The sequence below is a fragment of the Dama dama genome, chromosome 20 (genome assembly GCF_033118175.1).
Source record: "Dama dama isolate Ldn47 chromosome 20, ASM3311817v1, whole genome shotgun sequence".
Taxonomy (NCBI): domain Eukaryota; kingdom Metazoa; phylum Chordata; class Mammalia; order Artiodactyla; family Cervidae; genus Dama; species Dama dama.
The window spans coordinates 35,670,813-35,814,991 of NC_083700.1; the positions used below are offsets into that span (position 1 = coordinate 35,670,813).

Below are 144,179 nucleotides of genomic sequence, written 5' to 3' on the forward strand. Positions count from 1 at the left end.
TTTTTAAAATTAAATCCATTATTTCTGAAAGCAATTCTTATTTCAACTTAGGAGTTGATTGAGTCAGTTGAAATTCCAAATCTCTCTTCTTGGTTTTATGAAAAAAAGAATCATATTCTATGCTGGAATTAAATAAAAGTGTGATGAGACAGTGGTAATGGGCTGGTGGCCACAACAGACTCAGCTGAAGAACTTCCAGGCTAAACAGATACAGTCCAGGCCTGGAGACTTAGCCTTGCTGATGTGAAAATTTGACTTTATTCATTTCCTCAAGGTAATCAGTTTCTTGGTGATAAATTAACCAAAATTACTCACAAGTCTAAGGTTTATACCATAATGCAAAGTTATTAATCTACAATGGCACTTAATACTTTCCATTAGCCAGAATACTTTCATCCCTTCTCCAGGGCACATCTTTTTCTGGTAGAGGAGGCCAAGGTAGCTTTCTAAGCTTCATTGCTCATGGGACAACTTAAAATTGCTGCCTTTGTGTAGTCATATCTCCTCTTGCTGGGTTCTTAAACCCAGCCTAGTTAAGGACCAGTGGGCTTGCACACATTCTTTAAAGGATTCCATCACCAGGAAACAAAGTAATCACCTTCCAAGATGCTGCAATCTTAGAAGGTTTAGTGTGTGGGAACTTGGTGAAATCTGCACCTTCAGGGCCTCAGTCCACCAGCACTTTCTGAGCATTCTATTTTTGCCTCTCCCCTTCATGTGTCATATCCAGTTTCAGTCTTGCTCAACATAGTTTCCTCTACACATAGGGCCCTCTCTGAGAGTACAACATTTTGTGGAGATTTCTGAGATCTACTGATGAGTCCTCTGTTCCTCCCTAGGACATGTGTTACAAACTCCTATGCCAACTTCTTAGGGGCCGTAGGGCAGCACTCATGCCCAATTTTGAAATTTTCAGATTTTCACTCTCTCCCATTTTCACTGAAATGTATTTAAGGGATTTTATTTCCTTTTACTTTTCCTCCAGTTTCTAAGAGAAGTAGAACAATTAAAAACTTAGCATCTACTTCATTTCATTGGAACCAGGAACTCCAAGTAAGACAAATATATTCAGTTGAATCTTTAGACAATTTTTCCTTGTATTTGACATTTAAAATAAAGGATAAATAAGCATGATTGTATACATACACAGAATTACACATGTGACAACAACAGATGCAGAGAAGTTGCTTTGGCAGCTCAAATACCACAAGCAGTGTTACCATCAGTGTCATTATTTTCCCAAATGGTAAATGTTTACTTGGTAACATTCTGAACAAAAAAAATGTGATTTTCCCTTGATTTACATGATACTTTCTTGAAATGTTTAATGAAAATTAAAACTGTGTAAAAATAGATAATAAACAGGTTTTACTTGCACACATGGCCAGTGGGATGTTTAAGTCATGTATGCAATATTTTGTGCAGAATTGTGCATCACATTTCAGGACATTTAGTATTCCTGGGTCCTCCCTTATAAATGTCAGAGCCACCCCTACAAACATTATGACCATCAAAAAGTGCTTCCACAAGTCTGTTAAGACTAAAGGCAAAGAGAACTGCACACGAGCATTATGCTATAGTTGATAAAAATTGCTTCCCACAGAGGTACAGTTTAACAATTCTGAAACCACTATGCATGTATGAGCTTCCCTGGTGACTCAGACGGTAAAGAATCTGCCTGCAATGTGGGAGACTCAGGTTTGATCCCTGGGTCGGGAAGATCCCTTGGAGAATGGAATGGCAACCCACTCCAGTACTCTTGCCTGGAGAATTCCATGAACAGAGGAGCCTGGCGGGCTACAGTCCATGGGGTTGCAAAGAGTAGGACATGACTGAGCAACTAACATGTGCATACATGGATACTGAAATTTGATAGTTAAGTACATGATGGCAGATGATGGGAGCCACCTTTCTCACTGTTGGAGTGGAAGTTAGAGATAAACAAGAGCAGGAGGCCCTATTCTATGTGTTAAGGACTACTGTTGGAGACATCAGTAAGAACTCATATTTATCTTAATATAGATACAGATAGTTACATCTAGGGAACATTTGTAGTTAGCTGTATTTACAGCATACACACCTATGTTTCTTTGCATCATCAGCTGAAATTGCCCCAGAGAAACAACACCCCTGTAGCAGTGAGCACATCTTATGCCCAAATCTTGGTTTCTAATACCATTCTCCAATAAGGAAGAAGGACTCCAGGGAATAACTGGTTCTGGGAATCGGGAAGTAAGGACCTGTGATGACCCTGAAGCATCTTGTAGTACCAGAAAGTAAAGAAGTGCTCACAAAACCAAATAAAACAAAAAGCCAAACCCACACATGTGCACACACTGAAGGAGATATGTCGACGGGGCATAGGAGCCCACAGAAAGAGCTCCAAATCACCAAAGCTGGAGAAATTTTAGCAACAGAATGAAGTGGTATGGCATTATAATCCAACATAAAATATTCATGAGTACACATTAATGTAAATTAATGATTGAATAAATAAACGGGAGAGAAGAGACAACTCTTCTTTGCAGAAGAATTCCAAATAATTTATGTAGAATTAACTCCTCAATTCCCCACTCATTAGGTGTGGGCTATGCATAGTGACTTTCAAAGAGTGTAATATGGAAGGCGGAAAAGTTACTTAGATTAATTGGAGAAATCTGACAAACATTGCCTCAGCCAGCTAGTCAAAGTCAGTATCAGCTAAGTTATACTGATATATGAAGTGAAGTCGCTCAGTTGTGTCCGACTCTTGCGGCCCCACAGACTCTAGCCTACCAGGTTCCTCCATCCATGGGATTTTCCAGGCAAGAATACTGGAGTGGGTTGCCATTTCCTTCTCCAGGAGATCTTCCTGACCTAGGGATTGAACCCAGGTCTCCCGCATTGTAGGCAGACGCTTTACTGTCTGAGCCACCAGGGAAGCTCAATACTGATCATATGTATTACCAGTACCGTGTGGTGAGAATGGCAATTTACCTCTGTTTCTTCCTCCCAAAACCCCATAATTATAAGAAAGACATCAGAGGAATCTAAACTGAGTGAGAGTTTACAAAATTCTTTGATTAGTACTCCACAAAACTGTCATCAAAGTTTTTCAAGATCATCAAAAACAAAGAAAATCTGAGAACCCTCATAGCCAAGCCAATAGGAAATTAAGGAGCCATCATGACTGGACAGGATGTGGTATCTTCGGTGGGATCCTGGACAATAAAAGGGGTGGCAGGTTAAAAACAAAGAAATGTGAATAAACTATGGGTTTCAGTTAATAACTTAGCAATATTGCTTCTTTGTGATACATGTACCTTACTAATTACAAATGTTAATAACAGGAGGAAACTGGGCATGAAATACCTCAGTATTCTTTGTATGATCATCACAAATTTCCTGTAAATCTCAAACTACTCCAAAATTAATTTTTTATTAAGAATAATTTTAAAATTCTTTCATAAATTTTCAAGTTGCTTTCTAGGAGGTGGTATTGTGCTCACTGAACACCTACTGAATTAATCCCAAACTTTAAGCTCTTATGGCTTCCCTCTGCTTGCTCACCTAGAAAAATTGAAGGTAAAGGGGAACGCACACACGCATTAGCTATTTAAAGGAATAGCTAATGACACTGTTTCACTTGCCATAGGGTTTGTGTGAAATATTTTTACTAGATAATTTGATGTTCAGCCCAGTACATAATTGTTACGATGATGATGTTAATTACATTAATATTGATGACGGGATATTAATGATAAACTACAGAGGGAGTTTTCAAGCCAGGCTTCAACAGTACATGAACTGTGAACATCCAGATGTTCAAGCTGGATTTAGAAAAGGCAGAGGAACCAGAGATCAAGTTGCCAACATCCGTTGGATCATCGAAAAAGCAAGAGAGTTCCAGAAAAACATCTATTTCTGCTTTATTGACTATGCCAAAGCCTTTGACTGTATGGACTACAACAAACTGTGGAAAGTTCTTAAAGAAATGGGAATACCAGACCACCTGACCTGCCTCTTGAGAAATCTGTATGCAGGTCAGGAAGCAATGGTTAGAACTGGACATGGAACAATAGACTGGTTCCAAATATGGAAAGGAGTATGTCAGGGCTGTATATTGTCACCCTGCTTATTTAACTTATATACAAAGTACATCATGAGAAATGCTGGGCTGGATGAAGCACAAGCTGGAATCAAGATTGCTGGGAGAAATATCAATAACCTCAGATATGTAGATGACACCACCCTTATGGCAGAAAGTGAAGAAGAACTAAAGAGCCTCTTGATGGAAGTGAAAGAGGAGAGTGAAAAAGTTGGCTGAAAGCTCAACATTCAGGAAGCTAAGATCATGGCATCCAGTTGCATCACTTCATGGCAAATAGGTGGGGAAACAATGGAAACAGTAACAGACTCTATTTTGGGGGGCTCCAAAATCACTGTAGATGGTGACTGCAGCTATGAAATTAAAAGACGCTTACTCCCTGGAAGAAAAGTTATGACCAACCTAGACGGCATATTAAAAAGCAGAGACATTACTTTGCCAACAAAGGTCCGTCTAGTCAAAACTATGGTTTTTCCTGTAGTCATGTATGAATGTGAGAGTTGGACTATAAAGAAAGCTGAGTGCAGAAGAATTGATGCTTTTGAACTGTGGTGTTGAAGACTTTTGAGAGTCCCTTAGACTGCAAGGAGATCCAACCAATCCATCCTAAAGGAAATCAGTCCTGAATTCATTGGAAGGACTGATGCTGAAGCTGAAACTCCAATACTTTGGCCACCTGATGTGAAGAACTGACTCATTGGAAAAGACCCTGATGCTGGGAGTGGTTGGGGGCAGGAGGAGAAGGGGACGACAGAGGATGAGATGGTTGGATGGCATCACCGACACGATGGACATGAGTTTGAGTAAACTCCGGGAGTTGATGGTGGACAGGGAGGCCTGACGTGCTGTGATTCATGGGGTCGCAAAGAGTTGGGCATGACTGAGCGACTGAACTGAACTGAACAGAGGGAGTTAGAAACTCCTGAATACACTTGAATTCTCAGACCTATTACTGGAAGGACAAGTGAAAACTGTCATTGATGTGATTTTCCTGTAATCAATTAATGTAGTTGACTTTCCTTGCTGTGTAGAGTAGTAACTGAACTTTAAGAAATGTAATATTGTTCTGTTAGAGTTCATACTTACACCAGCCTCAGCAGAGATTTTTCTTAGCCAAGGTAGTGGATCTATAATCAGAGAAGAAAAGCCTTAAGAGGAAGGAATGAATTTCTGACCTGACATCTGCTATATCTCCTTTAAAATAACTATAATCACTGAAAATATCAGGAAGGAAATGATTTTTAAAAGTCCCTTCTATAAAAGCTATGGGTTCTGTGAATGACTAAAAAGAAGTCTGGTTAAGGAAGACACAGGGCTATGTGAAAACATAAAATTTTATCTTATTACTGGAAAAGTCAGACCAGTAGAACACTGCCATAGGAAAATAGAAGATTATGTCGAGGGAAGGACCATATGAGTATAATGACCTCAATAACCACATCAGGGGAGGATAGATTAAGAATACCAAGAAATAGTGGTACATTAGACATACTATGAAGCACTAGGTAATATATAGACTTTAGTGGAATAGCTCCTACAGGTGATCCTGGAAAGAAAAGCCTACTCTAAATTTTGTGGGTCTATAAAAAAATTTTAAGGCATCGTGACACTGTAGCCTGCTTTAATTTTTCTTTTGTGAAAGTATATATATTGCTTAATTTTTAAAAATAAAGCTTAAGATTTTTGCTTGTAAATTAAGGAGTTAATTCCAGAATATTGAACTATCCAGAGAAACATATTTCCTCAGGTTTCTTCATAGTACTAAGTTAGAGATGTCTGGGTGTCCAAAAAATATGCAATCTCCCCTTCTTCCTTGAAATATACCTAAAGATTTCTCAGCATCCCCGGTAGTGAGGGTAGACATATGGTGAAGTTCTTTCCAATGGAATGTGAGTGGAAATGACAAGTACAGTTTCTAAGCCTGAAATTAGATTTCCTGAAGCTGCATGGAGGAAAGGTAACTATGACCTGGAACACCTGTGTAGTACTATTATGTGAGTGAGAAATAATTACTTTTAGCTGGTTACATTTTTGGGTCTATTTGTTAAAGCAATATAGCCTATCAGTACAAGTTGAGTATTTGGTGAATTAATGAAAGAAAAACCCTTTATAGAGCTAATACCCTATTAAGATGTGGCCATTTTATGTAGAAAATATTAATGTAATGCAAAATAAAGCAGTAGAGGAAGAGAGGGGAAAAAAGGTTAAGATTTATCTTTTAGAGAGTTTTATATTTTTCATTGTTTATAATAGCAGAGAATTGTAATAATGAATATGTTTAACAAAATATTTAAACATAACACAATACAGTATTAAACAGTTATTTGATATAATGATATAGGAGTGTTAATGACATGGACAAATGGCTATACTATATGAACTAGGAAAGGCAGTATTCAAAATAGTAATATGTAATCTGAGATTATTTTAATCAACAAAAGGAATATGCAGTAAAGCAGTTATACAAAAGACAGGGGAGGGAGGAAGTGAAAGTCTTCACATTTAAGTTAAACCTTTGGACAGTGGGATCATGCTTACTTTTTTTCTTTTGTGATTTTATGTATTTTCCACACAATAAACATGTATCATTTCGTAATCAGAAATGAAATTATATAGGTCAGTTAAAAATAGCAAAAGAAATTGGTATAAAGGGGAGAATTTTTAAATGGTTGAAAAAAATTTTAGTATAACACAGGTGGCTAATGAAGCCTCGCATTTAAGATTAAATGCCTTAGCATTTAAACAGAATAAAAAGGTAACTAAAATGGGCATATTTTAATTCATTTTTTAAAACTTAGTAATTTTATAGTAGTCAATTTTCTTAGCCATCCTCTCTTTCTCATAAATAACCTTTGTTTTCCTAGGGAGAGGATGGTAATAATGCCTCACTGCAAGTTGAAATGTTGTTTACAATGTTATTTAGTTACTCACCCTGACATATCACGAAAGACTACCAGGAAGTCTATGCAGGATGTTATGTAGGCAACAGGAAGTTATTCTGAGGCTAAACAAATTTGCCCAAACAAAATTCAAATAGGTGCACATAGTGGCCAGCCTTCCTCCACGTCATTCATGTACAGTCTGGATTACTGCAGCCAAGATAATTATTAGATTGGTAATGATTTGCATAATCCAAATAAGTTTTTTGTTTCAGTGAACAAGTGAAAAAGGAATGGTTTCCATTCTCTACTTTTGTTTTTTATGTTCATAGGCCAGTAAACTTATATTTAAAGCAGGCATTTCCGTTTTTAAATGTTTTTCAGAGAAGATACAATGGCTTTTAGTATAGTATACCCCAAGCAATTTATGATTATATATATGATCCCCTCATATGATTACCTCCAATATAAATCTGTCTGCAGAGGAAGGAGCAATAAAGTATTGTTCCTTTCCTCTTTATAATGTATAATGTATTATCTCATGATTCTTCCAGTATCCTTAGAAGGAAGGAGAACAGGCATTTTTAATCCAATCTTGTCCACAAAGAAACTAGAGCTCAGAGATTTTTGATAAATTATCTGGAATTTAAAGATGTCAGAAACAGGAACTAATGTGACCTTTAGAAAGGACATGTTTGTTGGGACCAGATAAACATGAATATGAATCATGACTCTGTTTTTTGAGAAAGTCACTCAGTCTTCTTGATAGGCATCACATATGTGAAAAAAAAAGAGGGGTTATTAATTCCTACTTTGAAGGATTGTTATAGGACTTATATGAGAATTACATATGTAAAGTGTCTAGAATTTAGGATGTTTCTCTAACAGCTGCCTCAATTCATTTTGAAAGCAAGCAAGACCGTGCAGGGCCCTCTGAGGTATGAAAGCCCCTCTATGTTGCCTGCCTCTTTGTAAAAAAATCTGTAGTCATCCAGGACTCCTCATAGTCACACACACACACACACACACACACACACACACACACACAAAACAGGTGCTCAGGCAGTTAATGATTAGGACAATAGCATCACAGAATCTTTATTTCCTCCCTGAAGGACATAGATAACAGTGTCTGATGCACATTCCTGAGTTGTCTTGCAGTTACTTATAACCAGAGTGAAAAAGCTAACTGTATGATCACCAGACTGTAGCCATGAGATAAGCTGCTCCATCTTGCATATTTCCAAGAACTGGCCTCAAGAAAGTGGGAACAAATCAGCCCTAGAAATGAAGATTAACTAATGCTTAAAACAATCAAGATGATGCTGATCAGACCACCACATGACCAAGATGACTGTTGGAGTTCACCGTGCATATATCTTTTTGGATTCGTGTTTTTATTTTCTTTGGATAAATATCCAAAAGTGGGATAACTGGGTCATGCTCAGTTGCTCAGTCATGTCTGGCTCTTTGTGACCCCATGGACTGTAGCCTGGTCAGGTTCCTCTGTCCATGGAATTGTCCAGGCAAGAATACTGGAGCAGGTTGCCCCTTCTTACTCTAGGGGATATTCCCGACCCAGAGATTGAACCTGTGTCTTTTGCACCTTCTGCATTAGCAGGTGGATTCTTTACCACTGCACCACCTAGGAAGCCCCAACTAGGTCATGTGGTAGTTTTCTTGTTAGTTTTTTGACTAATCTCCATACTGTTTTCCTTATTGGCTGCACTGGTTTACATTCCCACTAATAGTACATGAGGGTTCCCTTTTCTTCACATCCTCACCAACACTTGTTATTCTTGTCTTTTTGTTAACAGCCATTCTAACAGGTGTGAGATTGTATTGTAGCTGAGTATTTTAAGTATGGGAACAAGTATAACTTGTGTGATGTAAAGGCCTTTGTGACTTTTCCCAGAGTCTCTTTGAACTCATTTTTTGAGGCTGGTTCTTTGTTTGCTCTAGATGAACTTCAGGGCAAATCTCACCACCTTTCTTATCACTTTCAATTAATAAAATGTTTGGCCTAGCACAGTCATCAAAACTTCAATCTTGATTTAAACTAAAATTTCTTTCTCTACCTCTGCTCAGACCTGCCACAGACAAAAGGCCTATGATGAGAGAGAGAGGCATTTTTGGCTTCTTGTTTTTTCCCATCTAGGATTCAGTTTCTTTAGCTTGCCAACCCCCTCAGAGTCCCAGTAGAACAGAGAGGTGAGGAAAGGGCCAGCAGGCCAGTGTTTACCTAAGACCATGGTGAGCAGCACTTGAGTTTTCTGCCCTGACGTCTCGTGAAGCTCTTTCTTTCCCTTATCAGCTCTTTTGTGGGTTCTTTGTAGACCCACCTAGTTACTAGGAAATCTCTTCTGTAGTTTCTTGTTGGACATCATGCTGGTCACTTATGTCTCCTTCTGAACAATCTCTAGATATCTGATGGTACTTCCACCATTTTTTTTTTCCTGAGGAAGTTAATCTCTTCAAACAGCTCTTTAGTCCTTTCAGACAGGATTTAAGACAACTCCACCTTGGTTCTCTTTTCACAGCTTACTTCTGGTACAAGAGAAATATTCACACATTCTTTGTTTCAACAAACTCTGAGGGTGTAACTTGTCTACGGCACAGCTTCTCTTTCACTTTATTGTGAGGATGGTTAGCACATGTTTCCTAAGCATGAATCAGATACCAGTCCACTGTGTCTTAAAAACCATAAGATTTTTATATCAAACTTTTCAGGTAGTCTTACTGAACTTCCTTGCCCTGGGCTGTGGTGAGAGACAGGTACCCTTTTCCCTAGGTAGGAGGTGGGGGTGAGTGGAAGGGGACATTCAGTACAGTAGCAGCCTCTCTAAATAGCTTCCAATCCCAACCCAACCCTTTTTATTCTCAATATGGGTGAGGGGTTCAAGGGCCACAAAACTGACTTTCTACTAAATGTCCTTTGAAAATTCTGCTTTTATGGCCTTGCATCTCATTTTGTCTTAGGATATATGTTGTCTTGGTATCTTAGTTAAATTTCTATTTAACAGCCTGTTAATTCTACTTTACTTTATATAAAATTTATGTCTCTACAAGGTTGCTTAGTAATTTGGTTTTGTTAATTGAATCTCATTTTGCCATTTATTTAAGTCAATTTGAGAGATGCTTAATTTTTTCTGATTTGTTTTCAAATGGAACTAATTTTTGAACATTTGACAAATTACATATAATCTGGTATACTGAAACCCAAGTCAATTATATTTAAAAAGAAAACTCTGTTTGTACATCTGTATACTCTTCCACAAAATGCACTTCTCCCCTTTCTTATTTGGATTCACTGGGAACTGCAATGCACTGCTATAATCCTGGCCCATGGACATTGTTATTTGCTCCTGGTGAGCACCTAACCTAAGTTGCGGAGTCCCTGAAGAGGATTTGGAAACTTAGTGCCAGAAAAAGTGTTTAAAAGGCTGTCTCTGGTGCCTGAGGTAGTGAGACATGAAACTGGGAGATGTTACAACCATGTTTCCTACTATGTGAAGAAAAGGGATTTGCACTGTGGGAGAAGGCAGAGGCAGGAGCACAGATGGGAGCAGAGACACACGATGCAGAATCTTGAGGCTGTTCCAGTTCATGATTCTTGGTTTAATTTGCTTTTATTTTTTGGCCATGTCTCTGAGCATGTGGGATCTTAGTTCCCCAATAAGGGATCAAACCTGTGCAGTGGGAGTGCAGAATCTTAACCACTGGACTACAGGGAAGTCCCCATGGTTCTTATTTTACCTGAGTTCCAGCTGCAGTCCTTCACTTCTTGCATAAACTAATAAGTCTGGGTTTCTGGCAGTTTGACTCTCCAAACAGTATCTCTTTATAGCCTACTAAGTTTCTTCAAGTATTTTTCTTTGAAAATAGAAAATACAGAATTAGGGTATGACTATAAATTGCCTGTATTTACACACATGTAATATAATGCCTTATACAGAGTCAACATCCAGAAGACTTTTAAAGACATGAAAGTGAAAGTTGCTCAGTCGTGTCCGACTCTTTGCAACCCCATGTCCTATACAGTCCATGAAATTCTCCAGGCCAGAATACTGGAGCAGGTAGCTGTTCTCTTCTTCAGGGGATCTTTCCGACCCAGGGATAGAACTGAGGTCTCCGGCGTTGCAGGGGGATTCTTTACAGCTGAGCCACTAGGGAAGCCCAAAGATATGAAAAAGAAAGGTTAATTAAAATCAACAACAATAATGAAGAAGAATCAGCACTATAACAACTTTAAAAAGAGGTACGTTTTATACCTCAACATAATAAAGCTATATATGACAAACCCACAGCAAGTATCACCCTCAATGGTGAAAAATTGAAAGCATTTCCCCTGAAATCAGGAACAAGACAAGGGTGCCCACTCTCACCACTACTATTCAACATAGTGTTGGAAGTTTTGGCCACAGCAATCAGAGCAGAAAAAGAAGTAAAGGGAATCCAGATAGGAGAAGAAGAAGTGAAACTCTCGCTGTTTGCAGATGACATGATCCTCTACATAGAAAACCCTAAAGACTCTTCCAGAAAATTACTAGAGCTAATCAATGAATATAGTAAAGTTGCAGGATATAAAATTAACACACAAAATCCCTTGCATTCCTATATACTAACAATGAAAAAACAGAAAGAGAAATTAAGGAAACAATACCATTCACCATTGCAACAAAAAGAATAAGATACTTAGGAGTATATCTACCTAAAGAAACAAAAGACCTATACATAGAAAACTATAAAACACTGATGAAAGAAATCAAAGAGGACACAAAAAGATGGAGAAACATACCATGCTCATGGATTGGAAGAATCAATATTGTCAAAATGGCTATACTACCCAAAGCAATCTATAGATTCAATGCAATCCCTATCAAGCTACCAACAGTATTTTTCACAGAACTAGAACAAATAATTTCACAATTTGTATGGAAATACAAAATACCTCGAATAGCCAAAGTAATCTTGAGAAAGAAGAATGGAACTGGAGGAATCAACCTGCCTGACTTCAGACTCTACTACAAAGTCACAGTCATCAAGACAGTATGGTACTGGCACAAAGACAGAAATATAGATCAATGGAACAGAATAGAAAGCCCAGAGATAAATCCACGAACCTATGGACACCTTATCTTCGACAAAGGAGACAAGGATATACAATGGAAAAAAGACAACCTCTTTAACAAGTGGTGCTGGGAAAGCTGGTCAACCACTTGTAAAAGAATGAAACTAGAACACATTCTAACACCATACACAAAAATAAACTCAAAATGGATTAAAGATCTAAATGTAAGACCAGAAACTATAAAACTCCTAGAGGAGAACATAGGCAAAACACTGTCCGACATAAACCACAGCAAGATCCTCTATGACCCACTTCCCAGAATATTGGAAATAAAAGCAAAACTAAACAAATGGGACCTAATGAAACTTAAAAGGTTTTGCACAACAAAGGAAACTATAAGCAAGGTGAAAAGACAGCCCTCAGATTGGGAGAAAATAATAGCAAATGAAGAAACAAAGGATTAATCTCAAAAACATACAAGCAACTCTTGAAGCTCAATTCCAGAAAACTAAATGACACAATCAAAAAATGGGCCAAAGAACTAAACAGACATTTCTCCAAAGAAGACATACAGATGGCTAACAAACACATGAAAAGATGCTCAACATCACTGATTATCAGAGAAATGCAAATCAAAACCACAACGAGGTACCATTACACACCAGTCAGGATGGCTGCTATCCAAAAGTCTACAAGCAATAAATGCTGGAGAGGGTGTGGAGAAAAGGGAACCCTCTTACACTGTTGGTGGGAATGCAAACTAGTACAGCTGCTATGGAAAACAGTGTGGAGATTTCTTAAAAAACTGGAAATAGACCTGCCATATGACCCAGCAATCCCACTTCTGCATACACGCCGAGGAAACCAGATCTGAAAGAGACACGTGCACCCCCATGTTCATCGCAGCACTGTTTATAATAGCCAGGACATGGAAGCAACCTAGATGTCCATCAGCAGATGAATGGATAAGGAAGCTCTGGTACATATACACCATGGAATATTACTCAGCCGTTAAAAAGAATTCATTTGAATCAGTTTTAATGAGATGGATGAAACTGGAGCCCATTATATAGAGTGAAGTAAGCCAGAAAGATAAAGAACATTACAGCATACTAACACATATATAAGGAATTTAGAAAGATGGTAACGACAACCTTATATGCAAAACAGAAAAAGAGACACAGAAGTACAGAACAGACTATTGAACTCTGTGGGAGAAGGTGAGGGTGGGATGTTTCGAGAGAACAGCATGTATATTATCTATGGCAAAACAGATCACCAGCCCAAGTGGGATGCATGAGACAAGTGCTCGGGCCTGGTGCATGGGAGGTCCCGGGGGAGTCGGGTGGGGAGGGAGGTGGGAGGGGGGATCGGGATGGGGAATACGTGTGACTCTATGGCTGATTCATGACAATGTATGACAAAACCCACTGAAAGAAAAGAAAAAAAAAAAAAGAAGTACATTTTGACAACAGAAGGTTTCAAGGGTTGCTAAATGAACTTTAACCATTGTTCCCCCCTTCCCCCCCTCCCCCCCCAGCACAAAGTTACATTATATCCTTCAGGGCTTAAATAGATGACTGAGTCACTGAGAAGTCATTCACAGGGGTCATAAAGTTCCTGACTCCAAAGGAAACTTATTTTGTTATTGATGGAAGGATGTTGATGTAATAGATTGTTTTTGCAATATATAAAATATATGAATGAAGATGGACAGAGAATATTTTTTTAAAAAGAAAAAAATGTTATACCCAGGTTTTAAATAATATTTTCGTTCTGTATGTTTTTGTTGGTATATTTTAGGAATCCATAACCATATTGATGATTTAAAAATAAAGACCTACTAATCTTCCTTTTCTTTGTTCTGCAGCCTGCCTGCATTCCCCTCTGTTTTTACTGTTAATATGTATCCTAAAGCTGTTCTTCATCTTTAAGTTGGAGCGCCCTCTGCTGAGTTGGTAGCAACATTACATTGTGGCCATTTTTTCAGTAGTGGATCCTTTTCCTTCAAAAGGAACAGAACACTTTGAAAATGTACTAAAAAGATGGACTTTCTGCAAATTAAATTGCTCTCAAACTATATCAAACTTGTTACAAAGATACGGGTTCATTTTAATAAACTTTTGTGGGTTTTTTTTGGGAAAAAAAGATACAGGTTCAGTCACATTACTACAAAGAAACAAGTGATCATGAGTTTGAAGATTTTTTTTTAATTAATTTATTTTTTTTTATTAGTTGGAGGCTAATTACTTCACAACATTTCAGTGGGTTTTGTCATACATTGATATGAATCAGCCATAGATTTACATGTATTCACCATCCCGATCCCCCCTCCCACCTCCCTCTCCACCCGATTCTTCTGGGTCTTCCCAGTGCACCAGGCCCGAGCACTTGTCTCACACATCCCACCTGGGCTGGTGATCTGTTTCACCATAGATAATATACATGCTGTTCTTTTGAAACATCCCACCCTCACCTTCTCCCACAGAGTTCAATAGTCTGTTCTGTACTTCTGTGTCTCTTTTTCTGTTTTGCATATAAGGTTGTCGTTACCATCTTTCTAAATTCCTTATATATGTGTTAGTATGCTGTAATGTTCTTTATCTTTCTGGCTTACTTCACTCTGTATAATGGGCTCCAGTTTCATCCATCTCATTAGAACTGGTTCAAATGAATTCTTTTTAATGGCTGAGTAATATTCCATGGTGTATATGTACCAGAGCTTCCTTATCCATTCATCTGCTGATGGGCATCTAGGTTGCTTCCATGTCCTGGCTATTATAAACAGTGCTGCGATGAACATGGGGGTGCACGTGTCTCTTTCAGATCTGGTTTCCTCGGCGTGTATGCCCAGAAGTGGGATTGCTGGGTCATATGGCAGGTCTATTTCCAGTTTTTTAAGAAATCTCCACACTGTTTTCCATAGCAGCTGTACTAGTTTGCATTCCCACCAACAGTGTAAGAGGGTTCCCTTTTCTCCACACCCTCTCCAGCATTTATTGCTTGTAGACTTTTGGATAGCAGCCATCCTGACTGGTGTGTAATGGTACCTCGTTGTGGTTTTGATTTGCATTTCTCTGATAATCAGTGATGTTGAGCATCTTTTCATGTGTTTGTTAGCCATCTGTATGTCTTCTTTGGAGAAATGTCTGTTTAGTTCTTTGGCCCATTTTTTGATTGTGTCATTTAGTTTTCTGGAATTGAGCTTCAAGAGTTGCTTGTATGTTTTTGAGATTAATCCTTTGTTTCTTCATTTGCTATTATTTTCTCCCAATCTGAGGGCTGTCTTTTCACCTTGCTTATAGTTTCCTTTGTTGTGCAAAACCTTTTAAGTTTCATTAGGTCCCATTTGTTTAGTTTTGCTTTTATTTCCAATATTCTGGGAAGTGGGTCATAGAGGATCCTGCTGTGATTTATGTTGGAGAGTGTTTTGCCTATGTTCTCCTCTAGGAGTTTTATAGTTTCTGGTCTTACATTTAGATCTTTAATCCATTTTGAGTTTATTTTTGTGTATGGTGTTAGAATGTGTTCTAGTTTCATTCTTTTACAAGTGGTTGACCAGCTTTCCCAGCACCACTTGTTAAAGAGGTTGTCTTTTTTCCATTGTATATCCTTGTCTCCTTTGTCGAAGATAAGGTGTCCATAGGTTCGTGGATTTATCTCTGGGCTTTCTATTCTGTTCCATTGATCTATATTTCTGTCTTTGTGCCAGTACCATACTGTCTTGATGACTGTGACTTTGTAGTAGAGTCTGAAGTCAGGCAGGTTGATTCCTCCAGTTCCATTCTTCTTTCTCAAGATTACTTTGGCTATTCGAGGTTTTTTGTATTTCCATACAAATTGTGAAATTATTTGTTCTAGTTCTGTGAAAAATACTGTTGGTAGCTTAATAGGGGTTGCTTTGAATCTACAGATTGCTTTGGGTAGTATAGCCATTTTGACAATATTGATTCTTCCAATCCATGAGCATGGTATGTTTCTCCATCTTTTTGTGTCCTCTTTGATTTCTTTCATCAGTGTTTTATAGTTTTCTATGTATAGGTCTTTTGTTTCTTTAGGTAGATATACTCCTAAGTACTTTATTCTTTTTGTTGCAATGGTGAATGGTATTGTTTCCTTAATTTCTCTTTCTGTTTTTTCATTGTTAGTATATAGGAATGCAAGGGATTTTTGTGTGTTAATTTTATATCCTGCAACTTTACTATATTCATTGATTAGCTCTTGTAATTTTCTGGAAGAGTCTTTAGGGTTTTCTATGTAGAGGATCATGTCATCTGCAAACAGCAAGAGTTTCACTTCTTCTTCTCCTATCTGCATTCCTTTTACTTCTTTTTCTGCTCTGATTGCTGTGGCCAAAACTTCCAACACTATGTTGAATAGTAGTGGTGAGAGTGGGCACCCTTGTCTTGTTCCTGATTTCAGGGGAAATGCTTTCAATTTTTCACCATTGAGCATAGTGCTTGCTGTGGGTTTGTCATATATAGCTTTTATTGTGTTGAGGTATGTTCCTTCTATTCCTGCTTTCTGTAGAGTTTTAATCATAAATGGGTGTTGAATTTTGTCAAAGGCTTTCTCTGCATCTATTGAGATAATCATATGGTTTTTATCTTTCAATTTGTTAATGTGGTGTATTACATTGATTGATTTGCGGATATTAAAGAATCCTTGCATTCCTGGGATAAAGCCCACTTGGTCATGATGTATGATTTTTTTAATATGTTGTTGGATTCTGTTTGCTAGAATTTTGTTAAGGATTTTTGCATCTATGTTCATCAGTGATATTGGCCTGTAGTTTTCCTTTTTGTGGCATCTTTATCCGGTTTTGGAATTAGGGTGATGGTGGCCTCATAGAATGAGTTTGGAAGTTTACCTTCTTCTGCAGTTTTCTGGAAGAGTTTGAGTAAGATAGGTGTTAGCTCTTCTCTAAGTTTTTGGTAGAATTCAGCTGTGAAGCCATCTGGTCCTGGGCTTTTGTTTGCTGGAAGATTTCTGATTACAGTTTTAATTTCCATGCTTGTGATGGGTCTGTTAAGATCTTCTGTTTCTTCCTGGTTCAGTTTTGGAAAGTTATACTTTTCTAAGAATTTTTCCATTTCTTCCAAGTTGTCCATTTTATTGGCATAGAGCTGCTGGTAGTAGTCTCTTATGATCCTTTGTATTTCAGTGTTGTCTGTTGTGATCTCTCCATTTTCATTTCTAATTTTGTTAATTTGGTTTGTCTCTCTTTGTTTCCTGATGAGTCTGGCTAATGTTTTGTCAATTTTGTTTATTTTTTCAAAAAACCAGCTTTTAGCTTTGTTGATTTTTGCTATTGTCTCTTTAGTTTCTTTTGCATTTATTTCTGCCCTAATTTTTAAGATTTATTTCCTTCTACTAACCCTGGGGTTCTTCATTTCTTCCTTCTCTAGTTGCTTTAGGTGTAGAGTTAGGTTATTTATTTGACTTTTTTCTTGTTTCTTGAGGTAAGCCTGTAATGCTATGAACCTTCCCCTTAACACTGCTTTTACAGTGTCCCATAGGTTTTGGGTTGTTGTGTTTTCATTTTCATTCATTTCTATGCATATTTTGATTTCTTTTTTGATTTCTTCTATGATTTGTTGGTTATTCAGAAGCGTGTTATTTAGCCTCCATATGTTTGAATTTTTAACAATGTTTTTCCTGTAATTGAGATCAGGTGGTGGTGGTCAGAAAAGATGACTGGAATGATTTCAATTTTTTTGAATTTACCAAGACTAGATTTATGGCCCAGGATGTGATCTATTCTGGAGAAGGTTCCGTGTGCACTTGAGAAAAAGGTGAAATTGTTTGTTTTGGGGTGAAATGTCCTATAGATATCAATTAGGTCTAGCTGGTCCATTGTGTCATTTAAAGTTTGTGTTTGCTTGTTAATTTTCTGTTTAGTTGATCTATCCATAGTTGTGAGTGGGGTATTAAAGTCTCCCACTATTATTGTGTTACTATTAATTTCCTCTTTGATACTCGTTAGCGTTTGCCTTACATATTGCAGTGCTCCTATGTTGGGTGCATATATATTTATAATTGTTATATCTTCTTCTTGGATTGATCCTTTGATCATTATGTAGTGTCCTTCTTTGTCTCTTTTCACAGCGTGTATTTGAAAGTCTATTTTATCTGATATGAGTATTGTGATTCCTGCTTTCTTTTGTTCTCCGTTTGTGTGAAATATTTTTTCCAGCCCTTCACTTTTAGTCTGTATGTGTCTCTTGTTTTAAGGTGGGTCTCTTGTAGACAGCATATATAGGGGTCTTGTTTTTGTATCCATTCAGCCAGTCTTTGTCTTTTGGTTGGGGCATTCAACCCATTTACATTTAAGGTAATTATTGATATGTATGTTCCCGTTGCCATTTCCTTTGTTGTTTTGGGTTCACGTTTATACAACCTTTCTGTGTTTCCTGTCTAGAGAAGATCCTTTAGCATTTGTTGAAGAGCTGGTTTGGTGGTGCTGAATTCTCTCAGCTTTTGCTTGTCTGTAAAGCTTATGAATTCTCCTTCATATCTGAATGAGATCTTTGCTGGATACAGTCATCTAGGTTGTAGATTATTCTCTTTCATTACTTTAAGTATGTCCTGCCATTCCCTTCTGGCCTGAATGGTTTCTATTGATAGATCAGCTATTATCCTTATGGGAATCCCTTTGTGTGTTATTTGTAGTTTCTCCCTTGCTGCTTTTAATATTTGTTCTTTGTGTTTGATCTTTGTTAATTTGATTAATATGTGTCTTGGCGTGTTTCGCCTTGGGTTTATCCTGTTTGCGATTCCCTGGGTTTCGTGGACCTGTGTTACTATTTCCTTCCCCATTTTAGGGAAGTTTTCAGCTATTATCTCCTCGAGTATTTTCTCATGGGCTTTCTTTTTGTCTTCTTCTTCTGGGACTCCTATGATTCGAATGTTGGGGCGTTTCACATTGTCCCAGAGGTCCCTGAGGTTGTCCTCATTTCTTTTTATTCTTTTTTCTTTTTTCCTCTCTGCTTCATTTATTTCCACCATTTTATCTTCTACCTCACTTATCCTATCTTCTATCTCTGTTATTCTACTGTTGCTTCCCTCCAGAGTGTTTTTGATCTCATTTATTGCATTATTCATTTTTAATTGACTCTTTTTTATTTCTTCTAGGTCTTTATTAAACATTTCTTGCATCTTCTTAATCTTTGTCTCCAGGCTATTTATCTGTAACTCCATTTTGTTTTCATGATTTTGGATATTTTTATTATCATTATTCTAAATTCTTTTTCAGGTAGATTCCCTATCTCCTCCTCTTTTGTTTGACTTGGTGGGCATTTTTCATGTTCCTTTAGCTGTTGGGTATTTCTCTGCCTTTTCATCTTGTTTAGATTGCTGTGTCTGGAGTGGGTTTTCTGTATTCTAGAGGTCTGTGGTTCCTTTTTATTGTGGAGGTTTCACCCAGTGGGTGGGGTTAGACGATTGGCTTATCAAGGTTTCCTGGTTAGGGAAGCTTGCGTCGGTGTTCTGGTGCATGGAACTGGATTTCTTCTCTCTGGAGTGCAATGGAGTGCCCAGTAATGAGTTTTGAGATGGGTCTATGTGTTAGGTGTGACTTTGGGCAGCCTGTATGTTGATGCTAAGGGCTATGTTCCTGCGTTGCTGGAGAATTTGTGTGGTATGTCTTGCTCTGGAACTTACTGGCTCTTGGGTGGTGGTTGGTTTCAGTGTAGGTATGGAGGCTTTTGGATGGTCTCTTATTACTTAATGTTCTGTGTAGTCAGGAGTTTTCTGGTGTTCTCAGGTTTCTGGCTTAAGTCTCCTACCTCTGGATTTCAGCCTTATTCTTCCAGTAGCCTCAAGACTTCTCCAACTCTACAGCACTGATAATAAAACTTACAGGTTAATGGTGAAAAGATTCTCCACCATGAGGGACACCCAGAGAGGTTCACAGAGTTACATGGAAAAGAGGAGAGGGAGGAGGGAGATATAGATGAGCAGGAGGAGAAAAAGGGGGACTCAAGAGGAGAGAGACAGATCTACGCAGTTGTCTGTTCCCAAAGAGTTCTCCGTAGCCCAGACACCTGCAAAGATTCACAGAATTGGATTGGGAAGAGAAGGGGAAAGGAGGAAATAGAGGTGTTCTGAGGTAGAAAACAGAGAGTCAAGATTGGGAGAGAATAATCAACACACTCCTGAATAAAAATGGGAACTGAATATTGGCTTCTTAAATGTCCAAAATTTATATCACATACTGAAAAACAAAGATGAAAAATCTAGAGTAGAGGTTAGAGTCTTAAAAATACAATATTAAAAAACAAAAACAAAAAATTTTAGAAATATATATGAAGCTTGGTTTAAAAATAGGGCTTCTCTTTTTTTTTTTTTGCAAGGTTATAGTGAAATGAAAATGAAAATTAAGGAGTAGTAGAGGAGTAATAGAGGACTTTAAAGGAAAATAAGAGAAAAAGAAAAAAAAAAAGAAAAAAAATTTTTTCCTAATTAAAAAAATCATAAAAATATATGAAAATGAAAGTTAAGGAGTAATGGGGGTGTAATAGGGAATTTTAAAAGAAGATAAATGAGAAAAAATGAAAAAGAAAAGAAAAAAAATTTTAATTAAAAAAAAAAGAAGGTAAAAATATATCTAGGAATTTCTCTGGAGATGTTGTGGTCAGTGTGGGTTCGGTTCAGTTTCAGATAACTCCTCGTTCCAGCTTTCACTTCTTGATATCTATAGGCCCCTTCTGGTGTAGTTGGTGTTACCTACAGGGATTTTAATCTGTTGCACTGATCCCTTCTGAAGCGGTTCCCTTTGTTTATTTAGCTTCTGTTTGCCAGTCTCTTCAGTGCCTAATTTCCGCCCTGACACAGGCGGGCGGAGGTGGTCTCTTGTTTAGGTTCACTAATTCAGTCGTGCTGCGGGGAGGGAGGGACGCTGCTTTCCCCATCTATGCTGCTCAGGCTCCCCGCTGCTCTATATGGAGCGGGCCCTGCGTTGCGTGCGGTTCCAGTTTTCGGGTACTCCACAAAAGTGCAGACTCGGTTGCGCCTGCGTTTTGTGCCTTCCATGGCCCGAGCAGCTCAGGCAGCCAGGAGCTTAATGGGCACACTCTCCCCAGGTGCGGCACGCCTTCTCCCCTCCGCGGCCCCAGCCTCAGTTTCCGCCAGTGCCGGTCAGGTGCATGCGCCTTGAGTTTAGCCGTGACCCTCCCGGCGGATGTCGGCCATCCAGAATCTCAGGAAGTCTTTGGTTAGAAACTGGAGGCCTGTTTGCAGTGTGGTAGGGAATGCCGTCTTTGGGGCCGAGTTTGCCCCTTTCCCCTCCCCCCTGCCTCCTGCCTCTGGCGGGGACGGGTCGGTCCGCAGCTGGCTAGCTCTTCTCTGGACTTGCTCAGACCCTTTGTTGTGCGAACGGCCGGCAGTGTGTTCGGGCTGGTTAATTTTCTCTCTCTCTCCTGCTATCCAACAGTTTAAGTTGGAATCTCACAAAAGCTCCCTCCGATTGCCCTCAGGGCACTCAGGCCCGGTTCTTACCCTAAGCAATGCCTCCCGCTCCACTCCGTTCCGCCCCCACTTGTTGGTGGTGGATGCGGTCGTCTGGGGTACTTTTTCGCTGGGAGTTGCTTTTAGGCACGTAATCTGTGGGTTTTATTTATTTTTCCTCCCAGTTAGGTTGCCCTCCGAGATTTGAAAACTTCCCCCAGACCCGCCAGTGCGAGGGTTTCCTGGTGTTTGGAAACTTCCTCTATTACGACTCCCTTCCTGGAACGGGTCTCCCTCCCTAGCTCTTTTGTCTCTCTTTTTATCTTTTATATTTTGTCCTACCTCCTTTCGAAGACAATGGGCTGCTTTTTTGGGCGCCTGATGTCCTCAGCTAGCGATCAGAAGTTGTTTTGTGAAGTTTGCTCTGTGGTCAATTGTTCTTTCGGTGAATTTGTAGGGGAGAAAGTGGTCTCCCCATCCTATTCATCTGCCATTTGGGCTCCTCCCCCAGAACAACTTTATACTAGCAGAGATTTTCAAACTTTAACATGTGAAAGATGACCTGGGGCTCTGATGTAACTGCAACTCTTATTTAGTAGACCGGGGCAACTTCCAGATGTTCAAGCTGGTTTTAGAAAAGGCAGAGGAACCAGAGATCAAATTGCCAACATCCGTTGGATCATCAAAAATGCAAGAGAGTTCCAGAAAAACATCTACTTCTGCTTTATTGACTATGCCAAAGCCTTTGACTATGTGGATCACAACAAATGGTGGAAAATTTTTAAAGAGATGGGAATATCAGAACACCTGACCTGCCTCTTGAGATATCTGTATGTGGTCAAGAAGCAACAGTTAGAACTGGACATGGAACAACAGACTGGTTCCAAATCGGGAAAGGAGTACATCAAGGCTGTATATTGTCACCCTGCTCATTTAAATTATATGGAGAGTACATCATGAGAAATTCTGGACTGGATGAAGCACAGGCTGGAGTCAAGATTGCTGGGAGAGATATCAGTAATCTCAGATATGCAGATGACTCCACAGTAATGGCAGAAAGTGAAGAAGAACTAAAGAGCCTCTTGATGGAAGTGAAAGAGGAGAGTGAAAAAGTTGGCTTAAAGCTCAACATTCAGAAAACTAATATCATGGTATCTGGTCCCATCACTTCATGGCAAATAGATGGGGAAACAATGGAAATAGTGACTGAGTTTATTTTTTGGGGCTCCAAAATCACTGTAGATGGTGACTGCAGCCATGAAATTAAAAGATGCTTACTCCTTTGAAGAAAAATTATAACCAACATAGATAGCATATTAAAAAGCAGAGACATTACTTTGCCAACCAACGTCCATCTAGTCAAGGCTATGGTTTTTCCAGTAGTCATGTATGAATGTGAGAGTTGGACTATAAAGAAAGCTAAGTGCCGAAGAATTGATGCTTTTGAACTGTGGTATTGGAGAAGACTCTTGAGAGCCCCCTTGGACTGCAAGGAGATCCAACCCATGAATCCTAAAGGAAATCAGTCCTGAATATTCATTGGAAGGACTGATGTTGAAGCCTTAGCTCCAATACTTTGTCCATCTGATGTGAAGACTGTCGAAAAGACCCTGATGCTGGGAAAGATTGAAAGCAGGGGGAGAAGGGGACAACAGAGGATGAGATGGTTGGATGGCATCACCAATTCAATGGACATGAGTTTGAGTAACTCCGGGAGTTGGTGATGGACAGGGAGGCCTGGTGTGCTCTAGTCCATGAGGTCACAAAGAGTTGGACAGGACTAGCGACTTAACTGAACTGGGGTGGTGTCGGAAATGGACATGCTGAGATTCTGCATACCTAATCAGCTTTCAAGTGATACTGATGCCATTGGTCTGCAGCACACTTTTGTGTAACAAGTCTTGAAGTTCATGTACTTCCTGAGCTATTTTGATCTTTCACACTGATCTTTTGAGCTAAAAATTATTAATCCATTTTACTTATTTTAAAAAATCAGATTTATTGTAGTATGTTTCCACAGAGTAAAATTAAACCATTTAGTACATAGTGCTGTGCATTTTAACAAGCTCATACAGTTGTGTAAACACCACTGTAATCAAAACATAGAACAGTTCCATCACTCCCCCCAGCTCCTCAACACCTGACAACTACTGATCTGCTTTCTGTCACTATAGTTTTCCCTTTTCTAGGATGTCATGTAATGTATGGCTGCATGCATCAGTTCCTTTTTATTGCTGACTAGTATTCCATTGTATGAATGCAACATAGGTTGCTTATCTAACATTCACCCACTTAACATTTTGCTTATTTATGTATTTTGGTAATTATGAAGAAAACAGCTATGAACATTCTTGTACAAGTTTTGTGCAAACATAAGTTTGTCAGTTAAATATTTTAAATTATTTATTTTAATTGGAGGACAATTACTCCAGTACATTGTGATGACCTCTGGTATACCTGAACATGAGTCACCCATAGGCATCCACGTGTTCCCTCCCTCCTGAACCCCACTCCCTTGCCCCTCCCCATCCCATCCCTCCAGGTTGCCACAGAGCACTGACTTTGTGTTCCCTGCATCACACATCAAACACCCGCTGGCTATCTGTTTTACACATAGCAATGTATATGTTTCAATGCTGTTCTCTCAAATTATCCCGCCCTCTCCTTCTCCCACTGTGTCCAAAAGTCTGTTCTTTATGTCTGTGTCTCCTTTGCTGTCCTGCATGTAGGATGATTGGTTCTATCTTTTGAGATTCCATATATATGCATTAATGTATGGTATTTGTTTTTCTCTGTCAGTCAAAATGTTGACAAGTAATTCCTCTATTTACTACAAAAAGAAAAAAAGAAAGAAAAGAAAAAAAAAATTAGAGTCTGAGATGACCATTTCAAGGAGCTTCTCTTTAAGTACACAGTGTTCATAGTAGGGATTAAAAGAGATTTTACAAGGATGGATAGAAAATTTGATGATGTTTGAGGACTTTTCCAAAGGGAGAGGATAATTCTTAACAAAACTGGAACTTGGGAGGAGAAAAAAAAAAATAAATGGGTTTCAAGATGATTGTAACTAAACAGGCAGCCCTCAGTTTACAAACTCTAGATTTGCATATGTCTTAAATATAGTATTTAAGTATATGCAAAATAGTATGACGGGAAGTAAATTCAAGGCCTGCGTGTCTGGGTTTTGTTTAGTAATTAGTCTGGACTAATTAGCTGGAACTAGTCTTTGTTTAATAATTCAAAAGATGTGGGCAGATCCTTATTTACAAGTACAGATCTGTATCTCCTCAGATAATAGGAACCCAGTGATAGTTTTTATAAGCAGCTGTGGATGAACAGAGCATTACTGCAATTAATATTTCACCTGATTGGTACTTGAGAGTATTAGGATCTTTCAGACAGTATACAACCCTGTTAAGAGGCAGATACTCATACTCTCGTTTTACTGATGAGAGGCTACCCAGGGAGGTTATGCCACATCTCCGAGTTTACACAGCTGAAAGATTAGGACCCTGCCTGGTATTTTCTCTGTAAGTCCACTGTCCCTTCGCTTATCCCATGTTATGCAGTAAGAGTTCTGAATTTCCTGGGCAGTAATCCCAAGCCTTGTAGCAACATCCATCTTGAGGAGGAGCGGCCTGAAGTTTTTCTGATATGTGCTAAGATTCTAAAACTCCTCGGGCAGATCACACTAAGCTGTAGATTGAAGTAGCCCCATCCACCTGGATGGACGCTGACTTTTTCTGCGAAACGGTCTCCTCCACCCCTACACGCCCACTTTTATTGAGCTACAATTATACAACACTGTATTCATTTTAGGTGTTCCTTTTCAGTTTTTCAATTGCTTTCAGATTTAACTCCTCTGCGTTTTAAAGCTTAATTCCCATCCCAGGTGTGCAGTCAGCCAACTCTCTCATTTCTGTGAATGGAAAACAGATTCAGAGACTGGATCTGTGGAGTTGCAGGAAAAAAAAAAAAAGATGTGTGCGAAACAAAGCCGCAGAAGGTCCAATTTCCCTGCGGAGAGAACTATTTCTGAGCAGTTCACCAGGGCTACAAGCCGAAAGGGAGGGCAGGCTTGAAGTGAAGGAACCTGAGCGACAGCCTGCCGCCCCACCCCGCACCCCGACACACACACACCCCCGCCCCTCGTTAACACGCTGACGCAGAATCCCACAGTCTCTGGGGCTCCCCTCTCGCCCCGCGCCTCCGACTGCTCCACTCAGATGGAGCAGCGCTCACGCCCAGGTCCCAGTGCCCCTCCGGGCCCCACCCCGCAGCCTTTGCACTTCCTGCCCGTCCCGGGCTGCGCCTGGCCCGTCCCCCGCGCTTCTCGGGGAGGCCGGCGCCGGCGAGCTCCTCCCAGAGCAGCAGCGAGAGCGGCCACTCCCTGTGCGCCGCGGCGGCTCGTAGGGGCTCGGCTCGGCGGACTGCAAGTGGCAGTCCCTCAGCCGCCAGGCCTCGGCCCCCCTGAGCTCCCTCGGCTGAACGGGCCAGCGCCTCCGGTATCATGCTGCGCTGGCTGCGGCGCTTCGTGCTGCCCACCGCGGCCTGCCAGGACGCGGAGCCGCCGACGCGCTACGAGACCCTCTTTCAGAAACTGGACCGTAACGGGGACGGCGTGGTGGACATCAGCGAGCTGCAGGAGGGACTCAAAAGCTTGGGCATCCCCCTGGGCCAGGACGCCGAGGAGGTGGGTCGCTGCGGGGCGCGGCCCGAGGGCCGGGAGGGCTGCGGGGACTCTGGGCGCCCCAGGACTAGGGCGGCGGCCCGCGGCTCTGCAGGAAGAGGCCGGACTAGAGGCGGCCAGGTACTCCAGAACGGATGCTCGTCGAGATCTGAAAGGCTACTGGTGTTTTTCCAGAAAAAATGAGTGCGGCGGATGCTCTAGCTCGCTCTTAACAGTTCAAAATCGTGTACTTTTGGTACCCCCACCCCCTTTTTGTAGCTCTCAGCCTCTGTAAACATTTAATGAATTTTTTTTTTTTTTTTAAGCTCTCAAACTTCAGTGGCCCCAAATTGTGTAAAAAGGCTCACATTTTGTATCTTTCTTCGAAGCTGCTTTCTTAAATCAGATAGTTTGCTGTTTTAGAACTGTTTGAAAACCCATCGTATTTACACCCCCCCCCCCCCAACTTCCCGTTGAGGAGAGGCAACATTCCATTGTTTAAGACATTCTTAATACCCAAAGTCCACAAGTTGACCTAAAGGGTTGGCCCGTCGTCTGAGCAATTTCGGCTTCTCTGAGTCATAATTGTGTCCCCAGAGCAGCTCCTATCAGCAGGGCGGAGATACTTGGAACCTCTCCAGCCCCTCTGAAACATAAGAGGACACCGGCATTCTCTATTACGAGAGGGGAAAGTGAATACGTTCTGAGAGCGAACAACTGTTTTATAGTAGTTGTATTTTAAGCTACTCATTCCATGACTGTAGTAGTTACAGGCCTCTTCAAGTGGCTATTTCTTCTTGAGTCAGATTTAGTAAGCTACAACTTTTAGGAAACTGCCCATTTTGTCAAGGTTCATAGTACTTATATTTACTTACGGTTTTAAAAAAGTTCTGACTGTATCTGTAGTTGTTTTTTTCTTCCCCCACCTTCAGTCTCACCAAATCTTTTTTTCTTGCCAGTCCTTCTCCCTGTCCCCGCCGCCCTCCCCCCCCAACCCCCGTCTGTACTATTCATACACTGAAAGAACCAACTTTGGTATTTTTTGCTGATTGTCTCTGTTTTTAAATTTTTCTTCCACTAGCTTTTGTTTATTTCTTTCTGCTTTCTTTAGGTTTACTCATTTGCCCCTTTTCTGATTTCTTGAGTTGAATGTTTGATTCATTAACTGACTCTTTGCCACCCCATGGACTGTAGTCCCCTAGGCTCCTCTGTCCATGGAATTCTCCAAGCAAGAATACAAGAGTGGGTTGCTATTCCCTTCTCCAGGGAATCTTCCTGACCCAGGGATTGAACCTGGGTCTCCTGCATTGCAGGCAGACTCTTTACCATCTGAGCCACCAGCAAAGCCCATTTTGAGCTACAATATCCCTTTGATCACTTCTTTCGTCTCATCCCATAAGTTTGTATTTTTGTTGTAACTTAGCTCCCAGTGTTTTCTAATGTCCAATATGATTTCATTCCTGACCCATGGATTATTTAAATGTGTGCTTTAAATTTCAAAATATATGCTTTCTTTGTTGGTTCTTTGAAAGTATGAATAAAATACATAAACCTCTGGCAAGACTGCTTAAGAAAAAGAACTCAGGAATAAAAAATGTCTTCAGTTTTCTAAAATTTATATAAGAATATATTATAAAATAAGTTGTATAAAACTCTGTGTATGCAAACATATAGAACAGGATGACATGTATTTGTCACATACCTAAAATATGTATCTTATACATAAATGGCAACCCACTCCGGTATTCTTGCCTGGAAAATCCCATGGACAGAGGAGCCTGTGTGGGCTATACTCCACAGGGTAGCAAAGAGTCGGACACAACTGAGCGACTTCACTTCAAAATATATTTTACACATATACACATATACATACTATCACTGTCTGTGTTCATGCCAGATATTAACTATTCTTCGTACTCTTTTTTCATTCCTCAATAAAAGTTTAATAATGATTGCTTTTGGATGGTAGGAGTTAAATTACCTTTTTACTTTCTTCTTCATAATTTTTGTATTATTTCAGCTTTTAAAAATGATCATACATTATTATTTTTATGATTAGGAAGAAATAGAGGATTTAAAAAAAAAATTAAATATCTTCTCTCTGGGATGAGCTTTTCCAGACCACAAGTTCATCACTGGTCTCTCCAAAAGGTATTTTTATTTATTGACTGTGTCCTCCACTAATACCAAACATCCTGAAGATGAGGATCATGTCTCATGATCTAAGCATAGTGATACAAAAAGATTTAAGGCTTGTGATTTGAAATACCCTAAACAAGGCAGTGGCTCACTTGAAATAATTAAAAGTTGGTTATTAAAAATTAACCAATTAAAAAAAATTAACCAATTAAAAATTCAATCGCAAAGCAGTTGTTAATGGTTTTATTTCCAGCATATGTAGGACAGAAAACCAAAAGTTCTCCTGTTGTAAGATGCCCAGAAATGCTGTATAGGATAAGATAAATATATAAAAGTATTTTTTAGAGCAGTTTTTCGCTTTAAACAAAATTGAGAGGAAGGTACAGAGATTTCCCATACACCCTCTGTCCCTGGACATCACATACATAAGCCTCCCCCACTGTCAACATCTTTTAACAGAATGGTACTCTTTTTTTTTTTTTTTTACCAAGGATGAACCTACATTGACACATCATTATCACTTTAAGTTCATAGCTTACTTTAGGGTTCACTCTTAGTATTGTATATTCTATGGGTTTGGACAAATGTATAATGACATGTATTCATTATTATAATATCATATAGAGTGCTATTACTGCCCTAAAAGTCCTCTGTGCTCTGCCTATTCATTCCAACCCCCAACCACTGATCTTTTGTTTCCATAGTTTTGCCAGATAAACATCTTTTTACACACATAGATGAACTTGTAAGAAAAGTCTAGCCAAACTATCTGGGTTTAAATCACGATTGTGCTACTTACTTGATAACTTTGGGGCAAATTTTAAAATCTCTCTAGCCTCAGTTTCCACATCTTTGACAGAGGTGATATCAGTACTTATTTCATAGAGTTATTGTGAAGTATAAGTGAATTAAAATATGTTAAATATTTAGAATAATACCTGGTACCTAATAAACAATCAACTAATTATAGGCTTTAAATTATCTAGTACTGTTATTATAGTCACTATTAAAAAGAAGTGTCAGAATCTCTATAATTGTAGATTTGCCAACTTTATAATTTTGTCAGTTTTCCCCTTTTATATTTTAAAACTAGACTATATAGTGGACTGTACTACTGGTGAATTCAGATTTAGCATTGTTATATCTTCTTGGTGAATTGCTTCTTTTATCTTTATGGTTTCTTGCCTATCCTTGTAGCCTGGTTCCCCCTATATTTGGCAAATGCTTGAATCATTGCACTGACCAGGCTGTTTCCCACAAAGAGGTTGTTTCCCAGGTCACCGCAGGAAAATCTTCAGTATTTGGGCTCCCACCTTGTACAGGGCATCATCCTTGCCCCACATTCCACTCAGGGCTCTTTGCCTTCTGGGTGGTGAATGAGCCAGTTCCCAAACCCCATGTTCCCACCTCTTGTCTTGGGCTAACCGTGATGCCAACTGCAACTGCATCACTTCTGGTCTTCCCTGGAGCGGAAACCAAGATGGGATTGGGTGTGCAGAAGAAGGGTAAGGGAGAGGAGACAGGGGTGAGCTGAGGGGAGTCTGCAGACCATGATGCAAATTTAATCCCTGTTAGAAGAGTGCAAGAAAGGAGGAGGTTTAGGAGGAACTTCAGACCCAAGAATGGTTCTTAGAAAGTCTCAACTAGGCTAAGGAGAATGGCTGAGGAAAGGTAATCTGTTAGGAGAGCCGTGTGCTGGCTGCCCCTTCTGTGCTAGTCATCGGGTGGAACAGCCCAGGGGGCTTTGGCGTGACTCAGTGGGTCCAGAGGTGCACAGGTGTGGCAGGTAGGCTGGCAGTCACCTCTGCTTCTATAGCAGGTTCCCTCATAGGCATTCTAACATGGTGTCCACAGGCCACTCCTTGGCCCCCATGGAGCTGCTTCTTAGCCTAGGTTTGGGGAGCTCACCTCACTGTTCTTGGCCTCTCTTCCTTGGGGAGGATAGTGGGACAAGCTACAGTCCCCATTGCTTCACTTGGTCACAGCTGCCACTCCTGATTTCTCTTCCTGACTGTCCATTTTATTTTATTTTTTTTTGGCTCCCCGTCGGGGAATCGAACCCTGGTCTCTTGCATGACACTGACTATTTTAAACACCAGTCTCACTCAGCTGGAAACTGCAGGTCTTTGTAATTTTCCTGGTGGTGTGACCCAAACTTTCCTTCCTGTGGGGTCTGAGCTTCTCAGGCCACTGTGGTTGCCTGTGCCCATTCACAGTCCTAAGTGGGCCAGGGAGTATTCGGTGGCATTCCTGGTGTCCACGTGGGTCATCTGAATTCCATAAACATTCCTCTCTGTCTCTGTGGTGTAGAAGCAGCCCTGCCTCCTGCTGATCAAGGCCAAGTTACACTTATTCAGAGGCTGACTTCTTTTCATGCCTGTTTTCCCTGAACACAAGATCCAAAGGTCCAGATGGAAGTTATAGCTTGTAATTCAATGGGATCCTTATTGTGTTCCCTGACAAGAGTATAACTATCCTGTTTGGGGACCAGAAGCTAACCCAGCAAAGCCCAGAGCTGTGGGGACAGGAAGCAAAAAGTCCCCAGCGAGTCACTGGGAGTGAAAGAAAGTGGAACTGCTGCTTCCCCCTCTTAGTTCCTGGACTCAGGTATTCTTCCTTTAGGGGGCACAGAGCCACGTGGTAGGTCTCCGATTCAGTGTACATACTGCATCTCATACGGTGGCAGCCCAGTTTTGCCAAATAATTGTCTCCTAGGGGTTGACTTGACTCTGCTTTCAGTAGGCCATTCCAGCATTCTGTGAAGTTGGCTGCTTCCAGATGGTGTGGATCCCATGTTCTTGGGCCCACTTCTACACCTCTTGCACTGTGAAGGGATCCCCTGGTCAGTTGCTGTGTTAGGTAGCGATTTCATGCTTGTGGATTAGGCATTTCACCAACACCCAGACAGTGGTGCCATCTGAACCGCTGTGGGCAGGAAGGGGAAACCCCTACCTTCCTTCTTCCAGGAAGACACATTGTCCCTTCCATGACAGGTGGCACCCAATATAACTGACTTTCCACTGAGTGACCCATCGGTCTTCTTGAGGAATAGTGTCGTATCTGGGCCAGGCAAGCATCAGATCATGAAATGAGGCATTGAGGACCTGCTGGATGGTTTGGATTTTTATCATATGAGTGATGGGAACACTTGGGAGGTTTTAAGCAAGAGGAGACACAAGCAGATTTATGATTTAGGAAGAGCATGCTGGTGGCAGTGTGGAAAGCAGATGGAGGAAGAGAGGGTGTGGAGGCAAACAAGCCTGGGTCACAGCAGCCAATCAAATACTTAGGATTACATGGTCAGTCTTTATGGAGGAGAATTTCAGAGGCATACATCAAGGGTCTGTATAATGTTACAGCCTGGGGAGATAATTCATTTGAGGATCTAGAAATGAGAACTATGGGGTGATTCTTCAAGGGAAACGTTTCAAGATAATTTGCATCTATCGCAAATACTCAACTGAAGTGAAATCTCTATAAATTCCATCTGACTTGATCTCTTCTCCATATTGCCAAGCTTTTGTGATGTAGAAGCATGTAGAAGAGAGCAGATTTCTCTTTAAGTTCCTTCAAGCCTAGATGGAAAGACTGTGAAATATAAGAGTGTAGAATGTAGAAAATAGGTATAAGGAATATGATAATTTAGGAATATTTTAAGAAATACAATAATTAATCATTACTATGTGTTCCAAAAGTATCCAGGGAAAGGAAAAGACATCAAGACAAGTCCTGGGACAAAGAATTAACCAGAGGTGAAGTTGGGCTTCCCAAGTGGCACAGTGGTAAAGAACCCATCTGCAATACAGAACACATGAGAGACTCAGGTTTGATCCCTGGTTTTAGGAAGATCTCCTGGAGGAGGAAATGGCAACCCACTCCAGTACTCTTGCCTGGGAAATCCTGTGGATAGAGGAGCTTGGTGGGCTACAGTCCATGGGATCACACCATGGGGTCCCAGAGTCAGACATGACTGAGCAACTGAGCATGCTGCAGGCACAGTGCCTGACACATAGGACAGAGGTGAATGCACTACAGTTTCTTCTTCTGAATGACCCTGCTTTTACATGTTTCCAAATTGCCTCATTATGAAATTAGTGTTTTAGAAGAGAGAAAATTCACATTAGGTTCTTCTAGGACTCAGGAATTGTTTGTAGAAGGTAGTATGAGAAACAAAGAAATACAGTAGTTATTATTAATATTCCCATAAGAATCTAGTAATCCTGTCTGCTTTTTCTTTTTTCTTAGAATATCCCTCCTCCCTTTCCCCCTTCCCCTCTCCTCCTCCCTCTCCTCTTCCTCCTCCTGCCCTTCCTCCTCCTCGTTTTTCATCGAAGGCCACATTAGAACATTCTAAAAGGATATTAATATTTGGATATCATCTGAGATACTCTGAGGAAAAAAATTTCAGACCATCAAACAGGAAAAGAAATACTCTGAATTTTAATTTACTGAAATGGAAATCAGAAAAATAAACTGATGAAGAGTCAGCAATTTTAGCTGGAAGTTCTTATTTTGATTCAATTTAGGCTTGGAAGACTTTGTAATAGTATAGGACCAAAAACAAACAAACAAAAAAATCTAGATATAGAATGAATAATGCAATAAAATGAAAAAAGGAAGATCATGACTTTTTTAATACAGATTTTTACAGATTTTTTAATTTCTCCTCAAATCGTGGCACCATTTAGTAGTAATTCTTTTATTCATAGGTGGAGGGAAAATGGGGCAGACTGTGTAGCATATGAAGGTATTCTTGTACCCATGTTCACAGCTAACTGATCTAACAGTTGTGTTCAACTGGCCTCTGAAGTTATGGACAATTTTAAAACTTAAGTTGTCTGCCATGTATTCACAGGCACAAACTCTTACTGTAACTTTCTTGGGAGAGACTTAGAATCATAAGAGGCCTAGGACTCTTACAGCTGAGAGGATTACCAAGAGCTAGAAGGGAAGCAGCTCAAAGAATTTCATGTTTGTTCTGGAGCCACTGCGGAAACCCAGTGAAGATAATGACCTGGCCTAGGGGTGCGGGGGTGATCACAGAAGGAAAGGCCCACACTGGCAGATTTTCATTCAGGCTCCAAGCATCATTACAATGATTCCCAAGTTCATTAACCTTAGAAGAAGTCTTAGAAAGGTGTAACTGAACAACTTAAAAAAAAGAAAAGTTGGACCAACACCGCTAGTCATTACAACTCCACAGTCCATGTCTCAAAATTCCCCTACCCACTTTTCTCTAAAAAGTTCTACCTTTAGAGACAGACCTGTGCAGAAGTCTTTCAGGAAGCTTCTGGAGAAAAGACTCTTCCTGGAGTGAGGTGGAAACAGGCTTTCTGATTGGATGATCAGGGAGTGAGGCGGGAACTCGGCTACCTGGCCCCCAAGGCTGCGCGCACCGTGTGCCTCTGCTCTGGAGCCGTTGCCTGCACGGTCGCCTTCCTGTTCTGTACCTGGCAGAAGGGCCTTGGCTTTGGTAGCAGAGAGAGAGCTGCTACTTCAGGTCTCTTCCAACTCTCCCTGCGGTGGGCAGAGATCGCCATCTTGCTTTCATATCCACCTCGAGACGCACGGGGTCACAGCGTGGATCACTCGAGTCGCTTCTCCCGCCAGAGACATCCCAGATGGATGCCTCCTATGAAAAACTGTTTTCTTACCTAGTGAAGACGGGACTCGGGACATCTTTGAGCTTCAGGAAGGCCTCCAGGGTGTAGGGGTCATTCAGGATGGACGGAAGGTGGGCTTCAGAGGGGCTGTGATCAGAGAGATGTTGGGGCTGAGAGTTCTGGAGGAACCTTGGGCAGAGAAGTCTACAGTCAAATTTACAGGTTCCTAAACTTGATCTGCAAGGAGATCCAACCAGTCCATCCTGAAGGAGTTAAGTCCTGGGTGTTCATTGGAAGGACTGATGCTGAAGCTGAAACTCCAGTACTTTGGCCATCCCATGCGAAGAGTTGACTCATTGGAAAAGACCTTGATGCTGGGAGGGATTGGGGGCAGGAGGAGAAGAGGACGACAGAGGATGAGATGGCTGGATGGCATCACCGACTCGATGGGCATGAGTTTGAGTAAACTCCAGGAGTTTGTGATGGACAGGGAGGCCTGGCGTGCTGCGATTCATGGGGTTGCAATGAGTCAGACACGACTGAGCGACTGAACTGAACTGAACTGAGACTTGATCTGGGTTGCCACTGTAGTTTTCAGGTCAATTACCAACCTTACTGTAGGAAGACTAACAATGTTACTAATAGTCTTCTCTAGCATTTTTCTCAGTTTTCCCCTTGACTCTAATATGATAATTTAGGAATATAGTGAGGAATACAATAACCAACCATTACTAAGTGTTCCAAAAGTATCCAGGGAAGGAAAAAGACATCAAGGCAAGTCCTGAGACAAAATAGCTAACTAGAGATGAACTCGGGCTTCTGAATTCAAATTGTTCTCAAGATATTGGATGCAAACTGGTTTTTGGAGTCACCTTGTTCAAGGTACTCACCTGTTATTAGTAGCCTATGAGCATCAATCCCAAGAATGCTCCCTCCCTTCTTTAGGGAACTGGCATAATCACTGTGTGTGTGTTTTGAGAGTTGTGTGGTAGTTGAAACTTCTCTAATATTGGATTTTGAAGGAGGGCAATCAGTCTGAATGGCTTGTAGTCTTGGGGTCTCACCCAAGCTAATATGTCCTTATAATTTGCTTTAATCATCAGACTTTTAAAAATGAGCTTGGGCATTGTTTGCTTTGCAGATCTTTCCCCCAGCAACCTAGGTTAGAGGATCCTTCTCAGTATGTGATGGCTCATGCATTTCTACCAGTGTATTTCCAAGTAATTTCTGTTTGGAAGTTATTATTGAGTATAATTATTGTTTTCCAATTATATTTTCTCTTTGGATGTTTAACTCAGAAGACTGGGAGATCCACAAGAGGTAAAGATTGGCAAATTCATTTGAAAAATAGGCACTTCATGCTCAAAAAATTGTCAGTTGAGTTCTGTTATGTTAAGATTTGGTAAAACTCTTCTTCTAATAAGCTGTGTGAACTTTGGAAGTCTATATTTTAGTCACCCATTCAGTCATTGGTCAGTTGTATTTTGAGCATGTTTTATATGCCAGGCACTGTGTCTTGATTTCTTCATTTGTAACATCAGAGGCCTGGACTGGATGTTGTCTAGAGACCAAGCCCAGTGCAAAATATTCTCTCTGTAAATTTCACTTGGATTTTTAAGTTGTGTTTTTCTTTTTAAACCTATTGCCCTTCATGCTTTTTTAAAGTTTCTCTTGTACTTAGATTTTCAAGTGTGACTTTTATTTATTTATTAGGAATAAACTAACTTTTCATAAGAAATTCTAGATTATGCCATAAACGAGTTCAGTCTTTGAAACACATTACTTCTTTATCAAAACAAAATTTTTTCCATACTGTTGTTCTTGATAATAGATGGTGTGAGCCATATAAAAAGGCTTTTTGTGACTGATGAGGGCTTACTTATCAAAACTCCAGCAGACTCTGCAGTATCACATCAGTTCAGTTCAGTTACTGAGTCGTGTCTCACGCTTAGCGACCCTATGGACTACAGCACACCAGGCCTCCCTGTCCTTCACTAACTCCGGGAGTTTACTCAAACTCATGTCCCTTGAGTCGGTGATGCCATCCAACCATCTCATCCTCTGTTGTCCCCTTCTCCTCTTGCCTTCAATCTTTCCCAGCATCAGGGTCTTTTCAAATGAGTCAGCTCTTCGCATCAGGTGGCCAAAGTACTGGAGTTTCAGCATCAACATCAGTCCTTCCAATGAACATTTAGGACTGATTTCCTTTAGGATTCACGGGTTGGATCTCCTTGCAGTCCAAGGGACTCTCCAGAGTCTTCTCCAACACCACAGTTCAAAAGCATCAATTCTTCGGCTCTCAGCTTTCTTTATAGTCCAACTCTCACATCCCTACATGACTACTGGAAAAACCATAGCCTTGACTAGATGGACCTTTGTTGGCAAAGTAATGTCTCTGCTTTTTAATGTGCTGTCTAGGTTGGTCATAACTTTTCTTCCAAGGAGTAAGTGTCTTTTAATTTCATGGCTGCAGTCACCATCTGCAGTGATTTTGGAGCCCCCCAAAATAAAGTTTGTCACTGTTTTCACTGTTTCTCCATCTATTTCCCATGAAGTGATGGGACCAGATGCCATGATCTTTGTTTTCTAAATGTTGAGCTTTAAGCCAACTTTTTCACTCTCCTCTTTCACTTCCATCAAGAGGCTCTTTAGTTCTTCTTTGCTTTCTGCCATAAGGGTGGTGTCATCTGCATACCTGAGGTTATGGATATTTCTCCCAGCAATCTTGATTCCAGCTTGTGCTTCCTCCAGCCCAGTGTTTCTCATAATGTACTCTGCATATAAGTTAAGTAAGCACGGTGACAATATACAGCCTTGACATACTCCTTTTCCTATTTGGAACCAGTCCTATTTGTTCCATGTCCAGTTCTAACTGTTGCTTCTTTACCTGCATACAGATTTCGCAAGAGGCAGGTCAGGTGGTCTGGTATTCCCATCTCTTTAAGAATTTTCCACAGCCTACTGTGATCCACACAGTGAAAGGCTTTCAGAATTTTCCACAGCTTACCGTGATCCACACAGTGAAAGGCTTTGGCTTAGTCAATAAAGCAGAAATAGATGTTTTTCTGGAACTCTCTTGCTTTTTTGCTGATCTAGCGGATGTTGGCAATTTGATCTCTGGTTTCTCTGTCTTTTCTAAAACCAGCTTTCTGAACATCTGGAAGTTCAGGTTCACATATTGTTGAAGCCTGGCTTGGAGAATTTTGAGCATTATTTTACTAGCGTGTGAGATGAGTGCAAATGTGTGGTAGTTTGAGCATTCTTTGGCATTGCCTTTCTTTGGGATTGGAATGAAAACTGACCTTTTCCAGTCCTGTGGCCACTACTGAGTTTTCCAAATTTGCTGGCATATTGAGTGCAGCACTTTCACAGCATCATCTTTTAGGATTTGAAATAGCTCACATGGAATTCCATCACCTCCATTAGCTTTGTTTGTAGTGATGCTTCCTAAGGCCCACTTGACTTCACATTTCAGGATGTCTGGCTCTATGTGAGTGATCACACCATCATGATTCTGGGTCATGAAGATCTTTTTTGTACAGTTCTTCCATATATTCTTGCCACCTCTTCTTAATGTCTTTTGCTTCTGTTAGGTCCGTACCATTTCTGTCCTTTATTGTCCCTATCTTTGCATGGAATGTTCCCTTGGTATCTCTAATTTTCTTGAAGAGATCTCTAGTTTTTCCCATTCTGTTGTTTTCCTCTATTTCTTTGCACTGATCACTGAGGAAGGCTTTCTTATCTCTCCTTGTTATTCTTTGAAACTCTGCATTCAGATGGGTATATCTTTCCTTTTCTCCTTTGTTTTTGCCTTTCTTTTTTCACAGCTATGTAAGGCCTCCTCAGACAGCCATTTTGCTTTTTTGCATTTCTTTTTCTTGGGGATGGTCTTGCTCTGTCTCCTGTACAATGCCACGAACCTCCATCCATAGTTCATCAGGCACACTGTCAGATCTAGTCCCTTAAATCTATTTCTCACTTCCACTGTGTAACTGTTAGGGATTTGATTTATGTCATACCTGAATGGTCTAATGGTTTTCCCTACTTTCTTCAATTTACGCCTGAATTTGGCAATAAGGTGTTCATGATTTGAGCCACAGCCACAGTCAGCTCCTGGTGTTTTTGCCGACTGTATAGAGCTTCTCCATCTTTGGCTGCAATGAATCTATCTATCTGATAGATTTGAAATCTATCTGATTTTGTGTTGACCATCTGGTGATGTGCATGTGTAGAGTCTTCTCTTGTGTTGTTGGCAGAGGGTGTTTGTTTTGACCAGTGTGTTCTCTTGGCAGAACTCTATTAGTTTTTGCCCTCCTTCATTCTATACTCCATGGCCAAATTTGCCTGTTACTCCAGGTGTTTCTTGACTCCTACTTTTGCATTCCAGTCCCCTATAATGAAAAGGACATCTTTTTTGGATCTTAATTCTAGAAGGTCTTCTAGGTCTTCATAGAACTGTTCAATGTCAGCTTCTTCAGCATTACTGGTCAGGGCATAGACTTGGATTACTGTGATATTGAATGATTTGCCTTGGAAACGAATAGAGATCATTCTGGCATTTTTGAGATTGCATCCAAGTACTGCCTTCAGACTCTTTTGTTGACTATGATGGTTACTCCATTTCTTCTAAAGGATTCTTGCCCATAGTAGTAGATATAATGGTTATCTGAGTTAAGTTCACCCATTCCAGTCCATTTTAGTTTGCTGATTCCTAAAATGTCAACATTCACTCTTGCCATCTCCTGTTTGACCACTTCCAGTTTGCCTTGATTCATGGACCTAACATTCCAGGTTCCTATGCAATATTGCTCTTTACAGCAATATCGTAACCACATAGAACCTTATATTTCAGGGAAAATGATGTGGCTTTTCCTCAGTTAAGGTGACATCTCTAGGAAGTTTTGATGTGAGTTTTCTCTCACAAGTCTCCAGCCTCCCTAGTTGAAAGTTTATTTATACAGATTGAGAATTCATTTAATTTTTTACATATAGAAGTGGTACTTATGTGGTGCTAAGGAAGAAAAGATACAACTTTTTATTCTGGTAACTAACAGATTTTTTGAATGATATTTTGTTTTTGTTTTTGTTTTTTTTGCTATGAAAAATGAGAGACTGAACATGCAAATAGTGGTTGGACCATATTTAAAATTGAACTTTGTATTTCATAATATATGCAAATGTAAAGTCACTATGTTGTAAACTGAAACTAACATAATCCTGTATGTCAACTATATTTCAATTTGAAAAAATCTGAACTTTGACCCATGACCTGCTGAGAAGATGACCCTTTGTTTATGATAAACAGTCCATGAAGCCAACCTACTATATGTCAGATTTTACTGGAAGACAGGATGCTATCTCTGGTGACAGTCCAAGAAGCTAAACAATAACTTTTGTGACAACCACAAATGGCCAGGAATTGATTGATTACTGACAGTTTCCCCAATTTTTGTCCCTGCTTCCAACTTAGGACCAAACAGAGATAACTGAATATGTCCCCCAACTAATCACACAGGTTGACCCACTTAAGTCCGGATGTTTTCCTAGGCCAGCTGTCTCCAGTCAGGCCACACTGGAAAACTTCTTTTTTCCTACTATAAAGTTTCTCACTCTTCTTCCTGCCTTTAAGTCAAGACACAAGTGACATTTGCTGACTTCCTTGCTATAGTAAGCCCAGAATAAACACCCTTTCCTTTTCTCCTTTGATTGGTCTTTATTTTCACAGAAGAATAGACAAGAAAACTAAGAATTAAGTGTCAGTAGACAGTTGTAACTCTGGGAACCTTTATTTACTGTTCATAAATAATCTGTATTTACTGTGCATGCATCCTTAGTCACTCAGTTTTGTCTGAGTCTTTGCTACCCTTTGGATTGTAGCCTGGCTGTACTGTCCATGGAATTATCCAGGCAAGAATACTGGAGTGGGTTGCCATTTCCCTGCCATTTCCAGGGAATCTTCCTGACCCAGGGATCGAACCTTTGTCTCCTATGTCTCCTGCATTGCAGGTGGATTCTTTACAGAAAGGTTAATGAAATAGTCAAAGCTACGGTTTTTTCCAGTAGTCATCCACAGTTGTGAGAGTTGGACTATAAAGAAGGCTGAGTGCCAAATAACTGGACATGGAACAACAGACTGGTTCTAAATTGGGAAAGGAGTAGATCAAGGCTGTATACTGTCACCCTGCTTATTTAACTTATATTCAAAATATGTCATGAGAAATGCCAGGCTGGATAAAGCTCAAGCTGGAATCAAGATTGCTGGGAGAAATATCAATAACCCCAGCATGCAGATGACACCACACTTCTGGCAGAAGGCGAAGAAGAACTGAAGAGCCTCTTGATGAAAGTGAAAGAGGAGAGTTAAATAGTTGGCTTAAAACTCAACATTCAGAAAACTAAGATCATGGCATCTGGTCCCATCACTTCATGGCAAATAGACAAGGAAACAATAGAAACAGTGAGAGACTTTATTTTGGAGGTTCCAAAATCACTGCAGATAGTGACTACAGCCATGAAATTAAAAGACGCTCCTTGGAATAAAAGCAATGATCAACCTAGACAGTGTATTAAAAAGCAGAGACATTACATTGCCAACAAAGGCCTGTCTAGTCAAAGACAGGCCAGTAGTCATGTATGGATATTAGAGTTGGACTGTAAAGAAAGCTGAGCTCTGAAGAATTGATGCTTTTGAACTGTGGTGTTGGAGAAGGCTCTTGAGAATCCCTTGGACTGCAAGGAGATCCAACCAGTGAATCCTAAAGGAAATCAGTCCTGAATATTCATTGGAAGGACTGATGCTGAATCTGAAATTCCAATACTTTGTCCACCTAATGCAAATAACTGGCTCATTTGAAAAGACCCTGATGACGAGAAAGATTGAAGGCAGGAGGAGAAGGGGACAACAGAGGATGAGATGATTGGATGGCATCACCAACTTGATGGACATGAGTTTGAGTAAGCTCTGGGAGTTGTTGATAGACAGGGAGGCTTGGTGTGCTGCAGTCCATGGGGTTGCAAAGAGTCAGACATGACTGAGTGACTGAACTGAACTGAATTTTGAAGAACTGATGCTTTCAAATTGTGATGCTGGAGAAGACTGTTGAGAGTCCCTTGGACTACAAGGAGATTAAAACAGTTAACTAAAGGAAATCAACTCTGAATATTCATTGGAAGGACTGATACTGAAGCTCCAATACTTTGGCCACCTGATACGAAGAGCCAACTCTTGGGAAAGACTTTGATGCTGGGAAAGATTGAAGACAGAAGAGAGCAGCAGAGGATGAGATGGTTAGGTAGCATCACTGACTCAATGGACATGAATTTGAGCAAACTCCAGGAGATAATGAAGGACAAGGAAGCCTGGCATGCTGCAGTCTATGGGGTTGCAGAGTCGGACATGACTTAGCAACTGAACAACAACAACAAATGAAATACGGGTAAAAAGAAAAATCAAGCTGTTTAAAGATTGGGTTAGAGATGTCCTTTAATTTGTAATTTCTAAAATGACAGCTCTTCACTCTTACTTTCAATGATCAAAATATAAACTTCATAGTTGAAACTTCAGAACTGAAATGGGGCCCCAGAATGCTGTGACATTTTCTCATAGATTATGCAAATCTCAGTGTCTGCGTTGAGTAATCAGAAAATAATTTCTAGATGAAAATAATCTTCAATCTAATTTTGAAAGTGATTAAAGAGCAGTAATTATTTTTCAGTGACAATAAAATGCATTTGCTTTTAAAATGTTATGATTGGTGGCATTTGAATCAAGATGATTTAAGTTGCAGATAAGAGAATTCTACTGATACTAGTTTAAACCAAAAAGGCCAGGATTCTTTGTAGAGACCCTTTATTAGTTTGAGGAAGCACCACTCAGAGTTTTTGGTTTGCTCAGAATTTTTAGTCATAAAGATGTAGAATCCATAAAAAATTTTTCCACATTTACTAGGGTGATCATGTGACTTTTTTATTCCGTTACTGTGGTAAATTATAAGATTAAAAAAACCATGTTAACCTGACCTGACATTACAGGTATACATTTATCTTTTGTATATATGTGTGTCCATATATAGTGTTATGTATATACATATTAGGTATGATATATGTAGTATTATATGTGAATATGTAGTATCCATTTTATGTTGTAATCATATAATTATATACATAGTATACATATATTATTTTATCCATGTATATTATATATATATAATGTGTGTGCATGTATATTATTGTTTGTGAAATAATATTTCTCAAAACAAATGATTTTTCTTGATAGAGATAGACAATTTGATATGACAGCTTTTTATAAGGATCATCTTTAGGAAGAGGTCATATAATTTTGGAAATTCAAAGGAAAAAAGACTATTTTAAATATTTAAATTTAGGTCAAGATTTTATCTTCTATCTTGGAATTTATAAATTCTTTTCTTTTTTACAGAAAATTTTCACTACTGGTGATGTCAACAAAGATGGGAAGCTGGATTTTGAAGAATTTATGAAGTACCTTAAAGACCATGAGAAAAAAATGAAATTGGCATTTAAGAGTTTGGACAAAAATAATGATGGTTTGTCTTTCTTTTCTGTTTATCAACAGCTATGAAGAAGCACTTCTTATGCTTCCAAAAGTCTAAAAGAATGTATATTTTAGTCTGTCTTTTTCTGATGATAATTATTACTTGTGCTAATATTTGTTTTTCTTAGTATATGATTTTTATATAGAACGTTTTTGTGAGGAAAAGTTTTATGTAGCTTTGTGCAATGAATCATAAACTGTGAGTAGGGCCTTTTGTAAAATATTAATTATGGAACCTTATACTGATTTGGCTTGAAGTTATAAAATAATATATTATTTATATATAATAATAAAATATAAATATATTTATATTAATATAAAATAATTTATAAAATAATAATTATGTTTTCTTGCTCTTTGAGCAAGAGAGATTTATTTTTATTCATACTAAGCACAAGTGTTTTATATTCTAAACTTTAAACAACTTTCAGATTATCTTATATTTGATAAGTCTTTTGAAAGAATTACCTGTGATCAGAGAAGATACTCTCTGATTATGAAAGTTAGAAAATAAAATAGCAGATAGATAGGTTTAAATATATACCTTCTGATTGGGATTATGGTTTTTCTGTTTATTAATAGCTTGGAGTTGGAGTCCCAGTTATGTACAGCAAAAAGCAAGGGCCACAGTAGGAGAAAGGAAGCAGCTATCAAACCCTTATCACCAGAGGCAACCTTTGATAAGAAGAGGGAGTTTATTTTAAAAATGTATAATGTAGCCTCAGACCCCTCCCCATGCATAAGTGGTCGAGGCCATTCCATTCACAGATTTATTATTAAAGAAACAAGTTAAACAAATAAACAGAAAATATGGTTCATACCAGGGTAGGCAAACTTTTTTTTTTAATAAAAGGCCAGGTAGGAAATATTTAGCTTAATGAGCCATGTGATCTCAGTTGCAGGTATTTATCTCTGCTGTCATCCTGCAGAAACAGCCTTAGATAATATGTAAATGAGTGGGCATGGCTGTGTACCAATAAAACTTTATTTGTAAAAGCAGGCAACTGGCCTTATTTGGCCAGAGGGTTATAGTTTGCTGAAAAGTGAAAGTGAAAGTCGCTCATTGATATCCTACGCTTTGCGACCCCATGGACTGTAGCCCACCAGGCTCCTTTGTCCTTGGGATTCTCCAGGCAAGAATAGTGGAGTGCATAGCTGTTCCCTTCTCCAGAGGATCTTCCCAACCCAGGGATCAAACCCAGGTCTCCCACATTGCAGGCAGATTCTTTGCCAGCTGAGCCAAAAGAGAAGCCCAAGAATACTGGAGTGGGTAGCCTATTTGTTCTCCAGCAGATCTTCCTCACCCAGGAATCGAACCAGGGTCTTCTGCATTGCAGGTGGATTCTTTACCAACTGAGGTATCAGCGAAGCCCTGGTTTATACTGAACCTTAACTTTAGTTGGATTCAAGGCAAGTTCTTTAAGCAAACAACTAAATCCTTTGAATGGTTTTGATGATTGTTCAAATCTGTGACTCTCGGCTAGGAAGAGCTAAGTTTGTGGTGGAAAGTAGTACTGTTAGAACATTTATTAGCACCCATGAACTTTACATTGTATGCCCCAAGTCTGCCTTAGTCTAATCTTATAGCAAAATTCAATTCTTACAGTCAGCTTAGTTTCTTCCCACAAACTTTCATCCCACCCTGAACTCTCTGCATAGAAGGGACTGTCTATATAGTGTTAGGTCAGGCAGTTGCTGGGAGATGGAGCTAACTAAGGATCATCTCCAGGTAAGCAGAGGCTGATCATCCAGTATGTATGGTGTGCACATATCAATGGTTAATTTCAGAAAGTTCTAAATGAACCAGAAGAAATAAAGGTGAAGTCTTTCTATTTTATTTTTAATTGAAGTATAGTTGACTTACAATGTGGTTATAAAGGTGAAACTTTGATACATTTGTAGTAGATCAAACAGTTTCCCCTCAACTTATCGTTTGTATATTTAAAAACACTTTCTCATTATAGGTTCATATTTTTGTTTATTAGACTTTCATAAAGGAAACTGGGACTTCCCTGGTGGCTCAGTGATAAAGAATCTGCCTGCCAATACAGGAGACACGAGTTTGATCCCTGGGTTGGGAAAATTCCCTGGAGAAGGAAATGGCAACCCACTCCAGTATTCTTGCCTGGGAAATCCCATGGACAGAGGAATCTGGCAGGCTATAGTCCATTGGCTTGCAAAAGAGTTAGACACAACTTAGCGATTAACCAACAACAAAGGAAAGCATGTATAATCTATCCTAATTATTCATGAATTCTGTATTTGAGAATTTGTCTACTTGATAAAATTTAACTCCAGAAGTAACCCCCAAATTGCACTCACAGTACTTTCGCAGTCATTCATGGATTTGCATAGAGAAGCCACAAGCTTCATTTGCTTGGTGAGCACATTTCTAGCTGAGACAGAATAAGGTGACGCTCTGCTTCTCTGTTGTAGCTTTTGTACTGTAAATAGGTCCTTCTGCAGCCTACTTGGTGCTGTGTCTTTTGCAATTTTTTGTGTTTTTTTGATGATTTCACTATTTACAATGGCTTCCAAAAGCAGTGCTGAAATGTTGGTGCACATTCCTAAATGTGGGAAGGCTGTGAAGTGTCTTTGGAGAAAAATATATGTGTCAAAACACTTTACTCAGACAAGAGTTATAGTGCTGTTGACCATGAGCTCACTGTTAATGAGTCAACATTAACATATATATATATATATATCAGAGAAGGCACTGGCACCCCACTCCAGTACTCTTGCTTGGAAAATCCCATGGATGGAGGAGCCTGGTAGGCTGCAGTCCATGGGGTTGCTAAGAGTCAGACATGACTGAGCGACTTCACTTTCATTTTTCACTTTCATGCATTGGAGAAGGAAATGGCACCCCACTCCAGTGTTCTTGCCTGGAGAATCCCAGGGACGGGGGAGCCTGGTGGGCTGCCATCTATGGGGTCACACAGAGTCGGACACGACTGAAGTGACTTAGCAGCAGCAGCATTTATGTGTGTGTGTATGTATATATACACACACACATATGTGTATATATATATATATATATATAAAACAGTGTGTATTTAAATAGAAACACACAGCAAACAAGCTTTTGTATTGATCAGTTGATGAGAAAATTGGTGAGAACACCAGAAGCTTACAGGAACCTAACCCCATATTTCCCTTAGGAATGATGGTTCCGTTTCCCTCAACTCTGTGTTCACAGTGACCTTATAGAAAGTAACCAGCATGAATAATGAAAATCAACTGTATTTCTTTGAGAGGGCAATTATAAAGGTGATTATTCAGAGTGGTGTTTGAAGACTTTCATTGCTGAAAAGTCTGGCTATTTCTGAAAACCTCTGACTGTTCTTACATTGTCCAGATTCTCATGCTGCTCCTTTCTTCTCCCTAGAAAGTTCTGTCCCAATCCTGTCATCCCTTCAAAGTCATTCTCTTAAATGTAGTCTTTTCCTCTTACCACTAACAATAGTTTTTGTCTTCCTCTTTTCCTGGAGAACTTTGCTATTAATCCTGGTTTGGCATCAGACCCTCTCTTATTTTGTTTTGTTTCATCCTTTTCTATTCATACTAGTCTTAGGATCATAATGAGTCTGTGAACTGCTTCAGGGAAATACAGTCTTAGAATTTATTGCTTGTATTTTCTCTTTCTTCATCTCTGTTTCTTCTCCTTCCCACAGCATGCTCTAATTGCTCTCATCATAATAATTTTCCTTCTCCCAATCATCCTACTATCCCTGCCTTCTTCATTTTTATTGCCAGATCTCTCAAAAGAATAGTCCACACTCTTTGGCTTCATTTAGTCATTTTTCTACTTTCTTTTAACTCAGTGCAGCACATCTTTATGCATAATAAATACTTCATCATTTAGTAAATGCATACTTTATATTTAAGAGATCCTACCTTAACTGAATTTACTTCAAAATTTGAGTGTCTTGATTTGTACCTCAGCTCTGTTGCTTCTTAGTGTGGTTTCTTTGTAGGGCCATGTAAGCTCAGCCTCTTCTTTCAATGGAATATCATTATTTACCTACAAGGCTGTTATGATTTTTGGATAAAATAATATATGTGTACTTAATATATTTGTTAAAATTTGAGTTGGTGTTGCAGTATGTATTTAAGCAAATCTGTAACTCGTCTAAATTCATAATTTTACCTTAATCAGTTCAAGGCTTTTCCTTACAAAGTAAGGCATTTGAAAGTCATATTTCTAAGGTCCTTGTCAGTTCTGAGTTTATAATTTTTATTTTTTAAAGGAAAAATTGAGGCTTCTGAAATTGTCCAGTCTCTCCAGATACTAGGTCTAACTATTTCTGAACAACAAGCAGAATTGATTCTTCGAAGGTAAGCTCTTCATCTATTGACAACTGTTTTTTTTTTTTTTTTAATTTTAATATCCTGTAATAGAGATCTGCATTTATAAGCATGGCTTAAAGCAATTCTCTGCACCTTATCATTCCTCACAGTATCTTCCCCCACTTTTTTCCCTTTTCATTTTGTGTGTGCTCATGCACCTAAAATGTAGGAATGGGCAAACTCTCTCAAGGCCTCCAGGACTGGTGGAATGACAGGAAGGTGCTAAATCTCTATAGAAGGAGCCTAAAAGTTTTAGTGCTATCTCTTTTCCTATTTGGTTTTTAATGTGACAGTAGAACTCATTGTTTCAAGATTGAGGAGTCAAGCAAATTCATCACTCACTTCTTTATCTTATGCATGACATGACTAGATAAGAGGGAAATCCCAAAGGTCTCCTCATTGACTGACAAAGAAACACTGATTTAAAAAGAACAAAGAAGTCGAATAAAAAATGGCAGAAAAACCGAACAGACATTTTTCCAAGAAAGATATACAGGTGGCCAACAGGAACATGAAAAAATGCTCAAACATTGCTAATCATCAAAGAAATGCAAATCAGAACCACAGTGAGGCAGCACCTCACACCTTGAGAATGACCATCATCAGAAAGACCACAAATAAGGAATGTTGATGAGGATGTGGAAAAAAGGGAAAACTTCTACTTCGTTGGTGGGAATGTAACTTGATGCAGCCACTGTGGAACATAGTATGCAGGTTCCTCAAAAAACTAAATATAGAACTACCATATGATCCAGTAATTTCACTCCTGGGTATATATCCAAAAAAAAAAAAAAAGGAAAAAGCTATTTCAGAAAGATGCATGCACCCCAGAATTCATAACAGCACTATTTACAATAGTCACAAAGAAGCAACCTAAGTGTCCATCAACAGATGAATGGATAAAGAAGACATGGTAGATATACATAATGGAATATTACCCAGCCATAAGAAAGGATGAAAATTTTCCATTTGCAGGAACATGGATGGACTTAGAGGGATTGTGTTTAGTGAAATAAGTCAGACAAAGAAAGATAAATACTGTATATTATCACTTATATGTGGAATCTAAGAAACTAGTGAACAGAAGGGAAACAGACTCATACTGAACAAACCAGTGGTTACTAATCAGGGGAGAAAGTGGGGAGGGCAAGACAGGGGGACGAGAGGTACTATGTGTAAAATAAATAGGCTACAAGGATATATTGTGCAGCACAGGGAATAAAGCCAATATTTTTATAAACACTATAAGTGGAGTATAATCTATAAAAATTTTGAATCACTATTGTACACCTGGAACTGATATATTATAAATCAGTTGTACCTCAACTTAAAAAAAAGAAAAAAAGAGAAAATATCCCCCCCCCCCCATAAAAAGAAATACCTTTTTCTTTCAGAAAATAGAGATACAGTTTGAATAGTATTGCCCAGGGCAGTTAGATTTAGTGTGTTATTTCACAGGATAGAGTGATAATTTCTGAAGTCTAAGTGTCCTTGAAAGCTTTTTTGTTACAAATACAATACAGTGACCAATTTTAAAAAAAAGTAACAAAATAGAAAAGGATGGTTACATTTTATTAGTATTCTTGTCAGTGTTTTCAGTCTTCAACATTACCTAAAAAGTTTCTTCCAAATGGCCTTATTGTCTCCTTTATCTCCTTTTGTATCTGCACTGGTAGCATTTTCCTCCCTTTTGTCTTCAGAATTTCTTCTGCAAGCAACTGCTTAATAGGAAGGTGCAAATCTCAGAGCTATGCATTGGCATCACTTTTGTTAACATTCGATCAGAAAGGTTTTCCTGAGGAAATGTAAAGCTAAAACATGAAAAGGAGATAAATAGCGTTTTTAAAATTTTTATTTTTGGCCTCACTGTGTGGTGTGCGGTTTCCCAACCAGGGATCCAACCCATGTCCCTTGCAGTGGAAATATGGAGTCCTAACCATGGGACCACCAGGGAAGGCCCTTCAATAGCATTTTCAAAGTGGAATATGGGGTATGTAATGTTCTGCCCCCAAAGCCACATTTTTCCAGGAAACTGAGAGTATTTCTCTGATTTTTTGGCCAGAAATCCTATTTCTGTATTCCTTTTGATAGCTTTAGGACCAATGCAAATTCCAGCCCAAGCTCCAGAATAAATCACAGGTAATAGAGAGGGTGGATTTTTATTTTTTTTATTTTTTATTTTTTTGTTTTTTTTAAAGTAATAATTTTTTTTAATTTATTTACTTATTTATTTTTGGCTGTGCTGGGTCTTTGCTGCTGTGTGAGGGCTTTCTCTAGTTGTGGTGAGTGGGGGTCACTCTCTGGTTGTGGTGAGTGGGGGTCACTCTCTGGTTGTGGTGAGTGGGGTTACTCTCTGGTTGCAGTGCTCAGACTTCTTACCGCTGTAACTTCTCTTGCTGCAGAGCGTGGGATCCAGGGCATGCAGGCTTCAGTAGCTGTGGTACACGGGCTCTAGAGCAGTGGTCCCCAACCTCTTTGGCACCAGGGACCGCGTCTAAAGACTGTGGGTGGCGGGGGGAGGACGGTTCAGGCAGTGCGACTGATGGGGGCAGTAGATGAAACTTCCACTCACCTCCTGCTGTGTGGCCGCTTCACAAAAGGCACAGACAGGTATCGTGGGTGGCGCACAGGCTCGGTAGTTGCAACTCATGGGATCTAGAGGGTGGGGTCAATAGTTGTGGCAAATGAACTTAGTTGCCTCACAGCATGTGGAGTCTCCCAGACCAGGGATCAAACCCATGTACACTGCATTGGCAGAGGGTGGATTTTTAAATGATGCTATATAATTGTATATATAAATATTTTATAATAACTTTATTGATAAGTAGTTCACATGCAAAAAATTCACTCTTTTAAAGTGTACAGGTCACTGGTTTTTACTATTTTCAGAGAGTTGTGCAACCATCACCATTATCTAACTTTGGAACATTTTCATCAGCCCCCGGAATAACTCTGTATCCACTAGCAGTCATTCCTTACTCCTCGCCCTGCAAGCTTCTAGCAGCCACTGATCTACTTTGTCTGTTCTGGACATTCATGAAAAAATGGAATCATTCAGCATGTGACATTTGTGTCTGGCTTTTTTCACTTATCATGTTTTCAAGCTTTATCCATGGTGTGGCATGCATCCCTACTTCATTCCTTTTATAGACCAAAGTTATATTCCATTTTATGTATATATCACACTTTATTCATCCTTTCATCAACAGATGGACATTTGGGTTACTTCCACTTCCAATATTTTTTGCTTCCAATATTCAGCTATCATGAATATTGCTGCTATGAATATTTGTGTACACATTTTTATGTGAACTTGTTTATAATTCTCTTGGATATATACCTAGTGAAGAATCGCTGGGTCATATGGTAACTCTATGTTCAACTGGTTAAAGAACTGACAGACTGTTTTCCATAGTGACCGCACCATTTTACAATCCCAGCAGCAGTGTATGGAGGGCCTGAATTTCTCCACATCTTCCCTGACATTATTTTCTTTCTGTCTTTTGATTTTAACCATGGGTGTGTGGTTATGAAGTGGTATCTCATCATGGTTTTTTTTGTTTCCCCAGTGGCTAATGTATATTATTTTGCACTCTTAAGCTATTACTATTAACATTTATACTTTTTCAGTAAAAAAATTTAAAATATGTTTGGATTAGAGAAGAAGCTTCGTTTTCCATTTTACGAAACTCCTTTGTTACTCGCACAAAACACTTTACTTCCGAAGCTTCTGGTCACCAAATATGTGGGTTTTCCTCCCACAAGAGGCAATTCTCAGTGATGCCAGCTGGATGTCATACAGTGTAATTCAGTTCTAACATTGTCGACCTGGAGGTAGTGTTAGATCCCACACGTTCAGGGCTCAGTTTCACAAGACCGCTCTCCACTTCAGATGCCATTCACAAGGAGTAGGAGGTGCCTAGGTTACCCACAGATTCTGTCTGACTTGGCTACAGATCAGAGGTTCCCATAGACCTTCTCCCCACTGGATTCAGTTACTTGCCAGACAGGTCCACAGAACTTGGGGAAATGTGTACTTGTGTTTATCAGTTTATGAACGGATATTATAAAGGATACAGGTGAACAGCCAATAAAAACATACACACAAGAGGAGGTCTGGGAGGGTCCCGAGCACAGGAGTTGGGATGTGTCACCCTGCTGGTGTGTGGATGTGTTTATTAACCAGAAGCTCCCTGGATCCTATACTGTTTAGATTGTTATGGAGGCTTCTTCATGTAGGCATGAACAGTTATTAACTCCATTTTCAGTCCCTTTCTCCTCTCTGGAGAATTGGGGGGTGGGGTTGGGAGGGAAGGGGCTGAAAATTCCAAGCTTCTGATCATCGCTTAGTTTTTCTGATGACCATTCCTCATCCAGGTGCCCAGCCAGAGTTGCCTTATTAGAACAAGAGATGCCCTACAGCTTTTATCACTTACAAAGTAGAAGGGCTGTAGGAACTCTGAGCCAGGAGCAGGGAACAGAGACCAAATTATACATTTTCTATTATCTCACAATTGTGTTTTCGGTAGTAGAAATCACAGATTTCCCCTTGAAGGCTCAGCCATCAGTGTGACTCATATACCTCCAAATGTCAGTTTCTTTTCTGCCATTTCACTGTCTCTTACTGTTTCCAAGACTGAATTCATGGGAAAGAAATGTGAAAGGTGCTGTTTGAAGCAGCTGTGGCTGAATCATCAGAGTATTAGACAGGAACCATAGCCTATTGAAATATAGCCTCCTGGTTCTCCTTTTTCAGTAGAAGATATGGTGGGGAGTAACTGAAATAGGTGTCTCTCCCAAATATGTATGCTTCATGTATCTTTATCTTCTGCTCTCAAGTAAAAAAGCCACTTTCCTTTTAGGCTCTCATCTCCATCCATCTTTCCTCTCATATCTTTACCTCTAGTTCCTTCTCTACATCTATCGAGGACATTGGCACTTGTCAAATGGTCATTTTCTCTTTGTCCAAAGTCGTAGGAAACCTCAGTATTCATGCTGGCAGCTCCCCTTACTTTCTAGCATTAATGTTCCTCACTTTCCTCAACACCTGAGCCTTCTATTTCATTTTGCTTCAGTAGCCCACTCTTTCTCCAACTGTATCATAACTTGAGGTTGCTCCTCCTCCGAAGTCTTAAATACCTGTATCCTACCTTATGACCCCTTCTTCCTTTAGATTCTACACTGTCTTGCTCCTCTGGTACTTGCATTTTGACTTACAGACCTCTGGCCCCTTCATTTCCACCAGTTCATCAATCTTCTCTTGATTCTTTCACCATTCCTACTTGCTTTCTCTCAATCCTGAGAACTATCCTCTCAATTGTTCTCTTTGCCCCAGCATTTGGACTATGAAGTATTTCCAGAGAAAAATGAAACTGTACAGATCCAGCAATAACCAAGACATTCTTGGAGAACCATGAGGAGCAGGGGACCTGCTCCATCAGATTATCGAAAGTTGTTATAAGCTATAATTAAGATATAGTGAGTGGTGTTGCTACACAGATAGACAAGTTGACAAATGGAACTCACCCTCCCAGTAACAGACCCATCCATGTCTGGGATTTATCACATGAGAGAAGTAACTTTGCAAATCCCTTTGAAAAGAAGAGACTATGCAATAAATGGTAATGGTGCTTCTGGTTATCCATGCAGACAGAAATGCAGTTGGATACCTGCCTTACGTCATGCATAGAAATCACAGACATGGAAGACAAATTATGGTTACCAAAGGGGAAAGGGTAGGGGGAGGGATAAATTAGGAGTATGGGATTAACAGATACAAACTACTAAACATAAAATAGATAAGCAACAAGGATTTACTGTATAGCACAGGGAACTATATTTAGTATCTTGTAATAACCTGTAACAGAAAATAATCTGAAATATATAAAACTGAGTCAATTTGCTATATACCTGAAACTAACACAATATTATAAATCAACTATATTTCAATTTAAAAAATGAAACTAAATGTGAAAGTTACACTGTAGTACCTCTAAGGGAAAAAGAAGCAGAAGTCTATATCTCAGTATAGGGAAGAGTTTATTTTAAAAAATACAGAAGTCAATAACCATAAATGAAAAGATTGATAAATTCAGCTATATTAAAATTAAGAGCATCTAGGAGATCAGACCAGTCAATGCTAAAGGAAATCAACCCTGAATAATCATTGGAAGGACTGATGCTGAAGCTGAAGATGAAATATTTTGGCCACCTGTTGCAAAGAACTGACTTATTTGAAAAGACCACGATGCTGGGAAAGAGTGAAGTCAAGGGAAAAGGGGGCGGCAGAGGATGAGATGGTTAGATAGCATCACTGACTCAATGGATATTAATTTGAGCAAACTCTAGGAGATAGTGGAGGACAGAGGAGCCTGGTGTGCTGCAGTCCATGAGGTCACAAAGAATTGGACATAATTTAGTGACTGAACAACAGTGATAATTCATGGATACTATAAGTAAAGTGAAAAGACAAAGTACTTGCTAATTTATAACTTGAAGGATTAAATCAATTTTATAAAGAACTATACACATTTAAGAAAAGGACACAGCCCATTAGACGAATGGGCAAAATATATGAACAAGCATTTCACAAGAAGAAAAAAATGAATAGCAGGTAAATAGGATAAGTTGGTCAACTGCATTAGTAATTTGAAGAGAAATGCAGTTTAAACCCACCACGGGACTATCTTAACTTAAGAAGTTTGTTGACACTGAGTGTTCTGTGGCTGTAAGCTAGAGTTTGAAATTCATTTATTCATTCAGTTAATAATTTGCTCTGTGCCAGGCACTGTTTTAGACACTTCGGCCATATCAGTCAATAAAATAAAGAAAAACCCTTGCCTTGTAGAAGGACATTTGCATGTGGAAGGTTGAGGGGTAGGATCAGACAATAAGCAATTGCATTAAAATAGAAAATAGTACTAAAAATAGAGTAATAAATATAGCAACCCTGAAGAATAATGTTATAAACATCAGTAGTAACTAGGACTCTTAGGCAAATATGAAATGTTAATACCTGTGTGCTAGAACAAATGAAAATTTAAGTGTAATTTCATGTATGCAGATCAAAGTTAAAAGTGGAACCAGAAAATATCAAAAATATCTGAAAATAGCATTTTATTTGTCTGTCATCTTTATGCATCACTTTCACACAAGTCATAGAATAAATAAAAAATCTGGAGGAGATGCTTAAGCTTTTTTTTAGACATATTCATCAATTAAACAAATAATTGAGCACTTTATTTTTGCTGACCACTTTATGTACTGGGTCTCACAGTAGTGAACAAAACAGTCAAAATCCTGGGCAGTTTAGAGTCACTTTTAGGGAAAAAATAGGTACAAATGACATTATTGCTAAGAAACTTCTAAAACAAGCAAAAAGTTAATGAAAAATATTCAAGGCTACAATATATTAACTGGAAATATTGAAGGTAGGTACTAGGATTTCTGCTTATTTTTAATTGATTGATGATTGCTTTATAATAGATTTTTTTTAATATATATAATCACTGCTGGTTTTCCTAACATAGAGAAAACTGGAGAAGGAAACTGATAGTGTATTTTGAGTATATTCCAAAGTTACACCCAAATGTTAAAATAAAACATTAAGAACTATCTTCCTGAGCCAGTGTAAGAAAAATAAATCATTAGTTTATTCATTACTGCCCACCCCCAATTTTTAAAAAATTTTTTTAAATTTATTTTAATTGGAAGCTAATTACTTTACAATATTGTGGTGGTTTTTGCCATACATTCACATGAATCAGTCATGGACTATCCCCCAATTTTATCTTTGTTAGTTCACTGACTTGGAGTTTGATGCAGCACCAAAAATAGCTTTTAGTGAGATCTATAAACTTGGAGTCCATTTTTATTTAAAATGGTTAAAACTAACAGATCATCAAATGCTTGTTGCCATTTGCCATTTCCAAAAACCTTAGAAGAATATTAAGTTGGAAGAAAAATTGTAATTCTGCAACATGGCCAATAATGTTATTTTTATTAAAAATTGTATTTTATTCTTTAATCAGCTTCTTTTTATTTTCAGCATTGATGCCGATGGGACAATGACAGTCGACTGGAATGAATGGCGAGACTACTTCTTATTTAACCCCGTTACAGACATTGAGGAAATCATCCGTTTCTGGAAACATTCTACTGTGAGTCCACTTTATGTATTAGTTTACACTTATTTGGAGCTGTAAGCCATTGGTATAGTTATCATCCAGGAGTACCCTGCAGCACTTATGGGTCAGGGCGCCTAAGTCTCTGTAGCTAGCTCATTGACGTGTAAGAATTCTACATACTCTTGTTAGTTGTGGGGACTTCCCTGGTAGCTCAGACGGTAAATCATCTGCCTACAATGTGGGAGACCTGGGTTTGATCCCTGGGTCGGGAAGATCCCCTGGAGAAGGAAATGGCAATCCACTCCAGTATTCTTGCCTGGAAAATCCCATGGACAGAGGAGCCTGGTAGGCTATAGTCCATGGGTCCAGAGAGTCAGACACAACTGAATATCTTAAAAAAAAAAAAAAAAAAAAAACCCCAAGACTTCATAAAGATTGCAGATGTAGTTCCTATGTTTACTATTCACAAAACTTGGAAGAGCTACTGCCTTCCAGAAATCTTGTGAAGATAAGCTGCTCAGCTTTTATAGGCATTTAAGGATTCTGACTGGAGACAGAAGCAAGGTCCGATGCTGTAAAGAGCAATATTGCATAGGAACCTGGAATGTTAGGTCCATGAATCAAGGCAAATTGGAAGTGGTCAAACAGGAGATGGCAAGAGTGAATGTTGACATTCTAGGAATCAGCGAACTAAAATGGACTGGAATGGGTGAATTTAACTCAGATGACCATTATGTCTACTACTGTGGGCAGGAACCCCTTAGAAGAAATAGAGTAGCCATCATAGTCAACAAAAGAGTCCGAAATGCAGTACTTGGATGCAATCTCAAAAACGCCAGAATGATCTCTGTTTGTTTCTAAGGCAAACCATTCAATATCAAGGTAATCCAAGCTTATGCCCCAACCAGTAATGCTGAAGAAGCTGAAGTTGAATGGTTCTATGAAGACCTACAAGACCTTTTAGAGCTAACACCCAAAAAAGGTGTCCTTTTCATTATAGGGGACTGGAATGCAAAAGTAGGAAGTGAAGAAACACCTGGAGTGACAGGCAAATTTGGCCTTGGAGTACAGAATGAAGCAGGGCAAAGGCTAATAGAATTTTGCCAAGAGAATGCATTGGTCATAGCAAACACCCTCTGCCAACAACACAAGAGAAGACTCTACACATGGACATCACCATATGGTTGACACCGAAGTCAGATTGATTATATTCTTTGCAGCCAAAGATGGAGAAGCTCGATAGAGTCAGCAAAAACAAGACTGGGAGCTGACTGTGGCTCAGATCATGAACTCCTTATTGCCAAATTCAGACCTAAATTGAAGAAAGTAGGCAAAACCACTAGACCATTCAGGTATGACCTAAATCAAATCCCTTATGACTATACAGTGGAAGTGAGAAATAGATTTAAGGGACTAGATCTGATAGACAGAGTGCCTGATGAACTATAGATGGAGTTTCGTGACATTGTACAGGAGACAGGGATCAAGATCATCCCCATGGAAAAGAAATGCAAAAAGGCAAAATGGTTGTCTGATGAGGCCTTACAAATAGCTGTGAAAAGAAGAGAAGCAAAAAGCAAAGGAGAAAAGGAAAGATATTCCCATTTGAATGCAGAGTTCCAAAGAATAGCCAGGAGAGATAAGAAGGCCTTCCTCAGCGATCAATGCAGAGAAATAGAGGAAAACAACAGAATGGGAAAGACTAGAGATCTCTTCAAGAAAATTAGAGATACCAAGGGAACATTTCATGCAAAGATGAGTTCGATAAAGGACAGAAATGGTACGGACCTAACAGAAGCAGAAGATATTAAGAAGAGGTGGCAAGAATGCACAGAAGAACTGTACAAAAAAGATCTTCATGACCCAGATAATCACAGTGGTGTGATCACTCACCTAGAGCCAGCCATCCTGGGATATGAAGTCAAGTGGGCCTTAGAAAGCATCACTACAAACAAAGCTAGTGGAGGTGATGGAATTCCAGTTGAGCTATTTCAAATCCTGAAAGATGATGCTGTGAAAGTGCTGCACTCAATATGCCAACAAATTTGGAAAACTCAGCAGTGGCCACAGGACTGGAAAAGGTCAGTTTTCCTTCCAATCCCAAAGAAAGGCAATGCCAAAGAATGCTCAAACTACCGCATAATTGCCCTCATCTCACACGCTAGTAAAGTAATGCTCAAAATTCTTCAAGCCAGGCTTCAGCAATACGTGAACCTTGAACTTCCAGATGTTTAAGCTGGTTTTAGAAAAGACAGAGGAACCAGAGATCAAATTGCCAACATCCACTGGATCACAGAAAAAGGAAGATAATTCCAGAAAAACATCTATTTCTGCTTTATTGACTATGCCAATGCCTTTTACTGTGTGGATCACAATAAGCTGTGGAAAATTCTGAACGAAATGGGAATACCAGACCACCTGACCTGCCTCTTGAGAAACCTATATGCAGGTCAGGAAGGAACAGTTACAATTGAAAATGGAACAACAAACTGGTTCCAAACAGGTAAAGGAGTATATCAAGGCTGTGCATTGTCACTCTGCTTATTTAACTTATATGCAGAGTACATCATGAGAAATGCTGGGCTGGATGAAGCACAAGCTGGAATCAAGATTGCCGGGAGAAATATCAATAACCTCAGATATGCATGCAGATGATACCACCCTTATGGCAGAAATTGAAGAGGAACTAAAAAGCCTTTGATGAAAGTGAAAGAGGAGAGTGAAAAAGTTGGCTTAAAGCTCAACATTCAGAAAACTAAGATCATGGCATTTGGTCCCATTACTTCATGGGAAATAGTTGGGGAAACCGTGGAAATATGTCAGACTTTATTTTTTTGGGTTCCAAAATCACTGCAGATGGTGATTGCAGCCATGAAATTAAAAGACACTTACTCCTTGGAAGGAAAGTTATGACCAACCTAGATAGCATATTAAAAAGCAGAGACATTACTTTGCCAACAAAGGTCCGTCCAGTCAAGGCTATGGTTTTTCCAGTGGTCATGTATGGATGTGAGAGTTGGACTGTGAAGAAAGCTGAGTGCCGAAAAAATTGATGCTTTTGAACTGTGGTGTTGGAGAAAACTCTTGAGAGTCCCTTGGACTGCAAGGAGATCCAGTCAGTCCATCCTAAAGGAGATCAGTCCTGGGTGTTCATTGGAAGGACTGATGCTGAAGCTGAAACTCCAATACTTTGGCCACCTCATGTGAAGAGTTGACTCATTGGAAAAGATCCTGATGCTGGGAAAGACTGAGGGCAGGAGGAGAAGGGGACAACAGTGGATGAGATAGCTGGATGGCGTCACCGACTCGATGGACATGAGTTTGAGTAAACTCTCAGAGTTGGTGATGGACAGGGAGGCCTGGTGTGCTGCGATTCATGGGGTCACAAAGAGTCGGACACAACTGAGCGGCTGAACTGAACTGAACTGAACTGAAGCATTCTGCCTTAGGGAAGAGTAAAGGTTACAGGCTGTTACTTTGTATAGATAATATATCACCTAGATAATCTCAGTACCTCATGGTTCATATGCCCAAAGATCCCTTCTGAAACTTGCTTGTTCAGATTTATCTCTGGAATAATGCATCTATCATAATAATCATGGAAAGTTAAACAAATGTTTGGCTCATCTGCTCAGCATTGCACACCTATCTCTCTGTATTCCTCAAAACTTTCAAATTTTAATTAAGTTCCATTAATATCCTGCTGAAATATCTTGACATAAATAAAATTCATTTCAGTGTGCAATCTGTTCCTGGAAACAATGGAAACTCTTTGAGAGAATTTTAATTTTTCTAATAGGCTTGACTTCTAAACTTATTCCTGGATTTCAGTACATTTTATATGTACTAAACGAAGCCTAGCATTCAGATTGCCACTAGTAACAATGCCTAACCTTACCTAGAAAATTATAAAATTAATGGTGACTGATGCTGGCAGAGGATGAGATGGTTAGATAGCATCACTGACTCAGTGGACATGAGTTTGAGCAAACTCCAGGAGACAGTGAAGGACAGAACCTGGTGTGCTGCAGTCCATGTGGTTGCAGAGTCAGACATGATTTAGCGACTGAAAAACAACAACAGAAAATGATGCCTTTTCAACTATGAGTATAAAATAATACTATATTAGTAGTTCAGTTGCCTTGATAAAATTTATGCTTAGGTGAAATCATATTTACATAATCAAATTATCATTTTATCTTTGGAGATAGTTAATGCATGCATGCGTGCTAAGTCGTTTCAGTCATGTCTGACTCTATGCGACCCTATGGACAGTTGAGGCTATAATCATGTATTCATTTTTTTGATAGTAAAAATAAGGAAGTAGGGGATTTCTATTGTAGCCTAGCTTCTTACCCTGACACTCTTACCTATAAAATCTTTTACACTAGAACCATTTAGAGAATAAAGCTGTAAAAATATTATTATAGAATTTTGTTTCTGTCAAGTTATATTTGTAATCCATTGTAATGTTTAGAATAGATTGAAAGGTAGATAATTTTAAACACTACTTCCTTGTTAGCTAAATTTTTAAATGGATTTATAAAAATATTTATAGACAGGAAATGAGTTTAGGGGTATTCACATTACAGTTTTAATTTAATTTTCATTTATATATTTAGAGCACATATCATGATATAAAATATAATGTGGATATAATTTTGAGATAAAAGGAGTATCTTTGAAGAACTGACAAAATAATTCTTTCTATAGCTAGTAAGATTCTCTGCATCTGCTAAAACACTGCTCTTTCATTCTAACTGAGACCTGGAAAAGTTATCCTGAATCTGTTAAGAAAATTTGTAATTGTTGGTATTGTAAATTTGTAATTACTGTTAATTTTCATTTCTTGTGATCTGATACTGTACTTTATTTAGTGTAAATAGGCTACTTATAATCCTAAATGCTCAAATTGGTTCAGTATAATACTTTCTAAGGATTGAAACTGATCTTTATAAAATGACAGGTAATTCTTCTCTAAAAGAAACAAACCTTCTGGAATGATCTGTCTTTAATTGAAGGAGCCTGGGGATTTTTCTTCCATTTTAACAGGGTATTGACATAGGAGATAGTTTAACTATTCCAGATGAATTCACAGAAGATGAAAAAAAGTCGGGACAGTGGTGGAGGCAGCTTTTGGCAGGAGGTGTTGCCGGGGCCGTCTCTCGGACAAGCACGGCCCCTCTGGATCGTCTGAAAGTCATGATGCAGGTGAGCTTTAGGACCTTGTGTCTAAGTGTGTCCAAAATATTCTGAAATAGTGAGAAATGTGGTACTTTGAAAAAAGATAGAAGACATCTCAGTAATGATCATACCTTTAAAAAGGAGTCTCTCAATTTTATTGCTATTAATCCTAAATTCAGTCCATGTGAGTATTTACATTAAATTGTTGGTACATATGTATGTGCTCAGTCGCTCAGTCGTGTCTGAGTCTTTGTGACCGTATGGACTATAGCCTGCAAGGCTCCTCTGTCCATGGGATTTTCCAGGCAAGAATACTGGAGTGGATTGCCATTTCCTTCAGGAAGGTGTGATGAACATGTGTGTGATGAACTTTTAATCTTGGCATCCTGTGTATTCAAATGTTTAATTAGAAAGGAAAATCTCTAGCCATTGTTGTAGTACTCTCCTTAAACTACTTATATTTTCCTTCTATTTTATGTACTTTCTTAAAAGAGGGTTTTTTTTTCTGAAATCTAGACTCTTGGAACAAGGATGTAATTTAAAAAGTTATTCTAAATCTGAGGTTAGCAGAAAGGACCTGGTTTTATAGATTGACTTTGCTGTTTACTAGCAGTTTAACCCTGGCTAGTCAGAGTGGAAAGAAAGAGGAAAAGGAAAGGATTAGTATTTATTTGGTGCTCATCATGGTAACCCATTTAATCTTCTAATAATGCAGCCAGGGAGATTTTATCCTCATATTATCTGGCTCAGAGAGTGGAATAGCTTTTCCTTCACAACGAATTAGACAAGGAATGGAGTATTTTTGACTGTATTTCTCATACTGCATGAAACGCCTGAGGCTTCATTTTCTTTCATTCTAGATTGGGAGTAAGACTATCTAACAAGAGTGGTAAAAACATTAAACAATGGAAATTAGGGGAGAACGCCTGGTAGGCTGGGACACCCGCCTAGAATATAGTAGTTGCTTTGAGAAGGTTTTTAAAAGTTGTGTTATTATTCCTGTGGTCAGAACTTTTGTATTTGTCCTTAGATTTCTGTACGGAATGATTTCTGACAATATTTTCAACTAGAATTCATCTAGAATGTATCTACATCTCAAAATATATTTAGGGGGAATGATACTGCTTTAAAGAAAAAGAAGAGAGAATGCGCATGTATTTTTGTTTTTAGGAACGGTAGTAAATTGAGAAATTTTGAATAAGCATTCATCTTTCCTTTGTCATATTTTACTGTGCAGTTTATTTAAAATAAAGTGGGTATATTTCAACTTTATTTCCTACAAGTGCAGGAAGTTTCTCAAAGTACCTTCAGATTCAGCAATTCACAGAACTCACTGGAAGCTTTTATACTTATGGTTTATTACAACTAAAGATACAGATTAAAATCAGCCAAGGAGCAAAGAGCATAGGGCTGAGTCCATGGAAGAATCAAACGCAGAATTTCTGTTGTTTTCTCCCCGAAGAGTCACAATGTGTTATTTCTTGGCATCAGCCTGTGACAGCATGCCTAGAGTTGCACACGAGTCAAGGAAGCTCACCTGAGTCTTTGGTGTTGAGGGTTTTTATTGTGATTACATCACATACTGCCCTCATGGCTAACTTTTAATTGTCAGCCCCTCTGATCTTTTTTTTTTTTAATGTAGTAGTGACTCATTTTGTGTAAGCTGAAACAATCAGAAGAATAGCTGACTTTTGACAGAGAAGGAGAAATGTATGACTTCGCTTAAATGTGGAATCTAAAAAGAAATGATACAATGAACTTGCTTACAAAACAGGAAGAGATTCACAGGCTTAGAGAACAAACTTAAGGTTGCCAGAGGGAAGGGATAGTTAGGGAGCTTGGGGTGAACTGTATATATATATATATATATATATATATATATATATTTTATATATATAACATATATATATATAACATATAACATATATTATATATAACATATATATGTTATATATATAACATATATAACACACTGCTATATTTAAAATGGATAGCCAATGAGGACCTGCTGCTCCTGGTAGCACATGGAATTCTGCTCAATGTTATGTAGAAGCCTGGATGGGAGGGGAATTTGGAGGAGAATGGATACATGTGAATGTATGGCTGAGTACTTTTGCTATTCACCTGAAACTATCACAACATTGTTAATTGACTATATCCCAATGCAAAATAAAAACAAAAAAGAATAGCTGACTTCTTTATTTGGGGTTTATTATATGTAATAAGTTTTAGATAGAGGCGAGCATAAGGTCTAGTTTATTTAAACAACTATGAGATTGGTAGTATGAGTCAGGTAATTTATCGATACTCACTGGGTCAGGAGTTCACACATGATACCTCAAGATAAGCCATAGAATGTACAGGTTTTGTTTTTGGTGTCAGGCTATATATACCCTAGTCTCTACGGTTCTGATAAACATAATATCCAAATTGTTTTCAGTCCCATTTATATTTCATGTCTGTATTATTTCTCAGGGAGGAGGAATAATATATTGCCTTCACTATATTTTTCTAATTTTTCTTACATTGAACTTGCTCATATGCCAAAGGGTGTTTCATAGCCTAATAAGTATTAAGTTGGTTCATTTTGTCTTATGGGTGCTGTTCATGATTTTAATTTTGATTATGTCTTCTCTGCTTTCCCACAATGAGGATATCAATTTTTCTTTGAGTCAGGCTTCTACAATGGTGGTAATAGTTCTTCCCATTATATAGTTTCTCAACCTTCTATATTAAAAAAAATATCTTTTTGTAGTAATAAATAGTATTGAAGGAAAGAAAGTGGTTGTATTGCTGCTTTAGAAATTGCAATGATAACATCTCACCAGTATTTCATATCATTTTGCTTTATTTTTAGGTCCATGGATCAAAATCAGCAAAAATGAACATATATGGTGGCTTTCGACAAATGGTGAAAGAAGGAGGTATCCGCTCACTTTGGAGAGGAAATGGTACAAACGTCATTAAAATTGCTCCTGAGACAGCTGTTAAGTTCTGGGCATATGAACAGGTAATAGTTATCACCTATGGAATTTGTTAACAAGGAGGAGTCAAACTGATTCAATAACAATTAAAATACCATGCATTTTAGATTATTATTTTAATACCTGATAATTTTCCACATATACTCCATGAAGAATTTCTGTTACAGGAGATTAGATTAATTTAGAGATTCTGCATGACTAAATTCTGGGATTCTGAATTTCATATTACTTATATCAGAAAGGTTTTTGTGTTTTCTAAGTAGCTCTTAAAGAAAATGCAAGATTTTAACTTACTCATTTTTGAATTCAAAATAGAAGTTGCACATGAACATAAGTTTTTCTGAAAGTGTCCCCGTCCAGAATCTGAAAGGAAAACTTTTAAGTTCAGGTCCTTTGTGTAATCTGACATTGCTATAAAACTGAGTTGGATTTAGAATGAAAGCTCCATCAGGCAGGGGCTTGGCTGCTTCTCCGTGCACTCGAGCACATGGACAGAGCCTGGCATGTGATGTTTTCAGTAAGTATTGAATGCATGAGTGAATGAGTAAATGAATGAATGAGATTTACTTCTGAATTAACCTTTCTGTTGACTTAGGCTGTTTAGGATGTTTGGATGTGAGGATTCTACATCAACATAATTTGATGTTAAGAGGAAATACACTAGTGGATTTTAGAATTGGCTTCTCTTTATGGTCAGTAGCAGAGTTGTCTAGTTAAGCATGCACAAAATTATTCTTTCCATGATTTCTTTTGTCATTGTTAACCATAGATAATAAGAACCTTGAAATTTAACTCCACCTTATATGTTGTATTATTTCAAATAAATTTTTGATTATTTTGGAGAGTGTTTAGTTTTTTTTTTTAGTGTTTAGTTCTTGAGCAACAGAATACTCTTGAGAAGGTGTCTTTTCTTGGCTTAAAAAATAGAGAAGCAAAAAAAAAATGAAAAAAAAGATCTAGCCTCTATGACTTAAATTATAGCCTGTCATTGGGAAGGATATTTTCCCTCTATGAAATCATGAGTTAGGGCTTGCATTTTAGATACCTGGAGGTTATTCTGACCGCATACTGGATTTTATGATAGGAAAGCCAGAGCCTAAAACAAATATTGAAGTATATTAATAAAACCATTATTCCATAGGAAGGAAGTCAGTATTTTTGGAAGTTTGTATTATTGTAAGCAGATACGTGTATTACGCTTTATGTTACTTGGCTAATTCTTACCTTGGACGCCACCAACAGGTGTCCTCTGCTTCCATCCAGCCAGGCTCCTTTCTGGGTGCTCTTTACAGTATTCTAATTTCCGCATGATAACTTTTCTTAGAGATTAGGAGACAGCTCTCTGCATAAAGTGGTGCAGTGTCCTTGTGGTCTCTGGGGCCTGTTTTAACTGTTTATTTTCTCTCCCTGGTGTAGGTCTGTTTATCCCCCAGGGCTCTGTTAAGCCCAACTTCCTATTAGAAGCCATTCCCTAAGCATCCCAACCAAAACTGATGCCTCACCTGCCTGACTTCCTTAGAATACTATAGTATGGAATATGCAGTTTTCCACTGGATAATAGAAAACCCATTCTTTTCCCTAGTGAATTGTAAACTACTTTGGGATAACTATTATGCCATACGTATTCTCAGATTTCCCAGAGTACCTAGCTAACTCCCTTCTGGATTCAAATAGGTTTTGTTTCATTGAAAAACTAACAGTTTAGAAAATGAAGAAAAGGATATTGCCAGCCTGGGTATGTAGATCTCTTAAACACATCAACACAGGATAAAGCGGTGGTCCATTTGGGTTCTCACTGGCGTAACAGTGCAGTTTTATCAGGATCAGGGAGGTGTTCTCTTGGTTTATCAGGATCAGTGTGGTGTTGTGTTCTCTTGGTTTCAGCTGCCATCTGTATTCTAACTGCCTTCCCTTCTAGCATTTCTCTATTCATCCTGGTACCTACACATCCACCTGTGCACTGCACATCTGTGCATCTCCACTTAGATATCCCAGGGGTACTTTACAGTCATCCCTCCACCACCCCCCTCTAGTCAGACAGACAGACACACGCAGACACATGCGCACACATCCCATTCCTCTTTCTCTAGGTTTTATGGTGGTAAACATGCTTCAGCACTTTACTGGAGAGTTTTTTCCTCTCCAGGAAACGTTCCCTTTGTTTTCCTCTGTTAGCACTTTCATCAGAATTCAGTATTGAATTCAGGACTGTAAGCTTCCTTAGGCAGTATTTATTTTCAGTGTGTGTTCCCAGTGCCGGAAAAATCCCTGTTGAATGAGTGAAATCAAAGAACTGCCAGAGCTGGGTTTGGAGCCCAAGTTTGCCCTCAGTCTTAAGTTCATTAAGATGAAGGGAAAGATGGGTATTTTGAAAGAAGTGGCTGCCTGTGGGCAGAAATGTAGGCACAGGAGAGCATCATTCACTAAGGAAGCTGAAGTTTCACTGGGCTCAAGTGTCATGGAATGTATGTCCAGGAAGATGATGATGATGAAAATAGGCTGGACAGAGAGGCAGGAGCCAGATGTGATGGGAATCTGGATTTTATCCTGAATGTAGGACACTATTGAAGTGTCCTGTGTAGGCAAGTGGAATGAGTGTATTTGCATTTAAGATCAACCTGGAAAGTAGAGAGGTGTTGGAAGAGAGTGAGGCTCAACTGGAGGCAGGAAGACTATTTAAGGAAATAATTCAGGGATTCAGGTAGGAAATGATCACTATCAAAGGCAGTGGCTGCAGTGATTGGAGAAAAACTGATGTGAACTGAAAAATATTTGGGGAAATAGAAACAACAGAACTCACTGAGTGGATGTGGAGGTGAAAAAGAAGTATTAAGAATGATTTCTGATTTCTTACTTGAACCACCAAATACACAGAACAGACAAAAAGAAGAATCAATTTTGAGATCAAATGACAGGTTGCATCTTGCACAGGCTGGGTTTGAGCTCTTTCTGTAACATGTAGAGGGAGTAGTCCATAGGACCTTTGATCTCTGATAGGTTGTTATTGAGGTGAAGGCTTTGGCATGGGTCACTCAAGAAGACTTATAGAATGTGAAGAGTTCTGGGGATATGCCCAGGGAGAAGTAGAAGGAGAAACCTGCAAAGGAGACTGAGGAGGCAGCCAAGGGGAGAGAAAGGAATTCATAGAAAGTGATGGCCTAGAAGTCAGAGGAAGAACTTTCAGGAACTTTCCTGAAGGGTAGTCAATATGATAAAAAGCTTATCTTTTAGGATTTATCACCTCAGGGATAGGAAAGCTTGGTATAAATGTTTCAGGGAAGTAATGAGGTGAGAAACCAATTGAGATAAGCTAAAGGGGACAGGAGGCGAAAAAACTGGACAGTAGACACCTTTGTTAGGAATTTACCTTCAATGAAAGGAAGAGAAAAGATAAGGGAGAGAGTGACAGAATGGAAGGATGTTGGGTTTTGGTATTTTGTTTTCATGGCATGCCTGTGGCTGAAGGAAGCATGTCAGTACAAAGAAGGAAGTTAAAAAATATAAGTGAGAGAGTTAGACAAGTGTTGCAGGTATTCAGGGAAAGTATGTGTGTGGGGTAGGGAGTGGAAGGGCGGGGGAAGAGATGTTATCCAGACTGTGGCAGGGTTTGCCTTTGACTGCATGGAGAACTCTTCTCATGTCCGCTTAGGAAGAAGTGAATGTGGGTGATTCTGTGGGAAGTGGACAGAAATACCAAGATATCTTTGCTTGATGGCCTCCTTGTTCTTCCTTGAGTTCCCAAGAAAGGACTTTTTTTTTTAAGAATGAGGGAGGAAGTGGTACTGGAAACTGGAGGAGAATGGAATGGAGAAGGTTGAAATAGATATTCTGACAAATGGAGAAAGAGTTGACATGGATGGGGTGGATGGAAAGAAAAACAAAATGGCAGAAAGAAAGGAAAGAATTTGAAATCCTGAAAAGGTTTTCAATCGCTTTGAGAGCCCATAAACCTCCTTTGAAAAAAGTCAAATTCTGTGGCCTTGAGCAAGCCTCTTGAAGCCTCTGTGACCTGACACCACATCCCTGGGGTAGAAACTAAGCTTGGTGACATAGGGTTAAGCCCTTGTCACTTTGCCTAACCTTGTATCTCTGCCCTCAACCCTTTCCTTTGTGCATGGTATGTTTTGGGGTGCAAAAGCCCCAAACCCGTACTCTTAAAATATTTATTCTCTACCAGTCACTAAGTATTTACTGAGTTCTTTTGATGGGTGCTTTGGGTTGGGGTACAGTATATAAAAGATAATGTCTTCAAGGTTCCTATTCATATGCAGGATGGTTTTCGATAAATTGTATTTAATGATTGTGATGATCTAACATATAGGAAAATTAATAGGGCCTACGCAGAAGAGGAGTTTTGGTTATTAAATTATGATGTAGTTCAAGAAATAGAGCCCATGGAAACATTGACTTTTGAGGGAGGCAGATATCTGCCATTTGGGGAACTTTTTGAAATTGTATTTAATTTTTATCATGAGCAGAGAAGCACAACTTTACTAGGACACAGTATTCCTGTAATTTTGCACTAAGTTCCTCTGATCTTAAGGAATTGAACTCTGGCTGGCTCAGGAAAGCCAGGTAGGGGTGGCGGTAGGGGTCCCTGTGGGGATGCCTGGGGCATTGAGGGGAGGAGCCTCAGGGCGTGCAGAAGTGGAGCCTCGCTGACCTGTCCCTTCTCCATGTGTCTGCTGCTTTGTCACTTTGTCTGTTTCCCCCGCTGGTATCAGTGCCTAATCACACGTGTAGACCCGTGTCACAGTTCTAGGAGAAAGAATCTGATTTGCGTGGCTTCTAATCAGTCTAATTTGGGCAGAGGTTTTCTCTCCGAGCTGTATAAAGATGATAATGATAATAATAACAACAACAATGTTTATTGAACATTTGCCCAGCACTGTGCTGTGTTATATGTATTACCTAATAATTCTTTCCACAACCCGGTTTGGTATAGGTCTTGTTATCACAGATGAGGCACCTGCAGTTTGGGTATGTTTGTGAACTTACTCAGAGCCATATAGTTCTAGGGTTCCAGTTCAGGCCTGCCTGCCTTTGGAGCCCATGATATTAACATCCTGCCCCATCGGTATTTTGGCTGCACTTGTGCCAGACTTCCACCTGTGGCCAGATCAGCCTTGTCACTTGTTTTAGTTCTGGCGGGCCGAGGGGTCTGGGGTTGATTTGTTAGTGTAATCATATGTATTATCTACAAAAACTGTTTTTCTAAGTTGTTTTATTGTGTGTTCGTTACTGATTTGTTTTATTTGTATTGGTGAAAACCATGGGGACAGTATCTGAAAGCTGTGAGCACTTTATTAACCTGTGCAGCTGGAAAAGAATGCTGTGATTCTGTTTCAGCAAAAGAGCTACAGGGTCACTTCTGTGGACCATCTGTGTTTTGTGGAATTCTAACTTGAAAATCACTCTCCAGTAAATGAGTCTATTAGCATTCAAGCCTTGCTTTTCTGTTAGATACTGTTAATGCAGTGTGTGCATTTTGAGAAACATTGTGTTGTCAATTAATTGATTTCTAGGAGCTGATTTGTGTTTTGGTATTGTCTTAGCCTGGGCTGCCATAACAGAGCACCATATGCTGGGTGGTTTAAAAAATGGAAGTTTATTTCTCATGGTTCTAGATCTGGGGAGTTCTGTCATCAAGGTGCTGATCAGTTTGGTTTCTGGTGAGGGCTGTCATTTTGGCTTGCAGATGGCCACCCTTTCACTGTTTGTTCACATGGCCTTTCCTTGGTGGATTCATGTTGGGCGAGGGGGGAGATAGAGAGAAAGGGAGAGGCAGAGAGAAGTGAAGGGGAGGGAGGGAGGACGAGATTGAACATGTATGTGAGAGTAAGGGAAAGAGAACTCTGATGTCACTTGTAAGAACACTAACCCTGTCGTGAGGGCCCTATCTCATGATCAGACCGTAATTTCTCCCAAAGGCCCCATCTCCAGATACCATGCATTGGAGGTTAATGCAGTTTCAAAATATGAATCTGTTGGGGGTGGGAGAAGTGGGGGGAAGAACACAGTTCATTCTATAGCAAATATTAATGTGCATTTAAAACTTCATTTACACAGTACAAGAAGTTGCTTACTGAGGAAGGACAAAAAATAGGAACCTTTGAGAGATTTGTATCTGGTTCCATGGCTGGAGCAACTGCACAGACTTTTATTTATCCTATGGAGGTAAGTACTATTGTGAAGTCTATTGTATTAATAGTGTTTGTATTTTTATCTATTGTTGCATAATAGGTTATCCCAAAATTAACAGTTTAAAACATATTTATCATCTCATAGTTTCTGTGGGTCAGGAATCTGGCCTCTGGTTCAGGATTTCTCACAACCTGCAGTCAGGGTGTCAGCCAGGGCTGCAGTCCCTGCAGGTATCAATGGGGGATGGACCTCCTTTTAAGTTTATTCATGTGTGTATTGCCAGGGCTCCATAGCTGTTGGTTGAAGATATCAGTTCCTTATTGCATGGGCCTCGCCTCTCCATAGGATGCTTGTGTATCCTCATAACATGGTAGCTGTATTTTTTTCCAAATCAGTTATCAAAGAGAACACCCAAGATGGAAATTGCACTCTTTGGTCACATCTGCTCTACTCTGTAGGTTGCACAGACTGCCCCTGGTAGACTGTGGAAGGGGATACACATGGCATAAATACCAGGAGGCTGGGAGAGTTGGGGTTTATCTTGGAGGCTGGCTGCAATAGTGTTAATAAGAATTAGAACACCCAATTCACTCTAAAGAGTTTCTGTACCATAAATTCCATAATGGAACCTTAGAATTAGATTAGGTGATGGTAACCTAGCTGGGCATCCTTCCATTAGAGCGTAGATTAGCAAACCATGGATCTGTGAACTATTTGGTACAGCCTTTTTTTTTGGTTTTTGCATTTTTGCCTTTCTAAGATGGTTTAAAAAACAAAACAACAAAATACAAAACCAAAGAATTTGCAACAGAGACCTGGTATTTTAGTCCTGCAAAAACTAAAATATTCTTTATAGAAGAAGTTCACCAGCTCCTCTTTTAGGGTAAAGATAATATCGTAGATGTGGCTATCTTTACTGATACTACAAAGGTTTTTTTCATAATGGAAAAGACCTAAGAAATACCTTTAATTTCCATCTTTATGGTATGTATGTTAATATAGCTTTCCTTCAAGCATCTTAATATTATTGTTCATATTACTCCCCACACCCCTCAAAAAATATCCTAATTAAAATCTAAGCTTCCTCTTACATCCTCCATCTCAGTTAATAGCATCACCTTCCCTCTATCCTGCTGGCCACATCCTGAGTTCCATGCTAGAAACTCTAGAGTCATCCTTTACACTGCCATTTCCCCCACCCTCCATATCTAATTTGTCACAGTTTTGTTAAGATATCAGTAGATTATCTTCTGTTTCCTCTGCCACTGCCCTAATTCAGATTCTCTTTACAACTAAAGCATTTTCTTGACTCTGGTCTTAGACCCTCAAGAGAGATACTGTATAAGAGTTTCTTACATCAATAAATACATCAACAAATTGGACAGTCATTTGAGTGACAATATATGCTAGGTATTTGTTCTTTGTAAAATTGCTTATTTCAAATTCTATGATGATAGCATTAGTGTGAATAATATTTGTTATATTCTTTCATAACCAGGTTCTGAAAACCAGGCTGGCTGTAGGCAGAACTGGACAATACTCTGGAATGTTTGATTGTGCCAAGAAGATTTTGAAATTTGAAGGCATGGGAGCTTTTTACAAAGGTTATGTTCCCAATTTATTAGGCATCATACCTTATGCAGGTATAGATCTTGCTGTATATGAGGTGAGTTTGTAGCAATCTTTTGAATCCAACAATATAGTTGAGTAGTTCTCATTGTTAGAATTTGACTTTATATAGAGAAGTACATGTCTGCCAGGAAACAGTTTGTAAATGAAAGTAGATTCAAGGGTGTATTCTTTGATCTTTCTGAGACCCTATATGCCTGTGATCTTTTGTATTAGATTTCCCTGTTAATTATTTTTATTAATGAAGATAATAGACTCACATTCAGATATAGTTGTTTAATTCTCTAATACCATATACAAAAATAAAATAAAAATAGATTAAAGTGCTAAGGGTGGATACCATAAAACTCCTAGAGGAAAACATCAGTAGAACAACTCTTCAACATAAATCACAGAAATATTTTTTTGGACCCATCTCCTAGAGTAAGGGAAATAAAAACAAAAATAAACAAATGGAACCTAATTAAACTTAAAAAGCTTTTGCACAACAAAGGAAGCCATAAACAACATGAAAAGACTACCTGTAGACTAGGATAGAATATTTGCAAACAGTGCTACCAGTGAGGGGTTAATTTTCAAAATTCACAAACAGCTTAATATCAAGAAACAGCCCAATCAAAAAATGAGCAAAAGGCCTAAACAAACATTTCTCCCAAGAAGACATATAGATGGCCAACAGGCACATGAAAATATGCTCAATATCACTAATTATTGGGGAAATGTAGATCAAAGCTACAGTGAAGTATCACCTCACAGCAGTCAGTTGGCCATCATTAAAAAAGTCTAAAAATAATAAATGCCAGACACAGTGTGTAAAAAAGGGAATCCTTGCACACTGTTGGTAGGAATGTTAGTTGGCACAACCACTATGGAAAGCAGTATGAAAGTTCCTTAAAAAAAACTAAAAATAGAGCTACCATATGCTTCTGCAGTTCCATTCCTGGGTGTGTATCCAGAGAAAACTTTAATTTGAAAAGATACATGCACCTCAGCGTTCATATCAGCACTATTTAGCCAAGACATGGAAGCTACCTAAGGTCCATCAACAGATGAATGGATAAAGAATATGTATTTATACACAATGGAAACTCAGCCATAAAAAATGAAATAGTGTCATTTCCAGCAACATGGATGGACCTTGGACCTTGTTTTGTTTAGTTGCTCAGTAGTGTCTGACTCTTTGCGACCCAGTGGACTGTAGCCTGCCAGGCTCCTCTACTCATGAGGCAAGAATACTGGAAAGGGTTGCCACTACCTTCTCCAGGGGATCTTCCCAGTCCAGGGATCAAACCCGTGTCTCCTGCATTGGCAGGTGGATTCTTTACCACTGAGCTACTGTATAGCACAGGAAACTGTATTCAATGTCTTGTAATAACCTATAATGGAAAATAATTTGAAGAAAAATACTGTATAACTAAATCACTTTGCTGTATACCTGAAGCTAACACAACATTGTAAATTAGTTATACTTTAAAAAATTTATTACAGATGTAGTTGTTCAGCTTGGAAGATGATACTAGGGATTTTGAAGAGAGAGATAATAAGCAAAAATGGCATATTTTCTTTGGTTTGTAAAAATTTCATATTGATAAAGCCAAGAGACTGATGTGGGTAGCACAGATTTATTCTTTGCACTTGCCATCCTGAAGAAACCTAGGAGGAATGAAATAAGCACAAATCATTTATTTGGGATCAAAGAATTGCAATTCAGTGCACCCAGATTTGGGTAGCAATCTCAACAGTGTCTGCTAGGGAGTAAAAGGGGTTTTTAATGGCAAAGAAGGGAGGTTTGCATTACAAAGAATTTTAGAGGGAGCTGAAAGCAGAATTTAGTTGGCTAAACATGGTTGATGGCTAAGGCTATCACTGGAGGGAGGTAAGAATTCATTACTGTGACAAGTTGTCAGTGTTCTTGCAGAGTCCTTGGACTATCTGTGGTGTGGCCCAGTTCTTAAGTTCATGGTTCCACTTGGTGAGACGTACATAAGGCCTAACTCTTGAATGGCCTTTTGGCTTCATTTTAAAACCCCTTGACATAAATGACTCCATTTTATTCCACAGATCGTCCTTTTGATCAAGATCATTCTCTAAAAGCATTGCCAAACAACTTAGAGGTTTGCTTTGTCTCATATCACTGGGATTGACCTGTGCCATAAAGTCCTGTTCCTTGTTGGGGAGAACTTTTATTCTCCAATGCTTACTTCAAAGAGTCAGTGTCATAGGGTTAGACAACATTTGAGCAACAGGGAGATATTCAGGAAATGACTCTTGGGCAGATTTGGTGACTCATAAGGAAGTTGTCCTTGTGGCCTGATCACCAAGTTATTTCCTTTGGTTTCATCTGAATTTAAAAAGTTTTTTTTTTTTTTTTTTAAATTAGAGGATAATTGCTTTACCGTGTTGTCATCTGAATTTAATTTTGGATGCCCAGGTGCCCTAATGATGGTTAGGACAAATGGAAGCTGGATTGATTCCAACAGTCTTTTGACCCAATTTTTATTCTTAATCTGGCTTCTCCCTAGGTTAAGAATCCTTTTGTTTCTAAAGCATACCAAAGCCAAGAACTACTCTCATGCCAAAGTGACTATCTGTATAGGTATTCACAGTTTCAGTTTCTGATAGGGTGCAATCTCCAGTTAAAGCAGGGATTTCTGTCTGCTGGGCTGAAGTAGTGTTCAGCAGTGACACTGCCTCGTTACTTCAAAGGAGCAAATGACTGCATACCCCACACCATTTTCTTTGCCATTTTTGAATCTAGAACCATCAGTAACAAGGATTTCTTGTAAGTCACTGCTAAGGGTTAATAACTGACCAGTTAGGATCAGACAGAGTAGTTTTGCCACCATGTAAAGGGAGAAGAGTTGCAAGGTTGAGGTTGTTGTAGCAGGAAAGGGTTATGTCACAAGTTAGTAATGACATTTCATATGGGGTAAGACAGCTTGCAGAAAGGTATTGAGTGCAATGAGATTTGAGCAAACCTCCTGTTGCATGGGGGAACATAGATGATAAGTGGAGAGACTGTAACCATTTCCTCGGTTATGTTGTAAGGGCTGCTGCTTCTGAAATAGCTGTTATGCTTGGAGACAGACCTCTGGCCACAGATCCGATTGTTGAGTGTCATAGCCAAGGGATTGGTGTTGACCTCTGTGCCTTTGAGTAAGCAATCCTAATGCATTTCTCGGCTCTTGTACATGAGGTAGAAAAAAGGAAGCTGATAATTAGAATGTCCTAAAGCAGGAGACACTCTTGCCTGGAAAATCCCATGGACGGAGGAGCCTGGTAGTCTGCAGTCCATGGAGTCGCTAAGAGTCGGACACGACTGAGCGACTTCCCTTTCACTTTTCACTTTCATGCATTGGAGAAGGAAATGGCAACCGACTCCAGTGTTCTTGCCTGGAGAATCCCAGGGATGGGGGAGCCTGGTGGGCTGCCATCTATGGGGTCACAAAGAGTCGGACACGACTGAAGCGACTTAGCAGCAGCAGCAGCAGCAAAGCAGGAGACAAGAAAGTCTACTTCTCAGGCTCTGGAGCTATAAAGATGTTTTCTTCCTACTCTAAAGGATCTTGTCTTTGAGCTTTGAGCAATGAATAAAGAGGCTGGGCAACTAAAAGTGTTTGGTCAGCTCAAGTGTCTATAGTGTTTGGTCAGCTCAAGATGTTTTATTTATTTATTTTAGGCTGTTGGACTTTATTTATTTTTTAAAATTAATTTATTTATTTTAATTGTAGGCTAGTTACTTTACAATATTGTGATGCTTTTTGCCATACACTGATATGAATCAGTTAGGGTGTACATGTGTTCCCCATCCTGAACCCCCCTCCCACCTCCCTCCCCATCCCATCCATCAGGATCATCCCAGTGCACCAGCCCTGAGCACCCTGTCTCATGCATCAAACCTGGACTGGCAGTCTGTTTCACATATGATAATATACATGTTTCAATGCTATTCTCTCAAATCATACCACCCTTGCCTTCTCCCACAGAGTCCAAAAGACTGTTCTTTACATCTGTGTCTCTTTTGCTGTCTCGCATATAGGGTCATCGTTACCATCTTTCTAAATTCCATATATATGCATTAGTATACTGTATTGGTGTTTTTCTTTTTTGACTTACTTCACTCTGTATAACAGGCTCCAGTTTCATCCACCTCATCAGAACTGATTCAAATGGATTCTTTTTAATAGCTGAGTAATATTCCATTGTGATATGCACCACAGCTTTCTTGTCCATTCATCTGCTGATGGACATATAGGTTGCTTTCATGTCCTGGCTATTGTAAACAGTGCTGTGATGAACATTGGGGTACATGTGTCTCTTTCAGTTCTGGTTTCCTCAGTGTGTTTGCCCAGCAGTGGGATTGCTGGGTCGTATGGCAGTTCTATTTCCAGTTTCTTAAGGAATCTCCACACTGTTCTCCATAGTGGCTGTACTAGTTTGCATTCCCACCAACAGTGTAAGAGGGTTCCCTTTTCTCCGCACCCTCTCTAGCATTTATTGCTTGTAGACTTTTGGATAGCAGCCCTTCTGACTGGTATGAGATGGTACCTCATTGTGGTTTTGATTTGCATTATTCTGATAATGAGTGATACTGAGCATCTTTTCATGTATTTGTTAGCCATCTGTATGTCTTCTTTGGAGAAATGTCTGTTTAGTTCTTTGGCCCATTTTTTGATTGGGTCATTTATTTTTCTGGAATTGAGCTGCAGGATCTGCTTATATATTTTTGAGATTAATTCTTTGTCAGTTGCTTCATTTGCTATTATTTTCTCCCATTCTGAAGGCTGTCTTTTCACCTTGCTTATACTTTCCTTCGTTGTGTAAAAGGTTTTAAGTTTAATTAGGTCACATTTGTTTATTTTTGCTTTTATTTCCATTGCTCTGGGAGGTGGGTCATAGAGGATCCTGCTGTGATTTATATCAGAGAGTGTTTTGTCTATGTTTTCCTCTAGAAGTTTTATAGTTTCTGGTCTTACATTTAGATCTTTAATCCATTTTGAGTTTATTTTTGTGTTTGGTGTTAGAAAGTGTTCTAGTTTCATTCTTTTACAAGTGGTTGACCAGTTTTCCCAGCACTACTTGTTAAAGAGATTGTCTTTTCTCCATTGTATATTCTTGCCTCTTTTGTCAAAGATAAGGTGTCCATAGGTTCGTGGATTTATCTCTGGGCTTTCTATTTTGTTCCATTGACCTATATTTCTGTCTTTGTGTCAGTACCATACTGTTTTGATGACTGTAGCTTTGTAGTATAGCCTGAAGTCAAGCAGGTTGATTCCTCCAGTTCCATTCTTCTTTCTCAAGATTGCTTTGCTGTTCGAGGTTTTTTGTATTTCCATACAAATTGTGAAATTATTTGTTCCAGTTCTTTGAAAAATACTGTTGGTAGCTTGATAGGGATTGCATTGAATCTATAGATTGCTTTGGGTAGTATACTCATTTTCACTATATTGATTCTTTCAATTCATGAACATGGTATATTCTTCCATCTATTTGTGTCCTCTTTGATTTCTTTCATCAATGTTTTATAGTTTTCTGTATATAAGTCTTTTGTTTCTTTCAGTAGATTTATTCCTGAGTGTTTTATTCTTTTTGTTGCAATGGTGAATGGGATTATTTCCTTAATTTCTCTTTCTGTTTTCTCATTGTTAGTGTATAGGAATGCAAGGGATTTCTGTGTGTTAATTTTATATCCTGCAACTTTACTATATTCATTGATTAGCTCTAGCAATTTTCTGGTGGAGTCTTTAGGGTTTTCTATGTAGAGGATTATATCATCTGCAAACAGTGAGAGTTTTACTTCTTCTTTTCCAATCTGGATTCCTTTTATTTCTTTTTCTGCTCTGATTGCTGTGGCTAAAACTTCCAAAACTATGCTGAATAGTAGTGATGAGAGTGGGCACCCTTGTCTTGTTCCTGATTTTAGGGGAAATGCTTTCAATTTTTCACCATTGAGGATAATATTTCCTGTGGATTTATCATATATGGCTTTTATTATGTTGACATATGTTCCTTCTATGCCTGCTTTCTGGAGGGTTTTTATCATAAATGGATGTTGAATTTTGTCAAAGGCTTTCTCTGCATCTATTGAGATAATCATATGGTTTTTATCTTTCATTTTGTTAATGTGGTGTATCACATTGATTGATTTGCAGATATTGAAGAATCCTTGCATCCCTGGGATAAAGCCCACTTGGTCATGATGTATGATCTTTTTAATATGTTGTTGGATTCTGTTTGCTAGAATTTTGTTAAGGGTTTTTGCATCTGTTTTCATCAGTGATATTGACCTGTAGTTTTCTCTTTTTGCAGCATCTTTGTCTGATTTTGGTATTAGGGTGATGGTGGCCTCATAGAATGAGTTTGGAAGTTTACCTTTCTCTGCAATTTTCTGGAAGAGTTTGAGTAAGATAGGTGTTAGCTCTTCTCTAACTTTTTGGCAACAGGTTATACTTCTTCTCAAGGTCTGTAGGCCCTTTCCAATGTAGTCGGTGCTAACTACAGAGTTTTAATCTGTTGTACCAGTCACTTCCAAAGCGGTGCCCTCTTCTTTGTTTATTTTGGCTTCCTCTGTTTGCAAGTCTCTGCAGTGTCTAATTTCTGCCCTGACACAAGGGGTGAAGTTGGTCACTTATTTAGGCTCACTTGCTCAGTCGTGCTGTGGGGAGGGAGGAACACTGCAAACATTACTGGCGAGTGTGGGGAGTGCTCGCAGTGTCTGGGCCACACTGGGTTTGCCCCTGCTCATGGTGTGTGTGCTTTCCCAGTCTACACTGCTCAGGCTCCAAGTTGCTCTGCAGGGCAACTGTCTAAAGTGGGTCCTGGGTTGCATGCACTTCCCAGGTCTAAGCTGCTCAGGTTCAGGTTCTCAGGTACTCCACAAAGGCACAGACTTGGTTGGGCCTGAGTTTTGTGCCCTTCCCAGGTCCAACCAGCTCAGGCAACCAGGTGCTTAGTGAGCACACTCTCCCCAGGTGGGGGGTGTGTCTTTTCACCTCTCTGGTCCCAGCCGCTTGGTTTCTTGGGTGTGCAGCGGGAGCATCATCTCAGGTGTGCCATGTGTCTCCACTGGGGAGCTGATCTCTGGCTGCGGCCCTCCTGGCGGATGTCAACCAGTCAGGATCCCAGGAAGATTTGGTTAGCAACTGGGAGCCTGCTTGCAGTTTAGTAGAGGATGCCATCCCTGGGGCTGAGATTGCCCCTCACCTTCTGGCTCTGGGTGTCACCTGCCTGCCTCTCTGCCTCCAGCAGGGGATGGGCTGGTCCACACCTGGCTAGCTCTCCTCTGGTATTCACTCAATCCTTTGTTCTGTGAGCCGGCCTGGCAGTGCCTTAGTTTAGAGCTTTTTGCAGGAAAGTTCTCTCTCTCTCTTTTTTTTCTCTCCCTCTGGCTATCCCATAGTTCGGGTTGTTATCTCAGGTTAGCTCCCTCAGATAGTCCTCAGGGCACTCAGGCCTGGTCCTTACCCTAAGCAATGCAGCCTGCGTCTCCCTGTTCAGCCCCCACTTGCTGCTGGCAGATGAGAGCCTCTGAGCTACTTCTCTGCTGGGAGTTGCGGTTAGGCACGTAATCTGTGGGTTGTTGTTTTTTTTCCCTCCCAGTTATGTTGCCCTCTGAGATTCCAAAACTCCCCACAGACCTGCCGGTGAGAGGGTTTCCTGATGTTTGGAAACTTCTCCTCCTTCACAACTCCCTCCCTGGGTCAGGTCTCTGTCCCTAGCTCTTTTGTCTCTCTTTTTATCTTTTATGGACTGCCCTGGTGGCTCAGACAGTAAAGCGTCTGTCTACAATGCAGGAGACCTGGGCTCAATCCCTGGGTCAGGAAGATTCCCTGCAGAAGGAATTGGCAACCCACTCCAGTACTCTTGCCTAGAAAATCCCATGGATGGAGGAGCCTGGTGTCCGTGGGGTTGCAAAGAGTTGGACACGACTGAGCGACTTCACTTTCACTTTATCTTTATATTTCGTCCTACCTCCTTTCGAAGAGAATGGGCTGCCTTTCTGGATGCCTGGTGTCCTCTGCCAGCATTCAGAAGTTTTTTTGTGGAATTTGCTCAGTGTTCAAATGATTTTTCAGTGAATTTTTGGAGGAGAACGTGGTCTCCCCATCCTATTCCTCCGCGATCTTAAGACTGCCCCCTCCAGATGTTCTAAAGTTGTCTTTTGGTCTGTGGCTGTGGGAAATTTAAGACACTTTGAATCCTAGTAGGGTCTAAAAGATGTCCTTAATCTGAGATCAGGTGTCCTAGGTATATGACCTGTGTTTGAACAAGTTGTAATTTCTCTTTGGAGACCTTCATGACCTTCAGTTGCTAACAGCTTGAGAAGATGATGCAGACTTGCTCACTTGCTTCCTTGGAAGAGAAGAAGAGAAGAACATATTGCAAAGGGTGGGCACTTATGGAAAAATGACAGATGCTAAATCTGCTTTTAGGATCTGTAAAAAGTAGGGCTTTCAGTCTAGACTTCTGACATGTCCAGGTGAATTGTCCTTCCCACATGAAAGCACATAACATTTGACTTTCGCAATCCACAGAGATGCTGAAAAAAAAGGTGCTACAGAGATCAATTATGGTGAAAAACTACTCTGTAGGAATTGCCATTAAAAGAGCATGAAGGTCAAGGGCAACTGGATAGCAATTAATGACAGTGTTATGAATAGCTTTCAAATCTTGGGCAAATCTCCATTCTCCTCCTTGGGGTTTCTCAATAGGGAGAATGGGTATATTACAGAGACCAGTGTAGGTGACTATGAGGTCTTGTGTCTTATATTCTTGTATGATTTGTTGAATTCTTGCTAAGGCTTCAGGATTTAAAGGACATTGCTTGATGTTAGGAACAGGCTTACCTGGTCTATTTGAATTTGAATTGGGGGACTCAGATGAATCTGCCCAATGTGGGTTGTGGATTTTGCCAAGTCTCTCAAGGACTTCTTTGAGTTTCAAGTTTCTGTTACCTTCCGAGCTTGTCTTAAGGACAAAAACTACTGACAAAGTTGAGGAACTTGGAATGCCATCCATTGTTGAGGGGTTGAATTAATTTCAAGGATAATTTCCCATTTTGAGAAAAAGGGATACAAATATCTCTTCAAGTCCCTGATTTCAGTTCGTTTGGGTGTATACCTATCAGTAGAATTGCTGGGTCATATATAGTAATTCCATGTTAAACTTTTCATCAGTTCAGTCACTCAGTCGTGTCTGACTCTTTGGGATGCCATGGACTGCAACACACCAGGCTTCCCTGTCCATCAGCAACTCCTGGAACTTGCTTAAATTCATTTTCATGGAGTCGGTGATGCCATCCAACAATCTCATTCTTTGCTGTCCCCTTCTCCTTCAATCTTTCCCAGAATAAGGGTCTTTTCCAATGAGTCAGTTCTTCGCATCAGGTGGCCAAAGTATTGGAGTTTCAGCTTCAACATCAGTCCTTCCAATGAATATTCAGGACTGATTTCCTTTAGGATGGACTGGTTGGACCTCCTTGCAGTCCAAGGGACTCTCAAGAGTTCAAAATACCACAGTTCAAAAGCATCAGTTCTTTCATGCTCAGCTTTCTTAGTGGTCCAGCCCTCACATCCATACATGACTACTGGAAAAACCATAGCTTTGACTAGATGGACCTTTGTCAGCAAAGTAACGTCTCTCCTTTTCAATATGCTGTCTAGGTTGGTCAAAGCTTTTCTTCCAAGGAGCAAGCATCTTTTAATTTCATGGCTGCAGTCACCATCTTCAGTGATTTTGGAGCCCAAGAAAATAAAGTCTGTCACTGTTTCCATTGTTTCCCCATCTATTTCCCATGAAGTGATGGGACCAGATACTATGATCTTAGTTTTTTGAATGTTGAGTTTTAAGCCAGCTTTTTCACTCTCCTCTTTCACCTTCATCAAGAGGCTCTTTAGTTCCTCTTTGCTTCAGCCATAAGGGTGGTGTCATCTGCATATCTGAGGTTATTGATATTTCTCCCAGCAATCTTGATTCCAGCTTGTGCTTCATCCATCCCAGCAGTTCACATGATGGACTCTGCATATAAATTAAATAAACAGGTTGACAATATACAGCCTTGATGTATATTGGAATATACATTGGAATATACTGGTTCCCAATTTGGAACCAGTCTGTTTTTCCATGTCCAGTTCTAACTGTTGCTTCTTGACCTGCATATTGATTTCTCAAGAGGCAGTTAAGGTAGTCTGATATTCCCATCTCTTGAAGAATTTTCCACAGTTTGTTGTGATTCACACAGTCAAAGTCGTTACTGTAGTCAATGAAACAGAAATAGATGTTTTTCTGGAATTATCTTCCTTTTTCTATGATCCAATGGATGTTGGCAGTTTGATCCCTTGTTCCTCTGCCTTTTCTAAATCCAGCTTGTACATTGGGATATTCTTGGTTCATATACTGTTGAAGCCTAGCTTGGAGAATTTTGAGCATTACTTTGCTAGCATGTGAGATGAGTGCAATTGTGCAGTAGTTTGAGCATTCTTTGGCATTGCCTATCTTTGGGATTGGAATGAAAACTGACCTTTTCCAGTCCTGTAGCCACTGCTGAGTTTTCCAAATTTGCTGGCATATTGAGTGCAGCACTTTCACAGCATCAAGTTTTAGGATTTGAAGTAGCTCAACTGGAATTTCATCACTTCCACTAGCTTTGTTCATAGCAATGCTTCCTAAGGCCCACTTGACTTCATATTCCATGATGTCTGGCTCTAGGACAGTGATCACACCATCGTGGTTATCTGTGTCATGAAGATCTTTTTTTGTATAGTTCTTCTCTGTATTCTTGCCACCTCTTCTTAATATCTTCTGCTTCTGTTAGGTCCATACCATTTCTGTCCTTTTTTGAGCCCATCTTGGCATGAAATGTTCCCTTGGTATCTTTAATTTTCTTGAAGAGATCTCTAGTCTTCCCATTTTATTTTTTTCCTCTATCTTTGCATTGATCACTTAGGGAGGCTATATTATCTCCTCTTGCTATTCATTGGAACTCTGCCTTCAGATGTATGCATCTTTCCCTTTCTCCTCTGCCTTTCAACTTCTCTTCTTTTCTCAGCTATTTGTAAGACCTCCTCAGACAACCATTTTACCTTTTTGCATTTCTTTTTCTTGGGGATGACTTTGATCACGGCCTCCTGCACAGTGTTACAAACCTCCATCTGAACCTCCATCTGTAGTTCTTCAGGCATTCAGATCTAATCTTCAGTCTATCAGATCTAATTTAAGCTTTTTGGGGAACAAACTATTTTGCAAAGAAACTGCACCCTTTTTCATTCCCACTAACTGTATACTTTTCTGCATCCTCACTAATATTTGTTAGTTTCTGGTTTTTTGATAGTATCCGTCCCAACAGTTGTGAAACAATATCTCATTGTGCTTTTGACCTGCATTTCTCTAATGATGAGTGTTGTTGAGGATCTTTTAATATGCTTGTTGTCCATCTATTTATTTTTTTGGAGAAATGTCTATTCAAGTCTTTAGCCCAGTTTTTAATTAGGTTTTTAAAATTGTTGTTGTTTAGTTGTAGAAGTTCTTTATATATTTTGGATATTAACTACTTATCAGATATATGGTTTGCAAATATATTCTCCTATTCCATAGGTTGCCTTTTTTTCTCTCTTGTTTCCTTTGCTGTGCAGAAGTTTTTAAGTTGATGAAATCCATTTGTCTATTTTTGCTTTTGTTGCCTGCGCTTTTGGTATCATCATATCCAAGAAATTGTTGCCAAATTCAATGTCCTAAAGCTTCTATTACCCAGAGTTTTCTCCTAGGAATTGTATACTATTAGGTCTTATGTTTAGACCTTTAACTTATTTTTGAGTTAGTTTTTTGTGTATGTTGTAAGATAAGGGTCCAACTTTATTTTTCTGCTTGTGGATATCCTGTTTTCCCATTTGAGAAGAGACTGTCCTTTGCCCAATGTGGAGAAGTTATTTCTGGGCTCTCTATTTTGTTCTATTGATCTATGTAGCTGTCTTTATGCCAGCATGGCACTATTTTGATTACTGTTGCTTTGTAGTATATATTGAAATCAGGAAGTGTGAGGCCTCCAACTTTGTTCTTTTTCAAGGTTATTTTGTCTAGCTGGGGTCCCTTGAGATTCCATTTGAGTTTTAGAATTTTTCCTTTTTATTTCTTCAAACAGTATGATTGAAATTTGAATAGTGATTGCATTGAATATGTTGATTGCTTTGGGGAGTGTGCTAGTTTGTTTGGACTGCCATAACAAAATACTAGATACCAAGAATTCTGAGGTGGTCCCGTGATTGGGACTCTGTGCTCTCACTGCCCAGGGCCCCAGATTCAATCCCTGATTGGGGAACTAAGATCTCACAAGCTGTACGGGATGGCCAAAAAAAAAAAAAAAAAAAAACCAGAAAAACCAAAAACCAGAACACAAAAAATCCCCAGAGACTGGGTGGATTAAACAACAGAAATTACTTCTTCACAGTTCTGGAGGCTAGAAATCCAAAATCAAGGTTCTGGCTGATTTGGTTCGTAGGGAGGCTGTCTTACTGGCTTGCAGACTGCTGTCTTCTTGCTATGTTCCCAGAGGGAGAGAGAGTGAATGAGTGAATTCTATGGTGTTTTCTTCTTATAGAGACACTAGTCCTATTGAATCAGGACCCTGTTATGACCCTGATGTTGCCAGAGAATCTTCATAAGGTGACAGAATTTTGAGGGGTACAGAGCTAATGAAGGAGAGACAGACAGAAATATAAATAAGTAAAAAATTTAAAACATATAATGAGACCTGAGAGATAGGGAATGATAATGGCCCTTAGCATGAGAAGAAAATGGATTATGGAATAAACAGAAAGGACTTGGAAGATCATATATATTTTATAGAACTTTAATTGTTTCAAGAGTGTGCTTTCCTCTCTTTTTTCCTCCTGTTCTAGTCTTCACAGTGTAAACAGTTGATTAGTTTCTAGTCAATCACTTCTCTTATTTCTGCAGTTCAGACATGGTTGTCTTTAGCCTTCATGACTCTATTTATTATCATATATTACAGTACTAAGTGAATATTAAATAAATATTTAAATGTAATTTTTGCTTCCAAATATATAAAGCTATTTGTGTTATATAATTGTAAGGTCCAAGAATGCAATTAAATTTTTCTTTAAAATATTTAAAGTAATGTATGATTTCCCCCATATATTTTGATACTTAAGATATTTTTATTTAAAAAGTAAATTAGCATATATATTTTATATAGTTTCTCTCAATTATGGCCTGCTCATGGAAATACAGGGATCCAGGATAATAAGGAAGAAGCATGGCCTGTGGATCAGTACACTTGATTCTGTACCCTTGTTTAAAAAAACTCCACTGAGTCATTTCTAAAATCAGAAGAATAGCTCCACCTTTTGTAGAGCTTCTGTAGAAGAACTGGATGAAATAACACATGTGTAAAGTAAAAAGTCAGATGCACTTCACAGTATTATGTTATTTTCATTGATACTATAGGAAATATTGTTTAGATCCTGCCTTGGTGTGCGATTGATCCTCACCTTTACTTAGAAGGAAGGGAGCACCCAGGGCAAGTTGTCGGTGTTTTGAATCCCTGGTGTGACTTCCCTGCTTCTCTACAGAGCTGTTGCCTCTGCAATGGCTGCTGCTCCTGGGAACGGGTTGCCCAGCGTTGCAGAAGTGTAGCCTGTTGATCCTATCAGGATGAGAGTTGCCGTGCGAATGTCCCTGTTGAGTGCAAGCACTTGTGAGTAGCTGTTTATTATTTTTCCTTTCTGTTTCTCTGGCAGCTCCTAAAGTCTCATTGGCTAGATAATTTTGCCAAAGACTCTGTGAACCCTGGAGTCGTGGTGTTGCTGGGCTGTGGTGCCTTATCCAGCACCTGTGGCCAGCTGGCCAGCTACCCCTTGGCTTTGGTGAGAACACGCATGCAGGCTCAAGGTGAGTTTTGAATGAAAGTGGGACACTGATAAAAAGTATGGTATCAATAACGTACTTCTGGAACTCTCAAGTTCCACTGAGACAGCAGAGTGTGGTTTTAAGATAATATTTCTTAATGATTTTTTTACATTATTGTCTCCCTAAGGAAGCTTTTTAGAAATTCTTTTCTAAATCAGTTCTTCTTCATGAAATCTTAATAGCAGAGATACACTATGCATATACTGTATATGTATCTGTGGTTTCTGCACAAATAGAGTAAGATTTTCTTGCTTATGTTGAGAATGCATGTTTTAAGAGTACAGTTGGCTGTCCCCATTTGTGGGCTCTGCATCTGAGGACTCAACCTACCATGGATTGAAAATACTCAGGGAAAAGACTTCCAAACATCCAAAAAGTAAAATGGGAATGTGCCATGCAGTCCACTCTTTACATTGTATTTACAAATCATCTGCATTGGAAGTGTTGGTTATTTAATGATTGACTGCTTGGTTGGGGGAGATGTGGTTGGTACTTGGAAGAGAGGTTGGGGATAGAGGTGCAGATGTTCAGGGTGTACTGTTTAAAGAAATGACAGTGGATGAGATAGGCCAGGGATAAAACAGAAAAGAGAGACACAGAATGCATGCTATTTAATATAGCAGTGCAGTGCATTCATGCATGTGTGCTCAGTCGTGTCTGATTCTTTGTGACACCATGGACTGTAGCCCTCCAGACTCCTCTGTCCATGGGATTCTCTAGGCAAGAATACTGGAGTGGGTTGCCATTTCCTTCTCCGGGGGAATCTTCCCAACCCAGGATCAAACCTGCATCTCTTGCATCTCCTGCATTAGCAGGCGGATTCTAGTCAGCAAATCGTGAACAAAGAGAACAATTAGTGGGATGACAAGAGATCCAGGAGGCATGGTGTAATCAAAGTCAAGGAGACAGTGCCACAGTGGGGAGGAATCACAGTTCAAAAGTTTTAGGTCCCATAATAATAAAAACTCTAGCCACCGTTTACTGAGAATTTGATAAATGCAAGCTGATTTACATAGTTGTTGCTGATTCTTAAAACACTGCACAGTTTTCATTCTATTTACAGAGGAGAGAGACCATCAGCTGTCAGCTCTCCCACTTGCGGGCTAAGTGTGTTGAGACAAGTTTCTCTATCTTTCTAAGATTCCTTACTTACTAGATGGGTATAATAACTCTTACCTTGGAGGATTGGTATATAAAGTAATTAGCCCAACATCTAACACAAAGCGATAGTACCATTGTTATTCTTACCAGAGCACTCACTCTTAGGTGCTATCCAGGGAGAATTATATAAAGGGGCACTTTTTGAGGACCCTTGGAATAAATTTTATCTGTTTATTGTGTTCTAGAGTATTGTTCTGAATCATAATTGTATATAGTCATAATAAAATGTGTGAATATTAAATTAGCCTGATTTATTCTTTTTTTTTTTTTTAATTTTCTAGCCATGATAGAAGGAAGCCCACAGCTGAACATGGTTGGGCTCTTTCGACGAATAATTTCTAAAGAAGGACTGCCAGGACTTTACAGAGGCATCACCCCAAACTTTATGAAGGTGCTCCCTGCTGTAGGCATCAGTTATGTGGTTTATGAAAATATGAAACAAACTTTAGGAGTAACTCAGAAATGACATGTTGAATTTTTTGCTTTAGCATGATTACTGAAACTTTCAACCGTCTCCAGAGTGACATTTTCTCCTAGAATTGAAACAAATCTATGACAGAAAGAAGCTTTATTATTATTTTTTTTTTCACAAAAAGGAAGAGCATATCAATGATAATTTCAGACATTTGGACTCAATTTTATATATTCAGAAATGTCTAAAAAAATCATAGTTTTGATAAGCTCATACAATTTTGAGAAGGCCACAAAATTATAGTTTATCTTTTCTTATTAGTTCTTTCTACAATCTCTGCCCAGAATCCTAAATCTGAAGAAATGTACTTTCTTGAACTAAATTTGCTTTGTGTGCTAGAATTATAAATCTTTAGTCTTTATTTTGGTTGATTCAAGTTTATGCCAGTTCCTTTATACTTAAATATCATTTTCTTAAAAACAAAATGATCAGAAAACTTGGAAACTTAAATTGTTCATATATTTTGAATTTCTTAAAATTTCCTTGTAGGATCATTAATGGAGAATCATTGCATGAAAACATACCTTACAGCAGCCAAATAGGTATAGAGTTTATATTCTTTCTTTAAGCAGAATAAGAATGAATGTTAAATGGCAGAATTTCAAGGCATGTGAATACCCTAGTCCACTCATATAATTTTTGTGTAAGGAGGAGTGATAAAATAATATTTATTTCAGTGACCACTTCTCCATTTTGCTTGTACTATTGTTTGGTTTTCAGGACGACACACTGCTTATTAGCATATCACTGGAAAATTGTTGATGCAAGGCAACTTATTTGAGAGATTCTGTTTATTATCATTGTTTTGAAAAGTATCAGGAAACAAAACCCCTTTACTTATATCAGCCTCTAAAGAGCATCTCTCTTCTCTTTGTCCTTTGTCTCCTACTTGAATCAAACTCCTGTTTTCACCAGGAAGGCTTCTGGAGGCCATTCCCAGTTATCTGAAATTTCTTAATTACATGAAGTAGGTTGATCATGGGTGAATGGCATTCTTATTACCCCCTCACCGTTTATTTGACGCTGCAATTCCCAACTTGGGCAGTGTGAACCTAGGAGAATAGTATTTATTAAAAATAGTGTATATTAATTCTGCATATTTGGTGCCTATAATGAAATGGAAGGCCCAGTTTACAAACAAGTACATTCATATTTTCTCTTGCCCCCAGTTTTAGGAACATGTTTTGATTTAGAAAACTTAAAATGAAGCGAGAGCATGATTTTATTTTACTGAAGCCATTTTTATAAACAACTGTCTTTTCTGATTTGTATGATTAGGACTTAGACAACTATTTAGTAGTTGAAATTATTCTTATCACTTTTCAGTGTAATTCTTAAACTCAAGTTTGATTTCTAGTAATTTCTGTCATAAGTTGCCAACATTTTAGTGAAAATCTGGTGACATAATTAGGCATTTACTTTATTTGAACCTACCTCTCATGTTTTCTAAACCAAAGAGAAATGTTGAACTTGTGTTTGTGAAATGTATCCTAACATATAGTTTTCATTATATTTGTTATGCCTGATAAATATCTCAATGTTTTTATAATACATATGATAAGTGTGAAACTCTGTCTTCAGGGTGTTTGTACTTTTGAGTAATGCATAAATGACAAGGTACTAGATTAGCTCTTTTTTTCACTCATAAAATTATGGGATGAGTAAAATTTCAGGCTACTGAAAACATTCATTGTTCATTATGAATTTAAATTGTTTTCTATTTAACATTTGTAAGGTATGAATGTGATTTATCTGTGTATCTTGTATCTTTTGAAAAAATGTTGAATTTTTTGAAAAGAGCCCAAAGTCAAGAATAGTTTATTTCTGGCATTACTGCATATTTGCTTTACATTTATAATTAAAAATACATATATGTTTGTTTTTGAGATGTCTTGTTTCCTCATTTTAAAAAAATAGTGTAACTGAGGCAAAAAAAAAAAAAAAGACTGTTATACAGTTGATATCACTGGCAGCAGTTTGAATAATGTTTATAGTATTATTGGGTAAGACTCTTTATAGTCTTTCCAAATATTTTGGCCTTTTCTGAACACCCGCAACAGTTGTTAAATCTGTCATACATTTTGGTATAAGATGATGTTTTTTGTGATGTCCAAATTCCACATTTACCAATAAGGGTGATACCCCTGGGGGTCACAGGCTTCCCTGGTGGCTCAGATGGTAAAAGAATCTGTCTGCAATGCAGGAGACCTGGGTTTGATCGCTAGGTTGGAATGTTCCCTAGAGAAGGGATGGCTCCCCACTCCAGTATTCTTGCCTGGAGAATTCCATGGACAGAGGAGCCTGGTGGGCTGCAGTCCATGGGGTCACAAAGAGTCTGGTATGACTAAACAACTAATACTTACCTACCTGGGGGTCACAGTGCCAAGGAGAATCTGAAGTCACAGTCTTCTTGGTACATTTGATGGAGTATCAGTTTGTCTTGAAGTTGTGGGAAACAAAAGCCAAGTATGTTTGTGTGTGTGTTAGTCGCTTGGTTGTGTCCAACTCTTTGCAATCCCATGGAGTGTAGCCAACCAGGCTCCTCTGTCCATGGAGTTCTCCAGGCAAAAATACTGGAGTGGGTAGCCATTCCCTTCTCCAGGGGATCTTCCCAACCCAGGGAACGATCCTAGGTCTCCTGCATTGCAGGCAGATTCTATACTGTCTGAAAAACTAGGGAAGCCCCCAAGTAAGTTTACTGATAAGTATTTAAAGCAATTATATATTTCAGATTACAAATTTTTCTTAAAAAGATAAAGATAAGACTGCAAAGAAATTCTGTGTTCCAACTTGAATGCTCCCCAGCCTCCAGGAAAAACACATTAGCCCTCTTTGACTCTCAGGGACCCTTTATCAGAAAAATGCCACCAGTTTGTTTCCTACCTGTTTGTCTTGTATCCCCATCCAGAGAGTAAGTTTCACATGAACAGACATTGTATTTTGACTATTTTGTCCTTTGAGCTTTACATCAGGTCCCTTGTGTAAAATCATGGCGTGGTTTCCCTATTCCCAAATAAGAATTTCCCTGGTTCTTTTGTACTCATGGAATTTCTCTGTTTTGGGAAGAGCACCAAGGAATAATTAGGTGTAGAGGGGAGCGACTGACAACCCCCCTTCACCTCCTTTGCCACATGCCCCACCTGGGGGATGCACAGAGCAGGCTGAACTTGCTTAGACCATTCTCTGGGATGGCACACCCTGCCCAGTGCCCTCTGCCCTCCTGCTTCCCTGCAGGACAGAGCTGTGCCAAGGTCCATGCTGCCGAGGCCTGGACCTGCTGCTGCCCTCTGACCACAGTTGAAGACACCTCTTCACAACCTTCTGTGTATGAATTTTTGTTTTTGGCTTTTTTTTTTTTTTTTTTGCTTGCTTTGTTTGTTCGTCTGCTAATTTGCTTGTTCTCTGGTTGTCACTGGGCTCCACAGCCCTATATTCAGATGCACGGCCACAGCCACTGCAGCACTGTTTGCTGTGAAAGCAGAAACGCTCCAGGCCTGGGCCACTTGGCATTTATTCCATCAACATTCACTTGCTCTTTGATGCTTTTGGGGAGTGTTTGTTAACTGCCTACTGTATGTCACACACTTTTTAGGACTGAGGTCACAGCACTAACAGGACTTTATACCTTTCCTAATGGAGATTATCTAGTGGAGACAGACAACAAAGTAAGTAAAATACATAATATGTCAGATGGTGGTAAGTGCAGAAGGCAGGGCTGAGGCTGAGGTGGTGATTTTAGGTAGAGAATAGCTTGCTGAGAAGGTGCTTTTTGAGTAAAGGGCTGAAGGGGGCACCGGAATGGGCCACGCTGATGTCTGTCCAGGAAGGGCATCCCAGGCAGAGCGGACACAGGAAAAGGCCCAGGGTGGAGGAGAACACCCAGGAGGCCGGAGTAACCGGAGTGAGGGGAGCAGAAGGGAGGGTAGTAAGTGATGGAGCCACAGAGGGCTGGGGGGAGGCCAGTCGGCCGAGCATTGCCACTACTGCAAGGGCCGCAGTTCCGTGGTGATGCTTCGTAACCAAGTTTCAGATGTTCTCCTCTAGGGGTGGGAGTCTCATTATTGGAAACATCATTGGAAGACACCTGCACTCTTTTGTAACCATCGTGTCCATCACACACAGAATGGTTTTCCCTGCAATTGCTGTCCTAGCCTAGAGACCCCTTCCCCAGGTGGTGGGTCTGTTGGCTACTCTCTGCATTACCCTCTCCAGGGAGGATTTTGATTTTTTAAAAAGAGAAATTAGAGACCTTAAAATGTTTCTAGATGGTTTTCTAAGAGTTAGAGAACTTGAATCTTAGCACTTAGCAAACACACAAGACTATATTGTTGTGCTCACTCCCTTCTCTGACCACCTTGTATCTGCCCAGGATTTGCTTATAATTTGTACAAGCTGTACAATATTGCAAATAACCCTTTTATTTTTTGTGAGTTGATATTGTCCTGCTTTGAATTACTTTCTGGAAGTCAAGATAATAGTAACCAAAGACATGACTGGTATTTTGTTACTCTTAAAAAGAGGGCCAGGGATTCTAAAGCATTCTAAAGTACTCTTTCAAACGGAAACATCGCAAATCCTTGGTGTTTGCTAATCAGGTGTGTTTTTGAAGAGTTTACACTCATCTGTTTACACACCGTTCCACACAATGCAGTCACGACCATGGGTTCAGGATGAACTGGCTTCAATTCCAACACTTGTGATCAGTGTCGGCCGCAAATATGCATCACTCAGCCTCCATAGGGAGTCCCTACGTGAATCTTGGTGTGGCAAAAACTGGCATGTGAAAAAAACCCGTGACATTTCTGAAGTTTATATAAATTAGCTTAAATACAGCTGGAAGCTCTGTACTACCCAGTGTTGTACCAGTGACCTGGGATCTTGGCCCCTCTAGTTGGCCCCACCAGTTGCTGCTAAGGGGCCCTTTGTTGCAGCTTGCATGGTGCCTTGGATCCAGAGGCTGTGCTGGTCTTGGCATGGTAGTAGTTGGTAAGACATGGGACATCTGAGCTTGGGGTCTGGCCTTTGCATTCTGCAAGGCTGAGGAGTTGAATGTGATTCTGTTATTACCTTGGAATCCACCAACCTTTGTCTCCTTCCCAGTCCCTGGGTTTGCCCCTCTGTCTCTTTGCTCTTAAAGGCACCTATCTGCTCTTCCCCTGGGACTCCTGGCATCTTATCAGCAGGTAACTTGCAAAAGACAGAAGAGCCTCTGATTGAAAGTGACTTCTGTTTTCCACTTTTAAAAATCACTGAGGGGAGGTGATACTAAAGCCTGACTTCCTTGTCTGAAATGGGATGAAAGGGAACATACAGGGGGAAATGAATATATATTAATCTCTCAGTTATTTTACCATAGGCTCTCTTACCGCCTCCTACCCCTTGTACTCTGTCTCAGGAATGAGTGTCATTGTGCCACAGAGTGGCGGGCTCTGCTCACTTGAAACAACACATCCTTTGCCTACTGAGTCTCTAAATCCCCAGAATGTTACCCGTAAGTGGCAATGCAACTTCATGGCCAGGTGGTTCAGTAAACCGTGTCCTAAATGAAAAGTCAATAGTATAATTCAGAGTTGATACTTTTCAAGGGCTTAGGAGGTGATGGAAAGTAGAGGGTAAAATTAATTGTAATGTGGAAAAGGATGATAAGATCCTTCAGAGTTAGAACTGTTTCTAAATCTGTTTTGTTTCTGGATGATTTAGGGAATATGAGTGTAAACCTTCAGAAGACGTGGGTGATAAAGTGCTAGTGTGGACTTACCGGTAATAATAATGACTCAGGGGCTCGAGGCTCTTACAATAGAAGGATCTGCAAGAAAACAAGGTGAGGAGAAGTTTTAAAGTCCATCCACCTGTGATTTGTTCCTCCTCTGATTTTGCTCTCTCCCTCTTTACTCTTTATAAAGATGTCCCTCCTGGACAAATAAGAGAAAATCATCCATAAGATAATAAAATGATATCAAGGCAAGGAGAAAGTAAACAACTGAAGAGTTTTGATGTAGTTTGAAAGTTCTGCTCTTTTGTGTATTTGTCTTCCTTGACTAGTAAAAATGTACAGCTATTGTTTTAGGGAATTCTGACCAGATTATGGGAAATGCTCCTATCTCTGCCAGGCATTAATAATTCCCTGATTGTTCTTACAAAGCAACCAGCACAAAGATTGACAACATCATGAGACATACATCGATTCAGCAAAATTCTATTTTTTTTATGGTACAATTAACTAATAATCAGACGGTGACTGCTGGTGAGATATTTCCCTCCCCCTCTCAGAACACCCAGCAGTGGAGTTCCTCTTGGTCAAGAGGGGCAGGAAGAAAGACCTGGAGAGGTTGGTTCAGTACGGATCTGTGGACATGCCCTTAAGGTGAGAAGTGAACCGGCAGCCTTATTTTCACTATGATAATTGCTCATTGTTGTTGTTCAGTTGCTAAGTAGTGTCTGACTGGGACCCCATGGACTGCAGCACGCCAGGCTTCCCTGTCCTTCACCATCTCCTAGAGTTTGCTCAAACTCATGTCCATTGAATCAGTGATGCCATCCAACCATCTTATCCTTTGCCACTGCCTTCTCTTTTTGCCTTCAATCTTTCCCAGCATCAGGGTCATTTCCAGTGAGTCAGTTCTTCGCATCAGGTGTCCAAAGTATTGGAGCTTCAGTTTCAGCAGCAGTCCTTTCAATAAATATTCTGGGTTGATTTCCTTTAGAATTGACTGGTTTGATTTCCTTGCAGTCCAAGGGACACTAAAGAGTCTTCTCCAGCACTATAATTCCAAAGCATCAATTCTTTGATGTTCAGCCTTTTATGTGGACCAACTCTCACATCCATATATGACTACCGGATAAACCATATCTTTGACTATATGCATCTTTGTCAGCAAGGTGGTATCTCTGCTTTTTAATATGCTGTCTAGGTTTGTCATAGCTTTCCTTCCAAGGAGCAAGCATCTTTTAATTTCATGGCTGCAGTCACCGTCCACAGTGACTTTGGAGCCCAAGAAAATAAAATCTGTCACTACTTCCACTTTTCCCCTTCTATTTGCCAAGAAATGATGGCACCAGATGCCATGATCTTAGTTTTTTGAATGTTGAGTTTCAAGCCAGCTTTTTCACTCTCTTCTTTCACCTTCATCAAGAGGCTGTTTAGTTCCTTTTCACTTTGCCATTAGAGTGGTGTCATCTGCATATCTGAGCTTATTGATATTTCTCCCAGCAATTTTGATTCCAGTTTGGAATTCATCGAGCCTGGCATAGAAAGTCCTTTATTACATATATACTTTGAAAATATTTTCTCTCAATCTGGTGCTTGTCTCTCTCTTCTGTCAGTTATGTCTTTGAAGAGCAGTTTTTAGTTTTGATGTAGTCCAATTTGTCAGTTGTTCTTTTTGAATCATAGTATTATATCTGAGAAAAATTTCTTAGGTTTTAAGATTTTCTTAAAATTTTAAGAACACTGTCTCCTAGAAATTTTGTAATTTAAAGGCTTTGAATTTAGGTCTATGATCAGCTTGGAGTTAATTTTTGTGTATGATGCAAGGTGTGGATTGAAGTTCAAGCTTTTGCATATGAGTATTCAATTGTTCCGGTACCATTTGTTGAAACGACTGTTGTTTATCTACTGAGTCATCTTTGTACCTTTGTTGAGAGTTGGTTATCCATATATATGTGGATCAGTTGCCGGACCCTATTCTGTTTTGTTCATCTGCTTGCGTGTTTTAATTCCACACTGTCTTCATTACTGTGGCTTCATAAGTCTTGAAATCAAGTACTGTAAATTATCTAACTTCGTTCTTCTTTTTCAAAGTTGTTTTGGATACTCTAGGTCCTTGGCATTTCCATATGAATTTTGGAATCAGCTTGTCAATGTGTACAATAAAACCTGTTGGAAATTTGACTGGCATTACATTAAATCTATAGATTAATCTGGGGAGAAGTGACATCTTTCTGACACATGAAGAAGGTATCTGTTTCCATTTATAAACTTTTAAAAATTTTCTTGATAAGATTTTGTAGTTTCATAGCAATATGTGTGAATCTAACAAAAGCCATAATTTTGAGTAAAAAACGCAAGTTGCATAAGAATTTATAGTATATTGCCTTTCATATATGTTTAAAAAACTCAGCACAGTGAGTTACCAGTATAGTATTTAAGGTAATATATAGTTTAAAATTATAGTTTTAAGAAAAGCAACATTCAGCTTAGTAGTTGTTGGTGGGTGGAAGGGCGTTATGATTTAGGAGACATTGTGGATACTTCAGCAATACTATTACATCTTAGGCCACATAATGGAGACACATCATATTTTATATATACAGATATATTTTATATAGAATATTTCATTGGGATATTGAATCAAAACTAAAATTTCTGTATTATTTCTAATCTACTTAAAGAAGACCAAAGAAGCTTGAGAACCTAACCAGCCTAACAACTGAGCAAAGGGGTTGCGAAAGAAACAGAATGTGTTACGTACATATCACATGTGCATGTGTGTATAAAGCTTGGAAAGGCACAGATAAGGATCTCTATTGAAACAGTGTTATTCTCTAGGGTAGGGAGTATCATGGGTGGGCTTTGCATGAGGCTTTCACTATTTAATGTAGACCCGCTTATTGTTTGAATTTGTACAGCTAGTATGTTTGACTTTTATAACCTTTGAAACCATAAAATAACAAAATGAGGTTGTGTTCTGTATGGCACTTTGTCATCTTAATTGTCCTGATCCTGGGCCTGTCTGCCTTCAGATTTATTCCTTGCCCTTCCCTTCCCTTGCTCTATGTTCCCGGGTATGACTCCTTACTCCCAGATCTGCTGCTCCCAGGCCTAGCTGGCCAGTGGGGGCACTGGCAGGAGACGGGAGGGCAGAGGAAGGGGGAAGCCAGGGTATTTCTTCTCCTCCCTCCTTTAGAAGCCCCTTTGGCAGCTGCTGCCCAGCACGATACATACCTACAAACACACGCACGCATCCTGACCTGCCATTGCAAAGTTCAGGACACCAAGGAAAATGAGAAAAGATCCGAATAGGTTCCAAAATGGAGAAGGAAACACCTCCATCTGCAAAGGAACAGAACCAAAATGCATCAGACTTAGCAGCTGTATCCCTAGAAAGTAGGAAAGTGATAATTGAGAATCTAAAGCAATATAACTGTTTACTAAGCTGAAGATGAGAACAATAAATTTCCAAAGTGAAAGGAAGTTTAACTTCCCACACATTGTTTCTTAGGATATAATCAAGTAAGGGAGTAAATATACCAGGAGAAAAAGGAGAACAGGATATAGGCAACAGTGGATCCAACCAAGGAAAGCAGTGTCAGGGAGTCTGAGGCTGGGCAACAGACACAGAGAGAAGGACTCCAGATTGGAGCATCACCATGAAGGGCACTGCAAAGAAACTCTGTGCGGGAGAAAGGGGGGCTCAGCAGAACCCCTGGTCCCTGATGAGTCAAAGAGGATAAGGAAAAACATCATTAGGAAATAGAGGCAAAAATGCAAGAACACTGAAAGGCAGAAACTTCAGGACAAATGAGGAAGACTGAATAAAAAGGAACTTAAAGTGAATATTAGGCATGCAATGAAAAATACTGTGCAATCACATAATTGCACTTTTAAAACTAAACTGAATTCCCAGGACTTAGTACAGCTGTAGGACAATGTGACTGAGAAAGCAAATACAATCAGAAGTTGAGAGGTAGGAGACTGCAGGATGGAGTGGTGTCTGAAAATCTTCATCTTAGAGAGCAATGGTCCCCAACCTTTTTGGCCCCAGGGACTGGTTTCATGGAAGACAACAGATCCCAAGGAAAAGACACACAATTAGTAATTGCTGTAGAAATTAGGTGGGATTTGTTAAATTTTTAAAACACTCAGTACTTTACCTAAAGGCACTACTTTATGTGCTTGTATGGGGAACTGCTGTGTAGTTGTCATTTACAGGAAGGAACATTTTGTGTCTTGGGTTTGAATATAGCATCTTGTTGGGATTCTCCTGATAGTACACCATGTGTCCAATGGAACCTATGACCCAAGACTCTGTAGAAGCAGTTCGTGTGTGTGTTAGTTGCTCAGTCCTGTGTGACTCTTTGCGACCCCATGGACTGTAGCCCGCCAGGCTCCTCTGTTCATGCAATTTTCCAGGCAAAAATACTGGAATGGGTAGCCATTCCCTTCTCCAGGGGATCTTCCCTACCCAAGGATAGAACCCGGGTCTCCTGCATTGCAGGCAGATTCTTTGCCACCTGAGACCCCAGGGAAGACGTTCGTGATGCCCCAAAAGTCGCGGCACCAAACTATTACGGTATGATACCATCCCATGGTATAGTAGTAAGTGTAATGGCCTCAATCCTCCACCGGGTGGCAGACTTCTCCCAGCTCTGCAGACCTGCAGGTACCTGGAACCTCTCAGCTTTCTCTCCCTTTGCCTGCAACTGGAAAATCACTGAGCTGCTTCAGGCCAGATTTGAATTTCCTGCACAAACCATCATTGCGTTGTTTAAAGGAGGGGAGGTGGGTTCGGTTTGTTACCATTCCAGGAGAGAAGGTGACAAAGAAGTTCATTTATGTGCAGCTCTGAAGAGAAAGGCTTGTTTACTTTTTCTTAGGCAATTTTTCAAAAGTAGAAAAATGCCATGTTTTGCAAGTCAAATTAGAAGTGATTGAAAAAAAAAACCCAGCATTACTGCTCATACACAGTTATATTTAAATGTTCCAATATGAAAATTGTGACCTTAGAAGATATTTTGGAACATTTGTTTTCATAGTGTGATGAATATTTTTTCATTTGCTTAAAATATTTCAAGAAGTGTATTCATAATTCAAGTTTGAAGTACAAGGGGGTTAACATAAGTATAAAAATAAAGTAAAACAAACAAGTAAAATGCACCACAGATTTGAGTTTTGCCCCATTCTCCTTTGGGTGGTTTTGTTTGTTTTTAAACAAGAAGCTGCTTTCCTTAATTGCCCTTTGGTTGATGTATTTTAAAAGAAATACAGTTTAGGTTTCAGATTAAGACAAGCTTGCTCTGATAAATCTCTGGAATAATTAGCATCATGGGAAGCATTTAATATTACCATTAGACAATTCAATCTGTATTACTGGATTAATCTAAAGTATCCTTCAATTCTAGTAAACAGGGTTTTTTTTAATGCTAAAAATTTGTATTTCAATGTTATGCAACTACATAAATATAAACATTTGTTCAATATACAGTTCTGACATCCATAGGAAATTTCTTAGGGGAAATATGACTGCAGACACTTTATTGCACAGACCCTAACAAACATAAATTTTGACCAGAGAAAAACAGAGATTAGGATGGTGAGCAGAAATACTCAGCTCTGATGCGATGATGGGCCCCTCTCACAGCGTCCACCAGCTGCTCACCTGTTTCCCATATCCCACTGATAACAGGAACTGAGATGTACTGGTCCCACCTCCTTTGCCTCTTCCAGCCTCCTTCCTCTCACCCACCACTTTTTGAGCCGTTTTTCCCTATGATTTTTAAAATTCTCAGTTATCTCTTTCCCCTTGTTTGTTAATTTACTAAAAAACTGCAAGCTGGTCACTCCACAACCTATTGGCTTTGGAGGGAAATGCTCGAGAACTGAAAAAGAAAATCAAGGTAATAAAACTGGCTTTGTTAAATTGTTAGTCTTTCACCCTGCCTGAAATTTGAGTTGAGTTTTTCAGCTCATTTCCCTCTAAATTTGGAAAAATGTTGGTGCTTGAAAAGAAAACACAGAAAGAATCTGGAGCTGAGACCAGGTGATATTCTGGTCAATTTTTAGCCAAGGGTTAAATTTTCTCTTCAAATGATCAGGGTTTAGAACTAATAAAACAGATTCTTACAAAAAATGAGAAAGAAAAGATTGTAAATGATTGCCACAAGGCGTGTTCAAGAAGAATAGAACAGACTGATAAAGATTCCCAGTTTTAAGTATTATTATTATTTATTTTAATTTGGGGAATATTGTTTTTAGTATGTGACACTGATTCTGAAGTCTACTTGACATTTAAGTAATAAAATAGTACAATTAAATTAAATAGTGCTTGATTAGTACTAATGGTTTTCACCAGATCTCTCTCGCTCGCTCTCTCTTTAAGCCTTAAAACTTGGCTGCACATTAGAATCATTTGGGTAAGAGGGCCAGGGAGTGGTATTTAAAAATCTTGGGCCATAACCCCCCAGACCAATTAAATGAGAATCCCTGGAGGTAAAACACAGGCCCAAGGATTTTTTAAAGCCTCACCTCTTCCCCATTCTCGATGATTCTAGAGTGCAGTTAAGTTTGAGAACAAGTGCAAACTGGTTTCCTTCTGATCACTGCATATAAAGGACATTATTAATGGTTGAGAGGAGAGACCTATAGATAAAGAGTAATGTTCTCCAGCCTCCTACCCAGAGGAGAACCAGACGGAGAGCTGACAGGATTTGTTGACAGATTAGATAGGGGTTTAAAAGAAATTGTTGAGTACAAGATGACTAAGTTTTTGAACCAAGAAAGATAGGACAGTGAATTTGCCTTTTATTGAGAAGAGTATGTCAACACCAAAAAAGGTGGACTGAGTGGGAAGGTGGAGAATTGGATTTGGAGCATTTGAAATTTGAGATTCCTATGGGATACCCAAGGTAAAATTCAATAAGGCGTATCTGGAATACAAGGGATGTAGACACAGACTTTTGGGAGTCATCAGCATCCAGGTGGTATTTAAAGCCAGGAGATCAGATAGTTACAGAAATGAGTAGAGATAAGGAGGAGAAGACAAGGGCTGAAGACTGAAGCCTCCCTCTAGTAAGAGTTCAGAGAGATGAGGAGGAAGCAGTCCAGGTGAGGAGAAGGAGCAGCAGTGGAACCGGAGGAAAATCTGAAACGTGGGCGGCATTGGATGCCAGGTAAGGTGAGGACTGAGGAGGGATGGAGAGCTTTCCTTCCATGAAGGGTGCTTGGGCAGGGAGAGGAAGGAGATAAGAAAACCCTGTCCTCCCACACTTGATTTTCTCAGGTACTGACATCTCTGATGTAAGCACCAAGACCGCAGATAGCTTGGTTAATTGAGTAGGTGCTGTGAAAGCCCAGACCAGAAAGGAAGTGCAGATACTGGAGAGGGAGCTGTTGACGTCAGGGTCACGGAGTCAGAGCAGAGTTGGGGGAAGGGAGGAGATGGAGGCACAGAGGAGTGTGTGGGCTGACAGTCCGGAGGGCCTGGGGAACTCGGAGAACAAAGTTGGTGGGAATGGTTGGTATATAAACTGAGAGGAGAGAGGGTGGGTCACACAGAGATTTTGAGTTATACATCTGACAGAGAACCAGCTTGGGGAGCTGACAATTTCTCGTGTTCCAGCTACCTAAAGTCTTTAATGAATGAGAGCACGTGACCAGGAAATAGAGAAAAGTGTTGACTGCCAAGGGAGTGAGTGGTCAGCTGGCAGAGCCTTTGGTGGGATGGGGTTTAACAAGAGATGCCTATGTGGGGAATGGTCTAGAAGTTGAAGTGGACAGTGAGAAGCACACACATCCCACATTTCACTTTGTGGAGGGCAAGGGGTGTGTCCTCATGGGAGTAGGAGAGGGGAGGAAGGGAGAAACTGAGGGTGACGTTAGATCTTGATGAGGCTAAAGATTACGGGAAGCTGATGAAAGCGAGGATTTTAAAAGTGTGGAGAGAGGACTGTGCTCAGAAATGACACCTGTCAGTCTCCGTGCTCAGTTGTGGAGGAAGTGCTCCTTGAAGCTTCTGCTTCCAGGGGTCCTCCTCTGTGGCCTGAGGCAGGGGACCGCGTGGTGGCGATCACGGAGAGGCAGCTCGTCCAAGCAAAATCATCGATTCACGATGCTAAGAAAGTATGGGACCATGGTACAAACCCCAAATGCAGGCTTTATGATGGCATGAGAAATAACAGGAGGCACAGGTGGGTGGGGGAACAGTGAGCACCCTGGAGGCAGAGCAGTGACCTGCTTTTTCTTGCGGTGACTTTTTAATCCAATCCCAGTGAGGTCTAGTGTGTGTGGCCATGGTTCATTTGCAAGGAATAAGATGAGCGGAAGACAGGGTTTTCAAAGAGGGATATGCAGTAATTACTGCACAATGACAAAATTAGAAAGAATGAGAGGAAATTAAATATTGTAAACTATAGAGGCTTTGCCTTTTAAATCAAGAATAGCCAATTAAGCGGTTTTGTTATGTAATATCTCATTCATTTGTTGTCGAATTACCTCTGGCTGTAGGTACTGTTTCCATGAAGTTAATTTTTATTCCATTATGAATAAATAAATCCAGTGAAAGGAAATCTGTCCTCATTGCTATCTATAGGAGGAGGGGCTTGAGCCAAAAGTCTTTCATGGTTTCATATTTTTGGTTTCAATTTAATAAAGAAGAAGAGCCTGAGGGATAAGAAAAGAGGTCAGGTTTTGCCGTTTCCTCTTGAAGTACATAAATAGAACAAAAGGAAGCAGTGAGATGAAGACAATGGTAAAGAACATGAAATCAACCCAGGACGTATTAAATGTTGACGGGAAGCCCAAGGATTTGTGGTACCACTGAAAACAGAGTAATTAATTCAGCACGTTTTTATTGATATCTGCACTAGTAACAGTCTACCAGGGACTATGCTAGGCATTAGACATGTGTGAAAATAAATAATGGGTAGCTTTTGTTCTTAGAGCTCACAGTCTATTGAAAAGGTTGACATGAAAAAACAATTTCAATTTAAAGTGATAAGTGCTCTAACGAGTTTGTACAATGTACAGTGGGAACAACAGATGGGGTGTTGACAAGGCATCTTAGGGGAGATGACGTTTTTGCTCAGTCTTTGAAAGATGAAGAGAATTTTGCCACACAGAGAAGATAAGTAGCGGTGTTTCAGAGAGACAGGGGAGAGGTAGTGTAAAGACATATAAGCATGAAATGGTGTGTTTGGGAAATTGTGAGTTGTTCTTTGTGACTGGAGTGTTTGCTGGAGATAATAGCTAGACAGATAGATTAAAACCAACCAGCTATGTGTCATTCTGAGGAGCTGTGTTTAAAAAGAGAGCCACCGGAGGAATTCCATCAGAAGGGAGTAACAGGACCTACCAAATCTTTACAGATGGTGGATGGGTGGGAGGGGAGTGAATTGGTGGCAGGTACAGACAAGGCTTCTTTAGTGGCTCAGTGGTAATGAATCCGCCTGCCAATGCAGAAGATGTGGGTTCGTTCCCTGGGTTGGGAAGATCCCCGGGAGAAGGAAATGGCAACCCATTCTAGTATTCTTACTTGGAGAATTCCATAGACAGAAGAGCCTGGTGGGCTACAGTCCATAGGGTCACAAAGAGTTGGACACCGAGCAACTGTCTCATTCACAAACTGAAGGCAGAGAGACCACACTCTCGTCTTTCATGTCTGCGTCCCCAGGGTCAAGAACTTTATTTGCCATACGGTTGGTGCTCGACAGATGTTGAATGAAGAATACATGAGGGGAGACAAGGCAGGACTGCGGAGTTGGGGTGGTGGATGCAGGATGTCAAGAAAAGCTGTATATGAGGGTGGTTGTGTCTCCCTTCCGTCCCTTGTCAGATCCTCTCACCCATGCCCCACCGCCCTGCCTACTCGTAAAAGCAGAGGGCCCGTGAGGAGACTGAGGAAGAAGGAAGCACCGAAGAGCTGGCATCACAGAACCTGGGATGAGAGAGTGTCACCAGGGAAGACATGGCCAACACCATCACGTGCGGCAGGAAGCTCAGCACAGACGCGTCCTTGGGCATTGCCAGGACTGAGGTCCCGAGTGCCTGGAGAGAGAGGAGTTCCCAGGAGCAGCAGCAGCAGGCTCCAGGTGGCCCTGGAGGAGTGACTGGGGGGAAGGAAGAGGAGAACCTGAGGGTGGACATTTGCTCAGAAAGCTGGTCTGTGAAGGGAGGAGGGGGGAGGGAGGAGCTTGATGGGGAGGCAGGATTAGAGGGATGCTGTTTTGTTTTGAAAGGGTGGTAAGTTTATGAACTTGAGAAAACCCAGCAGAGAGCAGAGCTTCAAGCCAGTGGGTAGAGACAGAATGAGGCAGATGGGTTTGGCTAACTAGGGATAGTGAAACATTTTCAGTTTTAAAATTGAAACATGCATTTTAAAAGAATGAAAAATGTCAGTAAGGGCAATAGACTGGGGTGGAGGAGAGAATGCTGGATGTATGATAGAAGTCCCAGGCTCTAGTCCTTTCTTTGTGACAACCCAACTGTGTGAGCTTCACTAACCTGTCCACCTGCTCTGAGCCTTCGTTTCACTTTTAAAATGAGTGACACTCTGTGGAATGGTCTCTTTCAGCCATGAACTCTACAATTCAAAAGTGTTTTATGCTTGGTTATATATATATATATATATGTAAAATAAGGCTTTTCCCCACATAAAATTTGACTCAAGTCTAATTTAGGTATTTTGAAATTTTCACTTTATATTATCTTTAGAAATAAATGAGATTGTGTGTAAGAAGGAATTTTGGAGACATAGGGAGGCCTGGCGAGCTGCAGTCCGTGAGGTTGTGAAGAGTCAGACATGACTTAAAGACTGAATAACAATGAAGTAAAACAGCTAAATTTCTGTTCATTAATAATCATAGTATTCCTGACCCAGGGACCTCACATGTTTTCCCTTTTTTGTATATATTACCCCAGAGTATGATAAAATCTTAGCAGAAGGGGAACTAAAATTAAATTAGCTCCTTATCTAAAAATTTAGATGCCCTGATACAAACCTCTCAAGAATAATAAACTAATAATTTCCCTGCGGATGGTGAAATTATGGTTTGCATAATTATTTCCTCATGATTTAATTGAAAATATTAAAGATTAGGCACATGCATACCAGGGACTCCAATACAGGATAACACATTTCCCTCTGGCTCTGCAACCCTTGCAGCCAATAAGGTTTAAATGAAAGCAGAAATACTCATGAAAGACATTTCTGCATGTAGATGTGAGTTGGGCCATTCGAGGGTATATTTAAGCACTTGGTCATGAGCCATGAGGAGGAGCCAACTTCCAGGGTTCTGTGGAGAGCAGAGGCCAGTAGCTGTCTTGTCCAGCGTCAGGCTACAGGGTCTGGTAATGCACCCAAGCATTCACGCCTCAGACCTGGCAGCACAGCAATCGACTGGCCTGTTCTTACACTGAGCTTGTAAACAGACCTGCTGCTTGGCTCTCTCCACCACCACTTGAACTCTGTGTTTTAGAGGTATGACCAGTCACTGGCTAGAAACCTGAGGGCATCCTCAGCTTCTTCCTTTTTCTCTTCCCCTGTGTCTAATGAATTTTGCCACCTGCGTAGCCTCTCTTCTGGGTCCCTTTGTTCTTACTGTGTTCGTTGCTCTAACTTCAGCTGTATCTCCCTCCTTTTTCTCCTACTTCCCAGCTTCACTCCCTTCATATCCACCCTCCACCTGGCTGCCAGGTCTTAAAGATGGCATTCAAGACCTCCCTGTTTGTTTGGGCCTCTGAAGCCTCTAGAGTCTTCTCTCTCACCCCTGTGACTACTTTCATGTCTGGATGCTGGCAAACATTGGTGGTGCCTTTTTCGTCTCTTTGCATATGACTTCCACTTGGCCATACTGCCCTTATCCTGACTTTTTCTGCCTTTTATTCATATTTCTATTCATGTTCTCTATCATCTTCCCTTTGAAAGCTCTCTCTGTTCCAGTCTCTCCAATGAACTATAGAAGGCATGGCCAGTTTCTCTTGTTGCACAGATTAGAGGTTCTACATGGTATCTACAGATTCAGTGTCACTTGTCTCCACACCTAGATCCTGAGCTTCTTAGTGGCAGGAGACTAGGTCATACTTATCTAGCACATAATAGGTGCTTAATACATGCAGGTGAAATGAAAGTAAATTTTTTTACTTTGCTTCTTTGCCAGCTATATAACTCTTTCATTTTTATTTTCACAAACATGGTTCTAGTAAAATAGAGAGCTTTTCTTTGGCTTACACACATATCCTAATAATAATAATAGTAATAATAATTGCTTCCAGTTATTGAATGCTTTTCAAACGACAGGCATCATTCTAAGAATTTTATACACTTTCTCTCCTTTATTCTTCACAACAGTCATGTGAAGGATGCATTACTGTGCGTATTTTGTGCCTGAAGAAACTTAGCCTCAGAGATGAAGCAACTTGACTAAGGTCTGGCAGCTGGCTTTGGAACATGCCTGCAGATGTGGGTCTCCTGAGAGCAAGGCATATGTTCTCGGTTACCTTGCATCTGTCTCTTACCAATAGTAATTACCATTTGTTGAATGGGTTTGGGAAACATGATCTTTGTCAACTGTAATTTTTTTTTTGCCAATTGTTTTTAAAAAATATTTTTTAAAATGCATGATATGTTAGTACCTTCTCTTACTTAAAAGAAAAACATTGCAGAAAGACTGATCCCAAACCCATCCCCCAGCGGGGAGGAAACTACTGTGAGCTTTGTGTGTAGTCTTCCAGATCTTTCTCTGTGTTTTTACACACACTGCACATACCCACATTGTATAGTTGACTCTTGAACAATCTGAGTTTGAACTGTGCAGGTCTACTCATATGTGAATTATTTTTTCACTAAATATGTAGCAAAGAATCTGTAAATATGTACATAAATCTCTGGATGTTTAACCATGGATGTGAGGTCCTGCAGGGGGAGTTGGGCACCTTTAACCCCTATGTTGGTCAAGGGTCAACCATATTAATGGGGTAAAAGCAAGCTACTTCAGCAAAGAGGATCTCAAATATAGCTGATTAAAGAAAACCAGACGTGTATATTCTCTCACATAATAGTTGCAAGGTGGACAGTTCAGGTAGCAAGGTGGCTTTGTTCACACAGCCAATAGCAGACCTTCCTTCTGTTTTTTCTGTCTTCATGGTTGAAGTTAGGTCAGAGATAGCTTCAAATCCCATTGTCAGGAAGATGCCTAGAGGAGCTTACACCTGTGTTCTCAGGAACAGACCTACAAATGCACACCTTCATTTCCACTGATGCTCCATTGGTGGATTATGACCACTTCAAATCTAAAAAAAATTCTGTCAAATAACTTTCTGTTCTGGGGAGCTGTACCTAATTACATGGTTGCCAGCTATATATGAGAGTCTTGTTTCCTAAATTCTATTACCACTTGATACTATTAGATTTTTAAAAATTTTACCAACCAAAAGAATGAGGAATCTTTTTCTTATTGATTTGTAAGTCTCTCTCCATATTAGACTCTAATCTTTTATTGGGTATATATATATATACCAAACAGCTTTTCTCTTTCTCCAACTTGCCTATTGACATTGTTTATGGTTGGGTTTTTCAACCTTGGCAGTATTGACAGATTGGGCTGGATAAGCCTCTGTTGTGAAGTCTGTCTTGTACATTGTAGATTGTTTAGCAGCAGCCCTGGCCTCAATGCATTTAGATGCCAGTATTATCCCACCTCACTTCCCAAGTTTGGGCAGGTGAAAATGTATTGCTGAATATCCCCCTACACAATTAATTACTAGTACATTTAAATTGAAAGTGCTTTTTATTATGGTTTTGCTTTTTTGCATCTTAAGTAAGCCTTTGCTACTCCCAAATAGCATAGCTATGCTCTCTTATTTTCCTCTAGTGTTTTTATAGTTTATTATTCTTTGAAGAATAGTTAAGCCTTTAATGCCCTGGAAATTGTGTAAAGTGGGATATGGAGGTCTGTAGCAGAGCCAGCTTCTGTGCCATTCCAGGTCTCCCTGGCTCGGTCTGGAACTGGCCACCTGCCCCATTTTCCTGGCCAGAGTGACCCTGGTGATGGCTCTCTTCACTGTTATGGTCATAACGCCATGGCCACTAGGCCATAGACGAAGGTGTTCTTACTTGGCTCTGACTGAGGAAAGTTCATCATACCTGCACCCTGATTAGATGGGACCTGGGAGGGGGCTTGGACTTCTCCAGGGGCTGCCTGGCAGGACATACAACCAGGAAGTGTGAGGGAGTCAAAGCTCCAGCAGGTGGATTTCTACCAAGACAGAAAAGAGAGGAAGGGGAAAGTCAGCCTTTAGATTGCTTGCCCATCCTCCTCCAAGGAGTTCTAAGACACAGTGGTTTCATACCACCTTTTTGGAGACATCCTGCAAGACCAAGCAGTGAGCTGTATTGGTTGCAAAGTTGTGGCTCTTCACCTCCCTGTATTTGTTCTCTCTCCTTCCTGAAATACAGAGTTAATGTGTAGGCATTTTCCAGGCCTATCTGAAGTTAGAATTCCACTAGCATTTACCTCATATTCGTAGCCAATTTCCCTACTAAAAGTAGCAGGGCTGGGACTTCCTTGGAGGTCCACTGGTTAAGACTTTGCCTTCCTATGCAAGTGATGAAGGTTTGATCCCTGTTTGGGGAGCTAAGATCCCATATGCATTGTGGCTCCCTGTTTGAGGAGCTAAGATTCCATATGCATTGTGGCCAAAACCAACACATAAACCAGAAGCAAAACTGTAACAAATTCAGTAAAGACTTAAAAATAAAAATCCATGTAAAAAAAATCTTAAAGAAATAGCAGGACTATGACTGGGGTGAATTAACTGAGGGACTTGCCTGGGGTGTAGATTTGGAGAGGGCACCAAAAGAAATAATAAAATCAGTAATAAAGAGTAATATCATTTAAATGCAATGTTTTTATTTTGTCTTTTTCACTTCAACTATTTTTAGTTAATTTATTTTTAATTCATTGGTGATTGGTTTACAGTATTGGTTTTATTTCTGTCTTACATCAACATGAATTAATCATAGGTGTATGCATGTCCCCCTCCCTCCTGAATCTCCTTCCCACCTACCACCTAATCCCATCCCTCTAGGTTTTTACAGAGCCCCAGTTTGAGTTCCCGGAGTCATACTGCAAATTCCCATTGGCTATCTGTTTACATATGTTATTGTATATGCATCCTTGCTACCCTCCCCATTTATCTCACCCTCTCCCTATAAAACCACAATGAATGAAATATTGAAATTTTAAATGAAGTCAGAATCTGATCTTACATTTGCTCAATTTACATACTTCCCCTAATCCTGGGAGAATTTTCTAATGAGTAATATGTTTTTCTTTGTGACCGCATGGACTGCAAGATGCCAGGCTTCCCTGTTCTTCACTATCTAACAGTGTTTGCTCAAACTCATGTCCATTGAGTTAGTGATGCCATCCAACCATCTCATCTTCTGTCACTCCCTTCTCCTCTTGCCTTCAATGTTTCTCAGCATCAATGTCTTTTTCAATTAGTCAGTTCTTTTACCATGCGGCCAAAGTATTGGAGCTTCAACTTCACATCAGTCCTTCCAATGAATATTCAGGGTTGATATCCTTTAGGATTGATGGGTTTGATCTCCTTGAAGTCCAAAGGACTCTCAAGAGTCTTCTTCAGCACCACAGTTCGAAAGCATCAATTCTTTGGTGCTCAGCTTTCTTTATGGCCCAACTCTTGCATCTGTATGTGACTACTGGAAAAGTAGCTTTAATTATGTGGACCTATGTTGGCAAAGTAATGTTTCTACTTTTTAATATGCTATCTAGGTTGGTCATAGCCTTTCTTCCAAGGAGCAAGCGTCTTTTAATTTCATGGCTGCAGTCACCATCTGCAGTGATTTTGGATCCCAAGAAAATAAAGTCTGTCACTGTTTCTGTTGTTTCCCCATCTATTTGCTATGAAGTGATGGGACCAGATGCCATGATCTTAGTTTTCTGAATGTTGAGTTTTAAGCCAGCTTTTTCACTGTCCTCTTTCAATTTCATCAAGAGGCTCTTTAGTTCTTCTTCGCTTCCTGCCATTAGGGTGGTGTCATCTGCATATCTGAGGTTATTGATATTTCTCCTGGCAGTCTTGATTCCAGCTTGTGCTTTATCCTGCCTGGCATTTCACATGATGTACTCTACATATAAGTTAAATAAGCATGGTGACAATATACAGCCTTGATGTACTCCTTTCCCAATTTGGAACCAGTCCATTGTTCCACATGCAGTTCTAACTGTTGCTTCTTGACCTGCATAGAGGTTTCTCAGGAGGTGGGTAAGGTGGTCTGGTATTCCCATCTCTAAGAATTTTCCATGGTTTGTTGTGATCCACACAGTCAAAGGCTTTAGTGTAGTCAATGAAGCAGAAGTAGATGTTTTTCTGAAAGTCTCTTACTTTTTGTATGATCCAATGGATGTTGGCAATTTGATCTCTGGTTCCTCTGCCTTTTCTAAATCCAGCATGTACATCTGGATGTTCTCTGTTCACATACTGCTGAAGTCTAGCTTGAAGGGTTTAAGCATAATTTTGCTAGCATGTGAAATGAGTACAGTTGTGTTATAGTTTGAACATTCTTTGGCATTGCCCTTCTTTGGGGTTGGAATAGAAACTGACCTTTTCCAACTCTGTGGCCACTGCTAAATTCTCCAAATCTGCTTTCATATTGAGTGCAGCACTTTCACAGCATTTAGGATTTGAAATAGCAAAACTGGAATTCCATCACTTCCACTAACTTTGTCCACAGCAGATGCTTCCTAAGGCCCACTTGACTTCACACTCCTACATGTCTGGCTCTAGGTGAGTGATCACACCATTGTGGTTAACTGGGTCATCAAGACCTTTTTTGAACAGTTCTTCTGTGTATTCTTGCCACCTCTTCTTAATATTTTCTGCTTACGTTAGGTCCATACCGTTTTTATCCTTTACTGTGCCCATCTTTGTATGAAATGTTCCCTTGGTGTCTCTAATTTTCTTAAAGAGATCTCTAGTCTTTCCCATTCTATTGTTTTCCTTTATCTTTGCACTGATCACTTAGGGGGCCTATCTTATCTCTCCTTGCTATTCTTTGGAATTCTGCATTCAAATGTGTGTTATCTGTCCTTTCTCCTTTGCCTTTAGCTTCTCTTCTTTTCTCAGCTATTTGTAAGGCCTCCTCAGACAACCATTTTTCCTTCTTGCATTTCTTTTCCTTTGGGCTGGTTTTTGGTCACTGCCTGCTATACAGTGTTATGAACCTCCATCTATAATTCTTCAAGCATTCTGAAGAACTATTTGTTGAATTATTCTTGAATCTATTTGTCACCTCCACTGTATCACCATAAAGAGATTTGATTTAGGTCATACCTGAATGACCTAGTGGTTTTCCCTACTTTCTTCATTATATGCCTGAATTTTGCAGACTTAAAAAATAATGATCTGAGCCACAATCAGCTCCCAGTCTTGTTTTTGCTGATTGTATAGAGCTTTTCCATCTTTGGCTGCAAAGAATATAATCAATCTGATTTCAGTATTGACCATCTGGTGATGTCCATGTGTAGAGTTGTCTCTTGTGTTGTTGGAAGAGGGTGTTTGCTATGACCAGTGAGTTCTTTTGGTAAAACTCTGTCAGCCTTTGTCCTGCTTCATTTTTTACTCCAAGGCCAAACTTGCCTGTTACTCCAGGTATCTCTCGACTTCCTACTTTTGCATTCCAGTCCCCTATGATGAAAAGGATATATATATATATATATATTTTTTTTTTTTTGGTGTTAATTCTATAAGGTCTTGTAGCTCTTCATAGAACCGTTCAACTTCAGCTTCTTTGGCATTAGTTTTGGGGGCATAGACTTGGATTACTGTCATGTTGAATGGTTTGCCTTGGAAAGAAACCAAGATCATTCTATCATTTTTTAGATTGCATCCAAGTACTGCATTTTGGATTCTTTGGTTGAGTATGAGGGCTACTCCATTTCTTCTAAGGGATTCTTGCCCACAGTGGTACATATAATGGTCATCTGAGTTAAATTCACCCATTCCCATCCATTTTAGTTCACTGATTCCTAAAATTTTCATGTTTACTCTTACTATATCTCCTGTGTGATCACATCCAACTTACCTTGATTCATGGACCTAACATTCCAGATTCCTATGCAATATTGTTCTTTATAGCATCAGACTTTATTTTTACCAGCAGACCCATGAGTAATATAATAATAAGAAATTACTGTATTACATGACAAGAAATCCATAGGAAGAAAAGGGTAGGCTCCAGGCATGTTATAGTCATCCACTCAGTTATGTCATTGAGGCCCCAGATTCCTTTCTCCTTCTATTGTGCTACCATCACTGTCAGCTTCAGCCCAAGGCTAGTGTTCCAAGGGATTATAATTTGCAGCAACATCCCAGAAATTACATTCAGAGAGGACACACCTGCCCGTATAATTCTACTAAGTTGTTTTTTGGACAAAAAAAGGAGAGCCTTTGTGTAAATTAACTTAATGATATGTTTTCTTCCTGATATCTGGCTTAGCTTCCTCGAGGGAGCTTGAGTTTGGGATCAGGAATAATGATGGGAAAAGTAGAGACTTAATTTTGTGATTTTGGGTGGACACTCCAGAGAGAACAGGTCTGGGTGGCCTCTGGGAAGCTGAAAGTGCAAGAATACTGGGAACTTTGGGCAGGAAACGAGGTGCCAGAAGGAAGGAGGGGAATGAGAAGGAGGCTGAGGACTGACTGCTATAGAGTATGTAGGACCTGCCTACTCCCTCTTTGCCCTTCAGGACCTCGGATAAAGGTCTTGGGTCTAGACAAACTTGACCTTCAGACTGTGGCCACTGTTTCACTTGATCCAGTGAGTGCCTCCATTGACATTTACTTGGGAACCTGGGGACGCTTCTCAAGCTAGCTGGACAGGGGCCTGGACGCTCTCTCTCTGTGTATGTGTGCCTTTCTGTCTCTGACGGCACTGTGAACGGTATCAGCCTGGTTCACAACATGAAAACCTCATTTTCTTTGTTTTCTGACAGCGGCGGCAGCTCAGGCCAGGTGTGGAGGGCCCTCTCTTGCTCACCTGTCACTCTGAGCTGGGCTGGCCCTTTTTCGGCCAAGCATCATGACCCAGCCTGGGGTTCACCACATTGTTGGCTAACTGATTGCTGATCTGATGGAGGTGGGTCTTTCCAGGATGAAATCATGTACCTGGTCTTGTACTTAATCCATGGCTCAGCTCATTCCTCCCCACGTGTGGGGAATGGGAGGAAGCAACTTATATGATTGACTTCAGAAGGAACTGAACATGTTGGACCCAGCCAGCCTACCTCCACTTTTATTCTTTTGGAGTTGCTCATCCATAGAATAGGCTTATTTTGATCTGAATTCTGCCATACACCATGTGGCCTGATCCATTCAGGAAGGCCTCTGATTGTTCAGCTGGGGGTGAGGAGTGGGTAAGTCTCTGGCAAGTCACTTGTAAGTCTCTTCATTCTGGAGGCCTTAGAAAGTCCATGTAGTTACACATCCACACCCTATGCTCCTGTCCAATTACATCAGAAATAAGGCTGTCTGATGACTTCCCCCTCACCTCAATGGCTCTGAACTATTGACCCCTAAAATCCTAACCCTAAAATGGTATTTATTACAAAAGAGAGAGGTACATAAAGCATCTTCTTCCACAGGAAACTTTAAATTTGCTCATTCATTCAACAGATACTTAATAAGTGCATACTAAGTGCACAGTGTGGTGCTTGGTGCTGGGTATGTTGGTGCTGGACCAAATCCAGCATCACAGGGGTACTAACCAGTGTGTGTGTGTGTGTGTGTGTGTGTGTGTGTGTGTGTGTGTTGGGGGTGGTAAGGGGGACTAAGGTCAGTAAAGAGAGAAATCCCTAAATTAGTTTATGACAAATGTTAAGGAATTTTACTATGAAGGAAAAGTGCTATAAGAATCACTAGCTCTCAGCCAGATCAGTCTGCCCACACATAGCCTCAAAGACACCCTCCCACACCCCATTTCCCACCAGGCAGAGGGCAACAGACACAGCGAGCCCTGGAAATACCCTTGTGTGTCCCCGGGGTAGATACACAAGTTATAGTAGTTCAAGGTTACAGAAGTATCTTTAATTAGAGATGTTAAATTGCCAAATTAAGAGAAGAGGGAACACCCACCAAAAAGAAAAGAGCATTGCATCAAGGAAATAATTGCTTAATCACCCCATGCTGTCCTACACTTTTAAGAGTAGGAACATGAATGTTTTTTGGTTCAGAGCAGGCGTCAGTCTCCTCTTAGAAGTCAGGAGCAGTTCTTAAGCTGTTCTTTAAAGCGTGTAGGTGTGGAGCGAGGCCCTAAAGATGCAGGGAGACCTCCTGTTGAAAAATATCTTTCCAGTGTTCCCACAAATGAGAAATTTTTCCTGATTTACAAATAACTGATTCTGAAGGTTAAATATGTTAATAATTTTTTGTATAAATTAAGATAATCTGCATTGGGATACTAGCAATTTTATTTGAGAAATTGAGGCAGTAATAAAGAGTATTGTTTACTGAGAACTGAACTGACTGATTTCCAGAAATTATCTGGTAAGAAGTATTTGAGGTGTGATTATTCCAATAGGTTTTGAGAAGGTAAGTGGCTTGCTGAAGGTTGTACCTCTGTCAATCAGCATAGTTGTGATTGGAACCCAGAACATTAAAAAAAATTTTTTTACTTGGGTATGCCAAGTCTTAGTTGTGGCATGTGGGGTCTAGTTCCCTGACGAGGGAACAAACTCAGATCCCCGGCACTGGGAGCGCAGAGTCTTAGCCGCTGAACCACCAGAGAAGTCCTAGAATCCAGGACAATCTGACTCAGAGTCAATGCTTTAGTCTCTGGAGCATTTCTGGGAAGGAAGGAAGAGAGTATCTCTGCGATATGAGAGGGAGATGAAACAATAATGATAGTATTAAGTCAGGCGTGTGTGTGTGTGTGTCTGTGTGTTTGTTAGTCACTCAGTTGTGTCCGACTCTTTGCGACCCCATGGATTGTAGCCCGCCAGGCTCCTCTGTCCATAGGATTTTCCAGGCAAGAATACTTGAATGAGTAGCCATTCCCTTCTCCAAGGGATTTTCCTGACTCAGGGATCAAACCCGGGTCTCCTGCATTGCAGGCAGATTCTTTACTCTTTGAGCCACCGAGTAAGCCCATTAAGTCAGGTAGCTGCAGTTTACTGGGTACATACTCAAACCACCTAATATATGTAGTAACCTTTACCCTCTCAACAACCCAAAAAGGGGGCAGGGTAGTGTGTGATCCTCACTTTACAGATGAGAAAAGGGAGAGGGAAGAAATTTGCATGACATGCTCAAAGTTATGCATCTTTTAGATCCAGAAGGCAGCTTGGGTTGCCAGATAAAATGGTACCACTGCATTCCATCCCTAGGGCTGAAAACTGCTGGTGCTTTTGAGAGGACATGCTGTTAGAGGCAGGAAGTAGCCTCAGGTTCATGATTCTGGGCATAAAGTACCTTGGGAAGCAATTGAGACCCAAGAACTAGAATTCTGTTAAGTTTATTTTCCTACTCTGAATGTGTTATATTTATATATGGAATTAGCTCAAAATTACATTTAGAGTTTAATCCATACCTTTTCCATGGGGAACTTTGGGTGTATTGCAGGAATTCAGTTCATACTAGTAGTTCTTAACCCTGGAGGGAAGAGAGGGGAGAGGTAGCAGGAGGAAGAGATTCTGATAGAGTCAGGTGGTCTCTCTGGCTGCCTAAGAATGGGCTAGTCTGGATACATGTTAGCTTTGCTTCATCTTCCCCAAGCCCCTAAGAGGTATGGAGGGGACCATCAGTCTCTTTTTAAAAATGTAGTAATCTTCTGGGGAGAAATAATCTGTGTTGTGGAAGCTTTTCATGGGGACTAAACCCAGAAACGCAGAGTCAGGGTGGACTCAGGAGTTTGCTGCCACAGGCTGGAGCAGATGAGCTCCTATCACTGTTGCTGTTGAGCGTGTGTTAGTCACGCAGTCGTGTCCAACTCTTTGCGACCCCGTGGAGTGTAGCCCTCCAGGCTCCTCTGTCCATGGGATTCTCCAGCAAGAATACTGGAGTGGGTTGCCTTGCTGCTGAAAGCTAAGCCCAAATTACATTGCTCCAACTACCACCTCAATCCGTTCTTCGTGAACTCCCCAGAAAGCCCCAGGTGCTTGTCATACTACTCAAGTCCCAGGAAATGGTTTGGGTTCCCAACTTCCCTTGGTGTGTAGATGCAAACTAAATGTGATGCCAGGCCATATGCACAGATTTAGAAGGTTAATTAACTGTTTCAGGAAGTAGAATTAGGTATGCTAATAAGACCTTAAGTGAAACACAAGTTAGGCTGTCTGATGAAAAAGGGCTTTGCTGACAGCTTCATTAAACTTATATGAGGAAGTGAGTCAAGCATTTCAGCAGAGGAAATCCAGTAGACAGTGGGCAGGACACTATAGGAACACCAGCAAGGCTTAGAGATACGTGAACACAAAGCATAGTTCATAGGATTAGAGTAATTGACTTTGGGATGGATGTATACCATTACATAGAGTTAATGAAGCTTTGTTTATTCACTCATTTATTTTTTTAAATTTTTTTATTATTCACTCATTTAAAATAATTTGTGGAGCTATTTTTTCACCCCAGGTCCTGTACTAGATAAGGAAAAGGGTATGAAGAAAAAGATTTAGAGCCAACTAAATCTCAATTCTTACATAGTTTAATGGGTTAACATTATCAGGAGTTTTCATGAGAACTCTATAGGCTGGTGGACAATTTGAGCAAATATGCTTGTTTTTTTTGAATTCTGAAACACGTAGTCAAAGTGCATAAACACAAATACACCTTTTAATGAAAAGTAAGAAATATCTGCAGAGCTATGGCCCAGATTAAGGAACAGAACATTACTAAAACCTCAGAAGCCTCCAATATCTTGGGAGAAATACCTTCCCAATTCAGTTCACTTCTCAACCCCACCCAAACATACATACTCAAAAATTTGTGTTAAGTGTTCTCTTCCTAGTTCTTTTCCTTTTGTATGTTTCTCTGAACAATATTTTGGAAATCTGTGAAATGTATAAGTGATTCTAAAGGTCATTTTGATAAGAATTATCTTCAGTATGATATTAAATCTTTCTCACTAGGAATAGGGCATGTCTCTCCATTTCTTTAAATCTTTCACACTCTTGCAATAAAGTTTTACATTTTTTCTGTAAAAAGATGTATAATCTTTTGTTAAGTTTTCCCCCTAGCTAAATGTACTTTTTAAAAAAGTATATTAAAATGTATCTATTAAAAATTATGATTTCTGACTGGTTGTTGAGGGTGCAAAGCAATGTGATTGACATTTTCATGGGGATTTTGTCTGGTTTATAGCTGTTTTTGAATTTATATGTGGACAGTCATATGATATGCAAATATTGGCCTATTTATTGCTTTCAAATCCTTTAAAAAATATTTTTCTTATCTTAACTGTAGTCTAAGATCTCTCAGTTCAATTCAGTTCAGTTGCTCAGTCGTGTCTGACTCTTTGCAACCCCACGAATTGCAGCACGCCAGGTCTCCCTGTCCATCACCAACTCCCCGAGTTCACACAAACTCATGTCCATCGAGTCGGTGATGCCATCCAGCCATCTCATCCTCTGTTGTCCCCTTCTCCTCCTGCCCTCAATCTTTCCCAGCATCAGGGTCTTTTCCAATGAGTCAACTCTTCACATGAGATGGCCAAAGTATTGGAGTTTCAGCTTCAGCATCAGTCCTTCCAATGAACACCCAGGACTGATCTCCTTTAGGATGGACTGGTTGGATCTCCTTGCAGTCCAAGGGACTCTCTCGAGTCTTCTGCAACACCACAGTTCAAAAGCATCAATTCTTCAGCGCTCAGCTTTCTTCACAGTCCAACTCTCACATCTATACATGACCACTAGAAAAGCCATAGCCTTGCCTAGATGGACCTTTGTTGGCAAAGTAATGTCTCTGCTTTTTAATTTGCTATCTAGGTTTGTCATAACTTTCCTTCCAAGGAGTAAGTGTCTTTTAATTTCATGGCTGCAGTCACCATTTGCAGTGATTTTGGAGCCCCCAAAAATAAAGTCTGACACTGTTTCTACCGGTTTCCCCATCTATTTCCCATGAAGTGATGGGACCAGATGCCATGATCTTAGTTTTCTGAATGTTGAGCTTTAAGCCAACTTTTTCACTCTCCTCTTTCACTTTAATCAAGAGGCTTTTTAGTTCATCTTCACTTTCTGCCATAAGGGTGGTGTCATCTGCATATCTGAGGTTATTGATATTTCTCCCATCAATCTTGATTTAGCCTGTGCTCCTTCCAGCCCAGCGTTTCTCATGATGTACTCTGCATAGAAGTTAAATAAGCAGGGTGACAATATACAGCCTTGACGTACTCCTTTTCCTATTTGGAACCAGTCTGTTGTTCCATGTCCAGTTCTAACTGTTGCTTCCTGACCTGCATATAGGTTTGTCAAGAGGTGGGTCAGGTGGTCTGGTATTCCCATCTCTTTCAGAATTTTCCACAGTTTACTGTGATTCACACAGTCGAAGGCTTCGGCCTAGTCAATAAAGCAGAAATAGATGTTTTTCTGGAAGTCTTTTGTTTTTTCAATGATCCAGCGGATGTTGGCAATTTCATCTCTGGTTCCTCTGTCTTTTCTAAAACCAGCTTGAACATCTGGAAGTTCACGGTTCACATATTGCTGAAGCCTGGCTTGGAGAATATTGAGCATTACTTTGCTAGCAGGTGAGATGAGTGCAATTGTGCAGTAGTTTGAGCATTCTTTGGGATTGCCTTTCTTTGGGATTGGAATGAAAACTGACCTTTTCCAGTCCTGTGGCCACTGCTGAGTTTTCCAAATTTATAGTACAATGTTAAATAAAAGTTATGGTACATAGGCATACGTGTCTTGGGCCAGCCAGTGACTGAGAGTGAAATGCTGAAAGCAGTACATTTTAAAATTTTATCTTTATTTATACATTTGTTTTCATTAACATATAATTGACTTACAATATTGCATTAGTTTCAGGTGTACAGCATAGTGATTTGATGTCCTTTTACATTACAAAATGGTCACCATAATAAGTTTAGTTACCATCTATCATAATACAGAGTTATTATAATACTATTAACCATATTCCCTGTGTTGTGCATTGTATCCCCATGCCTTGTTTATTCTATAACTGGAAGTTTGTACAGCTTAATCCACCTGTTTTGTCCATCCCCATACTATCCCTGCTCTGGCAACCACATCTCTTCTTTGTATCTATGAGTCTGTTCCTGTTTTGTTATGTTTATTAGCTTTTAGAGTTCACACATAAGTGAAATCTTACAGTATTTGTTCTTTCTTTAAAATAAAAAAAAATTTTTTTTGAGCATACCACATGGCACATGGAATCTTAGTTTCCTGAGCAGGGATTGAACCCATGCCCCAAGCACTGGAAGTGTGGCATCTGAACCACTGGCCCACCAGGGAAGTCCCAGTATTTGTTCTGAGACCACTGCTTTAAGTATGGTTGGCTATTGGTTATTTTTAGATACCTTTCAATAAGTTAGAGACTGTTACTAGTTTCTTAAGGTTTTCAAAAATAATAAATGGATATTGAATTTTATTAAATTCTTGTATCTGAAAGTGAAAAGTATTAGCTGCTTAGTCGTGTCTGACTCTTTGTGACCCCATGGACTGTAGCCTGCCAGGCTCTTCTGTCGATGGGACTCTCCAGGAAAGAATACTGGAGTGGGTAGCTATGGCCTCCTCTAGGGGATCTTCCCGAACCAGGGGTCGAACCCAGATCTCTGGCATTGCAGGCAAATTCTTGACCACTTGAGCTAGTTGGGAAGCCCCTTCTTAAATCTACTGAAATAATATTTAGGTTAATCATATTTAATTTTAGGTCAAACTTTCATTCCTGAGAAAAAATTAACTTGATTATGTTACATTATCATTTTATAAATTTTGGGATTCAGGGTTACAATATTTTCCCTAGGATATTCTTTTGTTCTTAAGTAGAGCCTAACTTGGTGATCAGCTTCCTTTCTTGTACTGTCTTTGTCTGGGTTAGGTATGGAATTATGGTAGCCTGAAAATATGAATTGTGGAGGGGGGAATAATTTTTTTTATGTGCTTTGGAAGAATTAATGTAAGATTACAATTATTTTTTATAAGAATGTTTGATGGAATTTGACTGTGAATTTCTCTGAATCTAGTTTTCTTTGTGTCTGTGTTAATCGCTCATGTTCTACTCTGCGACACAGTGAACTACAAACTAGAAAGTTTTCTTTGTAGAAAGCTTTTAAAATATTGATTAAATTTATTTGATGATTGTAAGAATATTCAGATTTTCTATTTCTTCAGTTATTGGTGGTAAGGACTTTTCCCCCTAGGGATTGATTTGTTCCATATGGTTTTCAAATTTACAAAAAGCTGTTTATCACATTCTCTTTTTGGAATCTGTGTTTAAAAAAATAGCCCCAAATCCCAGGTAAGCACATTATCTTTACCCTGAGCCATTGTTCCAATGAGAGGATTTATTGGTTATTACACTGCTGATTCAACCTCTACTGACAACCTCTACTATCATTTTGAAAGTAGCGATGACTAATTCAGATGTCCCTACCTTGACTAGGTATTTGCCCCAAAGCTGAGTTTTAATTGGCCTTTATTGTACCAAAACTTCCTGAATGTTGTCTTATCCCAAGATTGAGAGACACTGTACAAATCCCTCAGTTTGTGGACTCTGTTCTTTCTTGCCCTTTTCTGCAAACCTGCCAAATTTCTGTGAACACCTATCTTCCCCCTGGCAACTTGTTGAATGCAGCCAATTGTAACTAAAACATATGACTAACATTTCGCTTTCTGAACTCTTCCCCTAGGGTTATAAATTCACTAGATACATCTTCCAGATTACTTCAGTGACAGTTCTACCAAAAGCTTCCCATTGTATGCAACTGATTGCCATTCTAGTTTCTAACTAATTTCCCCGTTACTCAGTTCAGTTCAGTCGCTCTTTTTGCGACCCCATGGACTGCAGCACGCCAGGCCTCCCTGTCCATCACCAACTCCTGGAGTCCACTCAAACTCATGTCCATCAAGTCGGTGATGCCATTCAACCATCTCATCCTCTGTTGTCCCCTTCTCCTCCTGCCTTCAATCTTTCCCAGCATCAGGGTCTTTTTGAATGAGTCAGCTCTTCGCATCAGGTGGCCAAAGTATTGGAGCTTCAGCTTCAACATCAGTCCTTCCAATGAACACCCAGGACTGATCTCCTTTAGGATGGACTGGTTAGATCTCCTTGCAGTCCAAGGGACTCTCAAGAGTCTTCTCCAACACCACAGTTCAAAAGCATCAATTCTTCGGTGCTCAGCTTTCTTTATAGTCCAGCTGTCACATCCATACATGACCACTGGAAAAGAACACTACTCAGGAAAGGACATTACTAAGCCAACGTCCCCTGTTGAGGGATTTTTGTTATTAGCAGAGTCCTCCTAAGTGGTAGAATACCAATTTCTGTGTCTTCCAAGGTAAGCCTGGGTTGTGCTGTAGTACCAAATGACTTCAAAATGTCGGGCAGCTTCACACAGCTTTGAGAGGTCAGTGTTAGATGGGCAGAGGCTTTCCGCCTCACAGTCACTCCTTGACAGGCACTGCCAGGATGACAGCGGTCAGGGGAGGGGTGGCTGCTCTGGTCACTTGCATCTTTGCTTGTGGCCCTTTTCTTTGCCCCTCCTCTGTTTTGCTCTGCACGTAGGGAGCTGACACCTAAGGCCCTGTTTCATGGGTTCCCGTGTCAGCTGGCTTCCTCATGGCTTTGTTGGTGAGAGACACTAGAGGGCAATTCCTGGGTATCTGAGATTCTGGAAGGCAGAGACTACTGTCCTCTTCCACCCCCCAACGTGTCATTTTTGCACCAAGATTTGTAGCCCATGAGAGTTCCTCATAGTTACGCTCATGCTCGGGTCTGCTTCCCAGCTTTCCACTTGGGTGGGAAATCTTTGGTGGTGAGCATTTGCCAGCATCTTTAGCTTGTCCAATTTAGTTTCAGGGTGAGTTTTGCAGAGAATCAATAATTTCATGATGCTGCCATCATTCTTTTTCAGGAATTCCCCCTGGGGCCACTTTAAATTTGAGTTTTTGGATCACAGAGTTGATGTGAACTTACACTGTGAACCCATGAGAGAGAACCCTCTGGTTATGAGATCTTAAGCGGATTTTTTTTTTCCTCTTCCAGCCAGCATACAGGTAGAGGTAGATTGCTCCTTCCAGCAGAGAGAGGTTTGGTTTCATTACTTTTTTCCTGGGGGTGTGGACCTTTGCCATCTCAGCTTGGTACAGAGGTCTTTATTTGATACCCTACCTTGGGTAGTATCTGGGGTTTTCCTTTCCACCATGCATCCTGCAGATTTATTGTATGTGTCTCCAGAATTAGCACAAACCCTCCAGGCAGAGTTTCATACTTGCTTACCACTCAGAGTTCCTGCTCTCATTTCATTTCTGGATTCTATAGACTCTTGTGAATGCGACTCAGAAGCATTCAAAGTATTTTAAGAAACATTTTATCCTGCATTTTAGTTAATTCAATTGTGAGATTGTTCAGAGTATCTAATCTGTCCATAATGCCAGAAAAGGAAGCCTACTTCTAGTCTTTACTTTTTATTCCTTCTGTAGCACCAGAAAGAGGTTGCTGGGACAATGGTCCCCATTTTGAAGTACTCAAAAAAGGCGTGAAAAATAGATGAGTGGGTTAGTATCGATAACTAGTTAAGTAACAAGGTAAATGGATGCATTACATATTAGTCATTTGTCTGGAGTTTCTCAGGTCCTCCTGTCTGCTAGAAGGTTGGGAGAAATGTTTAATCATCTCAAATTAAAAAGAGAAACACATGCTTGCTATAACAGATCAAAAGATTCTTGGGTGGAGGAGGCTTGCTACATTTAGCAAATAATATACTACTTTTAAAAATATAAGTATGTTTCAGGCAATACTTGAGATATCCTTAGGCCAAAAAAATTGTGATCTGAAATTAAAATTTGACTGGGTGTCCTTTATTTTATCTAGTAACCCTGCTTGCGTTTCTCCTAGTCACCTCTTGCTTATACATTCTGCTCACAAATTCTTTCTATTCCTGTTTCACCTTTCATGAATATTCCCTTTTCTTTGCTCCTGGTTAACCTGAAGGGAACAGTTCTCTGATTTCTTTGAAACATATTGTAGCTGTTTTACTCATGATTTGTAGAGGTTGATGTCAGGTTTGTGTGATATTGCAGCAGAGCTCAGCAAGCACTTTGAAATAGATATTAGGTATACTTGTTTTTCAAGATCCACAGCTATGCCCACAACCTTGAATTTATACACAGCCATCTGTTCTCTGGGCTTTTGTTACTTTACCAGCCTTCTCTGTCTATGATGAAAGGAAAATCACAATGGAGTTGGTATTGCTAAGAGAGCTCTCTAAAATGGAGCTGGGAGGCCATTAAGGAAACATCACTTTTGCTCATCTCAGCCTGGATGGAATCGAACCTTTGACCTGATGAAGTCATCTGGAACATTTGCCAGAAACCCAGGAAACTAATCAGATCCTTACCCTAAAATTACTTGTGACAGTCTATCTATTTACCGGACCCCTACCCTAAAACAACTTGTGATTCCTTAAGGACAAATATTGATGTTTATTTTTATTTTAAATTGAAGTATAGTTATTTACAATATTGTATTAGTTTCAGGTATATAACAAAGTGATTAAGTTTTATATATATATATACTTTAAAATAATATAACAATATATTAGTATTAATATATTTCAGATCATTTTCCATTATAAATTATTACAAGATATTGAATATAATTCCTTGTGCTACACAGTAAATCCTTGCTGTTAATTATGTAGAGTGGTTTGGGTCTATTGATCTCATATTCCTAATTTATCTTCCCTCTCTTCCCTTTGGTAACCATAAGTTTGTTTTCTATGTCTGTGAGTCTATATCTGTTTTGTAGGTCAATTCACTTGTACTATTTTTTAGATTACACATATAAGTGATATCATATTTGTCTTTCTCTGACTTATTTCACTTAGTACAATATTCTCTAGGTCCATCCATGTTGCTGCAAATGGCAATATTTAGTTATTTTTCATGGCTGAGTAATATTCCACTGTGTCTGTGTGTACCACATCTTCTTAAGCCAGTTATCTGTTGATGGGCACGTGGGTTGTTTTCATGTCTTGGATATTGTAAATAATGCTGTTACAAACTTTGGGGTGCATGTATGTTTTCAAATCGGAGTTTCTGTCTTTTATGGATACATGCCCAGAAGTGAAATTGCTGGATCAAATGATTGCTCTATTTTTAGTGTTTTTAGGAACTTACATACTATTTTCCATAGTGGCTGCACCAATTTACATTCCCACCAATAGTGTAGGAGAGTTCCTTTTTCTCCACACCCTCTCCAGCATTTGTTATTATTATTTTGGGTACACCATGTGGTGTGAGGGATCTTAGTTCCCAGACCGGGGATCAAATTCATGACCCCTGAAGTAGAAGCATGGAATCCTAACCCCTGGACTACCCAGGAATTCTCTGCAGCATTTGTTACTTGTAGACTTTTTGGTGATAGTCATTCTGACCCATGTGAAATGATACCTCATTGTGGCTTTGATTTACATTTCTCTATTATTAGTGATGTGGAGCATTTTTTCATGTGCTTATTAGCCAGTTGTATATATTCTTTGGAAAAAAAATGTCTATTTAGTTCTTTGGCCCGTTTTTTGATTGAGTTGTTTATTTTTCTGATACTGAGTTATATGTGCTGTTTGTATGTTTTTGGAAACTAATCCCTTGGTGGTTGCATCATTCACAGATATTTCCTACCATTTGGTTGTCTTTTTGTTTGTTGATGGTTTTCTTTGTCATTCAAAAGCTTTTAAGTTTGACTAGATTCCATTTGTTTATATTTGCTTTTATTTCTTTTGCCTTGGAAGACTGAGATCTAAGAAAATGTTGCTATGATTTATATCTGAGAATGTTTTGCTGATGTTCCGTTCTAGGAGTTTTATGGTATACTGTCATATTTATATCTTTAAGCCATTTTGAGTATGGTGTGAGGGAGTGTTATAATTTCATTGTTTTACATATAGCTGTCCAGCTTTTCCAGTACCACTTGTTGAAAAACTGTCTTCTCTCCATTGCATATTCTTGCCTTCTTTGCTGTAGATTAATTGAGCATATGTGTGTGAGTTTATTTCTGGGCTCTGTTATATTGATTTATACATCTGATTTTTTTGTTTGTTTTTTGCCAATACCACACTTTGGATTACTGTAGCTTTATGGTATTGTCTAAAGTATGGAGATGTTACTTCTTCAGCTTTGTCCTTTTCCCTTAGTATTGCTTTGGAAATTCTGTTTTTTTTTTTTTTTTTTTTTTCGATTGTTATTCCATATAAATTTTAGTATTATTCTAGTTATGTGAAAAAGGTCATGGATATTTTGATAAGAATATCATTAAATCTGTAGATTGCATTGGGTGGTATAGCCATTTTAGCAATATTAATTCTTCCAATCCAAGAGCATGGGATATCTTTCTGCTTCTTTGACTCATCTTCAGTTTCCTTTATCAGTGTTTTACAGTTTTCAGCTTATAGGTCTTTCTTCTCTTTGGTTAAATTTATTCCTAGGTGTTTTATTTTTTTGGCACAATTTTGAACATGCTTTTTAAAAATTTTCTCTTTCTGATATTTCATCGTTAGTATATAGAAATGCAGCAGGTTTCTTTATATTAATTTTGTGTCCTGCTACCTTGCTGAATTAATTTATTCCAATAGTTTTTGTGTGGGGAGTTTAGGGTTCTCTAGATAGAATATTATGTCATCTATGAATCTTGGCAGTTTTATCTCTTCCCTTCCAATTTTGATACCATATTTTTCTTTTTCTTGTTTGATTGCTGTTGCTAGGATTTCCAATACTACATTAAATGGAAGTGGTGAGAGAGTGCATCCATGTCATGTTCCAGATTTTCATGGGAAAGCTTTCAGCTTTTCACCATTGAGTATTATACCTTAGCTGTGCATTGATCATAAATACCTTTTATTATGTTGACATATATTCCCTCTATGCCCAGTTTGGTGGGAGATTTTATCATGAATGGATGTTGAATTTTGTCAAATGCTTTATCTGAGTCTATTGAGTTGATCGGTTGATGGTTTTGTCTTTCCTTTTGTGAATGTGGTATTTCACTTTGATTTGTGTACATTGAACCATCCTTGCAACCATGGAATGAATATTTTCTCACTCAAGTCAGAGTTAATCACAAGTCTCACTGGGCACCTTAACATCCTCATGGCTTTTTGTCTTTATAACCCTAGGTCTTTCTCTTCCTCAGAACACTCTTTTGGGGGCAACCCAAATCTATGTCTCTGGAATTACAGTTTGTAAGAGTCCAAATAAACTCTCTTCCTATTTGCAGCTTCTTGTATTATTTGTTTGGTTGATACCATCTTCATTTAGCTCCTCCTTCAGTTTCTACGTTGTTCTCAGACTCCACTCCCTACTCCCCCTTCCACACAAACTTCTTATTACATAGGGCAATTTGATCCTCTTTTCTTCCCTTTTTGCCCATCCTGCACTCATAAGGAATATCTTTCTACAGCCAGAGGCCAATAAAGATGCTATAAATAAAACATATTTTTCTCTTATAAGGATTCTGCCACTAGTTTTTAAAACCAACATCTTTTCTCCTCCTTCTCCCCACCCTGCATGGGCTTTAGTGCTTACAGATGTGAGCATAAAAGAAAAGGCAAGAAAGAATAATCTGTAATTAAAGTACTGAGACTAAGCTGTCTTGAAAGGAATTAGGAATACCAAGTGTTGTGAAATTTAGTTTCACTTATAGCAAAATTATTCAAATGCATTTATAGCATTGGTGGATCCAACGAATGTTTTTATGCCTGCTTGCTAAGTCACTTCAGTTGTGTCCAACTCTTTGTGACCCCATGGACTGTAGTCCACCAGACTCCACTGTCCAGAGGATTCTCCAGGCAAGAATACTGGAGTGTGTCACCATGCCCTCCTCCAAGGAATCTTCCTGACCCAGGGATCAAACCTACATTTACTTATATCTCCTGCATTGGCAGGCAGGTTCTTTAACACTATTGCCACCTAGGAAGCCCAAGAATGCTGGAATGGGTAGTCATTTCCTTCTCCGGGGGATATTTCCAACACAGGGATGGAACCCGTGTTTCCTGTGACTGTTTCACTGGCAGGAGGATTCTTTACCTCTGAGCTATGGGGTTTCCCATAATGTATTTATATTTTTCTTTTAATTGATATCAAAATAGTGGTTATAAATACAATATATAACATCAAATTTATAGTTGCAAATGTATGAAGACTTATAGTTAAAATATCTGGTTTTCATAATACTATATGGTTAAAACATTTTTTTGTTAGCAATCTTTTTTTAGTTATGGCATCAAAAAAAATTTTTTTTTACAGCACCCTATATACTCTAGTACTTATTATTACCAGTAAGTTTTATTTGGTTTTTAAGATGATCAAAATGACAAATTTCAGCTTATTAATTTCCTTCATAAATAGTGCTGAGTAATAGTAGCAAATTGGTGCCTTTACATGAAAGTGATTGTTGTTGCATGTTTCTGATGTTATGGTGAGTGCCTTGCTGAGAGCAAATAGAGCTGCTCCAAGTACATATGGCCCTTATCTCAGTCACTTTAGTATGACCATCATTCACTGTAGCTTCGAGTTCTAAGAATATCACTTCTTCAACCAGCAGATTTCATGCTCACCTTAATGCTTCTAGCATCAATCTGCACTTTTATATGAATCTACATTCATAATTGACAAACGCCAGTGTCTTACAATGTAGGTAAGAAGTTTTCAAAGTTCTTGGCAAGAAAAATTAGAGATTACATGTAATTTTGACAATGATCCTGGATGAGGACCTGTGACTTGTTGCATTTTTATACTCAATTCTTCATCACTTCTTGCTTCTACACTGTTGCCGTAGCCTTATTGTGGCTGAAAGTTGTTTCCCCACTCCTAACTTTGGGCTCAACTTGGTTCTTTTAATGGCTTGTGCACAGAGGTGGTAGTATACTCATTCCAAACCGAGGCAGGGAATTTCCATAGCACCTCTTATACCCTTGTCATTGCCATGAGAAGAACATGCCTGGACTAGCCCACTGTTCCAAGGAGGGTAAGGGACCTGGGGAGTAGAGCTTTCCCAATCATGCCTAATCTAGATTAGTCAACATGAAGATGCATTAACAATAGTAAATGAGTGTTGCTTTAAATCTCTGAATTTGAGGGAGAATTTTGTTTTGTTTCCTTACCATTTTTATGGCAATAGATGATAGATCAGGAGTTTCCTAAATTTTTAAAAGTAAAATGTTACAAAGATTGAATGAAGTATGACAGTTTTCAACTTTCCTGTAAATTCTGATTGATGTTACTAGTTGCCTGATGCATTGTTCTGAAAAGACATTTGAAATTGAGTCTAGATTTAGCACAAAAGTGATGGGATTGATTATTAATGTCTGCCACAGGAGTTGGGAGGGGAAAGTGGAAGAATGTATGCTATACATCTTCTCTCCTTACTCAGACTCACCTCAAGTGTGACTGGCTATTAATGGCTGGTGGGGTAAATGGATCACCAGCAGCTTTCTGAAGTAGATTATAACTTGTCATTGAACCCCACTCAACTCATTCTATTTGTATTTTGTGTGTTGTTAGTCACTCAGTCGTGTTTGACTCTCTGCAACCCCACGGACCGTAACCCTTCAGGCTCCTCTTTCCATGGGGTTCTCCAGGCAAAAATACTGGGCTGGGTTGCCATTCCCTTCTACAGGGTATCTTTCCAACCCATGGATCAAACCTGGGTCTCCTGCATTGCAGACAGATTCTTTACCATCTGAGCCACCAGGGAAGTATTGTATCTATGTGTATGGAGGATGCTGTGTTTGTTTGGCCTTCTCCATGGCCACTGTAATGTTCTCCTAGTATGCATTCCTGTGCAGTGGAGGCTAGAAAGCTCAAAATCACATTTTTAAGACTCCCTTAAGGTTATGGCTGCAATTTAGATTTTGCCAAACAGATGTACTTGTGCAACTCAGAACTGAGTTAAGTGGGAAGAGGGTCAAGGACTGAAACGTCATTGGGCTGAGCAGGATTGTGAAAGACTAGCAGTTTCTTTAGTCAGCACAGAAATGATTTTCCTTCCTCAATTTCTTCCTGCCTTTCTTACTGTCCTTCATCTTTGGTTCTGAATGACTCCATTCCACATGGCCTCTGTCCTTATTCCAGTGGCAAGAGGTAGGTGTGTCCTCCTAGCACCTCCTTAGACAGTGACTGGCTTTGTTCCTTCCCAACCCTCCTTACATTATTGATGACAGCATTCCTTTGAAACAGTAAAGTATTTGATTTTTATTTTCCCTGGAAAAAAAATCAGGAGTAGCTTAGGTTACATGAGTCATGTAGATGCATTTCTGAAGCCACACAATTGAGCATGGTGTTGGAACTGGGCTGCTCTTCAGGGTGGAGTGGGAGGAGGATTGGGTTTCTTGCCTAAGAAAACTCTAGCAGTCTGTTCCTGGGACTTAATGACCTTATGTAGGTTGAGGGAAAAAAATCCAATCATCATTGCCCAGTTATATTTACCATTTAATTAATGGGTGAAATTTCTTACCCTTTAAAAATCAATAATAAAATGAAATATTGGAGGTAGAACATATCAGATTTCAGGCATGAGGAAATCATCAATAGCCACAGTATAATGGCATGTTGAGTTGAAAGTGACTTCAGAAGTAGTTTAATCTAATACCCTGCTCAATGGAGAAATGTCTTTTTACACCATCCGTAAGAGGGCTAATCTCTTCTAAAACATGCCAGCAAAAGGGTAATCACTACCTCATCAGAAAATTCCAACTCACCTCAACATTTCTCAAAGTGTGTTTTATTTTGGGAACTGATAATTTGCAGGAAAAAGTTCTGAGGTCAAATACATTAGGGAAACATTTTATAAAATTGTCCCTTCTTGGAGAGATCATGTAAAGTAGCGCAATAAGAGCTCTGCAAAAACATTAATGGGGAATATTTTCTATTTTGTTTAACTCAGAATTTTCCAAATACTTGACAATGAAACTACTCTGCCCCCTGCCCTTCACTAAGGTCATGTTTGGGAAAATGCTGTAATAATCATATTTATTAAGAGAAATAATCTCTTTCTAATGAGACAAGTTTTTTTGTCCTTGTATCTTCTCTCACACTTATACCAATTTGTCTGAATCACAACCTAGAAGCACAGAAACAAATGAATAATCTTATTCCCACATAAAAACTTGATGTACAGTGGTTCTCTCAGGACTTCGAGTGGGTGAGGGGTGGCAGGTATGCATGGAAAGAGAAAGCATCATGAGGAATGGAAAAAGAAGCCAGTCTGTCAATTTTTCTGTCTGGCTTGTGACACATATTCTACCCAAATTTCTTCCTCACTTTACCCGATAGGGTGACCTTTCTAATCTGACCATGTTCTACCTTTTTAAACTTTAGTGCTTCCCATCTTGGTATAGGCTTCCCTGCTGGCTCATCAGTAAAGAATCTGCTTGCAATGCAGGAGATGTGGGTTCAATCCCTGGGTTGGGAAGATCCCCTGGAGAAGGGAATGGCAACCCACTCCAGTATTCTTGCTTGGAGAATCCATGGACAGAGGAGCCTGGCAGGTTATAGTCCATGGAACTGCAAAGATTCAGACATGACTGAGCAACTAACACTTAACTTTGACTTTCACTTCTTCATCTTGGTATGGATAAATTTCTTTTTTAAGAAAGTTATTAACTTTTAATTGGAGGATAATTGCTTTACAATATTGCATTGGTTTCTGCCATATATCAGCATGAATCAGCCATACACATGTCCCCTCCGTCTGGAACCTCCCTCTTACCCCATCTCACCCCTCTAGGGTCACAGAGCACCACTGTGCTTTCTGAGCTATTACAACAGTTTCCCATTATCTATTTTACACATAGTAATGTGTATGTTTCCATGCTACTCTCTCAATTTGTCTCACCTTCTCCTTCCCCTGCTGTGTCCATAAGTCTGTTCTCTTTGTCTGAGTTTCTGTTCCTGTCCTGCAAATAGGTTCATCATTACCATTTTTCTAGATTCCAAGTATACAAGTTAATACATAGTATTTGTTTTTCTCTTTCTGACTTACTTCACTCTGTTTAATAGGCTGTAGGTTCATCCACCTCAACTAGAACTGGCTCAAATTCATTTCTATTTATGGCTGAGAAATTGAAATGGATAAATTATCCATGCCCCAAGCCAACATCACCATATCTGTAGAGTTTTCAAGTTTTACCTGAATTCTCCCCAACCTAAATCCCCAGTAGAGTTAACCACTACTTGGTACTACCCGTGAAGGCTGTGCATAATTTTTATTTCTTGGTCTTATTACTCCATGTTGTAAATATTTGTTTGTATGTTTTTCTCTTATTAGATATGGGTTTCTGAAGAGAGGGATTGTATTAGTTTTCCTAGCGCTGCAGCAAGAAAGTACTACAAACTGGGTGGTTTGAAAACAAAAGAAATTGATTGACTTGTAGTTCTGGAGGCTAGCTGTCTGAAATCAAGGTGCTAGCAGAGCTGTGCTCAGTCATGCCGACTCTGTGACCACACGGGCTGTAGCCCACCAGGCTTCTCTGTCCATGGGATTTCCATGCAAGAATATTTGAGTGAGTTGCCATTTCCTTCCACAGGGGACCTTCCCAACCCAGGGGTCGAACCCAGGTCTCCTGCACTGCAGGCAGATTCTTTACCACTGAGCTCTCTGGGAAGCACTATGTGGCCAGGTGCCAGCCTATATTTTGAGTCTTTATTACTAAGGAAGAGAGTTCAAAGAACATATGTTGGAGGGAAACTAGCAATCTCCAATATAAATTCTTCTCTTCCATTGGGATTTTGATGGAATTATATTAAATTTATAGATGAAGCTGGCGGTAAATTCAATTATTATGATATCACAATTCGCTAACCAGAATCATGGCCTGAATCTCCATCTATCTGGGTCTTCATTTATATTTTTTCAGTTCAGTTCACTTCAGTCGCTCAGTCATGTCAGACTCTTTGCAATCCCATGGACTGCAGCACACTAGGCCTCCCTGTCCATCTCCAACTCCTGGAGTTTACTCAAACTCATGTCCATTGTGTTGGTGATGCCATCCAACCATCTCATCCTCTGTTGTCCCCTTCTCCTCCTGTCCTCAATCTTTCCGAGCATCAGGGTCTTTTCAAATGAGTCAGCTCTTCGCATCAGGTGGACAACATATTGGAGTTTCAGCTTCAGTATCAGTCCTTCCAATGAACACCCAGGACTGATCTCTTTTAGGATGGACTGGTTGGATCTTCTTGCAGTCCAAGGGACTCTCCAGAGTCTTCTCCAACACCACAGTTCAAAAGCATCAATTTTTTTGCACTCAGCTTTCTTTATAGTCCAACTCTCACATCCATATATGACCACTGGAAAAACCGTAGCTTTGACTAGATGGACCTTTGCTGGCAAAGTAAATCTCTGCTTTTTAATATGCTGTCTAGGTTTGTCATAACTTTCCTTCCAAGGAGTAAGTGTCTTTTAATTTCATGGCTGCAGTCACCATCTGCAGTGATTTTGGAGCCCAGAAAAATAAAATCTGCCACTGTTTCCACTGTTTCCCCATCTATTTCCTATGAAGTGATGGGACCGGATGCTGTGATCTTAGTTTTCTGAATGTTGAGCTTTAAGCCAACTTTTTCACTCTCCTCTTTCACTTCCATCAAGAGGCTCTTTAGTTCTTCTCTTTCTGCCGTAAGGGTGGTATCATCTGCATATCTGAGGTTATTGATGTTTCTCCCAGCGATCTTGATTCCAGCTTGTGCTTCCTCCAGCCCAGAATTTCTCATGATGTACTCTGCATAGAAGTTAAATAAGCAGGGTGACAATATACAGCCTTGACGTACTCCTTTTCCTATTTGGAACCAGTCTGTTGTTCCATGTCCAGTTCTAACTGTTGCTTCCTGACCTGCATACAGGTTTCTCAAGAGCCAGGTCAGATGGTCTGGTATTCCCATCTCTTTCAGAATTTTCCACTGTTTATTGTGATCCACACAGTCAAAGGCTTTGGCCTAGTCAATAAAGCAGAAATAGATGTTTTTCTGGAACTCTCTTGCTTTTTTGATGATCCAGTGGATGTTGGCCATTTGATCTCTGGTTCCTCTGCCTTTTCTAAAACCAGCTTGAACATCTGGAAGTTCATGGTTCACATATTGCTGAAGCCTGGCTTGGAGAATTTTGAGCATCATTTTACTAGCATGTGAGATGAGTGCAATTGTGCAGTAGTTTGAGCATTCTTTGGCATTTCCTTTCTTTGGGACTGGAATGAAAACTGACCTTTTCTAGTCCTGTGGCCACTGCTGAGTTTTCCAAATTTGCTGGCATATTGAGTGCAGCACCCTCACAGCATCATCTTTCAGGATTTGAAATAGCTCAACTTGAATTTCATCACCTCCACTAGCTTTGTTCGTAGTGATGCTTCCTAAGGCCCACTTGACTTCACATTCTAGGATGTCTGGCTCTAGGTGAGTGATCACACCATCATGCTTATCTGGGTCGTGAAGATCTTTTTTGTACAGTTCTTCTGTGTATTCTTACTACCTCCTCTTAATATCTTCTGCTTCTGTTAGGTCCATACCATTTCTGTCCTTTATCGAGCCCATCTTTGCATGACATGTTCCCTTGGTATCTCTAATTCTCTTGAAGAGATCTCTAGTCTTTCCCATTCTGTTGTTTTCCTCTATTTCTTTGCATTGATTGCTGAGGAAGGCTTTCTTATCTCTCCTTGCTATTCTTTGAAACTCTGCATTCAAACGGGTATATCTTTCCTTTTCTCCTTTGCTTTCCACTTCTCTTCTTTTCACAACTATTTGTGAGGCCTCCTCAGACAGCCATTTTACTTTTTTGCATTTCTTTTTCTTGGGGATGGTCTTGATCCCTGTCTCCTGTACAATGTCATGAACCTCTGTCCATAGTTCATCAGGCACTCTGTCTATCAGATCTAAAGAGAAAAAATACAAAATGAAAATAATGACCGAAAAAAAGAAACCAACGCAACAGGGGCATATCATTGAAACTATAGCTTTGAAGAGAGAAGTGCTCTCCCTAGAAGTAGCATAGACTTGGACATCAGATGGATGTGGCTTCAATCCCAACTCTGCTGGGGCTTCCCTGGTGCCTGAGATGGTAAAGAATCTGCCTGCAATGGTAAAAAATCTGCAATCTGCCTGTGACCAGGGTTTGATCCCTGGGTCAGGAAGATCCTCTGGAGAAGGAAATGACAACCCTCTCCAGTGTTCTTGACTGGGAAATTCCATGGACAAAGGAGCCTGGCAGGCTACAGTCCATGGGGTTGCAAAGAGTCGGACGTGACTTTCACTTTTTTTTCACCCATCTCTGCTACTTAGTAGTTGGGGGACTTTAGACAATATCTCTGCTTCTCAGGTCCCTCACTCAAACAATGGGGATGATAAATACATACTCCACAAGGTTGTAAGGATGATGTTCAAGAATTTTGATAAACAATGTCCTCAACAAAACTCCCACTCACCCTTTAAATAACATTTCAAATGCTGCTTCATTTAAGAAATCTTCCCTGACTTCCCAAGGCTAAGTATAGGTACTTCCTTCCTACCATGCTTCCTTCATAGTTCACATATACCTCCAGAAAGCAGCCATTAATTGTATTGTAATTGCACATTTGTCTGTCTTCTAATGTGGCTTCTTGAGGCCAGTGAGTGTCTTTTTCTTGGGTATCTCTGATATCTAGTGCTATACCCCACATTTAGAACATGCTTTAAAATGTTTTTTAATAAATGAATGAAGCACTTATTAAAATTTCTGGCACTTAATAGGTATGTAATAAAGATTAATTTCAAACTTCTTTCCATTGTCCCTTTTTACATTGTGGGTATATCATTCAAGGGGTATGAGGAAAGATGAAGAGCATATTCAGATAGAGAGGTGGGTTGGGTAGACTTATACATAAACATAAAAACATTTTGGTTTCCCCATCCTTCTGACTGCCTCTCTGGGTCGCAGCTCATCTGCGTGATGAAAGGAAGCGGGGCTTTTCCCTCACTATCGTGGAAAACAGATTTGATTTCACTGGATCTTGCATTCTCTTCCTACAGGAACACTCATTTATTTCTCTAAGGGTAAGTATTTGTGGCAGGCACTGAACACAATAAAATACAGTTCATTTATCTGTTGATTTATTTTGTCTTAGATTCCTGATTTTGAGGTACTTCTTGAATATGATATGCAAACAGATGCAAAGGGACCCAGAGTCTTGGGGGGAGAGTATGTGGTTCTATTTGGCAAGGGAATTAGGACTCATGCTGGCTTTCACACTAGACTTCCAAGAGCAGCATCTAGCTGATAACTTGCTCTCTGAAGACCCTGACCTTGCACTGATGTAAAACAGTTCCTTGCTGTCCTATTTGTTGACCCAATCTCTAGGTCTTGCTATTTGCTCAAGTGAGAAATGGTGTAAGTTGCTTCTCATAAGGTCAGTGCCCTGGCTTCTTAATATTATAAACAGATGTAAATATGAAAAATATTACAAACTTTTTCTAGGGCAAGTCTTCTGGCCAGTTCATCATCTCTGGAGGATTCCTGTATATCTAAGTACACTGATATCCAAAATGGTTCATTCATTCTTAGTTGATTTAGTCTACTAGGGTTGAATGACTATTTCTCATTTCTAGAAAACTCTTGTCGTGAAAGGCATAAGTACTTCCTATGTACTCTTTGACCATCGGGTTTGGCATGGTCCAATGAGGAATGTGTACATCTTTGGGAGTAAGAGTGAAGGACAAGGAAGCAGTTCATGGGGTCACAAGGAGTCGGACATGAGTTAGCTACTGAATAACAACACCGCAGCACAAGAATAGAGGGTTTAGTTGTGCTGAAAAGCAGTGCAGGGGTTTGGAATGGTGCTAGGCTAGGAGACATGAGACCACAGTTACAGGTTTGCCCCTTCATTTAATAATCAATTGTACTGAGTCACATTTTAAAAACCCATTTCCTTTAAGAATCATTTTTTTCTCACTCAGATGTACATCCTATTTCCTGACACATTTGAAGCTGGTATCCAAAATTTAGAGGACGGGGTGGTGGGACTCACTAAGATATTAGCATATAATCATTTGCCAAATCTAACATTTTATGGAGAAAGTAATCTTTCTAAAGATTTAGTATTTCTAAATTCTTTGATAAAAGATTTCTGAATAAAGCTTGTTCTGAAATATCAGTGACTCAGAACTCTCATGATTAGAAACATATAAAGACAACAAATTTTGGTTTTAAATATCATATGTCTCTAAGTGTTAAAAGCAATTCTTTCTTTCTCTGTATCTTATTTTTTAGTTTTTGTCCTTATACTTGCATATTTTTAGATTGTTGTATTAACAGTACACATACTGCTTTGTATTCTGCTTTTGTTTCAGTGATAGATAAAATAATGGGCAATCAAAACAGAGTTATTTTGAATATAATCGTAACTAAAAATATCATTTACAAAATCACACAAGTAGGAGGAAAAGGAAAGAAAAGAAAAGAGTGTCTTATTTGTAGACCCAGTATTAACAAAGCCACATCAGAACAATATTTTAAAATTTATCCTTCTTGCTCTTTCTGAGTTTCCACTGCTTGAAAGAAGCTTACACATCTGTTTATGGAGCCACTGGGACAACTGGTAGCTGCTTGAGAACCCAGCAAGCTCAGGAGCCTCACTGTCTGTCTCTGTCCTTTAAGACTGCTGTAACAACGTACCACATACTGGGTAGTTTTTAAACAACAGAAATTTATTTTTCACAGATCAGGAGTCTGTGAATTCCAAGATCAAGGTGCTGGCAGATTCAGTGTTTGTTCATAGACAGTTGTCTTTTCACTGGGTCCTGATGTAACAGAAGGGACAAGGGAGCTTTCTGGGGTCTCTTTTATAAGAGGGCTAATCCCATTCATAAGGGCACCACCCTCATAACCTAATTATTTCCCAAAGGCCTCACCCACAAATACCATCACTTTTGGGATTAGGTTTCAACACACAAATTTTGGGAGGTCACCAACATTCAGTCTATAGTGTCCCCAATGCCATTTTCTTCTGTTGCTCTGGATATACCTGCTCAGCTGAAGTTGACCAGCAAGCCCTGGGGAGATACTTCCCTGCTTCTGTGATGCAGTCTCCCACGGCCATCTGCCTCACTTTGTCCGTATTTTGTTGTGCTGAGGTTATTTGTTTGTTCTCGATGAGGCAGCAGTTCATCTCATTTACATAAAGTGGAAAGAGTTGCTTCCTTGACTTGGCATTGTCCATTCTTAGCAGAGCCCTAAATCGGGTGCCTTTCCTCTTTGTGTTCGACTACCTTCCAATAAGGGCTTCCCTGGAAGCTCAGATGGTAGAGAATCTGCCTGCAATGCAGGGAACCTGGGTTCAATCCCTGAGTCGGGAAGATCCTCTGGAGAAGGGAATGGCAACCCATTCCAGTATTCTTGCCTGGAGGATTCCATGGACAGAGGAGCCTAGTGGGCTACAGTCCATGGAGTCGCAAAGAGTTGGACATGACAGATCGGCTAACACAACTACCTTCCAGTAATATCCAGCTTGACACTGGTCACAGACATTAGGGGATGGTTGTCATTCCACATCAGAGAAGCACTCCATAAACACATTCCTGACTCTCAGCTGTGCTTGTACCTTGACAGCAGGAAAGTTAATTTATGATCATCCTATTGAGTTTCAATCTTAGACTAGTTGGTAAAAACCTTGAGCTTCTTCTCCTTTCAATTATCTGGACAAAGCACAGCTCTGAACCCTCAGAGATAGAGTTAGGGTGTGAAATAAAAGACTTGAGGGCGGGTGTGTCAGCAAATGCTGGCTCATGAACTCAGATTTAGAACTTTGCTGAGGCTTTGAATGCAGGTGCATAAATCTTCCCGCACAATGCTCCCAGAAGGGCTGGGGCAGCAGGTTTCCTCTGGGAGCTGCTGTCCCTGAGCTGCCCCTTTTGTCTGTCTTTCCGCAGCAGTGTCACAGTCATGACTTGATTGCTCCCACTCAGACCCCTGAACTTGAAGGTTTTTCATTCTCTATCACTGATGACCCTGGGCTGACAGCAGTGGCAGAGGTATTTTCATCACCACTGCAATTCTATGATTTCCTACATTTTTTTTTTTAAACTGAGGACCCAGCAGGACTAGTATTTGTCATGGTGTAACTATAAGCTCATATCTCCCAGATGGAGAGCAATTCCGTTCGTGAACCGCCAAGGTCTTGCCAATAAAATTAGGTCATATAAATAAACTTTCATACATTTTATGTCATTAATCATTTTATTATCAGTTTCTAGAAAATAGCAGTAGCCCCAAGATCCCTTGGGCCATGCTTTTAAATTGGACCCTTATGAGATAAAGAATACTGTTTTTTATTTATCCTGGTAAGTCCTGTGCATTTGATAATACTCACTTCTTAAAACAGTTCTTGAAAACAGCTGGCTTCCTAGCATTTGGTCTTGAGCAACCTCAATTTATGGCTTTGGTACACAAGTCTATTTCAGTACATCTATTCAGAGTGCAGTAATTCAAATACCTTTAAATTTTTTCTTGTTTTTTGCAATCACCCAACAGGGCCATGTGGACTACAGGACTTAGAAACAATTAGGTGACCATATATTCTGGTTAGGATAAAATTAATACTATAGATATACTAGAGGCTTCCCTGGTGGCTCAGTGGTAAAGAATCTGCCTGCCAAGCAGAAGACACAAGAGAAAATGGGTTCAATCCCTGGGTCAGGAAGATCTCCTGGAGGAGGAAATAGCAACCCACTCCAGCATTCTTGCCTGGAAATTCTCACAGACAGAGGAGCCTCGTGGGCTAGAATCAATGCCATAGAATTGCAAAGAGTCAAACATGGCTGAGTGACTGAGCGTGCACACATATTCTGGTTGGTCTAAGGTAAACCCAATTTTATGCCTATTATTTTGGTGTAAATATTAATAGGGTCTCCTTTCATGCTCAAATTCTCCTGATCTGGACAATGAAGTACATGTTCGCCCCTGAGATAATGTCATTAACCACTGGCTGTATCCAGATGTTAACTGAAGGCAGAGCACTCTATCATGTTATTTTCAGAGTCAAGTTTCTTATATCTGTCTTACGCTCTTTCCCTCAACACTGATGCTGTTACACTCAGGAAGGAAATCACCTTATTCCTTGGTTGTATCCTCCTTCTCAGTGTCTTCCTCCATTCTCTGGGGATTGAAGAGTCTTTAAATCAAAAGGTTTCAAGAATTAAACTAAGTGTCCCAGTTGTGACACTCTCCTTCAGGAGAGGAAACTGTTTCTATTTTTTGGTATAATCTCCACTCAAGATAAGGATGAGAAAAATATCCAGAAGCTCCCCAGTCTCTCACCTTTAGTACTGGCAAGTCCTTCAGATGGGCTGGGTTGTCCTCTATTGGTGAATCACCCCTTACACACCCATGACCAACCCAGGCATGCAGTTGCTGCTGTAACCATCTCCTGGTTATGCCCATCCGTCTGCAGGAGATCCACCCTCACATACCAGGAAGAAGAGGAAAGCATTTGGCCTTGGGCATGAAATCCCCATTCATAGGATGCTTGAAATGGGAGGGGCTTAGGTGATCATCAGGATGATTTTTAAATTATGGTCATTTGTCCCAGTTAAGACCTTCAGAGTGCCAGATCCCTTCTGTTTTTTCAATAGTGCTAAACCCTTCCTTATTTCTCTTGATCCTCTTATAAGGAAACATTTGAGAGCTGTCTGTAATATTCCTTTAACTTCATTTTCAGTGGAGTCCACCCCTCACCTCTGAGAGTCCATACTTTCTTCTGTACACTAAAAGTGCATCCAATTGTTCCAAACATCAAACAGTTCTTCTTTCAGACAGAGTAAATGGGACAGAGATGCATCATCATTCTGGACAGTGCCCTCCTGGTCCCCTACCCCCATCCTGGTCATTCTCACATTGATAACTCAAAAGATGACCCCCAGATCCCATTAGCCAAACTAGCAAAAGTCCAGCTTTCCCCAGCCTCATTCTTCCCTCGTATTTCTGGAATTACTATGGTGGTTAGTGGCACTGACCCGCTAAACTGTTCAATATCTGCATAGAGTGTATGTATGCTTCCTCCCTACCCAGAGTTCTGCATCTGTGGATTCAACCAACTGGGGATCCTGGAGTGCTATAGTGTGTGTGCTGGTCACTCAGTTGGTCTGACTCTTTGTGACCCCATAGACTGTAGCTCTGGACTGTAGCCCACCAAACTCTTCTGTCCATGGGATTTTCCAGGCAAGTATACTGGAATGGGTTGCATTTCCTTCTCCAGGGGATCTTCCCAACCCAGGGACTGAATCCAGGTCTCATGCATTGCGGCCGGATTCTCTACCATCTGAGCTACCAGAGAAGCCAGCACTGTAGCAGTTACTATTTATCTGTATGTAAGTGGCTCCCTGTGGTTTGTGTACATGCTCAGTGATGTCTGACTCTTTGTGGCCTCATGGACTATAGCCAGGCCTCTCTGCCCATGGGATTCTCCAGGCAAGACTACTGGAGCAGGTTGCCACTTCCTTCTCCAGGGGATCTTCCTGACCCAGGAATTGAACCCGTGTCTCCTGCATTGGCAGGCAGATTCTTTACCACAGAGACACCTGGGAAGACCCCCCTGTAATTCAAACCACTGTTATTCAAGGGTCACCTGCACCTGCAGGTAGTTTAGGAACTCAGACACCTCCTTGAGGCTTCCACTGGCTGTAGGAATTAGCCTCCAACTGAGAACAGCTTGCTCTGAAGTTGGCAGAGCCCGGATGTTGGTGCTGCCTACTCACCCAGAGATCCAAATTTCACTCTCATGGGGACAGCTCCTTCTATGATAGACTCAATTTAACGAGATCTGGGTGGTGGTAGAGAGAAGCCTTTAAGCAAGGTTGTTTGTGCCCACTGAATTTTGTTTCTGTAGTGAAATGGCTCTGGTCACTACCACTGGGGCAAACTGGGTGGCCACGACCAGCTTTGTGGAGGCCCTGGCAGCCCTGCAGGAATCTGGTCAGCTGAGCTCCCACATCCGCAGACCCCACTGCCCCTCTCCGTTATCCACCGGCATGAGGGAAAATGACAACAGTGGAACCTCCTGGGAGAAGGACTCATCTTCTCTCTGCCTTGTCTTTTGGGTCCCACAGAAATCCACCCTGGGCCCCAAGGGTTAAGGCCCTTCTAACACAAGTCTTCTCCAGGGTAGCTCAGCTGGGGAGGAGTTCTGAGTCAGAGGCTGCTATCCCGAGCCTTAGCCTTAATGCCAAGACTAATCCACTGCTCTGGATTCCTTCCACCTACACGGTTAGTTCCTTTTAGGATTTTCACTACCCTTTCTTAAGTTCAAACTCAGACTGTCTCACTCTCAGTCCATCAGGCAGTTTACAAATACTTTGATTTTTCTTTTACAATCAATTTACAAATCTTTCAAAAAGAAGGATTTGGGGGTCTTTCAGAAGTCTTTAAGTCTCTTTCTTAATTTATAGCTACATAAAGATTGTGGTCACTCATTAATTCTCAAGCTTTAACACAAATGAACATACTGAGCAAGACATAATGCAAATCTGTCATTTTCCTGAGTCTGGGCCAGGTCTTACCCAGCCAAAGTATCTTGTAAAATATGATCACACTGAATATTCTTTTTTTTTATAGCTTTCATGTTTTTACTTCATGAACATTCTTCCATGAAAATAAATGTTTTTCTACAGCATCATTTTCATGGCTGCATAACATACTTTGCTAATCCTTTAATATGAGACTTTATTTCAACTTTCTCACTATCATGGACAATGATAAGATGTATGCCCTGTTATAAACATTTCTGTGCACATCACTGATTGTTTCCTTAGGATGATCTCCGAGAAGTAGAATTTGCTGGGGAAAAGGACACTCCAGTTACACCAACATCAGTAGCTTCAGGGGCTTTGCAAAGGGCTATCAGTACTCACCTAAAACAGTTCAAGAGACATTCTCTGGTGGTTTTTCTTTTAAATGGTCTGTAAGAGAAAGCAATCAAGGCTTAGAATTGTTCACACACACACATACATGTGGCTACAACTGAATCTCTGAATAACAAGCTAGGATTGTACAGTTTAGTTAAATGCTTTCTCTCAAAATATCTCTTATTGAATATATTTTTAATATTTGCTTTTCAGCAAAAGATAATGACAGCTGTAATACCAATAACTTGCCAGGAAGGGCTTTCTCTAATTCTCTGAGTGTTTATGTGTCAAAGGAAGAGCCTTTATATCCTTTCAAAAGCACAACAAATATGATGGGGTGAGGGTGGGGACAAAACAGCATCTGAAAGGCCTTCCTGTTGGGGAGATGTCTGTGAGAGGCCGGGAAGTATTTATTGGTGGGGGTGGGGCTGGTTTTCTCCCCCTCCTGCCCACAGACTGTACGTAGCCTTAAGAATCCTCTGTCTTAATGAAGAGCGATGTTTGTCATTGTGGGTTTCAGAATGTCTCCTGGGACCCTCTTCTAGCCTTCTTATAATTTCTGTAGTATTTTGGCTCTAGAATTGTGACATTTTGTCTTTTTCCCTGAAGGCCCAGGAAGAATGAGGAAACCATCTGTGCTTGTCCTCAATACTGTGTTTAAGAGATAAAGAAGCAATTACTTCTCTCCTCAGGCAAGCTCTTTTTCTGTCCAGCCTCTGCCTTGATCTCTCTTTAGTAAACAGTAAAAAGCAATGTAGCAATTCCACAGCCAGGAAAAGCCTGTGGCTGGCTGCTGCCCCCAGCTACTTCAGACTGCATTACTAAACATACAGCATATGGAATGAATAAAACACCCGTCCCTGAGTGCTCTGCAAGTCTTCATCCTGCAAACATTTCCTATGCAATATGCACTGGTCTCTGGGCCAAATGCTGAGATTCACGGCTAAAATGACAGTCCCACATGTAAGGAACTCAGGAGAGGGAGACAGATGTGGCAACAAACAATTGTCATATGAAGATATAATTATTTTAATGAATGTTTGTTCAAAGGGCAAGAGGTAGTTAAGGAGGTGGAACATCTGGACAAATAGCCCATGAGGTCTTAGAGTGCAAATAGATGGAGGATAAACTGGCGCCTGGAGGAGGGAATTCCAGGCAAGGCAACATCGTGTGCAAAGTCATGAAACTATACTGATTGGAAGGTTGGGTCGGAACATCAAGTATTCTAGTTTTGCTATGAAAATATGAGGAATGAATGTGCAGGAAATGCAGTTAGAGAAATAGGCAGGGGTAGGTGATGGGTGTGTCTTATGTGTCTCATGTGAGAGAAATTGTCCCCCAATACTTGTTTTTTCTTCTCTTCAATTAACTATAGGCATATTTTGCTGGACAGATAGCTGCTAGGATTAAAGGCTACATTTCTTAAGCTCCCTTGAAGCTAGGTGTGACCAGGTAACTAATTCTGTAAACTGTGTCGCCTGCTCCAGGAAGTCTTCTCTTAGGCCCTTAAAGACTGGAGCATGAGCACATTGCTTTTTGTTTGTTTAGTCTGTGTTCCTTTCTCCATCTAAATTCTGAAAAGCAAATTATGTCACCCATATAGAACAAGCTAAGTTGGTCCCTAGTTTTCTGATACCTGACTAACACACTAGGAAAGTGAGTTTAGATTTTGTGCTATTGCTGATGGAGAGGCAGTGGAGAATTTCTGAAGGTGAGGTAGCAACATAGTTGGAATTGCATGTGAGAACCATCTCCTAAAGACCCAGGGAAGGATGGATTGAATGGGACAGATTTATCATGGGCGGAGCCACATAATTATGTAGTGGTTTTATACTGAATCAGCTTAGTTAAACTGGAATTTGGCTTTCCAGAATTTCCTCCTCTGCTTGGTTCTCAGTTAGGATTGGCTTCAAGAGAAAGATTTGAAAGGGGAAAGTGAAGCAGCATCCATGTTTAAATAGAAAGTTGATTTGGGGTCGGGTGCTGCTATAGTTCAAACACACAGTCTCAAATCTGCTGGTTCACCTTCTTTGCATGAGGTAGCAACTGGGATGGCAACTATTTCAACTACTGACGATCTCTTTCAGCTCCTCCAACTTCTGGGCCAACCATGGTTTAGGTTCTAAATAAAAAGTGAAGGCTTTCAGGTGATGGGAGACTGACAAACACCCCAGTTTCCCTCTTAAGTTCCAACTTACCCCTGTGGGTTCCCATTTGTCCTTGCTCTTCCACTTCCTATCCATTTTTCATTCCCAACTTCCTGCCCTGCTGACTTCAAGCCAGCACTAAATGAAGGAGCATCGACTGTATATAAACTCTGTCATCAGTTCCCTAAACTGCATATGGTCAAATTCCTGTCTCTTGTTACTCTGAGTGGTTCTACTTTTCTGGTTGAATCCCGACTGATATTATATATAAAGATGGTGAGGGCAGGGCTATAACTTTCTTATTTCCTACTCTGTGTGTCTCCAGAGTCTAAAACAGTGCGTGGAAGATAATAGATGTTCAGTAGCTATTTTTGGATGAAACACTGAAAAGGATGAATATGAGAGAGCTTGGGGAAGCAGAATTAACAGGGCTTGGTGATTACTTGGACAAGGAATTGAGACAGAAGGGTGAAATCCTCAGCATCCCCATGTTTTTGACTTTTGGCAACTAGGTGAAGATGATGCCATATGCTAAGTTAGGGGACCTGGGAGAGGGATAAAGAGGGGTGTGTTTTCCAAAAGCACGCTTCCTAGGATAGTACTGCATTGAATGAATCACCAGGTAGCTCTTATGGACTAAGGCTTGTGTTCTTAGAGAGTACTTGAGGTTGTGGGATTGGAGACTGAATCAGACAGATTATACAGCTCCTTTCAGCCTTAGAATCCTGATATAGTGGGAAAAAGATAATAAATTCTGCTCTGAATACTCTGAATTTGAAAAGACTGTGGGATGTTGCTTTTGTAGGTACGTAGTAAACTGAAATTCAATTCATACATCAGAAAAGGGATCTAGGTTTGGGAGTTGTTGGTGTCAAAGCAGTGAAGCAATGGACGTGATTAAAAGAGCTTAAAGGTGATTAAGAGACCAAACTGAAGCCTTAGGGATGGGCGAGGGACAAGAGTCTGACAGGAGAAGAGCCTGCAAAGGACCATTAAGATAGTCATCAGTGAAATAATAGGTAAGCCAGAGACTGCTCAAGAGACTGAGGAAGGAAATGGTTTTAAAAGAGAAGCATCATATTGAGAAGCATCCTAAGCACCAAATACTGCAAGTGGATGATTTAGAAGTATTCCTAGAAAGAGAAGGAAATGGCAACCCACTCCAATATTCTTGCCTGGAGAATTCCATGGACAGGGGAGCCTGGTGGGCTACAGTCTATGGGGTCACAAAGAGTCATAGACTACTGAGTGACCATCACTCACTCACTCACTCACAGGACAGAGTAGCTTCTGTGATGCACTGGGATGAGAAACCAAGGTGAAGTGAGTTGTGGAGTAGATGGGTGTTGATGGGTAAAAACTCTGTTCTTCTGAAGCTTGATTGTGGAAAAAAAAAAAGAGAGACTGGGATAGGAGTAAAAAGAGAATATGAAAACTAGATAGAGAATGGTTAGAATAGGACAGTGGGCTTTTAGAATTTCAGAGGGAGAGCTGCTGTGAATGACAACAAAGTCTGAGTGTGGATTTGGAAGTGGGTGGCTAAGGGTGAGCAGGATGAAGTCACCAGAGCTGAAATCAAGGAAGTGGAGACCAAGACGTAGAAACACAGTCAATGTGGGCATTGATGCCCTAGCAGATGATGACAAGATTGGAGAAAAATGATGACCCCCAAGTTTATGATGGACTTGAGAGAATTGACAAGAGATGGCCATATAGCAGGGATGAAGACGAGAAGAGGTTGTTATTCTTGGTGGGTGTGGGTCTCAAAGGAAAAT

General features: G+C 39.9%; 1 protein-coding gene across 1 annotated transcript; it reads left to right on the top strand.

Annotated features, from left to right (window-relative positions):
• The first annotated feature begins 25,839 nt into the window (after nucleotides 1-25,839).
• On the top strand, nucleotides 25,840-88,326 carry LOC133040970 (mitochondrial adenyl nucleotide antiporter SLC25A24). The gene is made up of 10 exons (XM_061121260.1): nucleotides 25,840-26,177; nucleotides 42,333-42,459; nucleotides 46,718-46,805; nucleotides 54,865-54,976; nucleotides 59,996-60,154; nucleotides 62,985-63,137; nucleotides 69,181-69,288; nucleotides 70,754-70,921; nucleotides 84,639-84,789; nucleotides 86,250-88,326. The coding sequence occupies exons 1-10, from the start codon at nucleotides 25,995-25,997 to the stop codon at nucleotides 86,432-86,434; spliced, it is 1,434 nt and encodes a 477-aa protein (XP_060977243.1). The 5' UTR covers nucleotides 25,840-25,994; the 3' UTR covers nucleotides 86,435-88,326.
• Nucleotides 88,327-144,179: the final 55,853 nt, after the last annotated feature.

Coding starts and splice junctions, on each gene's coding strand:
- LOC133040970 (XM_061121260.1), top strand. CDS start 25,995: ATGCTGCGCTGGCTGCGGCGCTTCGTGCTGCCCACCGCGGCCTGCCAG. Junction 69,289..70,753: donor CTTTTATTTATCCTATGGAG/GTAAGTACTATT, acceptor TTTCATAACCAG/GTTCTGAAAACCAGGCTGGC. Junction 84,790..86,249: donor AACACGCATGCAGGCTCAAG/GTGAGTTTTGAA, acceptor TTAATTTTCTAG/CCATGATAGAAGGAAGCCCA.